This window comes from Lethenteron reissneri, chromosome 31 (genome assembly GCF_015708825.2).
Source record: "Lethenteron reissneri isolate LAM-NWPU_2019-01 chromosome 31, ASM1570882v1, whole genome shotgun sequence".
NCBI classification, from domain to species: domain Eukaryota; kingdom Metazoa; phylum Chordata; class Hyperoartia; order Petromyzontiformes; family Petromyzontidae; genus Lethenteron; species Lethenteron reissneri.
Window position 1 is genome coordinate 10,458,342 of NC_083809.1, and position 144,179 is coordinate 10,602,520.

A 144,179-nucleotide genomic window follows, 5' to 3' on the forward strand; every position below is an offset into this window, starting at 1 on the left:
TTATGAATTTATAGTATTGGTCGCGAAAGCCTTACGTGTTGAAGGTCAAAGGTTGATTTAACGCTCTGGAATGCTCCACGTTGGCTCCAGATTCTTGGTTTTGGGGGAAACCCTCCGGTAGGCCTCCTTGTTAAGAGCCTCGTCGTTGACGCAAACCTTGGAAAATAAACGATTTAAACTAAACTAGTTTTTATTTTCATTTCATTATTTTATCAGATTTGACCCACTCAGCTGCGTAGCTCTTTTTCAGAAGCGGCCTGGCCATAAATGATAACCAAACGAAGTGGCTTATCATCACGTGGAAAATTAGAGCAGCCAAATCTCTCTAAACACACGTTGATTCTAAATGTGGAGAGAAGACCGGAGGACACGGAGAAAAAACCGCACGACCACGGGTAGAACACGCATACTCCAAATATAAAGGCGTCAGTCGGGAGCGAACCCACGACCTCCTGTATACCAGGCGAGGTAGTTAACATCTCGCCGCCACCGTGGCACCCTGGCAACGGAGTTGCTGTGCGTTCAGGCTGGGTGGCTGGTGCGTGGCGCCGGCGGAACCCTCTCCCGTGGGGCTTTCAAATTCCTCACAGCGGGCGAGGCCCAGAGAGGGCACGAAAGAAGTGGACCACATACTCGTTGGGTCTTTGGGTAAAGTCACGTAGATAGGAAAATAATAATAAAAAATCAACACGTTTCGATCGCAACACAAGCAATCCTATTGAGGTGAAAAAATACAGCAGGAGAACTGCTGAGGCAGGAGAAATCTAGCGCGAGAGCTGCTGCAGCAAGAGGTTATTTAGGTTTGAGATGGGTGCAACCCAAGGGTAAGTGGGCGGGGCTAGAGATGGAATCTGCATGTGAATGTGAGATCGCAGAGCCTGATAGACCTCACGACTACGGTGCTGAAGAAACAGCCATTGTTATTTTTCTATCTGCGTGACTTTACCGAAAGACCCAAGGAGGATGAATTCCTGCGGTCACGAAAGCTTCAAGTCAAGTGGACCACTCCGTGATGCGGTCCACGCGGACGGCATTTCCGCACGCAAAAGGCTCGTGTCAAACTTGTGTCTCGAGATGGCCTGGTGCGGAGATTTGTCGCTGGTTACCAAGGAGGGAGGGGTGGGGGGCAACAGGGGACAAAGGGTTTTGGCACCCGAATGCCCAGGCGCAATTATACGCCAGGCTGCATTTAAGCTTACCCGAGTACATGCAACCAGCCCGCCTAAGTTGCAGAGTCACCCATTTATTTTATAGACTTGTATAAAAAGAGTTTTACCACCGCCTATTAAGATGTAAATAATGCCATAAAGGAAGGGTTGCCGCTTGGGTTTTGAAATTCAAGGTCAGCCCAAGGACAAAGGCCGCCGTTCCCAACAAAGTTACACGGGACTTTTGGACATTTTAAAATGTCTTTTGGCTTAGGAGCGCACTCGAGTGTCCCCTAAGCTGGCCCTTCCCAAGCTGCAAAATCCCTTTCACCTCCAGACTCAGACACGCAGCCGAGAGAGGTGAATGCACGCGCGGGGGCATGGAGACTGTCGCTGGGGTGGAGTTGAACGCGAGCATTCTCCTCGCTGTTCCACGTGCAGCTCTTCGACAAATGTGTCGCACGAGCGTCAAACATCTCCACTGTCCACTGGACACGGAGCCGCCCCTCTCCCAGCGGTTTGGAGATGTTAACTGCCTCGCCTGGTATGCAGGAGGTCGTGAGTTCGATCGCGCTGACGCCTGTATATTTGAAGTTTAGCAGGTCACATATGGAGGTGGGTACTGTCACCTCTTCCAATACGTCTGTCAAACGTGGAAGAGTAGACCAAATGCCCTCTAACACTCTCTCTAGGTGAGGCCCTTCCACCGGAAAAAAGTGGCATTGGGCGAGAAATCGCAGGGCTGCACCCTTGCCATGTTCTCTGTAGCCACAGTGCCGATTTACTTCGGCAGTGGCGAGATGTTAACGACCTCGACGAGTGTGTAGGGTTCGTGGGTTCGATCCCGAACCTGACGCCTGTATATTTGGAGTTTGCGTGTCTCTCCCCCCATGGATTTTTTTCTGAGTCCTCCGGTTTTTCCCTCCACAATTAGAATCAACATCGCGCGTTCAGAGTATTTGGCTGCCTTAAATTTCCACGCGATAAGCCACGAAATTGAGCCATCATTTGTGATAGCCAGCTCGCTTCTGCTAAGAGCTACGTAGCTCAGTGGGCCTTACCTGGTAAAAAAAATAAAAATTGTCACGAGCTATCATTTGTGACCAGGTCGCTTTTGACAAAGAGCCATACACCGGTCAGTGGGCCTTACCTAGCAAGATAAAAAATAAAAATAGTTCATCGTTTAGTTATTTTGGACGCATCACGGGGCGCCGCTCGTCCAGTGCGCCGAGGCGACACCTGGCCGCGCGCCGCGTCGGAGGGGGGTGGGTGGCGGGGCGGACTCGTCGTCGGTGCACGCGGGGACGCTGTGCGGTGCTCACGGCGGCATGAAGGAGAAACCCTCCCCCCACCTCCCACCCCCTCCCCCCACCTCCCACCCCTCCTCCCACCTCCCCCCCTCCCCCCACCTCCCACCCCCTCCCCCCACCTCCCACCCCTCCCCCCACCTCCCCCCCTCCCCCCACCTCCCACCCCCTCCCCCCACCTTCCACCCCCTCCCCCCACCTCCCACCCCATCACCCCACCTCCCACAACCTCCCCCCACCTCCCACAACCTCCCCCCACCTCCCCCCACCTCCCACCCCTCACTCCACCTCCCACAACCTCCCCCCACCTCCCACCCCATCCCCCCACCTCCCACAACCTCCCCCCACCTCCCACAACCTCCCCCCACCTCCCCCCACCTCCCACAACCTCCCCCCACCTCCCACCCCGCCCCCCATCTCCCACAACCTCCCCCCACCTCCCCCCACCTCCCACCCCTCCCCCCACCTCCCACCCCCTCTCCCCACCTCCCACCCCTCCCCCCACCTCCCCCCCTCCCCCCACCTCCCACCCCCTCCCCCACCTTCCACCCCCTCCCCCCACCTCCCACCCCATCACCCCACCTCCCACAACCTCCCCCCACCTCCCACAACCTCCCCCCACCTCCCCCCACCTCCCACCCCTCACTCCACCTCCCACAACCTCCCCCACCTCCCACCCCATCCCCCACCTCCCACAACCTCCCCCCACCTCCCACAACCTCCCCCCACCTCCCCCACCTCCCACAACCTCCCCCCACCTCCCACCCCGCCCCCCATCTCCCACAACCTCCCCCCACCTCCCCCCACCTCCCACCCCTCCCCCCACCTCCCACCCCCTCTCCCCACCTCTCACCCCCTCCCCCCACCTCCCACCCCCTCCCCCCACCTCCCACCCCCTCCCCCCACCTCCCACAACCTCCCCCCACCTCCCACAACCTCCCCCCACCTCCCCCCACCTCCCACAACCTCCCCCCACCTCCCACCCCCGCCACCCATCTCCCACAACCTCCCCCACCTCCCACCTCCTCCCCCCACCTCCCACCCCTCCCCCCACCTCCCACCCCCTCTCCCCACCTCCCACCTCCCCCCACCTCCCACCCCCTCCCTCCACCTCCCACAACCTCCCCCACCTTCCACCCCCTCCCCCACCTCCCACCCCCTCCCCCCACCTCCCACAACCTCCCCCCACTTCCCACCCCCTCCCCCCACCTCCCACAACCTCCCCCACCTCCCACAACCTCCCCCACCTCCCACAACCTCCCCCACCTCCCACAACCTCCCCCACCTCCCACAACCTCCCCCCACCTCCTACAACCTCCCCCCACCTTCCACACCTCTCTACGGTTAATCGGTAGCACCCTTGCCATTCCCCCCAAGCTGGGAATCTCTCGCACAGTCAACAAGGCACGGAACAGGCGTGGGCTTGCTTCTTGTAATCTTAGCGCTGCGCGTACGTCACAAAGTTTTCAATGTTATTTGACGGCAATTATTGTATCGGTGTTGTTGCAGTTGAACCCTTTATTTCACCAGGAGATCATAAATGTAGCAATCGAGACGCATGGAAGAGCGTTGCCTCTTTTGCAAGGGAGACCCGGGTCGTATCAAGAAGGACATTCGAAAAATCACGAATTCTATTTCCATGAAATGGTCGTGTCAGTTTTTTGTTATACCTACGTTTTTTTTTATTACACGTATAAAAATAAGTATTTATTTTGCAGTGTCTTTAGTGAATATTTAATGCGCTCCGGTTTTATTGCTTGACATTTGAAGGCGTACGTTTTCGTCGTTGTTGTTGTTGTCGTGGAAAGACAAACGAATCTGATATTTACGTCGTGGCGTGACCCGCGAGAGAGAGAGAGCGAGCGGCGAGGGGCAGTGGCGTGCCGACCCTGCGGAGACCGGCGCGCGCTGGGATACACCAGAAGCGGCACAACGCCACCGCACACACAGCAGCAGCGGCAGCAGCAACGGCACCACCACCCCGCTCGGCTTGTGGCTTGTTCTGTGAACATCCATACCGATGCCTCTCACCCGACTGCTGTTTGCGGTGGCTTTTGCGGAGTGTGCATGCGGCCACGATGTGGCTCAGCGGTGTGATATTTTGTGAGGACAATTTCCAGCAAAAAAGTCAAGGTCGGCTCGTCAGTGAATGTAACCTGTCTTCCTCGCCACGCTACTTGCTTGCCTACTGACACGCGAATATCAGAGCTCCGTGAGATGTGAGGAAAAGCCGCGTCTGCCTTTACCGCTGGACATACGCTGCCTGGCAATTGAAACAACGGTTCGCGTTCATTAAATCCTCCCGCACCTCCGTCTATCCAGCAGCATGAATGGCTGCACCACGGATGGTTGATCGGCAGGTCATCTCTGGTGGGTTCAAGTGTGGGTACTCCCATCTATTTGAAAAGAAGGCCAAATTACCCTCCAGAGCAGCGTTCTTCGTTGCAAAGCACGCGGGCTACAGGCAGGCCCTGGTGGCATTTATTGCGGCCCCTGACGTGCAGCCCAATTGTTTAAAATGTGTGGCGGTCCTCACACACTGATGATGTCTTATCGGCGAAAGTGCTCCCCCCCATCTTAAAATTCGTGAAGTGAAGAGCACTGCTCTAGAGGGAAGCCCTTCCACGAGCAGCGGCGGGAGCAAGCAATTGCCGGGCTGCACCTTTACCTTCACCCTCAATGATGCGACACGTCTCAAAGCCTTCGGACGTGCGAGCGTTCGAACTCACTCGCCCGGTGCGCTGGCCATTGACGTTTGAGCCGACGGGTTTCAACTCGGCCCAAGGTGGTTGGTTGTCCGTAGCTTGCGGCCCTGAGCTCTCTGGCCCATTGCGAAGCGCGGAGTTGGAGGGGGAAATTTCATTTCCGCCACTAAGAGCCTCTTAGGGCACGTAAATTAAGTGCACGGCTCCTGCAATCGCAGGATGCATCGTTCGTTTTTTTTTTGAGTGACGTCGGTGGGTTTTATTGATAAATAAAACAAATCATTCCGCGCGTTGGGAAAATGATCTGTGTTGAGCAGAGGCATAACTTGTGCGAGGGACATGCCGGGGTGTAAATCAGCGAGGTGTCGCTCACGGTGGAGTCGATTGGGGAACCCGATGCAGCCATGGCACCGAACCCACGGGCGGCCGAACGCCGGATCTGAACCCCAGAATCTCTCAGCGGTGCCGGTTGAACGCTCTGACCTCTGGGCCACTCGGCCACTTTTGAGTCTTTTTTTTGTACAGGATCCTGCAATTGGGATGTTTGGCTAAAAACAATTATGTATTTTTTGTTTCATTTCTCTTCTCACATGTGTGCCACATTATGGGGATTCCTCCATGTAGGGCACCCCCTTCCCCGCGCCCCCAACCTTACCTGGAACCCAGATTAGCGAAGAGCCGGCACCCCTCCCCCATCAGCCACAGTGGCGTGACCCAGCAGCAGCAACAGCAGCAACAGTAGCTTAGTATTAATGTCTAATTAGGCGGGGGACAAATGCGGCGCTGTGCGGTTGAGAGTGGGCGTGGTGGCGAAGTGTTGGAGCCCTTGAAATTGGTGGTGGCGACCCAAGCCCTGCGCGAACTTCCCTGCGACGCCGGTCCCCGACCTAACACAACAACTCCATCCTAAAATCAGAACAATGTGTCAGCCGTAATCAAGGCACTGCTGGATGAAGGCCGTCCCCAAGTCGCTGCCATCTCTCACTGTTCTGCGATGATTGTAACAACGACAACAGCAACATCGGGCATTCGCTACGAAGTGGTTGTGACGTCAACACGGCGCTTGTGCCAGGCTAGGTGGCGAATGCTACTGAGCACCTGCACACGAGCCGATCTCGTCGCTCTGTCTTCTACCTCGGTGTGTGTCCTCCTCTCGGCTGTGTGTCATTCCTCGGCTGGGGGTTAGTGCGGTGGAGCGTCATCAACTTCACTCCGCGGCCAGAACGGTGCTCCTACAAAACTAAAAGCAATGTTTGAAATGTAATCATGAACAAATACCCCGCTAATAAACGCCACAAATACACTAGGAAGCCACTGGAGCTATACATTAGATCGAATACTCATTTGTTTAGAACAGTTTTTCGTGTTTAGTTTGTTGTCCTTCACCCGCACATCCGATTAGCACGATTGGTTACGTACGGTGCGAAAAAAGTTCAATATAGTCCAGCAGACCGTTGGGGCAAGTGCTGTTAGCGAGCACCTATGAAGGCCGGAGCGGCACACGAGGGGGTGGGTGGCCAGCACCACGCCCGTCCGCCTTTCTCTTCCAAGCGGCGATGTTTGCACACCGCACCAGGTCCTCATTTGAGGCTGAGTCGACCTAGGGGAGGCCCATAACCAACTTCAGCTAATCATCACTGCCGTTGGCCGTGAGCGAGAATCGAACTCGGGTCGCCGGGTTCCTTCGTCAGGTGTAAAAAAGGCGAAATAACTGTGCCTTTTTTACACCTGATGAAGGAAGCTTGTGTTGCCTCCGAAAAGTCGTGATTTAATTTAGTTATTTTCATTTATTATTATTTTATCATTATATTTTTTACCTACGTGACTTTACCGAAAAAACCTAAGAGTAGCAACAGCTGTGTCGACGACCGACTCTATTTTTTTGTCCTTTTCAAGGAGGGATGGGGGGGGGGGAACCTTAATTTTGGCGGTTGCCACTTCGTGCCCCCGCTGTCACGCTCTGGATTTGCCGCGACGGGCTCAGCGGTCGGTGCCCTGACGCGCGCCCGGCAGATCGAGCGAGAGGAGCGCGAGGCGCCGCACACAGCCACGCGCCGCTGTCCGCCTCGAGGCGTGGGCGAGAGGCCGGCAACCATCGCACGCGTCTCGGGGGGGGCCCGGGGGGGGGGGGGGTGTGGACACTGGGGAGCGGTAGGGTAGTGGTTAGCGCTACGCTGCGCTACGAACCCCGGCTACGACCCGAGTTCGCGATTCCCGCTCACGGCTAACCAACACCAGTGACGATTATTTGAACCGGTGCTGGGCCTCCCTTAGGTCGACTCAGCCGCAAATGAGTACCTGCTGTGGTGTGTAAACATTGTCGCTAGGGAGGCCGGCCGGGCGTGCCGTGCTGACCACGCACCCCTTGTGCGCCGTGTCGGCCTTCATCGGTGCTTCTCGCGAACAGCCCTTGCTCCGACGGTCGATTCAGGCTATACGGGGGATCTTTGTCTTTGTAGCCACTGGAGGCAGAGATGGACCTCACCTCTGAGCCGGTGGTCACACATTCCGGGCTCACTCCCTCGCTCGCTCGCACGCACCGCGGTTATTTGCTGCTGCTGCTGCCTGCCGCAACCGCTCTTAAGTTTCAGAATGGCAAACAAATGACCCGACTACTTTCGAGGTGAATTCGCCACAATGGGCAGTGGCGTAGCGTGGGTTGGAAATTCCCCCCCCCCCCCATTTTTAACCTCTCCCCCCCGACTCCGTAGCCATGCACCAAGGCCTCCCCATCCCTGGCCCATTGGCCCCGATTTAGTGGCACGGCCGACTCACCCCACAGCTACGCCACTGCCGATGTGTCCTGAATAGCAACAAGCAGGGCCTCATCTTCTTGGTTCTTTCGGTAAAGTCACGTAGAAGGGAAATAATAAAATAATAACAATAAAACATAATAAAATCATTCTCACGACGGTTTCGGCCACGACGCAAGCAGCCGTCCTCAGGTGAAGAACAGGTCTGTCGGAAAGACAGCGTCTGAATGAATACCACCAGGCTTGGCAGCGTATATTTAAGTACTTATTATTGTATTATTTCTCTTCTACGTGACTTTACCGAAAGAACCAAGAAGATGAATTCCTGCAGTCACGAAAGCTTTAAGTCGAAGCAGGGCCTCATTTCCCAGTATTAATTGTCGGCATAAGGCACTACCACTAGATTACATGGTGACAACTACGCACAATAATCCTATATTATTGTACCCGGTATTCGTATAATCCTATGAAAGATGTAGGACAAAACGAGGTGCTTTTGATGGGGCTGCCAAAATAATTTTCGGAACAAAACGTTTTCTGCGCTGTTCCAGCATGTAACGAAGCACTCGTCACGGGCCAAGGTTTTTTGTTTTGTTTTGCTGAAGGCGAGGTTGGATGTCCACGGTGGCTGCCGACGTCTCTGTCACTCGACGCGAACGCGCCTACTGCAAGAAATGCCATATTGCAATTGAAGTCGATCCTATTTTTTTTTTGCCAACGACGGCTCGTGCCACGTGCTAGGCGATAAACAAGTGCAGGGTCGCAACAACAAAGATGAACGCGATAATTGGTTCTTTACCCTTCTATCTGGCAACAAAACTGACACCTTTTTACAAGGAGTCATGTTTGCATAGACCGCAATACCTGCAGTCATAAATACAAACAAAAGACATAATGTGCACTGTCCTTGAAGTTGATTGGTCCACACCCGAGACAGCTTTCCTTAGAGCCTAGTCTCACATGGGTTGGACCAGAAGACGCCAAAAGGCGCACGTTGCCAGATAGAAGGGTAAAGAACCAATTATCATATTTTTACTGGCAAATGAGGTCCCCATAGTAAAGATGAACGCCATTAGAACGGGTGGGGTGGGCGTGGGCGTAAAATCTCTGCAGAAAATAAAATGTAATAAAAAAAATACCAAAAATGGGTATCATGCGAAAGCCGCTGGGGAGATTGGCATCGTAATCTCCTCGCGTCCAAACAGAGCTGGCGAGCCATCGACAAAGGGCGAGGTCTCCCATTCATAGTTGATTTGAAAGACGTGGGTGGCGAGTGGGAAGGGAGGGGATGGGGTTGTTGTTGTTGTTGGTGGTGGGAGCAGTAGGGGGGTTATCGCGCCGCGCGACGAACCCGGCGAGCCGAGTTCGATCCCCGCTCTCGGCCAACACCAGTGGCGATTATCTGAAACGGTCCTGGGGCTCCGCTAGGTCTACTCGACCTCAAATGAGTATCTGGTGATGTGTGTAAACATCGACAAATGCTGCCGGGCGTGGTGTTTGCCACCCACGTCGCCGTGGGCCGTGCCGGCCTTCATAGGTGCTACTCGCGAACGGTACTTTCCCCAACAATCCGATAAAGCTATACGGGGGATCTTTGTCTTTGGAGGGGTGTACCGGTTATTAGCTGCGTTGCAAGATTACACCACCCCCGCCCCTTCTTTTCAGTATCACTTTGCTGACTCTTAAGATGTACACGAGGCCATCACATATTTTGTCAGAACAACTAAAAGCAGCGAAAAAAAAAGCTAAGTGGGTGCTTCTCGGTCACAAAATTGGTGCTCATCTTTGCCGCTGCCGCCGCCACTGCTGTAAAACAAACGGCGGACGGCGATTTTGCCCGTGGCCGCTGTAAGTGATGATCGTTGTTAAGGCTCGTGTCAGCTGCAGGGCTTTGTGCACATTACAAGAGCCCTTCTCAGAGGACAGGTTCCCAGATTTATAGCCGAGGCCGTCCATCCCCCACCCACCCACAACCCAAATAAAAAAAAATCCCGAGCGTGGGGATAATGTACGTCGGGGTGTACGAAGCGTGGATTAATACAGAGCTGCAGCATTGTGGGATGTTACAATATCCAGTTGTGATGCACACAGCGCTGTGTGAACCTGCGACCACGTCCCTGAACAGCGGGCGCATTTGATCCATCGAGAGAGGCAGTCGGTCATGGGCAGAGGAGAAGGGGAACGCATCGAGGCCTGGCCTTGAACAGGGGCAGGGAGTCGATAGCATGGACGGCTGGGGGAGAGAGTTCCAGACAAGGGGGGGGGGGGAGCAGAGGAGAAAGATCCACGCCTCGGCTGACTGGCTGCTCCGACAGAAGACGCCTTCTGGGAGACGGTCTGCATCATCGTGGAGACGATGCAAGGAGCGGAGAGATCTGGGAGAGAGCTCGGAGCGAGAGTGATCCACGGTCTGACAAAGGAAGGCGAGCGCTTCCATAAGAATGGCCTTGTCAGAAACCTGACTGTGTGGGGTTAATCGAGACCATGTGTGGAGCAATAGGAGATTAGCCCACCGAAGAGCCTTTTAAGGAAAGGGATGTCGAGGTAGGATGAAATCGTCAAGTGATGAGAGAGCACCCAGAACACAGTACATTAGCAACATTGAGTACCGTCGATGGCTTTCCCATTAGGTTGAATACGAGTGCGACAATCTGTAACCGCCGCCCACGTAACGTGTCGTCACAAACGCAACCTGTAAATAACTTCCCAGTTCCTCATGTTTTTGCTGCAGTGGGGCTCGGCCCGCGCGCGAGTGCGGATCACGAAGCTTTGACGGCGTTTTAAAGAGTTGCTGCCGCGTGCCGATTAGCACGCGGACACGGCACCCGGGCCGAGATCAGGAATTTAACCAGCAATTACCACCGCACAAAGACAAAGATCCCCCCCCCGTGTAGCCTTAAGAGACTGTTGGGGCAAGTGCTGTTAGCGAGCAGCACCTATGAAGGCCGGTACGGCACACGAGGGGGTGGGTGGCCAGCACCACGCCCGGATGCCTTTTCCTCCCCAGTTGTGATGTTAACACACCGCACTAGGTACTCTTTTGAGGCTGAGTCTACCTAGGGGAGGCCTAGGAAAAGTTAAAATACTCGTCACTGGTGTTGGTCGTGAGTGGGAATCGAACTCGGATGGGTGGGTTCGTAGCGCAGCGCGCTAACCACGACGCTTCCGCTCCCCACGCACATACGCGCATACACACACACACGGACACACACAAACACACATTCACGCGCTCAAACACGCGCACACACACAAACACTCATACACGCGCACACACACACAAACACACATACACGCACACACACAAACACACATACACGCGCATACACACACACACGGACACACACAAACACACATTCACGCGCTCAAACACATATACGCGCACACACACGCACACAAACACACATACCCGCGCACACACGCACAAACACACACGCACACACAGACACACGCACGGACACACGCGCACACACACAAACACACATACACGCGCACACACACAAACACACATACACGCGCATACACACACACACGGACACACACAAACACACATTCACGCGTTCAAACACATATACGCGCACACACACGCACACAAACACACATACACGCGCACACACGCACGGACGCACACACACAAACACATACACACGCGCACGGACACACACGCACACACACATACACACATACACACACGGACACACACGCACAAACACACATACACGCGCAAACACACACACACGGACACACACGCATACACACACACATACATACACGCGCACACACACACACGCACGCGCCGTCCATTACACTCAATTAACGTCACCGTTTATTGAAGGGGCTGGCCGAGAATTCATTTGCAGCATTAAGCCGTCCCAGCCAGCACTTAGCCCGCTATGAAGTGTGTGTGTGTGTAGATTATTGTTCTAAGAATCATGTTTGTGACCGTAATTATATACATTTTGTCATGTTTAAACGTGACGGTTTATTGATATGAACACACACGCACATGGGCGCGCGTACTAACACGGTCCTAAACATATATTATATCCCACTTGCCGTACATAAGGTTTACAAATTATCAACAAAAATGTAAACGAATTTCACGGGCCTTCTAGTTAACTGTGCCAGCGGTGATTTTTTTTTTACCTTTAGCCAAGGCCGTAATTATAATATATATTGGTGGGACACATCCCCCCCCCCCCATATTCAAATATGCTCAAAATAGATTTCTGTTTATATGATTGTGGTTATGGTTGTACTTAATTAATCCCGAATCTCTGCCATTACATACAATGAGACAAGAAAAGGTAGAAAAGAAAAAAACTGAGCAATGCAATACAATACACTATTAGACATTATTGTAAAAAATAAATAACAAGTCCATCCTCTGTGTTAGCGATTTTTTTTTCCATATTTTAGGCAGGAAATGGCAGGAATGAGTTTTCAAATTTAGATATTGTTTTCTAGATTTGAAGCTTTCGTGACTGCAAGGATTCATATTCTTAGGTTTTTTCGGTAAAGTCACGTAGGTAAAACATTAAAATTAATAAAAGTAAGATAAAATAAAAATCACGACGGAGACTTGTGTTGCCTCCGAAACGTCGTGATTTTTATTTTATTTTACTTTTATTAATTTTAATGTTTTACCTACGTGACTTTACCGAAAAAGCCTAAGAATATTAGATATTTTTTTCTGTGGGGGGACCCCCAGACCCCCTGGAAGATTTGGTCCCCCCCCAATGTTGACTCCATGGCTACGGCCTTGCCTGGCGAGGTGTTGTTGCAGAGTGCCTCTTGACTGATGGATTCTGTGATAACCCTGAGATGCGCAGCGACCAGGAGATGGCAACACCGCGATAGATGAATAATGGATGTGCATCACGCACGCGCGTTATGCATGCGCATTGTTACGTTGATTAGGGGCCGTCCATAAATGCCGTCACGCATCTGGGGGTGGAGGGGGGGGTCAGACATTTGTGACGATGTGTGACGAGGGGGGGGGTTTGAGAAATGTGACGTCACATCAAAATGCGCAACTTGAAATTAATATAGACAACGCGTTCTACTTAATGAAATTTACTTTTTTAAATAAATGTTTTCTCCTACAACATCAGAGTGCAGCGCCACATTAAATACGCACTACAATGACAATAGTTTAAAGCGATTTGAAGTATGTTTATTTTGGTGGGGGGGGGGGGGACAGAGCTTTCTGACGTCATATTTGAGGGGGGGTCTGACTTTATGTGACGCCGTGTGACGATGGGGGGGGGGGGGGGTCAAAAATCGTCCAAAATGTCCAAAATCGCGTGACGTCATTTATGGACGACCCCTTAGCTGTGAATAACCCAACCAATAATATAGGCCCAGTTTAACACGTAGTAGGCTTTCGCGACCAATCATCCATAATAGAGTTTTTTTGGGTTAGATCGCGTAAATATATACATGTGTCGTTAAACCCGCCACCACCCGACACAGCTAACTAGTAAGGGTTGTCACGTGACGAATTGGCCACGTTCTGTTCACGTGACAGCCCTTACTAGTTGGCTGTGTCGGGTGGTGGCGTGATTGACGACACATTTATATATTTACGCGATCTAACCCAAACAAACCTCTATTAATATAGATCGATTGTAATTTATATGAATGCATTAACCCCCCTCCCCCTCCGTCCCCTCTTCTCTTCGCACGTGATTGGCTCACAAAGTGACGATGTCATATTTATCCGTATATTTAAGACCGAAACATGAGGATCTCTCCATAACTCTGGCTGTCGCCTGATGGGGCTGGTTGGAAATACCGGCGAAACGTACAGGGACTCCTCTACTTACGAACGAGTTGGGTTCCAGAGGTTCTGTTCGTAAGTCGATTGGTTCGTAAGTTCAACTTTACCAAACATGTTAACACGACATGTACACTAAACACGGGGAATGGCTTTAAAAGTTGTATAATCTCCTGTAGATGTAGACGCCACTGGTTCTTCACGTTCTGCAGATGTAGATGCCACTGGTTCTTCACGTTCTGCAGATGTAGATGCCACTGGTTCTTCACGTTCTGCAGATGTAGACGCCACTGGTTCTTCACGTTCTGCAGATGTAGACGCCACTGGTTCTTCACGTTCTGCAGATGTAGACGCCACTGGTTCTTCACGTTCTGCAGATGTAGATGCCACTGGTTATTCACGTTCTGCAGATGTAGACGCCACTGGTTCTTCACGTTCTGCAGATGTAGATGCCACTGGTTCTTCACGTTCTGCAGATGTAGATGCCACTGGTTCTTCACGTTCTGCAGATGTAGACGCCACTGGTTCTTCACGTTCTGCAGATGTAGACGCCACTGGTTCTTCACGTTCTGCAGATGTAGATGCCACCACCGCCATCTATTGCGCGGCGGTTGAACTTACGACTCTCGGTCCGAACGGGAAACTGGACATATCTCTGAAAATCTTGATTTGAAGCTTTCGTGACTGCAGGAATCCATACTCTTTGGTTCTTTCGGTAAAGTCACGTAGGTAGAAAAAAATATATAGATAATATGACATATTAAATAATATGATATGATATATTTTTTGTTTTATTATATTTTCTACCTACGTGACTTTACCGAAAGAACCAAAGAGTATACAGTACATATATATCTGAAAGTTCGTAATTCGAATGTTCGCAAGTAGAAGATTCCCTGCACTCGAATGGTAAATGTTGTGGGATTACTATCCAACAGACAACCGGTGTGCTGAACTAGTAAAGAATTGGCTCGCTTTGTTTTACGTGACGAACCAAACCAATTGGCCGTGGCGAGCGGTGGCGGGTTTAACAACAGTTATATTCACTCGATCTATACACTCTATTGTGACCGCGATATCGATGTATTGATACTCTTAAGTTTTTTTCGGTAAAGTCACGTAGGTAAAAAATACAATTAAAAGTTATTTTATTTTCATGATTACTTTTATTAACTTTTAATTTTATTTTTTACCTTCGTGACTTTTTAACACGTACGCTTTCGCGACCAATATTATTCATAATCAACGTTTTTGGGTTTAGATCGCGTGTGACGATGGGGGCTTTACCGAATAAACCTAAGAGTATGAATCCTTGCAGTCACGAAAGCTTCAAATCTAGAAATAGATGTATTGATCGATCGGCGGGGTTTTCTCCGGCGCTGCGGTTTCCTCCCGGCATGCCACTTCACAAGTGGAAATGGCGAAACGTCACGAAATGCAGGGGCTCTCCTCGAAACGGGGGGTGTTGATGAGACCCAGTTGCGGCCTTCTGGAATAAAAGGAAATCCCGCACCTCCGATTAGTCATCACGGTTGGTTACGTACGTTGCGAAATAAGTTCAACATACAGACATACGTACACATGTTCTAGAATTATTTATTTAGCTGGTTCCACCTGAAGTCATATGAAGACAAATGCTTCGTGGATCATACCGCGCGTAGTTTCGGCACGGTGTCCGACGTTTCATTCCACGTGCCGGGAAGAACTTCCTCCGAGCACGTGGAGCGAAACGTCGGACATCCACCGCACGACTACAAACTTTTATTCTTCCGATTCAGAACTCCAACTTTTGCTGGTCAATCGACGCAAATATCAGTTCATCAACTTAGTCTCATCGGGAATAGATGTTTAAACAAAAAAAAAGAACAACCCTTACTCGTTTCATCATGGGACCTCCTTTGCCAGTACCAAAATATACTAATAGGGTTTTTCCTACCATATGAAACTAGGCTCCAAAGAAAGCTGTCTCTGGTGTGGACCAATCAGTTTCAAAGACAATGCATAAATTATCAGAGTATTGTTTTTTGTTTGCATTTGACTGCAAGTATTGTGGTTAATGTAAGCATGATTCCTTGCAAAAGGTGTCAGTTTTGTTGCCAGAAAAAAGGGGAAAAACCCTATTAGTATAACCCTTACTCGATTCACTTTCGTACGACATCACACACAAGGGGAGTTTCGCAGCGCACAGGGACACTGACGGTGGGAGGCGGTCCAACAATAATGGTGGAGTGGCAGCAAATGAACGGAACGCGCCCGAGTGGACGACCGTGGAGAGCGATTTAAATCAGTCCGGACTGAGATGGTGACGGGTAAATTTATTACATGGCAGGATCGTAATCACAGTGCGGAGTTTTACTTCTATATTTGGGGGGTGGGTGGTGGGGGCAGCGATTCGCTTTAACCCTCACATTATGAATCGCGTATATAATGAATTAATTCATGTTAATTGTAAACAACTGAAAATAAATTAAGAAATGTGTTCAGTTTGGGGGTGAGAGGCATTGCCCCCCCCCCCCGTGCCCTCCCCCCCAGGCAGAACTCCGCCCGTGATCGTCATAGATTATTGGGGGCGACCTTGGGAGGAAGCTGCCATCCAGCAGTGGATTGGTCAAGGCTGCTGCTGCTGCTGCAGACGGCACCCCCCCCCCCACGGCCACCGCCTCCCACTCGCAGTGATCCACGGGGGGCGTGGCTAGAGCCACGAATAGGGCGGAGCCGGGCGGCCGAGTCGCCACTGCATTGGTCGATGGGGGAACCCGCTCCTTAACGGCGCGACCAATTGCACCGGCACAGGAACACCCGACGGCACGGGGCCCTTCGCTGGGGTCTGCGCGTATCCAGTGCGCTGGGGGAGGGAGGGAGGGGGGGAGGGAGGGGAGAGGGGGGTTCGGGGGCGGGGCTCGGGGATAAGAAGCGCGCCGCCCCCCCCCCCCTAGACACGCACCTGAGCGCCGTTGCTGCCGCTCTCCGCTCGCAATGCGCCCCGCGCCCTCGTTCCGCACGGCGCTCTCACAGTGCCAGGAGAAGTCTCCGGGACCCAGGAGTTCCTCCTGCTCCTCCTCAGCAGCAGCAGCAGCAGCCCCGGGGGGGAGAGTGACCGAGCTTCACCTCTCACGGTAAATGACAGACCGACCGGCTGAGCTGCGGAGGGAAGTGAGGGTGAGGAGAGGGGGGGTGGAAGTGGTGACTGTGGATGGAACGCGGAGGAGGAAGGATCACACCGTCGTCGCTGGCGGTGCGCGCGGGCGACGAGCGAGGAGCGATCCGCGGCCGCGTGCGCCGCGCATCCCGGATGAGACGGTGGCGCAGGTGTGCAGGTGTGTGCGTGTGTGTGCAGGTTTGTGCAGGTGTGTACAGGTGGGGGAGCGGTAGCGTAGCGGTTAGCGCGCTGCGCTGCGAGCCCGGCGAACCGAGGGAGATTCCCTCTCACGGCCAACGCCAGCGACGATTGTCATTATCCGACACCGCACCTCCGATTAGCACGGGTGGCTACGTACGGTGCGAAAGAAGTTCAACATACATAGATACAGCCCTGGGCTTCCACTAGGTCGGCTCGGCCTTTAATGAGTACTTGGTGCGGTGTGTAAACATTTTCACTAGGGAGACAGAGGGCCGGGCGTGGTGCTGCACCACCCACCCCCTCGTGTAGGTTCTACTCGCTAACAGCACTTGCCCCAACAGTGTGGTAAGGCTATACGTGGGATCTTTGTGTGTACAGGTGATAGCTGTGTGTGTGTGTGGTGCGCGCGCACGGGCGTCAGTACAGGTGCGGTGTCGTTGAGCGCCTACAGGTAAATGCGCGCGTGTGTGTGTGCGTGTGTGTGTGTGCGTGTGTGTGTGCGTGCGTGTGCGTGTGTGAGCGTGTGCGTGTGTGTGTGTGCGTGTGTGTGTGTGCGTGTGTGTGTGTGCGTGTGTGTGCGTGCGTGTGTGCGCGTGTGTGTGTGCGCGTGCGTGTGTGTGCGTGCGTGTGTGTGCGTGCGTGCGTGTGCGTGCGTGCGTGTGCGTGTGTGCGTGTGTGTGTGTGCGTGTGTGTGTGTGTCAAGGCGATATCTGTTCGTGTGTGCAGCTGTCTTTGTCTGCAGATGTGTGCGTGTATCGGTGTGTGTGCGCATGTGAACGTGGGGGAGCGGTAGTGTAGTGGTCATCGCGCTGCACTACGAACCCCGGCGACCCGAGTTAAACTCCCGGCCGCGACTGACGAGTGATATCAGTGGCGAGTGACCTTTCGGAACTTGCTACACTCCACAGCCCACCTCCCCCTTTGCACTGTTTCTCCGCTAACCGACGCTTGTCCCCTAACGGTCTATGGACGCTATAGGAGCACTCGTTGTGTTATTTGTAGTCGTGCAGCGATGATCATTATCGAGTGTCCCGCGAGCTAAGATGTTGACGTGAGCGAATGTGTGTGTACAGGTGAGTGTCGTTGTGGGTGCGTTGTGTGACTATCTGGTGCGGGAGTGGAGCGGTGAGCGCGCTGTGTGAGCGAGCTCGAATCCCGCTCGCGGCCAACACCAGTGACAATTATCTGAATCGGTCCTGGGCACCCCCCGCTACCCTAGGTCGACTTAGCCTCAAATGAGTACCTGGTGCGGTGTGCAAACATCGCCACTAGGGAGACAAAGGCGGCCGGCGTGGTGCTGGTTACTCAAACCAATCTTGTGACGCTTCCGGCCTGAATGTGTGCTCGCTGACAGCACTTGTCCCCAAGAGTCTGTGTGGGCTACACGGGGGAGCTTTGTCTACGTTGTGTCTCTGTGTGTGTATATATACAGGCGAGTGTCGGCTAGGGGGGCGATAGCTTCGTGGTTAGCGGCACTGCGCTATGAACCTGGCGACCCGAATTCGATTCCCAAACACGGCCAGCCTTCGGGGCGAGTCGTATCGAAGCCGGTCCTGGGAGCCTCCCCTAAGGTGCACTCGGCCCCACGACGAGTTCCTGGTGCGGCGTTGTCAACATCGGCACTGGGGGAGACAAAGGCGGCCCGGCGTGGGTCTTGGCCACACCACCCACTCGCGCGACGTTCCGGCCTTAAATAGATTCTCGCTGACAGCTCTTGAGCCAACATTCTCTATGTCTGCCTATTGGGGGGGGGCCTTTGTCTTCTTCGTGTGTGCAGGAGGGTGAAGTTTGCAGGCGTCTGTTCCTGCCGCTTTGAACGTCCGGCCCTGCCTGTTGCGCAACCCCTAATTGCGGTGTTGATCCGCGTCCGCCGCTACACGCAGCTGTGTACACACACACACACGCGCTCGCCAAGTATTGTAAATAATAATGGTTATCCGAACGTTAATCCCTTTGTCAATTAACTGCTGGATGAATGCCCCCCCCCCCGTCCCCCAGCCCATGCTGTTGGAGGCTGTGTGGACAAAGCGTCACCGCCGCCGCTCGTTGTGTGGGTTGCTTAACCTGGCCGGATGGTTGTTGAGTCGAGGTCCAGTTGAGCCGTGGCCCGGAATCCAACTCGGGCTTTGCTTTGCTTTCGTGTCGCGAGTGCACTAATTACTCCGCCTCGGTGGTAAATTATCGAGCGCGCTCGTGAAGACACCGCCGTTGTCGGATTGCTGCCGAGAAACGCGAACGGGGAAAGAGGCACTTGGAGCCAACGGACAGATTTCCCGATACATATCGATACTTTCTCCTTTGTTGGGAATGCATCCAACGTGAATTACCCAACACGCACAGCGCGGTTCGTGTGTACAGCGCGAGCGCTTATGGTGCGTGAATGGGCGCAAGCCAAATTTAGTGGCCATTAAACAACTCCCTACGACCCCCCCCCCCTCGAGCCTTCGCACGAGGCGATACGATCCGAGGCGATCCAGTCCCAGTGGCTGCTGTGCGCGCCTTGCATGTTCGCCTCTGGCCACAATCACCTGCCTCGCCTCGCCACATCTGGGCAGACAAAGCGGGCGTTTGAGCCTCGTGGGTTCTTGGGCCGCCGCGATGCTTCGTCGTGGGCAGCGGAGGGCAGGGCAGCACAGCAGCACGTTGTTGTACTGTACTATGCTTCCAAGTCTATGCTCCCTTACTTCACCGACCAGCACGGCGAAGCGTTGGCAGGCAGCTGCTGAGGGCGGCCCTCGACTAGCAGTGGGGTTGACAAAGACGGAGATGCCCCGTGTAGCCTTAACAGACTGTTGGGGCAAGTGCTGTTCGTGAGCTCCTATGAAGGCCGCCACGGCACACTAGGGGGTGGGTAGGCAGCACCACGCCCGACCGCCTTTGTCTCCCTAGAGTGCATCACCGCACCGGGTACTCATTTGAGGCTGAGTCGACCTAGGGGAGGCCCAGGACCGGTGCAGATAATCGTCACTGGTGTTGGTGGCCGTGAGCGGGAATCGAACTCGGGCCGTAGCCATGATCCTAGCGCAGCGCGCTAACCGGCACGCTACCGCTCCCCACGGCGGGGTTGCCATAAGGGGTCGCATACGCGAGCGAGGCGGTGCGTCCCCAATGGGCAGACCACCCCCCACCACCCCCCGAGCTGAACGCGTGGTCACCGTCCCCGGGTGGTGCTGGTGCGACGGATGCTGCCGGCTGTGTCCCTCGTGGCGGAGGAGCAAGCTGCTGCGCCACTCGTCGGGACGAACCGTGGCATTGGTGGACGGAAAAGTGGGGCGGTGTTGCCGAGCCCCAGGAGAGCTCACCTACTGTATGATCTCATAATAGGCAGCAGCAACATCCGCCTCCGCCTGTGGGCATTGAACCTGGCGCACACGCAACGCACACGCAAGTGATCCTTTACCCGGCTGGTGCCGTGCCAACGCATGTCTTCGCATCATTTGTCCATAGGCTAGAGCAGAAAGCGGTACCGACTAAGGTAGAAAACATATCAAGTCACACCGAGTAATTCACGTGGCCAATAAGAGTGGATTGGTTGATAACCAAATTATTTCGAAACGTGATCACATTATTCACTATTATCAGCCACATAAAGCAATTGGAAACCTGGAGGTCACCAATTGGCATACATAAATTGGTAACCACCAAAGTCCGCTGGTACCGACAAGTGAAATAGCTGGTGGAGGCTCATGGACTAAATACATTTCGGGTCCTCAAAGGTCCTCTGCATATGAAGGAGAGGCGTGCGAGGGTGCAGGCGCGGGGGAGTGATGTGGGCCATGCAGATGAAACATTCACGGGGCTGTGCGTGGAGCCGGGAGAGAGCAGTGGTTGCAAATGACGATGGTTCCCACCTCTTAAACGGTGCTCATGACCCACCGCGCCAGGCTGCGCTTTCCCCACGTTTTTTGAGTTTTCTTTCCGTTCAGTTGCAAATTGTCGTTACGTTTTGCGCGTGCCTGATTTTTTTCTCCTGATTTTCCCCTACACATTTACAATCGACGTGCGTTTTATAGTATTTGGCTATTATAATTTTCCACGTGATGAGAAGCCACTTCGTTGAGCTATCATTTGTGGCAAGGTCGCTTCTGAAAAAGAGCTACGTAGCTCGGTGTTCCTTACCTGGTCAAATAAAAAATAGTTTTTTTAATTTTGTTCCGCGACGTCCCACGTGACATACAGCGCACTCTGCGTGGCACGTGGGACCGCGCGTACACACGCAGCATTTATTTATTAACCTCAACACTCTGTGCTTCATGTGGAACACGCAAGTACATGGACATTCGTGTTCAATCACTGACTGCTCGCTTGCTCGTCCATCCAAATGCCTGCCGGCTCGTGTTTTCGCTCGCTCGCCTACCCACTCAAGCATCCGCTCGCCACTTGCTCGCTCGCTCAAATATTAATTCGCCCACGCCACTTTTCATTCACTTGCTCACCTACCAAAATACCCACTTGCCCACCTAAATACTCTCTCGCCCACTCAAATTTGTAATCGCTTACCTACCCCAACCATCCCATTCACTCACCTACCAAAATTCTCACCCATCCAACAAAATACGTACTCACCCACAACTGCGCTCCCTTCAATAATTCAAGCAAATTCCACCTCCTTATTACGCACAATGTTACCTGTGTCTTGCTCTAAAAGTATTCATGTTACCACTGCGGCACCAACCTTGCCGTCCATAAAAGTCGGCCAAAACACAAACCTGCGCAAGATATAGACCCAGCAGGGTCCTCCCTGGGATGTTTGGCCGCCATAATTTACGATTACTGCATTTGGATTTGAGTCGCAGGAAATCTCCGAGTACCATCAGAAAACCCGCGCTTACGAGACGGTGACACTCAACACTGCCATCTCCTGGCAACCTCAGAGTTGCAGGCTTACAACTCATTCACATACTAACCATCATGATGGTATCCCAGCTCTGTTACCATTGCACATATTTTCTCCACTACATCGGGCAGCCCCTATAACACAGCCGAGGCACCTGCCTTGCAAGCCAAGAGCTGTTTCGAGGTCGCATAGTATGTTAGCAGCAAGAGTCAGAACATACCTGGCCACAACTTCATACCCCCCCCCCCCTCTTCCTCCCACTTCAGCCGTGTAATTACTGCGTTCTCCGATTATTCAGCCTCCTCCTCGTACGGACTGTGACGGGCGTCCGCAGAGAGCAAGGAAATTTTCCGTGTGCTGCCAACAGCCCCGTGAATGTTTCATCTGCGCGGGCCCCGTTACTCTCCCGTGCCTGCACCCTCGCTCGCGCCTCTCCTTCACAGTGTAAAGTTAAAAGCGCGCGACGGAGATAGAGGGAGGGGGGGAGCTCACCGAAGGGGGGCTCGGATGCCCCCCAAATATCTCTCCTCTCTCTCTCCCGTAAGTGGCGTTTGTTTAATGGGCATCACAAGGCGCGCGTGCTCGGGGTTTGTGTCACGGTGGGCATGGAGGCACGGGTTGGTTGATCCATACGCATCGGTGAAACTCCAAAACCAGCCTGGTTTGATTAGACGGCCATGTATCGGTAGTGCAGCAAGTGGGCACGTGGGTCTATGTGGTGGACCTCGAAGTGTAGGTAACCCCCCTCCACCCCCATGTACGCATTGTTTACAATCTGCTTATGCTTTGCTTTGAAAAAAATATTCGCTCAAAAGGAATTTGCCAATCTTCACGATGAATGCAAGTCTCCTCCTGAAAAGGTCACGGGACACAGTAAGGCTCTCATGGATGCATAAATTATAGCCTTCTGATAATTATTCTTATTTTTACTATGGCTTTGGACATTTGTGATGTTCATAGTTTGCCTTTGAGCAGAAATCTTTCTGAAAATTCGCAATTCATTTGGGTGTGTGCGTGTCTAATGCCGTCGTGGGTGATCCATTATTAACAATGTGCTCCATCCCATGCTTGATCTCTTGTTCATCTGTTCCCCTAGATCCACGCGTGAATATTGCAGAGGGATTCAGCTCGTTCACACCAATGCACCGCACACGAGCAAGGAAGGGGCCACATGTTGGAGAAAGGGCAAGCAGTGTGTGGGGCAGAGAAGACGAGTTAACCAAACATAGTCCCCACACCTTGCCCTTAGCCAACCAGCCACGAGTGCTAACTAGCCCGAACTCGAACCCTAATCAACCAGCCACTCAGCCACGAGTATTGGCCGTACCTCGAACCCTAACCAACTAGGCAACCAGACCCTATTCTAGATTTGAAGCTTTCGTGACTGCAAGAATTCATACTCTTAGGTTTTTTCGGTAAAGTCACGTTACCTACGTGACTTTACCGAAAAAACCTAAAAGTATGAACCGGACCCTACCTTGCCTAATCACTAATCCTAACCACAAGCCAACAGCTACTATAGTGCTAGCCCTAACCCTTACCAACGAGTCTTCGACCCTAACCAGCGCAGGCCACAAAGGATAACGGTGGTGGCCGGTGGCACTTCTGGCGCTTCTGGAGTAACCACAGTCGACAAGGGCCGTCCGTCCTTGCGTCGTCTCTCGCTGTTGCCAGTGTCCAGGAGACGACATGCTCGATCTGGGCTCGTCGAGACACGCGAAACGTTGCTTCCGTTGAAAGAGAGGCATTGGGGGCAAAGCACTGGCCGCTGGGCTTGTTGAGTCTGCGGTGCTGTAGGGGTGTGTAGTGTCCCAGTTCACTACCCTGCATGTGGGAAGGGACCCCCCCCCCGCCTTGTATCCGTGTATCGGCAGCGTTATCTGCGGAGCCCAAGTGGTCGGCGCTTATTAACACAGTGTCACCGGACTCCTGCTGCTGCTGCTGCTGCTGCTGCCCGCCAAGCAACACCGAGATAACAAGGAATTTATCAGCCGTGCGAGATTATCCGTCACTGGTGCATTTTTTTTAGAGGCGTACACACACACGTCTGCCTTGCCTTGTGTGGTTCATAGCGCCCATGAAAGTCGCTCGTGGGCTTTGCCCCGCTCTTCATCGGATCGAGCGTCACGCTCCATGGGAGGCGAGTCACTCGGTTCACCAACGCTGGACAGCGAGCACGTGCGAGTGTTTAGCGCGGGACGTGGAGCGAAGTAAAACTTTAGGTTGACCTCTTGCCCTACGACGGAATTTAGTCGGCCAATGGGAACGGCATTTTTTGGGAAGACAAATTCCAAAAAGAAAATTGGGGTTTTTAGTTGTTTCGAATTCTTGTATGTTCTTGCACACAGTGACAATCTGCTCAGGAGCTAAATTCCGATGTCGAAGTCTGCTCGTCACGACGAGAGGGCTTCGTTCGGGAGAGAGAGTTCGTGTAGTTAGGACTATCGTGGTTTCCTCTGCGGTCCATAGTCTGGGTTGCAAGGCCAGAATGGCTCTGCTGGGCTTGTCTTTAAATTCCCATTCATGGAGGAGAGGCGCACATCGGTCTGTCGATGTTCCGATGCGGTCGATGGTTACACCACCAGTGTGTTAGAGAAAATATCAAAGCCAAGAGGTGCAATGTTTGGGGTATCGGATGAGGAGTTTTTTTTCTGGACGTCTGCATTGTCCCACTCTGTTCGCCATAGATTGTAAGCGTATATTTAACTGTGTGTGCGCGAAATGTTTGGCTTTCTAGCTCATCTACACCAGAATTAGTCTTGGTGTCAGTCGGTTTCAATTGTGTGTCTGCGATGCGCTGTATTGTAGCCGCATAATGCCCACCTGACTACTCACCCATCACACTCGGCTCCTCCAATAACCCCTACCCCCTGATCAACGCCTCCCTCTGCCTGAGTCCCCTTCAGCCCCTTCCAAATGCTATCCAAATATGGGGCCTTGTTTAGATGAATCGTGAACGATGGTCATATTGTATCGTGGCTAGCCATTGAACAAAGACGGTCACCGCGTTCCGTGCTTTCAGGGTGCGCTTCTGTGGCCGTCTGGAACGCTCTTCCTTCTGATATTAGAAAGCCACTGGGAGCTATGCACTTTCAAATTCACTCGATTGAAAACTAATTTCTGAAGAACTGCCTATTGTGTTTATTTTGTCCATTTCCGTACCTCTGATTTAGCACCGGTCGGCTGCGTACAGCGAGAAGAAGTCCTACACACATCCAGCACAATTACACACCTTGACTATCGTGCAGTATTCTATTTTAGGCTTGGGGCGTGATGCATCGATCAGTCAATCAAAATCCTTTTTTATTTCTCTTGATCCGTCCAAGCCAGGGTTTCCTTGCGGCAAGCTCAATACGCCATCGGTTTCCACGCGGAGCGAGCCGGCTGCATGCTCACTGTGAGTTTCCCGGCTGCGTGCTCGCTGTAAGCTCGCTCTCTGCATGCTCGATGTGAGCTTGCTCGCTGAGTGCTCGCAAAGTCCTGACTTTGATCTTGCTTCCTGAGTGCTCGTTGCGTGCTAGCCTGGCTATGTGCTCGCTGGCTATGTGCTCGCTGGCTATGTGCTCGCTGGCTATGTGCTCGCTGGCTATGTGCTCGCTGGCTATGTGCTCGTTGGCTATGTGCTCGCTGGCTTTGTGCTCGCTGGCTATGTGCTCGCTGGCTATGTGCTCGCTGGCTATGTGCTCGCTAGCTATGTGCTCGCTGGCTATGTGCTCGCTGGCTATGTGCTCGCTGGCTATGTGCTCGCTAGCTATGTGCTCGCTGGCTATGTGCTCGCTGGCTATGTGCTCGCTGGCTTTGTGCTCGCTGGCTATGTGCTCGCTGGCTATGTGCTCGCTGGCTTTGTGCTCGTTGGCTATGTGCTCGCTGGCTTTGTGCTCGCTGGCTATGTGCTCGCTGGCTTTGTGCTCGCTGGCTATGTGCTCGCTGGCTTTGTGCTCGCTGGCTTTGTGCTCGCTGGCTTTGTGCTCGCTGGCTTTCTCGCTGGCTTGTGCTCGCTGGCTTTGTGCTCGCTGGCTTGTGCTCGCTGGCTATGTGCTCGGCGGCGCCTCGTTGCGTAGGAAACGCGCTGCCATCGCCCGGGGCGGCCGCTTCTAGGTGCGTCGCTGTGTTGACGATGAAATCGAGGATGGCGTCTCTTGGTGTGTGCGTGCGGCATCTCGGCTCGGGTTTCGGGCCCGGGACCGCTCCGTGTGTGCTCAACCTTCACGCCGCGATTGTCACCGCACCGCGGCTGTAGCACGGCCGTCCGGTGGCACGCGATGATCACGGCCCTCTCATTCCATGACGCGGGGCGTGCGGTCACTTCGTTCGTTATAATTGTCGTCGTCGTCGATAAATCAATCGAACGGTCATCGTCAATCAATTGACAGGCTCGGCGAGTGACAGAACAGCCCGTTTGAGCGCGCTGCGCTTGTCCGAGCCTCGAGCTGGCGCCTGGAATGTAGCCTGCCTGCCCGCTGCAAGCGTGCTCACGTCAAGACTTGAGACCCAGTTGTGTCCATGTGCATATAACACATTTATTTAAATATTTGTCCCCCCCCCCCTTACCTTCTTGTGAAGCAACGAGAGATGTGGCTGCATTTATATGCAATGTAAATTGTATTGTAAGAATGACCTGGTTAAATACACTAATCACAAAATAATGTACCCTTCGGTTTGTTCGGGAGTGCGTTAATTAAACACTTTATATATACACAGACACTGTGAATCAGAGCCATTGTTAAACCTTTCATTCGATAAGTTGTACTTATTTCTAAGGCAGACTTGACCCAGTGACAAGGTCTGGCTGCGTCGCACATGAGGCTGGAGGCATGGCCAGCATTATTGAATTATATTCGTGTTTGTGGCTTAAATTCTCACGCTGCTTGTAACCGCTGCCATCGCATAGCGGTGTGCCGGGTATATTCTCGGTCGCTGACCTGGACAGACCTGGCTGAGATTAATCCCTGTTGATGGAACAGAATAAATAAGCGGACGATAAACTCTCCTTCACAAAGCCATGTCCACGTGAAAACTAAAAACAAAGATGTATTTCAAGACAAGCAAACTCCGGTTTCGACACACAACGTCTCATCAGCATGGACAAGCTCGCTTGAAACACAGCTGGTTAACTGCCGATCTTACAAACATGGGACCTCGTGGTGTAGGGTCATCTCGAGAGAGAGAGAGAGATGGGGCGGGGGTGGGGGAGTGAGATACATGCATTTTTGTCATCGTTGTGAATGTTACTGCGCCCGTGACACAGATTATGGCCGAGTCCGGGGTGCCGTGGTGGAGTGGGGTGTAGTCTGTGGAGTCCGTGAGTGTTTTTTTGTGGTCACCCAATTAAACGAACGCTGTGGCACCCATTTTCCCGACCGCGTCCTCTCTCGCCTCGTCACGTCCGCCCTCCCGCCACCAGTTACCACGACGGCCCAGCGTGCCTACCTCGTGCTCCACAAGGCCCAGAAGTTAGCAGCGTTGACTTGCAGAGCGGTTGCTTCGCTGGTGACGATGGTGGCGATGCACGTGCGCTGGCGCTAGCGGTTAGCGCGCGCCGCTGCGCCACGAAACCCTGTGACTCGAGTTCGATTCCCGCTCACGGCCAATGTCGGTGACGAATATCTGAACCGGTCCTGGGCCTCCCCCGTCGATGGTGTAAACACCGCCGCTGGGGAGACAAAGGCGGTCGGGCGTGGTGCTGGCCACCCACCCCCTCGTGTGCCGTGCTGGCCTTCATAGGTGCTCGCGAACAGCTCTTAGCCCAGCAGCACTTAAGGCTATACGGGGGATCTTTGTCTTTGATGCACGTGGACACGCACCACCGTTTGCCTACCGCACTTTGATATTCCTGCAGCGCATACCCCAGTGCAGTGGGTGCACCCAGATGGGCATTCTTGGAGGGGAGCAATCGATATTGTGGGATAATTACTAATTCAAAGATCAGATTTTATTTTTAAAAATCCCAAACAAAAATTTTCAAAAAAATGGTCTGTGACCAAATGACGTCAGGTATAAAAATTAGAGTTGCATGTGTAGTGTGTGTGTTTTAATATTTGATAAGAGTATTATTTAAACATGTCCATCTCTCTTCCTCTCCGTGTATTAAACTATTGTAGCAAGAATACCTAAATGCAATTTAGCTGAGAGCGGCTGTGGGTGTAGTTGCAGTTTTTTTAAATGTCTATCGCTTCATCGCTACATTGACAGAGCTTTGATTTTTAACTTGTGTTCCAAAGCATTTTTGCCATTATGTAATTTAATACCCCCCCCCCCCCCAAACACGCACACTGTCGTGAGTGTCCTGCGCATAAAATAATTATCTGCCCGTGTTTCTGCAGGATGGGATAAATATTGGAGTAAAATCAATCGAGGCGTCCTGGTTGATGCAATAACCGAATGTATTTTCGTCTAATTTGCGTGTGTTGCGCTCCTGCGAGAGGGGACAGGGAGAGTGGTGTGTGGTGTGTGGGTGGTGTGGGTGGTGGTGGTGATATCTGTTGCACGGGGGAAGTTCTCCTGTGCGTCGTATTTTTTATACGCATGGAAAATTCCACAATGCAGAACCCAAGGACGTAGGCCGTAGCCAGATAACGGGGGGTGGGGGGCATGGTGGGGGCATGGTGGGGGGCCATGGTGGAGTGGTGGGGGGCATGGTGGGGTGGTGGGGGGCATGGTGGGGGTGGGCATGGTGGGGTGTGGCATGGTGGGGTGGGGTCATGGTGGGGTGGGGGGGGCATGGTGGGGTGGGGGGGCATGTTGGGGTGGGGGGGGCTTGGTGGGGTGGGGAGGGCTTGGTGGGGTGGGGGGGCATTGTGGGGTGGGGAAGCATGGTGGGTGGGGGGGCATGGTAGGGTGGGGGGGGGGCTGGGTGGGGGGGGGGCTTGGTGGGGGGGGGGGACTTGGTGGGGGGGGGCTTGGTGGGGTGGGTGGGCTTGGTGGGGTGGGTGGGGGGGGGCTTAGTGGGGTGGGTGGGGGTGGGCTTGGTGGGGTGGGGGGGCATGGTGGGGTGGGGGCGCGTTGGCGACGAGGGTACCACGCGGTGGAGGAAATTCGACGCGCGTGCAAAGCGCATCACGCTGGAAAACAAAAACGAACCCCGCCTCCGCGCCGCAGACTGTTGTGTTTGCGATGGGCTCGCGTGAGTCATGGCGAACAAATATGACCGAAGTTTGCAATGGACTTTTCACTGTTATCCCCTCCCCCGCCCCCCTTTGAAGCTTCCAGAAAGCGGGCTTTGCGAGCGATATTTCAAAATCGGCGTCTTTATTTAGACTGGAGGAATCCGGTGAGCTATGAAGCTTTTTCACGCACGTCCAGATGTCCATTTGTATTCCTTTAGAGTCACTCAATAATACCCTGCAGAGGGTCTCTCCAGCGCATTTCCACGAGCCGGTAACTGCAGGGCATTGCCTCCGCAGCTTGAACTCGAACTGCGCTAATATCGCGTGTGCACGTAAATGCAAATGCTTATCCTTAAACGCATGCACGTACTTCTGTGGTGCAACGAGTTACAATTGTTTTGCTTGACTAACGTGTGACGACGTTTAGTTGCCGCAGAGTAACTGAATTGCCCCATCATTTCCTGGAATAATTAACGCATTGCATTGACTCGATGACAGCCCCATGCAGCGCAGTACGTTCTACTTTTTGTATCATGGCTGAGCCTGAATCTGCAAATTGTGTTTTGTGGTCAGAGGGCGGCATCACGGTGGAGCAGCGGCAACACCCGCGCCTCGCAGCAATAAGTGCCTAGGTTCGATCCGGGTGCCTTTTCTTGCATGGAGTTTTGTATGTCCACCCCCCCCCCCCTATTCTGTTTGGGTTTCTTCTCGGTGCTCCAGTTTCGCACACACACACACTCAATATGTAACTGACAATCACCAATACATCCCAATACTGAAACATCACCCGCAAATTTCTCACCTGGGATGACACCTGGAAGCAACATCGCCCCCGACTGCGAAAACTTGGCCGGATCCCACCGGAGAAAGAGTTGAGGCTCGGTGCGGCTTCCCTCGGTAAAGAAGCCGAATAATAAAAAAAAAAAACTCATAATACAACTTTCAAACCTCAGAACACCTCGTGAACGACCTGTCTGCTGTTTCTCATTCCATCTCAGAAGTTCTCCTCCGCATCTCCAGAGAATCTGTCGCCTGGATATGGGAACGTTGCCTTCGCACTCCAACCTGTTGCTGTTCCCTCCCCGTGGCCATGTGGGGGTGGAGCATCCCACTGGGATGTTTGCACACAGCGTTGGTGTACGGTGTTCTTTCTGCTGTCTTTCATTGGATTTTCTGTTTGCACTCAGTCACATATTCAGTTTAAGGTGTATTTTTTTTCATGTTTTTTGTTTGTTGCGGTTGCACCCGAATGGCTCACAGGGCTATACCTAATACATGAACTTGAACTTGAGCCCCGGGGAGGAGCGGAGGCAGAAGGGGCTTCTCAGCGACAGCGGCGCCGAGCCCCTAAGCGCACGCCACTGCCTAACGATGGGTGCATGGAAATTTCAACGGCGAGCCGATACACAAGGCAAGGGCAAGTGCTGTTAGCGAGCACCTGATGAAGGCTGGCACGGCACACGAGGTGGTGGGTGGCCAGCACCACGCCCGGCCGTCTTTGTCTCCCCAGTGGCGATGTTTACTATACACCACGCCAGGTACTATTTTGAGGCCTGAGTCGACCCAGGGGAGGCCCAGCACCGGTTCAGATAATTGTCACTGGTGTTGGCCGTGAATCAAACTCGGGTCGCCGGGTTCGGAGCGCAGCACGCTAACCGCTACGCTACCGCTCCCCACGAACTGATAAACAACAGCAACAACTGCCATTTGCCACTAAGTGGCAGTGACGTTGCCATGGCACTTGTTCCAGGCTCGGTGTACTTTAAGGCAATGTGAAGTGTCGAACGCCCGCTGGAAGTAGGTCATGGGACAGACCCAGGTGCCATGGGTTGAATGCCTGGGATGACTGGCGGATGCACCACCTGTGCCCCCAACTGTGGCAACTTGCTGCTGCTTCAGCCACCCGTCGCTCTGCTCGTTGTTGGGATCATCGCTCCTCTGCCCTCCGTTGTTGCTGGAGGGCGACTGCCTCCAGCTGCCCAGCAGCGTCCTTCACGAGCCTCCACAGAGGCCGATCTTGACACCGCTGGTACCAGTCATCGGCAAGTCCACTTAGCTTCACGTCCTTCCTGTACCACATTACTCCATATCTTCTCTAGCCCGTGCTGCGCCCGTTTAGCCCCCTCGATTGGGCTGAACAAAAGCTGTTTAGGCATGCGGTTGCTGGGCATGCGGGCTACATGACCCAGCCAACGCAGCCTTGCCTGCCGGAGGAACTCACCGATGGAACTTTGCCCAGATGTTTTAAGGATTTGTGAGCTCCTCACACAATCCAGCCTGGTTAAACCCAGGATGGATCGTAGGCAGGCCAGCCTAAATGTTTATAACTGGTGAAGATGCTCCATTAGGGGGGTCCACGTTTCGCAAGCGTAGAGAAGGGAATGAATGACTGTGGCCGAGAAGACCTGAAGCTTCATGTGGAGCGACAGATCAAGCAGCTTCCACACAGCGTTACGCGTTACGCAACCGATGAAAAGATATTGCTGCTCGACTGATTCGGAGTGAGACCTCGGCTGCCAAACCGGAGCTGATAAATGGGCATATAAATAGGTGCACCAAGGGGAAAAGATTTAATCACATTGATATCCTTGCAAATGACTCAATCGGGATTATACAGTCGGTTCTCCTATAACACGGTAAAACACAGCGTTATGTAAAAATCGCGTTGTTGTAGATACTATATAATATAGGGGAATGAACCGGGCAGGTTGAACAAAGACCGAGGTGCGTGGGTAGCATCTAGAAGCATCCCGCAGCATCCCAATGCCTTGTGTGATGCTACGCCGAGGCAGCCGTACAACCGCTTATTCCTCCACGCGCTGTGACGTAGTTCTGTTCACGCAAATCGCGTTATATCCAATTCGCATCCGCGTTTTATATATATAATATATAAAGAGTTCCCTTAACACATTCATCGTGTTATGAAAACACGCAGCGTTTATAGAACAGACTGTACACACACACACGGCAATGTCCCGCCCTTCTCCAAATAGAACTTGGCAGGGACCCATCCTGAAAAGGAGTCGTTGAGATCCGACGGGGCCTTGCTGGGTAAACGAGCGTAGCGATGACAATGATTGCTCACGGCGGAATAAGAAGCGTTCTCCCGCGGTTCACCCTACCGTCCGCATTGGAACATAACGGCAATTGTTGGGTCACGAGCGGTGATATTTTATAATACTGAATAGTTGTCTCTGTTAAACTACTCTTCGTTGCATTGCTGCAATGTATCGGTGATTCGTCGCTAAATGCAGTTCACATTCATCCTCGCAAATGACTGACAGTGCAGTAGTGCATTCGTAATAGAAATTAACATTTCATTTAAATTGGTTTCTCCAAGACTTGAGCCGTGAGGATCTCAGCAAAATTCGTTAAGCCTGGTGGTTAAGTCGTGCGATTGGAGACTACCTGTGCACGCCTGGTGTTGTGAGCATGGGTCAGTTGAGGTGGCAGTGATACGGTGGTACAGCGATGCATTCTGGGATCTATCTATAATCAAGCTCTGAAAGTATCTTCCTCGTATGGCTGCTGGGTTCTCTAGCTCGTTTTTCAGAAGCGACCTGGCCACAAATGATATCTCAACAAAGTTTATTGAGGCTTTCTAGATTTGAAGCTTTCGTGACTGCAAGGATTCATATTCTTAGGTTTTTCTGGTAAAGTCACGTAGGTAAAAAAATAAAATTAAAATTAATAAAAGTTAAATAAAAATCACGACGTTTCGGAGGCAAAGATAGAAGCTTGTGTTGCCTCCGAAAAGTCGTGATTTTTTTTTTATTTTACTTTTATTAATTTTTATATTTTATATTGTTTCACCTACGTGACTTTACGGAAAAATACTTAATTTGGAGCTTTCGTGACTGCAGAAATTATTCTTTGGTTCTTTCGGTAAAGTCACGTATAAAGAGAAAAAACCTAAGAATATTTATTGAGGCTATATGGCGAATCGTTGTCTCTGCGTATGCAGTCGAGTAACAGTTCATCGATGGTTGGAGCATCAGCTGGATCCCACCGAGAGCCACACAGTTGGACACAACTCACACTGCCAGTTGGCGTCTTGGTAATATAGTCAACTTGGCTGACAATGCTTTTGTGCAAACCCATGAGCAATTGAAACTACAACTATTTTTTATTTTACTGTGTAAGCCCCACTGAGATATATAGCTCTTTTTTCAGAAGCGATCTGGCCACAAATGATAGCTCAATAAAGTGGCTTATCATGTGGCAATTTATAGCATCCAAATACTCTAAATGCATGTTTCTAAATGCAGAGGGAAAAACCGGAGGACCCGGAGATAAATCCACGTAACCACAGGGAGAACATGAAAACTCCAAATATATACATGTAGGTGTCAGGGTCGGGATCGAGCCCAAGATCGCCTGCATACCAGATGAGGTAGTTAACATCTCTCCACTGCTTGACGTAAATTGGCACTGTGGCTATAGAGAACATGACACTTTTGCTGGTGGAAGGGCATTCACTAGAGCGAGTGCTATAGAGGGCATTCTGTCGACTCTTCCGCGTTTGACAGGCGTGTCACAAGAGGTGACAGTAACCACAGTTTCCCCCTCCCCCTCACCCACCTGCACTTGCGACCTGCTAATGGACTAACTGTGGTGTTACTGGGTTTACACTCGCCCAGAGGTGGTGGATTCTTAAGAAACGTGCCCCATTGTTTCAACTGCCGCGCCGATCGATCAAATGGGACCACTAGGGACCTCCGGATGTCCATAGCACCACGACAGCTCCCCTCCTGTGAGCTGGACAGCAAGGTTAATTTAATAATTCCCCCCCCCCCTCACCCACAACCACCCCACCCACCCCATACCGAAACTATCGTTTTTACACTTGAGTCACGCGTGAGCCTATTATTTCGTAAGTACCATTTTGTCGTGAGGTGCTGTCCGTGCGGCGATGATGTGCGCTCTCCCGGGCTCCACGCTCGTGAGTTGTGGCTCTGATCAAAGGGATTATTGTTTTTTACCGGAGTAAAATCTCCATGAGCACAGGATCGGAGGATCTGAGTCACGGTGGCGGTTTAAACAAAAAAAAACCCGGCGCTTTGGCGCGCGCTCATGCGCTCGCTCCGCCAACAACACAGTCCGACTTTAAGCAAGAACAGGAAGGGCTCAGGCCCTTCGTAATAAACAATCCGTCGGTTTTGTTTATATTAAAACTTTGTGCCGACATATGCGGGGGGGGGGGGGGGTGGCTTTAAGCGAGCGGTGTTGTTATTTTATTTTAGTTTTCACACTGAATAGGACAGTCCAGGAGGCACCAAGTTGCCACGAAAACACAAATCAACTTTTTAAAAAGTCGTAACAGACTAGAATCAGAATTTTTTTTCCATTCATCCTGGAGGAATTCGATGAGCTACAAAGCAATGTTGTTCTCCGCAGATGCAGACTAGGAGCACGGGGTCAGACGAGAGTGTTTGTTGCACCGAACGAGATGATTCCAAATCGGGGGAAGGGACGAGGGGAGGGTGCAGTGCGATGGAAGAAGCAGAAAGAGGGGCGAGGTGCCGTGCTCAACGTGGCTGGAGGAATCGATGAGTGGCGTTCACAGCAACGGTCACAATGCTAGCAGCGATGATAGGGGGATACGCGGGTGCCAAATGCCTCATCTGCCAAAAACAACAACAATAATAATGCCAATTTCTGTACGGTTGCAAGAGCGATGTTTAAAGAATGGCAGACCAGTTAGCCTCCTGTTACACGTATTTACATTGTTAACGAAGAATCGTAAAGAACAAACAAATGGACAATTGCGTGGGTATGCAGAATTTAAAGAAAAAAAACCACTTCTACGTGGACTGGCACGCATTCCGTCTATCGGAGCAAAAGGAAATGCATCCGGTGCAGTCGTGCTCGACTCTGTGCTGGTTTACGAGAGCGCACATCGATTCGGTGGAAATTGAAGCCGTCGTTCATGCTCGTGGAAAACGGAAGACTTGGAATGAAAAAAGGATGCGGAAATTATATCAAAATCGGCTATATAAAAAAAAAACTTATTTTTGTTACCAGTTTATCGGGCAGGGAGATGCACCCTCGCCACGGCTATTCGCGTTGGCTTAGGAGGTTGGCGTTGGAGGCATCGACAAAAGCCACGAGTGGAGAAAGTGTGAAGGCGTCGCAGATTTGCCCAACGCGAGAGATGGAGCGAGATGATGGCTCGGTGGAGTTGCGTGACCGTGAGGCATTGCGTCGGCAGTGGGAGACCTCCCTCATCCAGCAGTGGATCGATCGTGACTGGTCACGTTGACGTCAACTGTTCATTGCTGAAGCTCTCCGTTGTCTCGGCTTATTTATTTTGGAATCTTGGCTCAGCTATGGTTAAGTCTTGTTCCTCTCTTCCCTCTACTTCTTCTTCTTACTGCTGATATTGTAGCGCAACAACGTTTAGGTTGAGTGTGACTCTGGCCCGCCCTAACTGGACATCTGTGAAAAAAAGAGCTTCATAGCTTATCGGATTTGTCCAGGATATATAAAGATTCTGACTCTGCATATTCTACGTAAACAGTTGGAGCTATTGGTAAAGAACTGTAGGTTTATTTAGCACATGATGATAGAATGTTGTCCTAGTTTTGGGACGTGGAGATCACACTGACCTCATGTGTTTTGTGTTTTTATCAGCACTACTAATACCAGGGTCTCTTGCAGGAAAGTAAACCCAAGCAGTTTTGTTCGTCCGGCAAATTCCTACGGCTAGCACGCCCAGCTGAGTCAACTGATGACAAAGATTAAGCCGATAAACTACTAAGTGCAGCCTTATGAGCATTGTTGTTAAAGCTGTTGAAACTGATCCAAAGTGCTGCTTTGAAGTTTGAATATCACATTGATACCGACGGGAATCATTTACCATAGATGCAGTGCCAAATTCGAGCACTTTCTCCAGATGGAGAGGGCAATTCTGCAGCCATATAAACAAAAAAATGCGTGATTGGTCCAGAAAACAAGCGCTTACCTCGACAAAAAGGCGCTTTCAGACCGGCGATCTTGGTTCGCTGTGTGTGCAAAGAACCCGTTCATGGCCAACACCGGTGACAATTATCTGAACCGTTCCTGAGCTTCTTCTCGGTCCACTCGGCCTCGAATGAGTACCTGGTGCGGTGTGTGTAAGCATCGCCGACTGGGGAGACAAAGGCGGCCGGGCGTGGTGCTGGCCACCCACCCTCTCACGTGCTACACTGCCCATCATAGGTGCTTGCTAACAGTCTGCTAAGGCTACGTGGGGGGGGGGGGGGGGGGTGGTCTTTGTCGCGGTTTTGTGCGCCCATTTCGCCAAGAAGTTGTTTTTCCTGGTGATGCCCACCGGCTCGGTCAGATCCGAGAGAGAGAGGGGGGGCCGAGTCTGTGCCGTTTTTAGTTCAGGCAGCAGAAGGACAGCAACCGGTGCCTGTCCGAGCGTTCGCCAGGCAGACTGATGGCGCCGGTGTCGCTCGCACCACGCCAAGTGTCTGCCGAAAGCTGTAAATAGACCGCAGGGTCACGACGTACAAAACCAAAAAATAAAAAGGCACAAATGCGTATTTGATTATGCGCATTTGAATACTCTAATGGGCATTTCCCCTAGGGCTCGTTTCGTGTCGCTGGGAGGCCGGAGTCAGGCGGCACGTGACGACTCCTCTTAGACACCCGCACGGAGGGAGGTTGGCAACATTTTGTGCGATCCACCACAACCCCTCGCCGCCTCCACAGTGCTGGACTACAGGCCACCGCCGATATGCCCGGGGGTAATTGTTTAATTGTGAGATGCGGAGATCTTTGTTTGAAACCCTGACGGACGCTCGCGTGAATGTGAGATGGCATTGGCGGTGTTGTTTTGTGAACACGTCCTCATTAGTGGCGTGCTGCGTGTTGTGGGGGAGTCGCGCGGCTCGGTTGTTTTGAACGTCGGTGCCACAACTCGTGCAGCTTTTCTTCCCTGTCGAGAAGTCCACACACTTAAATTTGCAAATTATCTTTAGATGCACGGTTGTGGATCTTCGTCGTGCATCTTAGAGAATTCAATTTGGCTAATGTTTGCAATACGGTGGTCGTGTTTTTGACGTAAACATCATTGTCCCTGTCCAACAACCTATTCCAGGATTTATTTTTTTTCGAGGCATTTGCACATTGACGACTGCGTCAGACCATGGAGGAACCTCCTCGTCGAAACGTCACGGGCACCGCGGACGCGCCGCGTTTCACCGAGGGCGCTGTCAACAAGCTACCGCCGCCACACATAGCTGAACACTTCCCCACAAATTCGTCATGCTTCGTCGTGCTATCTCCCGACGAGCATTGGGGTGGCGAGCCGGCGCGGTTCGACGGGGACGGGGTGGGTACCCTGGAGGTGCCGCCTCCGCCGTGCGTGCGTGTGATGAGATATATTTTTGGTTTTGTGGTAATTAAAATATCTGAAAGATCTGGAAAAAGTCCCATCGGTGAGCTCCTCCGGCAGGCAAGGCTGCGTTGGCTGGGTCATGTTGCCCGCTTGCCCAGCCACTGCATGCCCATGCAGCTTTTGTTCGACCGGATCGAGGGGGCTAAACGGGCACGGCACGGGCAAGAGAAGAGATTGAGTGATGCGGTATAAGATGACGTGGAGCTGAGTGGACTTGCTGATGGCTGGTACCAGCGGTGTCAATATTGGCCTCTGTGGAGGAGGCTCATGAAGGACGCTGCTGGGCAGTTGGAGGCAGTCGCCCTCCAGCAACAACGGAGGGCGGAGGAGCGACGCTCATAACAAGGAGCAGAGCGCCGGGTGACTAAAATGCAGCGAGTTGGCAAGTAGGGGGCACAGGTGGTGCATCGGCCAGTCATCTCAGTCGGTCAACCCATATCACCTGGGTCTGTCCCGTGACGTGCCAGCGGGCATTCGACACTTCACGTGGCCTCAACGTGCACACAGCCTGGCACAACCGCCATGGTAACGTCACCTCCACTTAGTGGCGAATGGCGGTTGTTGTTGTTGTTGTGGTTATAGAGCCACGTGCCCTACGTGCACCCTGCCCACGTAGGGCACGGCCGTTTTGCAGCCAAAAAAAGGTGCTACCCACAGGCCAAGCGAGGAAACAGCGTTTCATCGTCGCTCAGATGTTGTCCAGAATAACTTTCTGGACTTCGCCTTATGTATGCCTCCGTTATGTCTCGGTGTTCCAGGTTAAGGTAACGGTGGCGAGACTTTAATGGTTGGGGCACGTGTTGAGGAAAGGACACCAAGTTGATGCACTGGGAAGGGCTGTGGAGACGCCATCTGTGCAGGGCAGCAAGGAGTGGAGGAGGGAGAGCGAGAGTGAGATGGGAGGATGCGGTGGATGGAGATGCGAGGACGATGGGCGTGCCTGGGGGAGAGGGGCACAGAGAATGGACGAACGCAGAGAAAGAACAGATCCGAGCGGCCGTCCCCTCCTCGCACTGATGGGAATTTTGGCAAAAACAAATGAACGTCTTTGTGTTCAAGTTCCCCTTCGCCCTGAGGTGCTGCAGCGTAAATCCGTTCATCACCACCTCTCTACAGATCCTCGCATGCCCAGTGGCAGTAAGTAGCGGGGGTGCGGACAAAAAAATCCATCCTGTGTCTCGCAAACCCCTAACCGCATTGCAGAAGCACGAACGATCCGTAGCGGGCGCTGGAGTGAGGGGGGGGGGGAGTGGGGGCCTGTGGAAGACACGTCCTCCGTGTCTCCACGTTTGATGCCCGCGTGCCATTGTCCCGTTGTCGTGCCCAGGTCCTGATCTTTGCTCGATCCCAAAACAAAACGCGTTCTTGAGACACTCGACCGCGCGGCCCCAGTGTGTGCGTGGTTAATTGGCTCACGGCGAATGATTTTGATAATCTACGTTGCACCGGTGTTTCCGTTGATTGAGCAGCCTCTCGGCTGATTGGTTTCCGGAGCCATAATAATAGAGGGGGCCCGTCAATGCCTCGTTACTCTTGAGTGTTTTGTGGCCTGCGACGTTGTGAAAAGTTGTTTGACCGTGGGAAATAACAAAGGTTACGCGAAACTATTTTGGATTTTGTAGGTGGGTTTCACGCGCGCAAACTGATGCACGCATTCTATAACCAGTTTACATATTCGTGTGTTTAAAAAATAATTATATTTTGCCGAGGATTTCCTTTTCCATGCGTGAGCGTGGCTTCGGCACTCCTCCCGTAACCTGTCGGAGGGACCCTGCACACGCGCTCGCTGTGTCGAGCCACACCGATGTTAGAGCCGGGTTCGTGAATAAAGATCAAGGTGGCAAAAGAGCACCGTCACACAACGGTATCACACACGTGACCAGGCACGCTGGCCGCGCACGTCTCTGCCCGCACGTGTGTATGTGCACGTGTGTGTGCGTGTGTGATAGATGAGTGGAACGGTGGTGCATTGGTTAGTGTGCCGGGCTACGAACTCGGTTGGTCAACACCAGTGACGATCATCTGAACCGGTCCTGGGCCTCCCCTAGATCGACTCTGACCAGTATGAGTACATGGCGCAGTTTGTGAACATCAGCACTGGGGAGACAAATGCAGCTGGGCATGGTGCTGGCCATACCATTCCTTCTTATGCATTCTAAAGGCTTCATAGGTGCTCACTAACAGCACTTGACCCAACAGCGTATATAGGCTACATAGCAACCTGTGTATTCATGTCTGCATGCATGCATACATACGTGTGTGTGTGTGTGTTTGTATCTGTGGAACAGTTGTTTCCATGCTGTACGACAATCCGAGCTGACATGGGTTTAATTCCCAGCCATGGATAACATCAGTGGAAAATGATATCTGAACCTGCCCTGGGCTCCCCAAGGTCGACATGACCAAATGTGATGTTGAAACACCAACGAGACGACAAAGGTCGCCTGGATTGCTTGCTGGCCACACTTGTCCATCCAGCATTTTGCTGTCCTTAATAGGTGCTTGCTAACAGCACTTGCCAAAACGGTCTTTAATGGCCCGACTGAGAATGTTTTTGCCCACGCGTGTGCGTTTATTTATAGTCGCGTTACCCAGCCAGCGTGAACGTCGACAGAAAATAAGAAGGAAAGGCAAAGGTGCAGCCACGCGCTATTGCTGGCAGAGGGGTCTCCACTCGAGGGAGCTCTCGAGGGGGGCCCTCCAGAAGTGAATGTTGGCCCATTCTCCAATGCTGGCCGTGCGACTCGGAGGAGGTGGGGAGTTCCCACTCTCAACCCCCACCACATACGACTTGCTCACGGACTAACTGTGGTGAACCCATTTACAACCGCTGGGTGGACAGAGGCGAGATGGGGGTTGGGGGGGATTTGCCGCGCCGGGAGAATGAATCGGCGACGTCTGTGTGAACCGTTGCTCCAAAACAACTAGAATATCAATGTAACAACAACATTCGCTTTCACGTAAAAACATTTTTTAATTCATTAAAAATTTGATTGAAGATTCATCTCCGTTATTTGTGATTTGCCACGTGACTGTTGGGTGCCTAGATTGTAGCTGCCGAGGTGCTCTCTGGCTGAACGTTGCATGCACGACACCGACACCGACGCTGCACACAATTCACATCGTACAAATGTGTGCACCCCGCGCGCAGTAGGCGCAACGTGCAGACGCGTCGTTGTAGAATCCCAATTGTCGACACTAAAACGGGGGAAGTGCGTCTCGTGTAAAAACAGATTTTGAATGGTAATTGGAAAGCACCTCTCTTGGTGGGTAATTGAAGTTATTGGAGTGGTTAATTGGAGGCCTTTTTCGCTTATGCGTGATTCACAAGCGGACTCGGTTTTCCTCTCCGCTGGCACGCTGCGTACAACTGCCATGAGCCAGCGTTTTTCGAACAAGGCACGACGGTAAAATGTGTTTAATTGGTGGCGGTGGCGACGGTGGTGATGTTGAGTTTTGTATTTGGAGGTGGAACGGACAAAGAAGAGACGGTAAAGGTGCAGATCCCGAAACGTCGTCTTGTTTGTGCCAAGGCAGCCAGAGGGGCCGGCCTTCCACGTTGACTTGACCGGTGGGCCCACCCGCCCGTTACGTGGAGGTGCCATTTCTCACTTTCCTCTGTCTTGTGCCATTATGCTCAAGTCGTGGCCACATCTTTCTGGCACCGATCTCTAATGATGTCGTCGCCGATCCATTCTCTGTGAGGTCTTCCTTTCTTTTGCGTTCCTTCCATTTTTTTTTACGAACAACAACACTTTTCATTTTCCTGTTGTCCATCCTAAATGACGTGAAGATGTACCGCTTAGAAAATACAAATCCAGCCATTCTTAATCCACCACTAACCCTCCCCCCGCCCCGCGTACCACAATGGCAACTGAGGGTTTCTTTTTTTTACCGTACTTCACCATGCTGGTCACTGCGAGGGTTAGTGAAGAGGGCAGTGCAGGAACGGTTCGAATCAACACAGGAGAAGCCACTGGAGCTATGCACTTTAGAATCACCTAGATTGAACACTCGTGTCTTTAGAACTGCTTTTTCTGTTTAGTTTGTTGTCCTTTAGCACGGTTTGGCTACGTACGGTGCGAAAGAAGTTCAACACACGCATAAGCTCGAGCGCCACTGATGTGCGTGGCTGCGGCCGGGAATCGAACTCTGCCCCGCTGGACTCGCAGTCACGTGCACTTTGGCACCCGCCCCTGTATCGGTGATGAAATCTAAGCGGCTTGACGATGACCAGCTCCTGAAACCGGGCGATCGGGGGATGTCCGTGGCGACCGTGCAGCGGTCCCGTTTTAATTTTGCGTGTATTCGCCGCGACGGAGAAACGATCGATTTGCGGGTATCCGGACCTGCGCTGCTCTCCGTGTTGGCCACGGATTCGCACAATGGGGCAAAGCCGACGAGCGTTCACCTCGCTTAGCTCACTCTCTCTTTTAACAAAGATTCACGCGGGGCTGTGACCAAAAATTGCTTCACTGCAAGATATAATCGTTCCCGTAATTTAATAAGGAGCTCGGTATCGGCTGGAATAACGCGTTGCATTGAAGTAAAATGACAAATGAGATTGGCTCGGAGAATCATTCCGTTGCTTCTGTGGCCGGCATTGAGAATGATAATCCAGGGAGCGAGGGACTTGGAGGGGGTGGGAGGTGGGGGTCTACCCCCCGCCCCCCAGCCCCCCAGCCCCCCGTGTAGCCGAGCCTGTGGCTGCACGGAAACCCTCTGACACCTCTCAGGGTCCAGGCGAATACAAGCAGAGCTCCGTTTAACACGTAGGCTTTCGCGACCAATATTATTCATAATCAACGTTTTTGGGTTTAGATCGCGTTATTTATAAATGTGTCGTAACCCTCCACCACCCGACACGACCAATCAGTAAAAAAGTGTCACGTTGACAAAAGACAAATAGTTCACTGCTTTAGCCCACCGGTGTGTTGAAGCGTGAAACCACAACATTTACAATTTGAGTACGACGTTTCGCTGGTAATTGCATCCAGCATCATCGGGCAAATGTTGTGGTTTCACGCTTCAACACACCGGTGGGCTAAAGCAGTGAACTATTTGTCTTTTGTCAACGTGACACTTTTTTACTGATTGGTCGTGTCGGATGGTGGAGTGTTATGACACATTTATAAATAACGCGATCTAAACCCAAAAACGTTGATTATAAGCAGAGCTCCATTTGGTGTCTCCGCATTCAGGTAGTCCATCATCTCTTGCCCTTCCACACGGGCGTTATCCAACGGCATTTTGTTTTACGCTTGCAAGAAAACTCTGCACTGGTTTCGACCTTCTTGCGCTCATCAGCAGAGGTCCGAGGCTTGTTAAACAAACGGTGGTGGATTACCAGGTGATGTTTGGAAGGGTTCCATGATATTCACCCGGGTTGCTCGGCGGCTTGGGGAGACGGTTCTCCCGGGGATGGGAGCGCGTTTTTTGCAAGCCTCCTCGCAGAGGTCTTCATTGAGACCTTCACTGAGACCTTGGGGCAGTCCATCTGTTGTATAAATAAATAATAGCTAATTTACGTAATTTGCAGCCGTCATGACGTAGATTCTGATGCGATTTGTTGCCACGGTGAATATTGGCCAGACATCGGTGCGCCGATCTGCGTCTCGTGGATTTGTAACGTGAGAATTAAAGGGGACGTTTACGTAATCACCCGATGACGTTCCGTGCGGAGTTGACGCGCTGATGTGTGGCAGCCTCGCGCGATCCTGATGAACGGACGCGACTGCTCAAGAAAGGAATGCGTTTTGTGAGTCGAGATGGAACAAAGTAAACATTCCGACTTTGAAATTAATTCCGTTCACCTTACGCAAACGTCATTTTGCTTCGTGAGATCTGCGCGTCTGGCTGCGACAGACGTCGTTTGTGCATCAGGCACCGTTTTGTGTCAGCGGCGTTACCATGCGGTGTAGCGGCAATACCGTGTCGCTGTGTTACCATGCGGTGTAGCGGCGTTACCGTGTCGCTGTGTTACCATGCGGTGTAGCGGCGTTACCGTGTCGCTGTGTTACCATGCGGTGTAGCGGCATTACCGTGTCGCTGTGTTACCATGCGGTGTAGCGGCGTTACCGTGTCGCTGTGTTACCATGCGGTGTAGCGGCATTACCGTGTCGCTGTGTTACCATGCGGTGTAGCGGCATTACCATGCGGTGTAGCGGCGTTACCGTGTCGCTGTGTTACCATGCGGTGTAGCGGCATTACCGTGTCGCTGTGTTACCGTGCGGTGTAGCGGGGTTACCGTGTCGCTGTGTTACCATGCGGTGTAGCGGTGTTACCATGTCGCTGTGTTACCATGCGGTGTAGCGGCGTTACCGTGTGGTGTAGCGGGGTTACCGTGTCGCTGTGTTACCATGTGGTGTAGCGGCGTTACCATGCGGTGTAGCGGCGTTACCGTGTCGCTGTGTTACCATGCGGTGTAGCGGCGTTACCGTGCGGTGTAGCAGCGTTACCGTGTCGCTGTGTTACCATGTGGTGTAGCGGTGTTACCGTGTCGCTGTGTTACCGTGCGGTGTAGCGGCGTTACCGTGTCGCTGCGTTACCGTGCGGTGTAGCGGCGTTACCGTGTCGCTGTGTTACCGTGCGGTGTAGCGGGGTTACCGTGTCGCTGTGTTACCATGCGGTGTAGCGGCGTTACCGTGTGGTGTAGCAGCGTTACCGTGTCGCTGTGTTACTATGCGGTGTCGCGATGTTACCGTGTCGCTGTGTTCCCGTGCGGTGTAGCGGCGTTACCGTGTCGCTGTGTTACCATGCGGTGTAGCGGCGTTACCGTGTGGTGTAGCAGCGTTACCGTGTCGCTGTGTTACTATGCGGTGTAGCGGCGTTACCGTGTCGCTGTGTTACCATGCGGTGCCGTGGCGTTACCACGTAGCGGCGTTACCGTGTCGCTGTGTTACCATGCGGTGTAGCGGCATTACCGTGCGGTGTAGCGGCGTTACCGTGCGGTGTCGCGGCGTTACCGCATGCTGAGTGCGGTGATGGCTCTGCCACGTCGTTGCACTCCTGCGGTTTTATTCCTTTTGCGATGGCGATCCTCGTGAAGCCAGGATTTGCAGGAATTCCGAGGAGACGGCTCACCGTGGCGCCCCAATTGTTCGTGGCACCATGCTGGCGAGATGTTAACTACCTCGCCTGGAATACAGGAGGTCGTGGGTTTGATCCTGACCCTTACGCCTGCTGTATATGTGGAGTCTCTCCCCCGTGGTCACGCGGATTTTTCTCCCGGGTCCTCCGGTTTTCCCCTCCATTTATAATCAACATCACGCGTTCAGAGCATCCGACTGCGGCTATAACATGTCCACAAGAGCAGCCCACTTCGTTGAGCCATCATTTGTGATCGCCTGAACAAGAGCGACATACCTCAGTCGGGGCCTTAACCGGTAAAATAAAAAAAATGTTTATAGATTCAACACCATCAGCCTCCTGAGGAGTGGCTTTTGTGTTACATGCCTCCCCAACTCCCCCCCCCCCCCTTACAGCTGCCCCTGAGGATTTCGCGGTGTAACCTGACTTTCCCATTTCAGTCCCGGCCACGCTTTGCTTGATCGTTCACGTTTCAATACGGCTAAGGCTAATTTAAAAGGCATCAAATTGGCTCTCGTGTGTTGGTTCGGATGCACGACTCAGTTGCTAGAGGATCTCGAGTTGTGGGGGGGGGGGGGTGGGGATAAAAAACGGGACAGATGTTGATTACGCGCACAATCACCTGTGACTCTACTGACCTTGACTCAGAGAAGCGGTACAGACCGCACTCCAGTTTTGCTTCCACCGTTTGCAGGCTTTTACCACCTCCACCTTATTGCGCTGCTCCTCCTCCTCCTCATCATCATCATCACCGCTGCTCACGTCAATCATAGCTTAAGATTGTTCAATTGTGCAGTGAACATCAGTCTAGAAATAATCAGCCCGAGCCGGTCTACGCCGCAGAAACGTCATTTACTGAACGTTGCTTTCACGTCGGGGGTGATGTCCCCCTTTTCGTCGTTGTTTGTTGCCACTGTTGTGTTTGGTGACCCAGGTCACAATGAGTCGTGATGCGCTTCTCTCGAGGTCCCCACCCGGGTTACTCGGCATCAACTTGAGATGTGAAGGCCAGCCAACGGTGCCATCACGCCACCAGTACCACCGTTCAAACTGAGCCAGCACAGACTAAGCACGATTGTTGATTTAATCGCAAGTGCAAGGTTCCAGATTGGCACATTACACGCTTGGTTTTCGATGGTGGAGTGGTCCGGTTGCCATGGGCCCCGGGACCAGGAATGTGATGGAGGGGGGTAACGTGCCCCCCCCCCCCCTCTGTCCATCCCATTCACCCGTCTTCGGAGCCCGGCACCTGGACCCCTCCTGCCTGAAGGCTTCTGTGCAGTTGCACCTCCTGCACACTCGATGAGGGAGCGAGTGAGCGATTGAGAGCGATGGAGCGAGGCCGTAGTGCAGCACTAGTTTTGTGCTGCGCTTGGTTCCACGACGTCCTTGCAGCTCGCAAGGACGTCGTGATGCTGGTCTGGGCGTGCATTGAGGTGCGAGGCATCGAGCCGCAACGCTCCTCAAGATGCCGACGCCGAGTTGTGAGTAGTGGCGCGTCAACCTCCGCGACTCGAGGTTTGATTCCCGGCCACGGCTAACGTCGGTGGCGAGTGATTTTATTATATATTTGTATATGTTTTACTCGTCTCTGGAACTCTCCTTAAATGAGTACCGGCTACGGTGTGCAAACATCACCACTGCGGACATGAAGGTGGTGAGGTGTGGAGCTAGCTCATGTGCTGTTCTGGTTTGAATCATCATCATCATCATCCGCCATGATCAATCCACCGTTTGCATGAAGGATTCCCAAAGCTGTTATCATCTCTCACTGGTTCTGCGATGTACCAATCCACTTAGCGTTCACACGATTCTGATTTCATCGCTCCTTCTCCCTGCCTCTGCTGGCCGGTTTTATTCGGTGTGGGGGGGGGGGGGGTCGGTCTGCGTCTCGTGTCAGAGGAACACGTAAGGGAGCAGACCGCCTGGCCTCCGTCCGCGCGTGCCAAGCTGGAGCGCGCCATCATTGGCCCACGCGCGTGACTCGTGTCCACGCGCGGGAGGCAAAGGCCGTGCGTCTGGATCGGATCCAGGGCCTGCGGTGCTGGCTACAGAAATCCGCGGCGGGGGTGGTGTTGCGTACTTTTAAAATTGAAGCCTCATCACGCGGGAGGCTGTAATTTGGGGCAATCAGACATGTCAGCGGCACAGCAGCAGGCGGGGGTGGCGGAGGGGGTGGGCACGTGGTATCGGGTGCTGCTTTCCCGGTGCCTCCTCCGCAGTGTCAAGCGTCTGCAGGTTTTTCTTCTCGACGTGGCCGGGCTGTGCGGATTTGACCGTGGAGTTTCTGGGAATTGGGAAGTGAAAGGCAAGCGGGCAGCGGGTTGCCACGGGTGGCTGGTAGATGCCGCCGCCGCCGCTTTTGTCAACGTGACCGCTCCTCTGATTCTTGAGGGCGCCACAGTGGCGAGATGTTAACTACCTCGCCTGATATACAGGAGTTGTGTGCGTTTGATCCCAACCCTTTGATGCCAGTATATTTGGATTTTTGCATGTTCTCCCCGTGGTCGCGTGGATTTTTCTCCGGGTCCTCCGGTATTTCCCCCCACACATTTAGAAATGTGCATTTAAGAGTATTTGGCTGCTATAAATGTCCACATGATAAGCCACTCCGTTGAGCTATCATTAGTGGCTAGGTCGCTTCTGCAAAAGAGCTTCATAGCTCAGTGGGCTTTACCTGGTAACATTTAAAATAGTTTGGTTTTAAATCGTTTATAGTTTTTTTTCGCACTGGCACATCCGAGTTAAGCCAACACAGGTACCCTTGCGGTATGTATGGGTGGTTTTCCACTGGCTATTCGCCATGCCTAGTCGGAATCAAAGAGAGAGCTACGTTGCCCTTGCACAACGTCTGTCTCTGGCTCGGGACCAGGCAGGGCCAGGGTTGGGTTGTTGGGGTTATTCATTTTTGTCAAACGTTGCCCCAGTTTACACTTGAAGGTGTGCCGCTGATCTGAGATCTCCGGTTGATTTACGCGTAGCCATTCACGGTGCAACTGTCAATCCTCAGTGGACACAAACAGCCCGAGCGCTGCCTGAGCCATGGCAGGGGGCTGGCTTCGGCAGGAAGCCAGCGTGGCTCGGTTGTGCAGTGGACAAGGGGCATGAGAATGCTCCGTTGAAGCTAGGGGTGTACCCTTGCCGAGCACCGGGCCCGGGGTATGAGGGCACGGGGTGGCCAGGTCGGTGCCCCTTGGCAGTGTTTATAAATTTTTGCCGCTTGCCCAGATTGCCATCAGTAAACCAGAGCTTGTGTAAACGCCACCCGAGGGCCTGAGATTGCTTGAGTGCGATTCCACGTGGGGGGGGGGGGCTGAATCGGGCTGTGGTCTTTGAGAGCAAGGTCGCACGTTCCAAGGAATTCTCGGACAAATCTAGAGGAATAAATAAGTTTTTTTTTTATAGGCGTCTTTTGTTCTGCCTCTTTGCAGGATTGACCAAATCCGTGTACTTGTCACTGGATGTTCTCCGGATCTTTCGTAGCCACAGAGATTCAGAGAGAGGGCACACGGGATGCAGTGTGCTGGGTACCAAAATATATTCTGGGTCCTTGACCCAGACAGACGCAACTAAAAAACTGAAACAGACAGACGCAGCTGAAATTAGCACCTGGATTTACATATCATTTTTACAAATCGGATGAATGTGGGTTGGAACGTAGTGTGTGTTTAATATTTATGAATAAAAATGGAAAATATTTTTTTAGCTGAAATTACTTAGATTTTTTTTTCATATCTTTATTACCTGCACCCAACTACCCTCTTAAATGGAGGAAGCTTTTAATGAAACCGAGCATGGAGATTATAGAGTGAGTTTAATCCAGATTTTCACAGCGCTAATTAAAATATAAACACTATTAAACACTTTTTTTTTACCAGCCAAGGCCCTCTAACTATATGGCTTTTTTCAGAAGCGACCTGGCAACTAATGATAGCTCAGTGAAGTGGCTTATTTTTTTTATTTAAAGCTTTCGTGACTGCAGGGATTCATATGATTGGTTCTTTCGGTAAAGTCACGTAGAAGGGAAATCATAAAATAAAGCAAAAATTGGTATTATTTTATTATTTCAAATATTTGTATTATTTATTATTTCCCTTCTACGTGACTTTACCGAAAGAACCAAGGATATGAAGTGGCTTATCTTGTGGAAATTTAAAGCAGCCCAATATTACCAATGTGGAGGAAAAACCAGAGGACCCGGAGAGAAATCCACGCGACCGCAGGGAGAACATGCACACTCCAAATATGCAGGCACCAGTGTTGGGATCGAACCCGGGACCTCCTGTATTCCAGCAAAGGGAGTTCACATCTCGTCACCATGGCAAGGCATCAGTGCTTAAACCCACGTGGGGTGCAATCAGCAGCCCCACTTTGTAGTCTCGGTCTCAGCTGGCAGGCTCTGAATTTGTCGTCGGAGCAGTTGCCCAGACGCTCAGAACATGGACAAGATGTTCACGCTTCCTCTGGCTTGAGTGCCTCGCGGCGCCTCTGTGCTGGGAGCGTGGCACGCGCTCGAGCGATATACGCTCCGAATACAGCACCACGCATTCGGAACTTCTTAAACCACAGCACGGCAGTGTGATTTGTAACAGCACGCACACACGGTACCGCGTGCTCGATAAGAAGCGTCAAGGCACGGAGCTCTATATGGGGTGGGGGGGGATGGGGGGGCGAAATCCCAACGACAAATGAATGAGACGGACGCTCTGCCAATCTCGTCGTATGATTCAGCAGGTCACACCATCACCCTGGGGCTTAAGGACAGGGGCTCTGGTGCCTTCACCTCTACATCGTGCTGTTTGCGCGGGAGAATGGATCTGTTGATTCAACTAAACTGGCTGTCCTCCCTTGGGTGTGGACGTTGTGATTTTAGCGAAGGGGGCAGACGTCTGAATGACGGAGCGGTTCCATCGTGATGCGAGTGAGCGAGCGAGAGTGGGCGGGGGTTGGTGTCTTGTGCACGGTCGGTTGAGTTAGGAGGTGGCGGAGGGGGGTGCAGACGCAGCTGCTCGGCCACCCCACCCGGTTTGTCGAGTTCCACACTGACCCCGATGCCACCACGACGCCTCGACGCGCTGCCCGCGCTCCGTCACCCTGGTGGTGCGTCGGGGGGGGGGGAGCCCTTAGACACGGGCAGGCGTCGCGGCCGTCATTAAACCAGTCTAGTTGCGAAAATAGCCTCTGAATTTTAAGGGCCGCTCGGTGGCAGTGAATGCAAGCACTGGGTCGACTGGTAAAGGTATCAGCGTAAGCGCCGCTGTCAAATAAAACAAATTGAATGCCCCCCCTCCTCCCCCCACTATGGCGCCGCGCCCTGCGGTGTTTCCTAGAATGCTGCGCGGCGAGCTGGGTGGAGGGGGGGGGAGATCGATTTGCGTTTTGTGTCGATTACCAGCGCGACCGGCACTCGCAGGGAAACTCCCCCCCCCTCCTTAGCCTGACGCACCCCAAGAGGAAACCGCGTCTCTCTTGAGCGGCGGCGGCGGTGGCGGTAGATTTCAGTTTTCAGTTTCATTTATTAGGTATAGCCCTGTGAGCCATTGGCTCTTGACTCGGGTGCAACCGCAACAAACAAAAAACAAAAACAAGAAACATCTTAAAGTGTCTATGCGCAAACAGAAAAATCCAGGAAAAAACAGTAAAGTCTTCAAGAAAAAAGCACCGTACATCAACGCTGTGTGCAAAAATCCCAGTGGGATGCAAGTCAAACAATAACAACCATAAGACAATTTAGATTAAAGTTATCAATCTAACTCTGTACTACAACAAACAAATATGGCTAAACTAAAACTTTTCGAAATCACCAAAATAAAGCTATAACAGCAATGTAACAGTGATCATAGGAACTGTGATTGAAATTTTTAAATAAACGATATACATAACTATACTCTTAGGTTTTTCGGTAAAGTCACGTAGGTAAAAATAAAAATAAATAATAAAAATAATAGAAATAATAAAAGAAATAAAATAATTGAAATAATAATAGAAATAAAATATTATTTATATTATTTTATTATGTATTTTTATTTTTACCTACGTGACTTTACCGAAAAAAACTAAGAGTATGAATCCTTGCAGTCACGAAAGCTTCAAATCTAGGATATACATAACATGTACTACCAAACTTTGCAGCCATAGCTGACTGCATGAGTCACTCCATAACAGCAGGAGTATCAGTAGGAGTATCAACATTTTTCAATACACCTTTAAGATCAGCCCACTATAATCAAAACACAAGATCGTAGCGGCGTCACCCGAATGTCCTCGTTCACGAAGCCAGGAGGTGAGGCGCATGGCGGGTGGGATGGAGGGGGACAAAGGGGCCGTCCATAAATGACGTCACACACCTAGGGGGGTGGGGGGGTCAGACATTTGTGACGAGGGGGGGGGGTTTGAGAAATGTGACGTCACGTAAAAATGCGCAACTTTAAATAAATACAGACAACACGTTATACTTAATGAAATAGACTTCTTAATAAATGTTTTCTCCTACAACATCGGAGAGCAGCGCCATATTAAATACGCACTACAATGACAATAGTTTAAAGCGATTTGAAGCATGATTTTTTTGGGGGGGGGCAGAGCTTTGTGACGTCATATTTGAGGAGGGGTCTGACTTTTTGTGACGCCGAGTGACGAGGAGGTGGGGGTGGTCAAAAATCGTCCAAAATCGCGTGACGTCATTTATGGACGGCCCAGCACTGATAGCAGCACGGGCACCAGCACGGGTAGCAGCACGGGTAACAAACAGTACGGGTACCAGCACGGGTAGCAGCACGAGCACAAGCACGGGTAGCAGCACGGGCAGCAGCACGGACACCAGCACGGGTACCAGCACGGGTAGCAGCACGAGCACAAGCACGGGTAGCAGCACGGGCAGCAGCACGGACACCAGCACGGGCACCAGCACGGGTAGCAGCATGGGCACTAGCACGGGTAGCAGCACGGGTAGCAGCACGGGTAGCAGCACGGGCACCAGCACGGGTAGCAGCACGGGTAACAAACAGTACGGGTAGCAGCACGGGTAGCAGTACGGGCACCAGCACGGGCACCAGCACGGGTAGCAGCACGGGCACCAGCACGGGTACCAGCACGGGTAGCAGCACGGGCACCAGCACGGGTAGCAGCACGGGTACCAGCACGGGCACCAGCACGGGTAGCAGCACGGGAAGCAGCATGGGCACTAGCCCGCCCGCGATGGCGCCCTGTGGCTTCACGCCGTCCCGTAACCCTGCACGAGCCCTCTGCCCGGGAGTGCGGCTGTTGCGTGCGGGCGGCTGCAACCGGGGGCCACGCACCTGAGCGCGCCGGTTCTTACGAATAGGGAGGGTGAACTGGACAGTTGGGGGGGGGGGGCGGTGGGCGCCTTCATTATCCGTTGCGACAGCGCCCGTGACAACCGCGCTCCCCACGCCACTGCACGCGGCTCTCCTCCCATTCCGCTTCCAAGCAGTGTGACCAATTAACTGTCACGTTCAATCTTGCGCTCGAAGGCCGCTAATGGCGATGGGTTAGCAGCAGTTGTCCGTGACAGGGCCAGGAATGGGATTTGTGCGTGTGTGGGTTTTATTTTTTTGGCTCATTCTGCTTCGACGGCGAGGAGACGGGGGAGGTGGGGGGGGCGTCTTCTCTCCGGTCGTTGCTGAGCATCGCGTCGCTCTGTAAATATTTTTTTTGTTTGTCCGGAGGACGTTGCCAGGTGCCGCGTACCTTCGGGGGGGGGGCACGGTGGCCGCTGGTGCCTTCCAGTGCCTTCGTGAATCCTCAGCACGGTCTTTAAGAACCTGTTACGCCCCCGTGTTCTTCCACTGGCCTCTTATCTGATCTCCAAAGGATTGAATTTAGCGCCTGAAACCAAGGCGCTTTAGACATATATTACACAATGGTACATATCAATGTCATGGTGGAGATGAGGTGAACGAAAACGATGACAGGAAGCAAAGGTGAAATCTGTGATGCGTGAATTCTGTGCAAGCGAAATTGATGACGATAAATGATGATGAATGGATTTCATGAATGGGGAATGAGTGATCGCCACATAATGAGAATATCAAAAGGGCACGGTGATGGTGGTGGTTATGAGGGGGGGAGGCTAAAGGGTCGCGGGGTGAGCTGGGGAAGATGAGCGGGTTTTGAGCGACGAGCGGAAACTTGTGAACGACGGTGACGTTCGGGTACGCGTCGATTGAACGTAACATTTTAATTGTCTTCGGTCCGCAAGGGACGCGCGTGTACAGTCAGTGTGTGTGGACAGAGAAAAATGCCTCCCACCGGGTGTGCTGTGTGCTGTGGTGATGAACGGTGGCCACACACGTTGTCTATTTCAAGACTGCGATGTGAAACTCGGCCAGTCCCAGGTGCGCGCCATTCGTGGTGGCGCGGCACGGCGCGGCAATGTGGCCGTGCTTGCACACTGTGTGCATGCGCGCCCGCGTGCTCGCCTAAGCGCGTTGAGCTCGGCACCCCTCGTGCCACCGCTGGAGGGAAGGGATTCTCCGCAGCCGTGATGTACGTACGTTGAACTTCGTTTGAACCGTACGTAACCAACCGTGCTAATTAGAGATGCGGGGACAAACTATGGGTGTCTGTGTGAGTCTATGGGTCTCTGTGTGAGTCTGGATCTCTGTGAGTCTGCGTATGTATGTTGAACTTCTTTCGCACTGTACATAGCCAGCCGTGCTAATCGGAGGTGCGGGGATGGGGGGAAGGACAACAAACTAAACACAAAAACCGGTCATACCTGGCATCTGCTTCCAGAAACACCGAAACACCGTTTCTCTGGAAGGTCTGCGGGTGATGGGGGTCGCGAGTTGGTGGTGTGGGTTGGTGGGGTACACGGTCGGTGGCTCAGCTGCCCGGCGAGCTGTGGACTCAAGCCACATTTCACAATGCTATGGCTCATTTGGCCAAAAATAAAATAACTGGAAGGGGCAATAAAACGTTCCTCTGGCTGCGCATTCGACCCAAAGGGGGGTGGCTTCGGCGGAGTTCGTTTGGAATCTGTGGCCGGCGCTGTTAAGAGTTTTTGGTTTAAATTCCACGGCCGTTGACGAATGTCGGAGGCGACGTTCCTACCCCCACGCGCTCCCCTCCCCACCCCTCCGTGTCACGTGGCACATCCGCTCAATTTAAATTTTGCGGTCAGTCTCACCTCGGAAAAGCAGAGGCGTCTTAAACAACAACAACAACAACAACATGTAATTGGTTAACTTGGAGAGGGTGGTGTCTTTGCCGCTGGGGTTGATCTTGGGAGCCCGTGGAGATAAGTAACCCAGAGCCCAAAATTGCCTTTTATGATTGCACTGCATTGCAGTGTTTCTCTCCTCATTGACCTGTTAATAGCATTCACCCAATCCTCATCTCACGGGGGAAACTTTATAAGAAAACTAAAATATTCTAAGACATTTCCTGTAGGCTCTTATATAGTGCCGGGCGACTGGGGAAGGATTGGCAAAAAAAACCCACGGTGGGGACACTGGGGGAAGGCAACAGAGGTAGAGGAAGATGGTGGTATATAGATGGCGGTGAGAAACGAAATCAAATCCAATGCTGGGCAAGAGGAACTAACGAAAGAAAGGGATGGACGAAGACGGAGTCCTTGGCCCAGCAGTGGCACGTTACACGAAAGCCGGTACATTGTCAGAAATGGTGTGGAAGAAAAGAGGAAAATGTCTTTAAACCTAAAGTTCAATTTATTGTGATAATTGGCACCAGGGTAGAGAGAGAGCGTCTGTGGGAAATCTTTGATATCCACGCGGCGGCTTTTGTTCTCCTCAGTGTGAGCACCCATGAAGCCTGGTGGTGGAGATAGAGCGGCCATGAGCCGGACCCATACTTAAATAATAATACATTTTATCGCCCTTTCTAAATCCGCTGCTTTGTGCAGGCCTCCTTACACGTTTATGAGTCGTGGAGGGGGGGGGAGTTGTTTGACCTTACTGCACCGTGCTGGTCCAGTGCGTGTCCATCAAGAGAGTGTCCGGGACCGGTTAAGATGCCGCTCGCTGCTGATGTTTGCCATGGCCCCGGAATGGAACTCAGGTTTTCAGGTTTTTTGCGCAGTGCGGGAATGACTGTGCCGGAACCTCCACCCCCAAACATCTCTAGCCACGTCACATAAACCGACTTCGATGATCGTTGATGTTCGGGTGAGGCCACACGGTGACGATCTGGGCGAATCCGTGTCGATCAGAACCCTTCTCCACCCGACGCAGCCAAAACAAAATCAATTGTCACACGGTGCACAAGCGTTTCACAACGCGCCGATAGTTATTGCTCCTCGGCTCACTGGTGAGTTGAGGAACACTTCCCACGACTTTTGGCCAATTAAATGCCCGTGCAACGCGCGGTAATATACCTTAATTTGTTTGGCTGTGTTGGGTGCATGAGGGCCTCTATGACACAATGTTGGCCAGATTAATACGTGACCTAACAAAAAAAATATTACTCATATTGTCAGTAGAAAAAAAACCCCTATGCTTTTTGATATATGTACTTCTATATATATGAACAAAAATAATACTGATCAATTCACATATTTCACCTCGAGCCGAGCTATTATGCGCAGCTTCACGTGCACCAGGGTGCCAACGCAACCAGCTCGGGCAAATCACTCTCGTAACAAGCAGTGGAAACCTTTCGACGATACGTTTATACATTTGCGTGATTTATGTGCAGGCCCGAGTGGCAGGTAAGCGAGTGATTCCGCGCGTGCGAGTAATTGCTCACTTAATAAACGGCGGCGGCGGCGGTGCCATGCGGCAGAGCCAGCCCAGAGCTGCTCGCTCCGAGTGCTCGCGCGACGTCTCGCGACGGTGTTCAACCGGTGCCCAGCGGAGCGGCGACCTTTGCGACAGAATGCAAATGCGTTGGTATTTACTGAATATCGTCTCAATCGGTGGCCGCATCTCGGGACACCCTGACAGAAGCGGTGGGCGTGTTTGTTTTATCGGGAGAGTCAAGTCGGTCACAGGCAGAGGAGAAGAGGGAGAAGAAGGTCCAGAGGCCTGGACTTGAACAGGGACATCGTGGTGGGGAGATGTTAACTACCTCGCAAGGTATACAGGAGGTCGTGGGTTCAGTCCCGCCTGTTGTAGATTTGGAGTGTCTCTCTCTCTCTCTCACCGTAGTTACGTGGATTTGTATCCACTGTCCTCTGGTTTTTACCTCCACATTTACAAACACGCGTTTAGAGTCTTTGGCTGCCATATATTTCCACGTGATAAGCCACTTCGTTGAGCTCTCATTTGTGTCCAGGTTGCTTCTGAAAAAGAGCGATGTAGCTCAGTGGGCTTTACCTGGTCAAATAAAACAGAGTTTTAGTTCAACAGCATGGCCGGCTGGGGGGGGGGGGGAAGGAGTTTCAGGCCGTGGGGGCAGCAAAGAAGAATGAGAGACCTCCCACTTGAGTGAAGATTGACTGGTGGGGAGTGGAGTGAGATGACAGGAGAGCGATCAGAGATTGCGTTGAAGGGAGTTCCGTTCGATAAGAGGGGATAGAGAGAGAGTCGTAAAAGTTTTACTCAAACAAGTTGCGAGACAGAATCGTGGCAATTTATGAAATTATCAGGAATGGACATGGGTGGGGGAGGGGGCAATAATTATACTCCTGCCCATGTTTAGAATCAGAATTAGTATTTATACAGTGCTGGAAGAATCCAATGAGCTTAAACGTTTTTTTCAGAGATGTCCAGCAGTTCAGAGGATGTCCAGTAAGTTATCGTGCACATCGAGCCTTTCCCCGGCGTGGGTACCGTGCCGGGCCTCTTACTGCATTTGTTCTGAACTTTAGGGATGTTCTACGTTAGCTTTCTTACATTTGAATAATATTGACGCGATCTAACCCAAAAACAACCGATATTGTGGATGATATTGCTCGCGAACGCCTACCACGTGTTGAACTGATTGCATGATTCGTACTTTGGAGTCCGCGGTGCAGCAATGTGCCCTCGGAGCTCCGCGATCGGGCATCCCCCCGCCCCCGTGCGCGCTAATCTTGATGCACGGGGGAGAGAGAGGCCTGCGTGAGGATGCCCTTCGTCTGAGCTCCCCGCGGTCGAGATTAGCCTCCCTCCGCAACAAATAAACCCCCGCGAAATTCGCATCAACGGGGGAAACAAAACCATCCGCACGCGACCGTTCGAGTTCGTGGAGCGCGCCGCGCGAAGCGTGTCAATGCGGAGGCGACGAGTCGTCCTCCCCCACGCGTCGTTTTCTTCGCTCGCAGTGACAAAAATAATAATTAGTCTGTTAATTCGCAGAAGGGAAAACCGCCCCCCCCATAATTTGAGTGCGTGCCGGAGCGGGGCCGCCGGCGGCGGGGGGGAACGTCTCTCTCCCTCTCTCTCGTGCTTGCGATGATGACGGGGATAGCGCGGCGCGGTTAATCGTGTCACTTGGGGGGAGTGAGAAGAGGGGGGGGGGGTTCTCGAAGACGCAGGCGCTCTCGTAATTGGTTTAGCACGGGGGGGGCAGGGGCGGAGGGGGTGGTTTACGAGGCACACATGTTTATTGAACACATCGGGCGATTAATGTTTAAACAAACGCACCGTGCCTCGAGGGCACGCGAGGCACCTGGCAGATGTAATGAGAAGATAGGAAAACCCTGTTTTTGATGTGGGGGGGGGGGGGGAGAAGGCAAAAAGTACGGGCCGCTTGTACGCGAGGTTATAATGGGAGGCTTTTTTCCCCATTAAAAAATAACGAGCTTGAAATGCAAATTGCAGATTAAAAGAACTCCCCCCCCACCCACCCACCCCCCTTGAGCTGATTTCCAGCAGAGAGCCTCTCGTGTGTGCGCTGACGTGAATGCCCCGGAAAGTCGAGGCACCGTTAAGGATTTTCCGCCACGATGCCTTGGCCGCATTTGGCACGATTTCCGCGCTCGAAATGAAGACGCGTCCTCGTCTGCTCCGCACCGCGCAGCTGGTGCGCGCCTGGATCGTCTTTCTTGAATGTGTTTCGCATTCTCCGGGATCACGTTGTTGTTGTTGTTGTTGTTAGTTCTGGGTGTAAAAATAGGAGCATGGAAGCTGATCTCGAGAGTTCCGTGAGCATGAGAGCGGTGATTGGGTGTGTAGTGAACAAGAGGCGGTGATGCCACTGGAAACACAATGCTCCCACGTCATTATCCCCTCCTTCTCGGAATGCAGAATATGTTTTGTTCGTCTTCATCGTCAATTTTAATCCCGCCCCAAATGACCCGCCCACTACTGGACATCAAGCAAAAATAGCCTCAAAGCCCCTCGGATTCCTCCAGCATAAATAAAGCTGCTGATTCTAATCCAGATCGCGCTGCACGCATCAAACCTTGTGACACACAATCCGTTCAGAACTCTCGCAGAGCAGCAGTGCCATCACCATCTGTTAGATAACGGCCCCCGTTGAAGCGGATATCCCAGAACTACTTCCGGTCACCTCAGGTGACCTCTTATCCACACGAGTGGGGCAGTATTTTCTCACCCACCCTGCTGTAAAAGATACATGTTTAAAATTATATTTCGAATTGTCAAATCAATAACATTAAAAAAAAACTTTTTTTAAAACACGCTTTAATGAAATGTACTGTACTAGTAATGGAAGAACTCCACGACTCCAGGAAGTGACCCCGAAGCTTGCCGTAACGTAAGGGGCCGTGGTCAATTACAGCCAACGTCAGTTTACAGTGGACAATTAGACCCAAGCCGAAACATAACATATAAAAAATAATGTTTTAAAATATGTTTTTTTCTTTTTTTATTATAGAATATAGTAATGTCATCAGTATTACATAAGTATACCAAGTTTGCAGTCGATACCACATTGGGAATTGGGTTAAAATTTAGTTACAGAATTTGAGGATACAACAACGACAACAACGACAACAACAGACAGAGTTAAATGAAAGCGTGTAAAAATGTTGACAACTTAAGTGCAAAAACACGTGTAATTAGGTTGGTTTTGTGTACTCATCGGTGGCTATCAGGAATCTATCCTTAAAAAAATGTTCCTGTTGTAATCACTGGTGGCTGCCAAGATTCCGAAACCCGCTGCCACTCAGCCCCGTCAGTCCATCGCTCTGACCTCTGAACCGTCCAACGGTCCAGCCAACCTCTCGGGAAGCCGCATTTAATTTAACATCTCCATCTGGTGAAGATCAGAATGACACCGAGGCTGCTGAGTGACACGTGAGCGAGGTTTGCAGCATTCGATAAACGTGGGGGGGGGGGGGGGGGGGGTGGCCTCGTCATCCCACTCTCAAAAAGCGTAACGTAAAAAAACCCAATCTGTAAGGCGGCACGAACTCTCTGTGACCTGTTTTTTTCTCCCTGGCAGCACCAAAGGCGGCGGGCACTGCCACTTGTCGTCTCCCTCATGTGCTGTCTAAATCCTCGATCCGCCTTGAATTACCGGCACTCGTTACCCTCCCAACTCCTCCCCCCCCCCCCCCCCCGGCTACTCGCCAGGAACAAACCCAGCACGCCCTGCCATGATGATGATGTTTTAATCACCTGTTGTCGTTGCCACAGCAACAGCTGGTATTTATAGCTAGTGGTATTTAATGCGCGTCTTAAATATCTACGGTAGGGGGGGAGGGGTTAAGGGGGGAGGGGGAAGCCCTCCGAGCCGTACCCGCTTGTTTACAGAGAGGATACCCTCTCGCCTCCAGCGGGGATCATGAACACTGCAAAGCAAGAGGATTGGCAAATATAGCCTTGATGCTGACACCGTGCGTGGTTCCATAGATAGCAGGAGACCCTGATGATGCAGGAAGTGATGAGAAGTCAACTATTTGGACACACGTGTGTAGTAGGATGGACAACAACAGGACAATTTAAAAGTGTGTTGTTGTTGTTGTTGCTCGGGGAAAATGGAAGGAGCCGGAAAGAGAGGAAGACCTAACAGAGAATGGCTTAATTATGTCACGAGATAGAGATTGGTGCTAGAAAGGTGTGGCACTACCTGAGCATATTGGCACAAGACAGAGGAAAGTGGAAACAAAGGACGACATGTGCAGTGGACGCCTACGGGCTATCTGCCGATGGATCGTGATGATGACGACGATGATGATGATGACACATGATTCTATCTGTAAAATTAAATTCAGGCCAGTTTTTTCCCCCTTGCACCGGTAAAGACGAAACGAGCCCTTTGTTCAGTTCCAGCTTTCACATAAATGAGAGAAACTTCTAGTTCCTCGGCGCATTTTCGGGTTGCATTGTTTGGCAAGGATATAGCTGATGCTTCGCTCAACGCGCTGGGAGCGTCTTCAGGAACACACCTCAATTCTGATTTTAGTTCCCGACAAAGCTCCCAGCACCTGGAGCATTTCCAGGTGCGTGCAGCACAACTGCGACAACCTGTGCCCTGGCTCAATCAATCCCCGACGTGCGTGTGTCATACCGGCGGTGTTTGTATGGAAGTGCCGCGTGAAGTGAATCGCCAGCGAATGGCATCGAACACATTCTCTTCCGTAAACTTCTCGGATCAAACGTCGCCACAGGGTTCTCGATTTCTCACCGGCAAGAAACTTGGGGGCGGCGCGGACGTCCTTTGTGCAATTTTTAGCCGGAACATTCTTTTTTTGCCGCGAGCGCCAGCGATGTTGGTGATTTGCCCGATTTTTTTAGAAGTTACGGCCTGCCCCGTCGTTCAGTCTTCACCTCTTGCTTACAACACCCCAGAGTCGCTGATGGCATCCGTGGGCCCAACATTTATTGCGCTATTTGCCGCAGGAGCCCTTTTTGCTTGTGGCTTGATTGTGGCACTCCTGGAGAGGTATTTATTCTCTCCTGGCTGTGGCTGCACATTTTCCCGCGATGTGGATTGAGCTGTCCGAATAAAGTGGGAGCACTTTTGAAGTACTTCCACGGGAGTGTGCCCTTTGGATATTATGTCGGGCAGGTCAACGCTGACGTAAACTAAAACTATGAACTGTTGTTTATTTTACCGGGTAAAGCCCACTGAGCTAGAAAGCAGTTTTTTCAGAAGTGACCTGGCCACAAATGTTAGCTCAAGGAAGTGGCTTATGTGGAAATGTATCGCAGCCAAATACTCTAAATATAATTTTCTAAATGTGGGGGGAAAAACCGGAGGACCGGGAGAAAAATCCACGCGACCACAGGGAGAGAGACATGCAAACTCAAAACATACAGGTGTCAGGGTTGGGATTTAATCTACACCCTCCTGTATACCAGGAAAGGTAGTTAACATCTCGCCACCGTGGCACCCATGTAGCATGCTCTATAAACCAACCGCGCGACCCTTGCTCGCCCGAATGTGCTGAGCAGTAGGTCACTCGTCATTTCCGTGGACTGTATTTTTTAATTTCCAGAAGCATTAGTTACGATTTATTAACCCAGCTGCGCGTTGATATGGCCTGACACAAACGTGAAAAGCCCCCCCCCACCACCCCCCAGCCTCTCGTCTGTAAGTGTGGCAGCCGTGTGACTGATCCGTGGCTTCGGCCAAACTATAAATCATTTATTTTAATTGCCTCCGTAAAACTTCCACTCTCCATCATACACCCATCCCTGACAACCCGCTCCTCTCAGACCCTCCGTTTAGTCTCCCGACTTCTTTGCTGCGAAGATTCCCAATTAGCGGGTCCTCAGCTCAACGATATGAACGCCTTGGCATTGCACACGTATATTACACTGGTCAACAAAAAAAAATTTTTGGCTTGGACTTTTGCAGCTGTTTTAGACGAATTTCAGGGTGCTGATTCCAAATCTGATCTCAGATTTGCTCTATCACATCTCATTTTTATGCTATCGGCATACTCCATTTTCATTGATTTTACCCAAAATTAACTCTGTCACTTATGATTGCAAGTTGTTGTGAGTCAATGACTACTTTAGTGTTAAAATATGGTGCTGTATTTTTAGGATAGTGTGTTTTATAATATCATTTTATGTAGATATCCACATTTATTTAATATTTTTCTTCTGCAGTTTTTATTGAAAATGCAATATTTGATACCTCAAAAAATGAAGCCAGATTTGGAATCAGCACCCCAAAATTACCTTAGAACCGATGGAATACCTTAAGCCAGAGAAAGTGTGTTGACCAGTGTTATTAAAGCGTGCCACAACCTCCCTAATTCTTGCACTGAATCAAAGCAGCAAATTAATTTAAATGTATTCTAATTCATGTATTATTCCTTGGTTTTTCGTGCACAGACCTGTAATTGAATTTTTTTCTTCCAAAATTGAGCGGTGACCCTGGCGTTGGCTCATGTATGTACTGCATGTTGAAATTCTTTCCTCCCGTACGTAGCCAACGGTGCTAATCGGAGGCACGTGTTCGGGTGAGACCTGCCGTCCCGTTTGCTCGGCACGAAGTCGAACGTTTTGCTCCATGCGCTGGGAGCTTTTGTCCGGAACCGAATTCCTGGAGAAGCTCCCCGCACGCGGAGCGAACCTTCGGGACGTCACGCCGAACAGCACACGGCGGCATGACGAGCGCTGACTGACTGCGCGTGGTATTGGTGGCGAGTGCGACCATACACGCGACCAAGCGCCGAGTGTGCGTGCATACGTATGTACGTGTGTTGAACTTCTTTCCAATCGTACGTGGCCAACGGTGCGAATCTGGAGGGTGCGGATGAGGGATCACGTGACCGAGGCCTGTCGCAGGAGTTGGCCGCGGCCGGCGGTTTTCACGTGCGGCAGCGTGACTCGATTCCGTAGTCAAATCTTAGAGGTTTAGACCTGCAGAGAAATACGTAGATCTGTTCTCAAAACGTTAAACGTCACTCCCCCTGATACTTGGAAGCAGGCGTCATTGGGCATTGCTCATCCTCCAGATCCTCAACAACAAATCGGCTGATTGCCTCCTTTGACTGCCTTGCACTCGCAGTCCTCATCAGATCGCCTTTAGCAGCACCTGTTTATATTAACACGCAGTAGGCTTTTGCGACCAATGTTATCTATAATAGAGGTTTTTTGGGTTAGAGCGTCTAAATGTAAATGTGTCGTGAAACCCGCCACCACCCGACACGGCCAATTCGTAAGGTTTGTCACGTAAACAGAATGTGCCAATTCGTTACTAGTCGAGCACACCGGTGTGTTGGGAGAGTAAACGCACCTCAACATTTACAATTGTTTACTCTCCAACACACCCCGGTGTGCTGAACAACTAACAAATTGGCATGTTTTGTTTACGTGGCAAACCTTACCATTCGGCTGTGTCGGGCGGTGGCGGGTTTAACGACACATTTATATGCATGCAATCTAACCCAAAAAATATCTAATATGAGCTCCTGTTCACTTCTCATGATTGTCTTTGGCGTGATATCTGGCCACGGTGAGACATCGCCTCGCGTTGTCGCCCCTCACTCTTGGGACGAGCTCGCTTCGTGGTTTCGGGGTTTTCGTCCCTTGCTCCCTTCCTTTTGGCCTTAAAAAAAAAACAATTCCTGACCTGGTTTAAGATCTCTCCCCGTCTCTTGCACGCGTGGTGAGCGATAGCCCGCGCGAGTCGGTGTGATGTTTCCAGTGTCCCCTGCTGCCAGTGTTTGTTAGCTGAGCGATGTGTGACTTCCATGTTGTTTTCTTCCACAAATGCGTTTCCAATCCAGTTGTCTGCAATGCTATAATTTATTCGCTACTGTAACTTTACACCAAGGTCCTGCATGGGTCACCCGTGCAAAACTGCTCAGGATGAATGTTTCGTACCCTCGTCAGCAAATAATATCGGTCGATATGTGTAAGTGGTCAGATCTTGTAGCGTATATATATGTACCACACAATGTGGATTTATCTAAATGTGAGGTGTGGAGGGTAAAGCATTAAGGCAAAGCGTTAGAATGCATCTTAAAAATTATTCAATTAGGTTATTCCCTCCCCCCCACTTCCCCTGCGAATCTGCTGCCCCGACCGTTGCCCCCTACGGTGGTAGGAGGGAAGTGAGCCCCACGTGCCTCCAGGAGGTGTCCCCTATTCGAGGGCAGTACTGCTCCGAACCATCACGCGATCAGGGACAACGTGTTTCCCTCTTGGGTGTCTGTGTTGTGTTTTTGGGTTCTTGAATAATAAAAAAGAAGATATGTATATATTAAAAGATGATCAAATACAAGACGACTTGGATTTACGTAGGTTCTAACTATCTCGAGATGCCGCGCGGAGACAGTGGGACGTGTTCATTTCAGAAAGGGAGAAGCAGTCGGTCATAGGCAAGGGGGAAACAAGGAAAGCCGAGAAGTTTGGCCTTAAACATGGGGCAGGGAGCCGACAGCACGGCCGGCGGGACCAAAGAGTTCCAGCAGAGGAAAATGAGCAACGTAGTACCGAGCAAAAATTGTCCACGCACTATCTAATTCGCCTCAATTCCCCTCGTGCTGCATCGGTTATTCGACTTCTGTGTGCAGTCTCAGTAAGTGCCAGAGCAGCCGGCGACTTTGAATTTTAACAGCGGCCCTTTCGGTCCTCTTTCTCTCTCTTGCAGGACAACCACTCCGTGAAACGATGTCCGTAAAATGCAAGAGAAAAGCGGGCTCCGATCGTCGAGAAACGCAGAGCCGCTGAAGCGCCCCGACGTTACGACAGCAACAGGCCGCGAAGAGATGGTGAGAGTGGGCTCCATTCTCGTCCAGAACTTGCTCGTGTCGCCGTCGCTGGTGCTGCCCAACGTCATGCTGCTCGTGGCCTTCTGCGCGCAGAGCGGCGCCTCCTGCCCGCACGAGTGCTGACTGCGGCAAGCAGGACGACCACACCCTGGTGCAGTGCAGCAACCGCAGCCTCAAGGAGATCCCCATGAACCTGCCCAACGACACGACCATCCTCAAGCTCGACTCCAACCAGATCACCGTCGTCCCCGACGGCGCCTTCCGCAGCCTGCAGCGCCTGCAGCAGCTCGACCTGTCGCACAACCGCATCGAGGCGCTCGCCAACGGCGCGTTCCGTGGCGCCAACCAGCACCTCCAGCTGCTGGACCTGTCGGAGAACCGGCTGCAGGAGCTGCCGCGCGACGCCTTTCGGGGGCTGACGGCCAAGACGAAGCTGCACCGCAACCCACTGCACTGCGACTGCGACCTGCAGGTCTGAGGCCCGGGCGTCCGTGCATGCTGTGCGCTCATGCGTCTGGTTTCCTCCGGCACTGGTTTGCCCACCCTCAGCTCAAACTTGGGGCGCGGAGGGAAGCTGCGGTGGTGGTGGGCGGAGGGGGGGCGAGCTTGCTTCATAATGCCCGCTGGCCGCATGAGTTCTGCCACTTTACAAAAGCCCTGCTCCGACGTAATTGGCACCCATACCGAGCGTGGGGATTGTTCGCAGTTGGGCTTCATAGCCCTCCCGAATGGGTATTCGCCACCGCGAGCATTCGGGCAGCGCTAATCGAGCGCTAGAGAGGAATTCTCTAGACCCGGCAACTACACACTGCGTTTCTAATGTTAGTGAGAGCCAGTTATCTCGGTCACTGCAAGGGCCTCTTTATGGTTGGTGGACAGGCACGTTATTTATCTTTTTGGCATTATACTTGGATACTAATTGTGGAATGTGTGAGAGTTAATGCGCGGTTGCCGGCCAAAGGCATTCAAAACTTCTCTTCAACCATCGAAAATATTTCCCATCCCTGGCTTAGTCATCTGTAACCGATGACTAATTCACGACTCAGTCATCGGTTACACGAGAGTGTGTGCAGGCTGAAAACAAGAGCATTAATAATAAAAAAAAGAGAATACTCACAAAAGGTTGCAATCGTGACCGCAGGTTTCAGGCTAGTTATCTAGTTATCGTACCTGCATGTCATGTGATGTCGTTAAACGGCATGTATAATGCACAGGAGCTTGGAAGGCCCAATCCTATGATCACATTCATACCTTTCGCTGCATATTCATTTCTCACTGGGTGGGTTGTATTTTAGTATTCCTGCGTATTTTGCTTTCACGAGGACGCTGCATATGTGTCATGCCTCGGTGTGGCATGGCAGTGAAGCACAGATCCTGACTGCAAAGTCTGCCATAATCCAGGATTTCAAAGATGCTGTTTTGGTTGTGTGATGTTTTTTTGGAGCCGTCGTTCCCGGCAAGACGTATTCATTCATCGGTCCTCACGTCGTTGGGAAAATCCTGACCGTGAATCTCGGTGCATAGGACGACAATTGCAACATCAACAATGGAGTCACTCGGGGCAGAGTTTGGCTTCACGAGACTCAGGTGTGGATACCTCCCGCTCGGTGAAAAATGTAGGCTGCCGATTAATAATGGAGACGACGGTGAAGCCGAAGCGATTAATAAACCGGGGTACGGTCGGCACACCCTAAAATATACATGAACCAATTAAAACAGAGTGTTTGAGATGGAGGTGGGGAGTCAAGTTCAATGGGATTTCACGAGGCAAACAAACGGCGGTATTCCCTTTGATGTCGCAGGGGGAGGGGGGGGGCTGAATGGTGTGGAAGTGCTCCATGGAACACTCGTCTTCGTGATGCTGTGAACACGGGTCACCTATTATGGCCCTTCTTGGTCACGTGGTGATGGCTTTCCCGTTTTGTTTTGTTTCCCCCCCCCCCCCCTCGTTATGTTTCGGTCACGCTGTGGGCTTGTCGGGGGCCTGTCGCGTGATGGTGAACACGCTTCCATTTCGATAACACTCGCGAGACGAGGGTTCCGTCAACCCATGTTCGAGAGTGGTCTCCAGGAGAGAGATGTCACAGAAACTGCTTCTGAGGGTCCCTACAGTGGCCTCATCCAACCCACGTTGAAAACCTTCTCTCGTGCCCTGCTCATCACGTGACAGAACTGAAAAACTAATCGGAATTAAATAACAAAAAAAAAACGATTTTAATAATGGAGTTTTCGGTGCAGTCTTTGGTGACCATGCTGAGAACATCAACTCGCTCCAGTCATGCGCCCAGGTTAAGTGTAGGTGGTTTCCAGGATTTGAAACTCGAGAATCACAGCCTTGTCGGCATTATCCCACGGAGCCCAATCCGACCATCTCACAACAGTTTTTTTTTAATCGAGTTGGTTTTTAACATTTTTGTCGATCATCGTTTTATTGACGCTGGTGACACGGCTCGCACGTAAAGATGCAAGAAACTTGCACGGCAGCGCTTCGGGATGCGTGCGGCGCGCTCGTGTGTGTAGCTCCCTGATGAAGCAGCAGGAGCAGCAACCCTCTTTAATGGTCCGGGATTAATTGAATTGCTGGAGGGCCCTGGATGACTTAGCGGTGCCCAGAGCCGGTGCTTGGCAACCTCCACACGGGAGGACCACGCTTGGAGTCAGGGCGCCAGCAGGTCGGGCCCAGCGGCGTGCGCACAGCGCGCAGATTGATTCCCCGGCTTCTGGAATTTTGGTCACGGCTAATTACCTCCCCTCCACAACTTCGCAACTTTGCAAAACCTCCCCCTCGCACGTGAAACTGAACGCAACTCCTGCCAATATCACACGGGCTATGGAAAATAAACTGCGACGGTCGTGAATAATTATCATAACAACAACAATGTGTATAATTATAATTGAGATGAGCCATGTTCTATCCACTGCTAGATCAAGGTCTTCACAAGTCGTCGCCAGTGACGCAAGCTTATCTTGTTGCTCCGTCTCCACGGGGGATGTCTTTTGGGAATGTTCTCTGGCTGTCGTTAGTCCACTCTGCCCTTAGTCTCATCTTTAGTCTCGGCCAGTGGCGATTATCCTTGCTTGGGACGTGTCCTGCACAAGCCCGTTTACTCACAAGCGACACCCAGGCCGCAGGAGCCAGGCGTACGAATATATTCACCCTCCTCCATAATCAGCCATCTCTCACTTTGAGGATATTGAACAGATTGCGGCTCTTTAAAAAATGCGGAATTCAATCCTCGCCTCACTGAGGCTCGGTAATGTCCCAGGTTCTCTAAATAGGGTGTCCCCTGTTCAATGAGATTTGGTCCTTCCGATGTTGTCTGTAGCAATGGCAACTATAGGCGGCGGCCTGTCCTTACCCAGCTCAGCTTAACACGCGACACCTGCCCTTTCCGTCATCCTGTCCGACCAGAGATGCAGCTCGCTGAGCAAACAATGTTCGGTGAGCTGCACCTCTCCTCTATCAGGAATGCTTCGCGATAAACAAGAGAGTTCATTTCACTCTCTCTCGAGTGGCCATCTGCAGCCCAAGCTGACTTGTTTTTCTAGGTCACCCCTGCCCCCGCCCCCCACCTCCCTCCCCGGATGGTTTCTTCTCCTGGTGCCTCCGCGTCTCTCGATGTCCGATAGGAGAGGCCCTCCTCTTCCCGCTCGCGTTTCTCCCCCCCCCGACCACCACCTCCAGCGGCGTCTGGCGCGGCACCTCCCATGCCCAATCACCCCCATGCCGAGCTGTGGTTGACAAGTTTTTCCATGCGCCTTTTGCGTTTTCTAACACTATCTTCTCTAGCCACTAAGACAAAACGCATAAACGGTTCATTTTAAGCGTTACCAGTTTTTGTTGTTGTAACACCGCCACTTTGCTCAGCGTGATATTTGTGTTTTTTTATTATTAGGAAGTGAGGCGCCTGAGACGTGATGTGAGGCTGGGCAGATTTGGCAGTGTCTTGTCAAAATGATGATACTTCAATTGTAGACTTGGTGCGTTCCGTCCAGCCATCGCTCCGTCGTCGGAAAATCGCTAAGGATACCTGACCTCATACCTCCCCCCCCCCTTTCCAATAAAATGTATTAATGCGGTAATCTTTATTATTGACTCTTGAAAATAAAATAGAAATTGAATGGCAGGCTGTTGTATGCATCGTAGCCCGCGTGTCTCTTTGTTTAACACCGTGCCAGTATTTGGAGCACAGTGGGCAAAATGTCAGGCAGCGGGAGAAAAAATCTCGTCTCCGCGTCGTCTCCCCGTCCTTCCGTTGGCTGCGGGCGCACGGGCGTTCGCCTCGAATGTGTGTCACGATCGTGCCAAGCGACGCGAGAATGTGGGTCAAATAAACGCGATTACTTTTAGCTGCTCATCGCCTCTGAAACGGTGCCGGCTGTGCGCCCACCCCCCCCCACCACCGCCCCCATAAAGCCCACAGCGCTTCCCTCCCCCTCCAGCCGCTCCGCCTTCCTGTCCTCGTTTGCACCGAGCCCGAGGCTCCGGACAACCCCTCGACGCGCCCGTGACATGCTTCCACTCGCACGCATCTCGCGGGGCGCCCTACGCCGGCAGTTGCGCTTCGCCGCATCGCCCGAACGGCGTGTGGCTGCGAATGCGCGCGCGTGCGTGCGTGCGTGCAGCGGGTCAGCGCGCTGTGCTACAAACCCGGCCGCCCGAGTTTGAGTCCTGCTCACGGCCACCATTACAAGTGACGATTATCTGAACTGGGTTTTCTGGGCCTCCCCTGGGTTAACTCCGCTTTATATGAATGCCTTGGGTGAGGTGTTTAAAACGTCGCCACTCGAGAGACAAAGGGGAGCGGGCATCCTGTTGGCCATCCAAACCCCTCGTGTGCCGAGGCCCTCTTCGTAGGTGCTCGCTCCAACGGTTTGTTTTTCCGCAGTGTTTCCGTGGACCGCTCGGCCGATGCAAACATTTCCGCGTACCACCCAACTAGCACGGCCCCCCACCCCGCGTGAACAATCGCATTCATTTCTCTCTGAATGCCAGGAATACAAAATGATTCGTATCACCGAAATATGAAAACATATATTTTTTAAACGCAGTTATAAAGGTTTTTTTTAAAGGGTTTGGGGGGGTGGGGCATTTAGATATTAGGGTTAGGGTAGTTTAATCAGGGTAGTTTACTAACATCCAGGTTCTCAATCCGCTTGTCCCAGTGAGGGTCGCGGCAGCAGCGTGTTGAGTGGGGCGGTCCAGACCTCCCTTTCCCTGGCGACAGACTTTAGCTCTTCCTGGGGAATTCCCAGGAATTTCCCAGGCCAGCCGAGTGGCCCCGGCGTTTTCGCCAAGTGGGACGTGTCCGGTAGAGTTCCGGGGGGGAGTCTACCAGGGGGGGGCATCCTTGCCAGGTGACCGAACCACCTCAACTGGCTCCTCTCGATCCGGAGGAGCAGCAGCGGGTCGCGACTCCGAGGCTCTCCCTGATTACCGAGCTCCTCGCCCGATCACGGAGAGTGGTGAGCCCGGCAAACCTTGTGGAGAAACCTCATTTTGGCCCCTTGTACCCGCGATCTTTTTGCTGACTTCTTGCCAGGTCCCCCTCGCAAAACAGTTTTTTTTTATCTCAAGGGTGTGTATGTACCTGGTTGAATAAAGGTCAACAAAAAATAAAAATGACCCGTTTAAATTTAAGAAAAATGCTCATTAATGTCTGCGAAGATTGGCATTATTTCCAGACCAACCTGGGTTTGCATCACAGCCCTGCAGGCCACTTAGAGGACCTTCAGTGGCCCACCGGTGGTACCGGGGACCCTACTCTGAGAACCACTGGCTTAAGCCATACGGGGTGGGGGGGGGGGGGGTCTTTGTATGTTTGAATAACCACAATGTGTGCACGAAACACACGTGATCCGCTACACAACGTGAATACGCTGCCTCGCCTGTTGGATATAGCACGCATTAGCCTCATAATAATTCAATAATAGCAATAATAATGATGGGAAATGGAATAAATAGCAATAATAATGATGGGAAATGGAATAAACGTTTGTAATGTGCACGGTGCCACTTGTAATAAAGCGCGCAGGAATGTAACTCACTCTCACGAAGCGATTCGACCATTGGCTGCAAATGAAGAGTTGTTTATTATTCGGCTCAAGTGCACTGTCATTTGCTACCGTTTCTTCTCTTCAATAGACCAAATCTAACATTGCTGTGCACTACGCATTTAATTTGCAATCTGTTTCCCCCCCCATTCTCTCACGCGTGCAATGCAATACATGCCTCTTGAGCTTGAGAATAAGCTAATCAAAGCATCGCTACAAGCCTGCTCCTAATGTTCCAGGTGTATGCGAGCAAAACCAAAACCTCGGGCAAAGAAGGTCATATAAACAAGCAAAAATAATGGCTGGAGAAACACAACTGCAACACAACAGCAGCGACGTTTGTATGCCTAGGGCATTGGCTGAAGAAAGTTGAGTATGAAAATAATGAAACGTAGAGACGGATCAGAGTAGGTGGTTTGGGTGTTGATGTTTGGAAAACTGAACTTGGTAATGAAACATAACGTACCAGCGTTGCCTAAAGTGAGGACATTCTCAGAGATTGTACGGCACCTGCTGTGGCACACGAATCAAAAATATATGAACACTGGTACAAACACTGAGGTACAAAGAGCAGCATGGAGAGATGCATGCCGAGAGTTACACTGAAAGACTGCAAGACTTGGGTCACGTGGAACAGAGAATTGGTGCAAATTATAGGAATAATATTGTAACTGAAACTATTTTTTTTATTTTACCAGATAAGGCCCACTGAGCTATAGAGCCATTCCCTCGTTATTCACGAACTTGATATCCACGATTTTTGACTATGCTCGAATCGCATCTGGAACTCTGCACGACAGCATCGAGAGAGAAGTGATGAGAGAAAACGATGAGATAAAGTGACGATGCACAGCATCCTCATGATTTAATGTAAGTTAATTTATAGACTATTACTACGATAATAAGCCAAGAATGTGTGTCCCGTGCGTGACGTCACTCCACGAGGCCCACCCCCGCGTGACGTCACTCCACATGAGGCCCACCACCCCCTCGTTAATTTTCATGAGTGGGTGCATTTTTACACTAACGCAAAGGAAGGTCGAGCTGAATTAAATTATTTTTTACGCAAAGTCGCTTCAAATATGACGTTTCTTTACAGAAAGTGACGGTAAAAAATTAATCTTCGCAGCACAGTGCTACATCCGTGCATGAAGTCACTGCAAAAGAGACCCCCCCGCACCCTTTATTAATATGCAGCACCCCTCCACAATAACTATTAACGGTTGACGTCACTCCACATAGGGCTAACCCCCCCTCATTAATAATCATGAGCTGAACGATTTTTCTATTGAATATTTCATATTTACTGCAATACACACCCATCCTTGGACGGGCAAACAAGCTAGTTATTTAATACTTTCATATTATTTGTATTTACTTTGTTTATTCTAACCAGTTATTATTTTGTCGTATTATATTTTCCATGTATTTCATAGGTTATGTACGTGTTCATTTAAGGCTATTCATAGGTCTATATCTGCGAAATTTGCTGTTCACGAGCATATCCGGAATGTATCCTTCGCAAATAACGAAGGGACATTGTATAGCTCTTTTTCAGAAATGATAGCTCAACAAAGTGGCTTATCACGTGGACATGTATAGTGGCAGACAAATACTCTAAACGCGTCTTTCCAAAATGTGGAGGGGAAAACCGGAGGACCCGGAGACAAATCCAATATTGGCATCATAGGAAAGTAGGTGGACTGCCACCTGACCTTGGTTTTCCCGGGATCTTCCTCTTGTTGAGGCAGCAGCTGTCCTGGGTATTGTGAGATGTTCTTCTGCTTACCATGATGTGTCCCGGGTGTTTGCACCTCCAGAGGTGAGCGACCCTAAGTCCAGCCCAAGTTCATAAACGGCCTTCACTCGGCAGGGGAGATGCCCAGAAGGTCCCTCACCCTCTCCATCTTCAGCTTCAGCAGCGTAATCGATGCAGCCTGTGCAATTGAATTTTTACTTGCACGTTTTATTGTGCTTCCATGGCAAATGGAAACCAACCCATCCAGCCACTGGGGCAGTTTTTTCTTTGTTTGTTATAACATTGAGGTGAATGTAGCAAGCCACTCGGAATTTCCACCGACTGGCTTAGGATTGCAAACAGGCTGATGAGCACCGCCTCAATGCCCTTGAGCAGGAGATCACGTCAGAATCAGAATGTTAATTTATACTGGAGGAATAAAAAAACTACAAAGTTATTTTTCACAAATGTCCGGTATACTTTGCGTGTGACGAGATACCGAGCCACCCATTTCACTATGTTTCCAAGGCAAATGAAAACTGGCCTAACCCGACTGCAGCAGCTCTTCCAGATAGGGAGTTTGGCGCAGCAGAAGGCTTGAACGTTGGCTCATCACCGATGTGCGTGGTTGTGTGTGCGCCCCGTGCCCTTGTGCAGGAGCTCTTCGTGGAGATCAGGAGGTGGCTGGACACGAGCGCGGACATGGGCAGCCAGGTGGTGTGCGAGTCCGCCGCCCAGGACCAGTACCGCGGCGTGCCCGTCCTGGAGCTGATTGACACGGTCAACCTGTGCAACCACCGGACCATGGACGTGGCCATGCTGGTCACGATGTTCGGCTGGTTCACCATGGTCATCTCGTACGTGGTGTACTACGTGAGGCAGAACCAGGAGGACACGCGGCGTCACCTCGAGTACCTCAAGTCCCTCCAGAGCAAGCAGAAGACGCCCGACGAATCCGATAACATCAGCACCGTGCTCTAGAGGGCAGCCTGCTTGCAAGCCGCTGCCCCCCTGCTCCCCCCCCCCTCACAGCCCCCTACGGCCAATGCCCACGTTTGACTCTCGACGTTGTCTCAACCGCGCAGAGGAATCAAAAAGCCTTGGCATCGACTGGCCAGTCGAGTCCGCGGCAGGTTGAGGAAGGGACGCCTGTTAGGTGCCCTGCCGATTTGCGATTCGAGTCAATCGGTCGGTCGGCAGGGAAAACGAAGGTCGCGGCGAGGGATGGAGTCTCCCGCGGTCGCTCGCGGAGCCTGACCTCTGTCGCGGAGCCTGACCCCTCACGCCGGTTGGCCGAGCCAACGGCGGGAGTTGTGCTCGAAGGTTGAGTGATAGCCGGGTTTTTTTTTGGACCATCTTTTCTCGAGATTAAAATACTAACGGAAGCGACCTGCGACTGATGGATCCGCGCAGGGGCGCAGTCGCCAAAACTCTCTTAATGTTCATGCTGCTGCTGCTGCTGCATTGTGTGTGTGTGTACATAGATGCAGGGCTACTCCTGCGAGGCATTACACCGGCCTGGGGAAGACGCGGGGTGTCGCGTCGCAACGGCACAACGTCCCGACAGCACCGTCATGGCAGCATACTCATATTAAGCGAGCTCCATCCGTACGTTAGTGCGATTTCATTTAATCATTTGCGTGCGTGGGTTTTCTTTTTGTTAAGGCCAACGGTTTTGAAGCGAGGAGGGACAGAGGCTGGTGGCCTTATCATGGCGCACAGATATTGGCGCTCCCTGCACGGCGCTTATCCGATACTGGGTGGTCGTTCCGGTTCTCATCGCCGTCGCGCCGTGGGTCTGGGCCTTTCGGAAAGCGACGGCGACGCGACTTGTGATCGCCATTAATTTCTCATCATCACGACGCGATGCGGGAGGCAGGGACCTCGTCGCGTCTCTGCTCGTGACGGGATCGCTCGTTCGGACCAGTCGCGTCTCCGTCCGAGCTGCCTGCAGTTGTGCCCCCCCCCCCCTCCGCTGATGGGGAGTGCCGCCAGTCCGTTTTGCATTACCCCCCCCCCCCCAACATTTAACTTTGTCTAGTCGCATCTCGCCACACGAGCAAATGTGGCGCGGAGACGACGTCACGATAGCGGAGGTGGAGCGTGGGCCGGGGGGGGGGCGGGGCTCTGCTCCTCCTGCGTCACGCTGAGGACACCACGTGACAGTGACCACCCCCGTCCCCCCACCCTCCCTTCTTTTACGGTGGGGCCAGTGCGGCTCGTTCGGTACGGTTTCATTCCAGAAGAAAACTGTTTCCGGGAAACACAATCAGTGAAAGCACAAAAGGCAATCCCCGCCCCCGCTCCCCCCCATCTTGAGGCGAGACCAGCGCTGTTTATTCTAAGTGCCTAACGAGGAAAGCCCCACCAGGACTCGTGATCGATTGCATTCCATCGGCGGGAGCAAGCGAGCAGCTTCGCTGACGTTTAAAAGTTGTTGGTCACCTCGCGCTGATGTTTGTTGAGCATGGCCTTCCGGCCCGAGGGTTCACTTGTAAATGTTGATCCTCCTCACCTTTGTTTGAGTTTTGTTCTTTATATATCTTCGTTAAGAGACAAAAAAAACACGCGAGGGAGAAAATATCGATGCAGTATCCGAATATTTGCGAGACGTTTTTTGTATGTTCATAGCTTGTGCTCGGCTTGATTTTGTTGTGCGTTTATATATACGGTGTATATTAAATTTTGCTGTACTTTCCTTTTCCAATAACAGACTTCAAGTTATTAAACATACACAATAAATAGCCTTACCAATGCTGTATTTCCTCCGCGTGAATGTGTGATTGCTTTTCAGCTGAGAGGAACGCGATTTCACGTATTCGCCAGATGCGCACGGGTTTATTTCAAATGCTATTCGGCATTCCCTCGTTATCGCGAGGGATACATTCCAGAGATGCTCGTGAATAGCAAATGTCATGGATAATGGTTATTTGCCGACGGGAAATATGTTTTGATGAATTGCCTGCAATAAATTACCATAATAACACAAAAAATGTAATATGTTATAAACATGAAGTAAATAAAGATTCATATAGAAGTATTACATCATGTTTAAATGCGGTTGCGTAGAGATTCAGATGCGATTTGTGGATAACCAAAATCGCGGATAGCACAAGTTCGCTGAATAACGAGGGAATAATTTCTTACATGAGCATTTTTCAGCCTGATGTCTCGCTGAATCGCAAAAGGGAAGACCGATTTCCCAAACACACAACGCAAGACGTGTTCATTATTGAAGTTCCTGTTGAAACGTTGCCATCAAATACCCCACGTCAAGGGTGCTGCGCCTGCCGGAGTGGTTCTATCGAAACACGTGCGCGAGTCACCAATGGACACTTGATTGTTACCGAGAGGCCGAAGGATTTCCCCTCGGGGATTTCGCTGCTCCTCTGTGTTGCTCGAGGTGCTCGCAGGAATGGCAGTCGAGAGTTTCCTGGAAATGGCCTCCGTAGGGGAGGTCATGGTGACCTGTGAACCCATCGCCCTGACCTGGCCCCAACCCCCAATCTGTAGCAGTGACCTTGTATTAGGGGGGGGGGAGGCGAAGAATATAAATACTCATGGGGGACTGGATGGGTGGGGGGCGAGGTGGCGCAAAACATTGTTAAATAAACTTTAAACCAATGTTAAACGCTAACCAGCGTTAAATTGCCAATATTGTCATTTTTTTAATCGGAGCTTTTCTGGACCAAACCTATTTTTTTTATCGTGAAGCTATCCAGAGTGAAAAACGATTCGATTTTCTACTGTGCTTCGCCACCCCATGTTCGTGCGCCGGAGCAGAATTCGCTGCCTGGTCGCGGTGATGGCTGTCAAAGCGACACAGTTGTGTGTACACGTTGCGTGTACACGTTGCGTGTACACGTTGTGTGTACACGTTGTGTGTACACGGCTCATCCCAGTTGGTGGCTGCCCGTGATTGCACGCTCCATAAGCAATACTCTGGCATCGTTCACTTTGTGGGCAATTGAAGGTTGTTCACGCAGCTCGGGTGTCGTCATCCGAAGTGACGCGAACAAAAAGCATATTTCGTCAGGGCCCATGGACGTATACGAACGTGAGGAAAATCTGCCAATGGCTTCATTGTACCAATTTTTTTTGCGCGAACCCTTTAGTTATTTTTTTTTAGAATACAGCACCCTCAAGACCACCCCCCCCCCCCGATGCCGTGGGGCTGCCAATTACCTCACCTCAACCCCAATGTCAGATTATTAACCTATTTTAAATTTAACAGGCAACGCGCACTGAGCAGCATAGCTCTTTTTCAAAAGCAAGAAAATACTCGAAACGCACGTCTATAAATGTAGAGGGGGAAACCCGGAGGAAACGGGAAAAAAATCCACGCGACCACAGGGAGAACACACGAACTCCAAACATACAGCAGGGGTCAGAGTTGGGATAGAAACCCACGACCTCCTGTATGCTAGGTGAGGTAGTTAACATCTCGCCGTTACGTTACGGTGGACATAAACTGCTACAACTCGGAGTAAGGCCCTCCTCGTCCATCAGCTCTGTGCGCTTGCAGCAAACGGGAGCGACTGGAGATGCTGCAAATCCAGGCGACGCACAGAGGTGGCCTTAAAAGCTTTGAGTGAGTGAACAGATGGACGCTGCATTACCGGTGCCACACCATCCGCTTTATAACAGAAAATGCGTCATAGGTGAGCTGGAATAATTTTAGTTTTTTTTATCTCGTAAATTGCTAATGGTGCGTTCACCCAATCGCGTGAGGTTAATGTTCCCAAACGGCACAACGTTGTTTGCACGTCCCGCCAAGCTCGATGTGACATCAGGTGTTTTTTGTTTTTATGAGTGGAAAAAAGTTCTGAAATCAATGTTCCCTCTGAAAAAGGCTAACCAGCACCTCCAGATGGTTACCCCAATGCCGCACGGTGCGAGGGGCTGGCTGCTCGGACATCAGCTGCTCTACTCTCTCGTTTTCACTGAAATGTGCGTCCATTGATCATTGAGCCATAGGCCCTAAAAATGTCCTATTGGTCACCCAACAAGGATTGCAAATTCTATCTAAATATGTTTATATCTCCAGGCCATATAAAGGGTACGACAGCGAGTTCACTGTGGCACCTGTTTTACGAGGTGGAGGGAATTTTTTTATGAAGCTGATAATATTCTTACATTTGATAGGGTATATTGTTTCGTAAGGAAGAAGAAGACGACACCCAGCCCCCCTTTGCATCGTGGGTTGCGTGGGACGTTGCCCTGCAAGTCGGCCATTTTACAGGCGCGGCAAAGCGGTGGGCGGACGCCGGCTGTCTTCCGTCGGTCGCAGCTGCAACAACGTGCCGTGTGGCATTGGGCAGGAAACTGGTGCAGAGTTTACCGGGTGAAGCGGTGAGGGAGGAGGGTGGGAGGGTGGTTGGGAGGATGGATGATGGCCGATGGAACAGCATCTGTTAATGTCCAATTTCCACAACTTCCTCTGCAAGCGTCATTATTTAACTCAACTGAGACGCCTTACGTGGCCGATGGTGGTATTTTTGGAATGGAAAAAAAAACACACCGAGAGAAGCTATTTCCATGGCGACACAGCTACCGAGGCAATGCCTCCGTTGCCAGCCGCAGAGCCGCAGAAATAATTGCGGGGGAAGGAAACGGGAGGTGGCTCTGAGCTATTATAGCTAACTGTCCCTTATCTCGTGTGCCCTTTGACGATATTACGCTCAACCATCCGCGGCTCGCCCTTGAGTGGCCGTGTGCTCGAGAGGGCCCCTGGCGCTTGCGGAGCCGACGAGGCCGGGTTGTGGCCGGTTTGGGGTTGGTGCGGCGACACGACGTCGCGAATGGGTTAACTCCAACCTGGCCAGTCAACGGGCCTCAACGTTGAGCTCAATTAACTCAACTTGCAGGCACCGCACGGTGGCTTGGTTGTCAACTCCGTACTATGACATGACAACGACCGAATATCCATCCTTGGATACGCCGTTTCAGATGGAATTTAAGTTTAAGAAAAATATGTAAGGTTCCACATATCTCTGCAATGCACGGCATTTTTAAACAATCACCCCTGTGCGATGGATACGGCAGGCAGGTTTAAATGAGGTCAGCGGTGCTGACACCTGGGAATTAATGGGCCCGCATGAAAAGACTCCGCTCCTGCCTCCTGCCTTGCGCGTCTGCGTGGGGTCCCGGGTTGCGCAGCAGGAACTCTCGAATCAAGGGGATCGCCTCGCTGCCAAATGAGCCAAGAAGGCTTCGTCCACGTGGCGTGGCGCTGCTAACTCAAAGCACCGCGATCTCTTAAGGGGCTGGGGACTCGTTGCCGAAATTGGCATTAAATTGCTCCCTCCCCTGTCACTAAGCGACGGGTGAGAACGGCTCGCTTGACCTCGCCGCGAGATCGACTTGTTTTGCCCCGAGCGGGACAAGCACGTTTTGCTCCCGTTGGCGGCATCGAAACGTCACCTCGACCGCGGCTCTTCTCGATCAGTCGATGAACGATTGCAATTATGCGCCGCTCCTGCTGTGTTTTTTTTTGGTGTCTTTGCGTGCGGCGCCGAGGCACGGATGAATAGCTCTGCGCATCTCCAACGCACAAAAAGCACTCCGTTTCGGGTGGTTTGGCCCCAGTGGGAGTTGGCCTCGCACGCCCCGGTAGCGTTCCGTGACCTACTTTATTTTGTTTTTGCTCAGGGTGATGTCGAGTGCACGGATGGGTTGTCCGTCGGGCTTAGCGGTCCCTTGGATGTGTGACGCTCCTCCTGAAAGGAGTTCATTTTGCCAAAAATGTGCGGTACTTGCAGCCGTCGCTGCCGATAAGTGAATAAGCGCCTCCATCCACGGGTTCAGCTTGGAGAAACAGCCGCGCTGCGTGTCCTGGATAGGACGCGGGGCGACACGGGGGGCTCTGCTGAGTGTGGGAGAGAGAAAGACGGCCAAACCCTGACACTGCTCTCCACTCTCACTCTCGAAGGATCACAACATCCCATATGTGAACACTCACCGGCCAGATGGCTCAGCCGTAGAGGGGCGGCTCGCAATCGGAATCATGCGAGTTCAATTCCCGGTTGGCGATCGAGTTAGTTCCAGGTCCCTCTGGGGTTTGTAAAATGCATACTATCACCTTGCCCTCACCATATTAATGTGGTATTTCCACCACTGGCTCAAGGCTCTAAACGGGGAATGAATACCACCTAAATGTATTTTTAGCAGGAAATTACATGGACTGTTACTGTGGTACATTTGTATCCATCCAATTACGTATTCTACAATCGGTTCAATGTATATCAATTAGCTTGTGAATGGAACACACCAATATCTGAATATTGGCTGATACAAATTTGAAATGCATTTTCATCTCCATTTTTGGAGCAAGAATTGCAGAGAGTGTGTTTCAAATTCCACGTTTGCAGAACGCAACTGAAAAAATATATTGAGTTTGAAAATCCCACGGAATGAGAGAAATAAAGTATTTGCTTTCATATTCTTGGTTCTTTCGGTAAAGTCACATAGAAGAGAAATAAAAAAATAAAAATATATAAACAATAAAATTCTCACGACGTTTCGACTGCAACACAAGCAATCATCATCACACCTGATGATGATTTTTATTATTTTATTATTTCCCATCTACGTGACTTTACCGAAACAATCAAGAATATGAATCCCTGCAGTCACGAAAGCTTTAGATCAAAATTTATTTGCTTTCAGTTGTAAAAATAATCAAGCACACACACATCTACATAATGGATCATTAGGCCGGGTCGGGGATAATTTTGGCGAAGATTATGATGGCCTGACGTCAACGAGGCTTGAAACGTGCGTCATCTGGCCACAACAACAAACAAAGATTCGCCGTATCGCCTTAGCAGACTGTTGGGGCAAGCGCTGTTAACCGCCACACACCGCACCCCACATCTGGCCACACACACACAAAGTCTCCTGTGAATTCTGCTCCTCAGCATCGCATCGCAAGAGACAGTGCAGAGCCACGGCTTTGGCTGCATTGCTTAAACCCACATTGCGAATTAGGGGGCTTATTTTTGGCCGCTTTTTAATGAGACGGGGTAAAAAAAAAGAAAAAAAACGTTACATTTTTGCGATTTAACTAAATTACCCGCGCGGTTTATGACGACGTAACGTGCAATAATAAGCTTGCGGAACAATTGGGTGCGTTAATATCCACGCGTCGGTTACGATGTTTGGATGTGCGGCGTGCGTGACCGGTGAAACGAGCCACATTACAGATCGGTGAATTTTGCGATCGCGTTCGGCTCGCGTCTCGCGTTTGCTCTGTGACAGACGCAAGCGCGATATTTACATGCGAATCACGCCACGCGGTGTGTGTCCCCCCCCCCCCCCCACCGTCGCGCCTCCAAGTAGCACGCGGTTGGCTACCCACGGACGAAAGAAGTTCCGTTGCTTCGTGGCCTACGGATGCCACGTGCACACACATGCACGCGCGTGCGTGCGTGCACGTGGCATCCGTGGGCCACGCACGCGCGTGCGTGCACGTGGCATCCGTGGGCCACGCACGCGCGTGCGTGCGTGCACGTGGCATCCGTGGGCCACGCACGCGCGTGCGTGCACGTGGCATCCGTGGGCCACGCACGCGCGTGCGTGCACGTGGCATCCGTGGGCCACGCACGCGCGTGCGTGCGTGCACGTGGCATCCGTGGGCCACGCACGCGCGTGCGTGCACGTGGCATGCGTGGGCCACGCACGCGCGTGCGTGCACGTGGCATCCGTGGGCCACGAAGCAAATGGAACCGAAGCGCCCGTGGCCTTGCGCCAAAAGCCGTTCTCGTTTGAGGATGACAAAGATCATCGTGACGGTGATGAGATCATCCAGGAGATCGGCGCCGACGCCTCGTGAGGGGCCTGCGGCACAAGCGTTCGATGTTCCCGGCGCATTCAATAATTATGATCGCAAAACAATCATTAGCGTCATCGTGGAGAGAGAGAGTGTGTATATAAGAAATAGCGTTAATTTAACGTGCAGGGTTTCACAGACAATGTTTTGACTCAAATAATTGGCTTCGCAATTATACGCAACCTAATTGGGTACATTGTTTCTTAATTGCTACATTTGAGTGTGAGCATTGTTGCGCAATGTATTGGCGAGCGAGCTGAAACAAAGGTTTTAACTGGCGCGTTCAATGCTCATGTACCGTGGCGCTTTCATACGTTTGGCTCTGTAGGTTGGTAGATCCTTCTTATAGACACAGATGGGTGTCAGATCTTCAGACAGCCCAACCCAAACATCCACTATGCCTCCTTTACATACCTGTTCCTCCGCATATAAAAGACAACTAAAGGATGTTTCGTCGACACATCCCATTGGCGACACGGCCATTCTGGGAGCGCGTATCTTCCAGCGGCGTTGGCTTAACCCAAGCAAATTATTCCTTCGGAAAGAAAGGAGCGAGATGGGAAGCGCCGGCGAATGGGCAGCGGTGTTCTCAGGGAGACGGGCGGTTCGGGAGGAACACGTGGAGCGCCTTGCATCCCTTGCAACTCGTGCGTCCGCCACGTGCTGCACGTCTCGCCTGCATTGCTCGAGATAGACACCGCGTTGTGGTTTTTATTTGCGTGCGTTGGCTGCTGCTGCTGCAGAGCTTGTTTGTGCGCGAGCTCTCTGCTTCTGCGTCGGCAAATTTGTTTTTTTTCCGCACGCATGCCCAAAAACGCCCCTCCTGCAAGTTCTTTCTTGAGCATTGCCACGTTATCATCATCATCATCACGATCCAGATAGCCCCGTTGGTGGCAACTGCACATTCCGTCATATGTTTCCACTTTCCTCTGTCTTGCTCCGATACGTTCAAGTAGTGGCCACATCTTTCTGGCACCAATCTCGTATGATGTCGTCGTCCAGCCGTTCCCTGTTCAGGTCTTTCTCTCTTTCCGGTTCCTTCCATTTGTTCGAACAACAACAACAACAACAACACTTTTAATGTTGCCTGTTGTTGTACATCCTACACATGTGTACAAATAGTGCCACTTTCATCACAGCTTGCATCATCAGGTTGTCTTCTTCTATGTGCCACCTTTCTCTTACTTCTACGTTGCTCACTCTTTGGGTCCAGCTTCGATGCAGTCTCTTTTTATAATAGCAACACATGTCGAGTGGCAATATCTTATCTCTGTCGGTCAATATATTATCTCTGTCAAAGTCTCGCAGGCATACTAAGCTGTACTGAACACGCATGTTCTTAACACGTTCATTTTGGACTTGCAGCTGATTTGCTTTCTTCTCCAGATGTTACAGAACCCTACCATTACCCCTTTTAGCCTTTGCATTGCCGCGTGCTGCCAGCAGCAGCAGCAACAACAAAAAACCCATGATGAACGTATCCGCAAAGCGGACCACGTGTGCCGCCCCTACGGCTCCACGCAGTCACCGGAGGAGGCCGTGCCGAGCGCTGCGGCGGAGAGGGCTGCGGGCACGAGCGGGGAATTCCCGGGCGTCGGGATCTCAGAAAAAAAAGACATCGCCCAGAGGACCTTCCCACGGGGCGATTTAATCTGTTCCACGGAGGGGAGAGTCTGATGGGTGCAACTGCCTTGAGTTTCGGTGCCGAGTATTTGGAAGCGGCGGACTGGCTGCCAAGCTCGAGAAGGAGAGTGCAGCTTCGAGAAATGCTCATCAGGTTCAACGGTTTTCATTGATTTCACGCTGGCTCGCTGAGTGTCACTCGGCGAAGAAGCCAACGGTAAATACGTGAGGAACGTCGCACGCCATGTTTGTATTGCCGTGCCAGCAACACTGAGTCTCGACTATACGAATGTTGTTGCGATTAAACAATGTAATGGATATGTACGTATGTATGTTGAACTTATGTCGCAGCGTATGTAGCCAACCATGCCAAGCGGAGATGTGGGGAAAGAAATGAAGACAAAAATAATAAAGAAATAAAGACAAAATGTAATCTTGCTTCTGCAATTCCGCTCCTCCGTTGTTCTCTCCCAGCAATGCTGCAACCATGCCCGGTGGGACATTTTAGAATGTGTTGGACGTGCATTAGCAAACTTAGCAAATGCTTACGGCCCCTAGCAGCCCAAGGGGCTACCGATTCATAAAAAAAAACAATCTATGAACCAAATAACAGCTGAAGTTCAAATCCTTATAAACTTAAAAAGATTCCAGAAAAAGCGAAATAGTCCATCATAAGTATTGCTTATGCTAGATTTGAAGCTTTCGTGACTGCAATGATTCATATTCCCAGGTTTTTGCGGTAAAATAAAAATAAAATAACATAATATAATATTTAAATAATATTTTATTTTAGTTTTACTTTTATTAATTTTTATTTTTTGCCTACGTGACTTTACCAAAAAAACCTGGGAATATTGCCTATGCCTTTTTCTCAAATCTAACTCCATATTTGTCTCTTGTCTACATAATTCTCTTGTCGCTACATCGCATTTGTATCTCTTACCTCTCATCTCGCTGCAGTTCTGTCTTTTGTAAATACAAAATAATCTCGTCCCACTACATCCCAAAAGCAAATCATACTTTCTGTCCCCAATGGGCCAGCACCCCAGTGCAGGAAGGGCTTAGAGCTGAGACGGGGCCTGGGTGCTGCACCAGGTGATTCCGGAGTCCCACAGAGCCTCGGTTTCTATAGATACAGAAGAGGCCTGGCTCCAGCTCCTCTCGGATAAGGGAGGGGGGGCAGTAGAGCTGTGTGTTGTGTGCACTTGGCTGGGCCAAAGTGGCATTTGGTGGTACAGGGTCCCACTCCTTGTGCCAGGTCTGTGACAAGAAAAGTACCAAAGAGATCCTATAATTACAGCGCTGCACCTGCTGTGTGCAATTTTTAATTGTTGGCAAGTAACGTTTCACGAATCAATACCAATTCATTGCATTGCTGTTTGTTGCGTGGAAAAAAAAGTTTAATGCATCATTTTGCTTTGAGCAGATTGTGCTGGGTGATTTCGCGGTGAGAAATAACGAGTTGGCCTGCGGCCACATCTGCAACACTAAAGGTTTCCCGCCTGCTGCTTTTGTTTTGTTCAATCGACAGCGAAGTCTAGCTTCTATATTAGAGGTTTTTTGGGTGAGATCGCTTAAATATATAAATGCAAAGAGAAGTGGGACAAAATCCCTCCTGAGATGTGTGCAAACGTCTGACCTCTGTGATTGCCAACAAGGGTTTTGCCACCAAGTACTAAGTCATGTTTTGCAGAGGGGTCAAATACTTATTTCCCTCATTAAAATGCAAATCAATTTATAACAGTTTTGACATGCGTTTTTCTGGATTTTGTTGTTGTTATTCTGTCTCTCACTGTTCAAATAAACCTACCATTAAAATTGTAGACTGATAATTTCTTTGTCAGTGGGCAAACGTACAAAATCAGCAGGGGATAAAAGACTTTTTCCCCTCACTTTATATATTTACGCTATCTAACCCAAAAAACCTCTATTATGGATGATATTAATCGCGAAAGCCTACTACGTGTTAAAACGAAGTGTAGCTTCTGTAAGCCCCGACCTTCGTTATTACGTATCACCCCTTCCTGTTTAGGCCCCGTAGTCTCGGCTCTACGCCTTTCCTTTTTAGGACCTGCCCATTATTCTTTAGGCCCGCCTCTTTATGTTTAGCTCCCGCCTCTTCCTCTGGTAGAGGTTGTGGAAGGAGGTGTGGGTTTGGGGAGTGTGCATCCACAGCCGTGGGGGTAGCGGTGGATATGGGAAAGAATGGGTTGAGCGGCATCACCACGATGACCAAATTCCGATTTTGGATAATAAAAAAATACCAACTAGGCATCCGACTGCTAAAATGCATGGTTTACAGCTCGCCTGCCCATTTAATTCCTCAGCATCGTCGGGATTACAAAGATGATTCTCGTTAGGAGCCTGAGTTACTTCGGGAGGTTCATTTCCTAACTTGTATATTTTTTTTTGCAAAGATGAAGCCGTACAATATCAGCACAAGCCACCTGAAGGTAATTTGCCAGGCTCAACCTGTTCAACATCAATTCTAGTGGAGACACACTTTAGGGAGAAGTACGGAGCCGTGTGGATCCAATTTTACAGCCATAATGCGGAAAATGTATTGCATTGATTCAATCCTTTCAGACTTTTCATTGTTGCCATTTTGCTCGAGTAATTGGCCTGACGCTATTGCTGCTGCTGCTGCTGCTGGTGCGAAGAGGCATGAAGGCCGGACAATGTTGTTACATCTCCATGACTAATCGAGGTGACGGCGAGATTGTTGACACTTTGAAGGTGACATTTCGACTCAAAGGCCAACTCCGCTCTTTGCAATATCAATCCTCCACTGTGAATGGTAACCACTGGCAGAGCTAGTGGAGGGGGAGGTGGGTTGGCACGTGCCCCCCCAATTATCAGATCGAAATCCCTAATTTCGATCGGATCATTGGGGTTTATTAGTAATAAATCTGCTATTTGCGACCTCTACTGCCACTGTGTAGCATATTATTACGTGGCAGGGATTTTATGAGATGATAGGACAATAGTCTGAGTCCAGAATTGGCAATAAGTAACGGCAAAGCGGTTATAAGTGACTCACAGAATCGTGCGCAGTTGCGTATACAGTACACGACTTCCCTGAAGGCATCAACACCTCCAGCGAGCGCGATGCCGATCACACGACGCGGTTCGAATTCGACCCTCGATCGATGACTGCGCCATCGCCGCACATGCGTCGAATAAAAATCAAGGGACAAGTCCTTACTCACTAACAACTCCTTACTTACTAACAACTCCTTACTTACTAACAACTCCTTACTTACTAACAACTCCTTACTTACTAACAACTCCTCTATCATTTTACATTGCTGGAGGGGTTGCCCCCCCTACCTAAAAATCCTGGCTCCGCCATTGATGGATTATATGAGATTATTGAAACATCAGACTGCAGTTTCGGGGTCGCACTAATCAAATATCGAAACTCAAATTATACTTACCTGCCATCCTCTGGGTGAACCCCTGTCCCGGGCCACACTTTAACGAGACGTATTGTTCACGCGCTGTGCACTGTGGAAAGGCACACAGGCGCTCCCCCCGCCCCCCCCCCCGTGGGAGCGAGTGAGACGCGCGTGTTGGTCCGGGTCGGCGCCGGGGGCGGGGAGGAGGGAGACGCAGGGGTCACCGGGTCATCTTTGTGATGCGCGCTCGCGTTCAGAGACTACTGCTCGCGCGCTCGCTGACTCGCTCGCTCATGATGGCCATGGCACCACGTGTCTCATCCCTGGGTTTCCAGGCCAGCAGGTCAACACAGCCTGTGCCAGGTCGCGCTGTGAGAAGGCCAGTGGGCTGCCTCGGCGCTCCTCATTTTTGATGGGGTTTTTTTTCTCTCTCGCACGTGTTGCGTCATCCTGGGCGATTCGGAGCTGTGAGATTCTTCTCACGTGATTTAGGGGCACCGTAGAGCAATGAGCATCTAGACGTGACGTGACGAGCACACGCACGTGCCACGGCCCTTTCGTCAATCCACTGCCGGATGAGGGCCTCCTCATCGCCATGTGGGTCGGGGGGTTTATTTTGACCAGACTTCAGGCTGGTCAGTGCGGGTTGGTGAATGCTGGGAAGCACACTACAATACAACAAAGTATTTTGCTGAACCTCCCTCTGCTGCCCACCGATTATCTCCACAGCAGCCTGTAGCAACCGCTTTTTTGTGAGTGGAGGTGACCCATCCGAGCAGTATCGAGGGCTCGGTCCTGCCTAGCTTGTGCGATCTCATGGAAGCGGGGCGCTATCCCGGCTGATTTGTTCAATGGGTCATATGGCGAGTTCCAAGTCGAGCATCAATTTCTCAGCGGGGGGGCAGGGGGTCAGTCACGCGGTGGGTGAAACACTGACCCTTGGCAACGTGAGCAATCGGCCGCACTGGCTTTCTCACTGAAGCTGTGGTCTAGCGCCAGCCTAGTCACTACAGCACGCCGGGACACAGCCACCCTTTGTCACGGAGCAAGTGAGAGGTTTCAACTCGAGCGGGGAAATCGTAGTCACAGGTTTGCTTGCCGTGCCCAGACTTATTGTCGTAAAACATTCATATTCGCAATCGTCCTGCGCATGTTGTTTTACCAGCACTGGCCTTCGAGCGGCTGAAGTGCAGGCAGCCTCTTGTCTGGGCTGACGATGTCAATTGCAGCACATTTCATGACATGCATATGAAATCCATCTGCTGTTACTGAATGGGAACCAGAGAATTACCATCAGTGAACGTGCAAACTCATCAAAGAAGCTTACGAAATGGCCACGAAATAGCTGTTGTTATTTTTTTAAAATCTGAATACGTGAGTACACTCAAATATTATTGACCGTAATGGCGTAATTTTTTTGCATCTGGCTCGTTTATAATCATTCCCTTTCATGTCCGTTGGCAAAAACACAATTAGCGCTCGGCAAAATGTGATAATTACCAACTGGGAAGGCTGGAGAAGGGATAAGATGGAGAAAGTTTACGATTTGGATGAGCATCGCACTAGCCGTTTCATTTATTATTTCCCTGCCTACCGTCGCTTTTAAAAAAAAGCATCCCCACAGAGCAGGCTGAGAAACGTGTCAGGTTTTAAATTGTTCCCTTACAGATGCGCCAGTTTAATAAATGCTTTGTCCACTCGGGACACATCACCAACGGGTGACTGAACCCCGTACAACTTTCGGCATTCACCTTCCATCGATCCGGCGCGTCAGTCACAGTTGCACTTGTCGGAGACATTTATTTTCCAGCTTACTTTTTAATAACCTCGCTGCGCACTCACGGCAGCTCAATTCCTTGGGGCAATTTCAATACGCAACTTGTGGGAGTGTCGTCGGGGGGAGGGCGGGGGCACAGGGGCTATTTTGTGAGTTTATCGGCTTGAGCTGCACAGGTGTGTTTTTTCTCCCACCAAACGTGGCAACGTCGTCCCGGTTGCTGCTGATGCCAAGTCCAGCGTGACGGCACAACAGCAGGGAATGCAAGAAGCCCGTTCAAATCTTGACTTAAAGCTTTCGTTACTGCAGGAATTCATATTATTTCAGAATCAGAAAGGGTTTTATTGGCCATGAAAGTTTGCACAGCCAAGGAATTTACTATGGCAGGAAGGTGCATACATTCAACATGCAGGAATCTTAAAACTTAAATAAGTGGCATACAGTCTAACTATACTAAAGTTACAAAGTCTAACTAATACTAAGGGCTAAAGTATGTAAAATTTGGAATAAGTATACAATATAAAATGTGAATTAGCCGTAATATACAATCTTAAAATACAAAAATACAAATATGTTGTAAATATGGTAAGGTGTAATTTTGTAGATTAAATGTTATAGTAAGTGTAAAGAGGCCAACAGCGGATGGGAAGAAACTGTTTTTATAACGTGAGGTTTTGGTCCTGATGGACCGCAGCCTTCTGCCGGAGGGGAGTAGCTGGAACAGAGAGTGTCCAGGGTGAGAGGAAAGGAATCGGCCACAATCTTCCTCGCTCGCCTCAGGGTCTTCGAGGTGTGCAGGTCCTCAAGGGTTGGTAGATTGCAGTCAATCACCTTCTCAGCAGTGCGGATGATACGCTGCAGTCTGCTCTTGTCCTTGGCAGTGGCAGCAGCGTACCAGATGGTCATGGAGGAGGTGAGGATGGACTCAATGATGGCTGTATAGAAGCGCACCATCATTGTCTTTGGCAGGTTAATTTTTTTCAGCTGCCGTAGGAAGTACATCCTCTGTTGAGCTCTCTTGATAAGGGAGCTGATGTTCAGTTCCCACTTGAGGTCCTGGGAAAGAATAGTGCCCAGGAAGCGGAAGGACTCCACATTGTTGACTGGGGAGTCGCACAGGGTGATGGGGGTGAGTGGGGCTGTATTCTTTCTGAAGTCCACAACCATCTCCACGGTCTTAAGAGCATTAAGCTCCAGGTTGTTCTGGCTACACCAGGTCACCAGGTTGTCAGCTTCCCACCTATAGTCAGACTCATCAGAGATGAGCCCAATGAGGGTGGTGTCGTCCGCAAACTTCAAGAGTTTGACGGACGGGTGACTGGAGGTGCAGCTGTTGGTGTACAGGGTGAAGAGCAGAGAAGAAAGGACGCAGCCCTGAGGAGATCCGGTGCTGATGGACCTGGAGGCAGAAACTTGTGTTCCCAGCTTAACGCACTGCTAGGAAGCAGTGCGTTAAGCTGGGAACACAAGTTTCAGACAGGAAGTATGTGATCCACCTGCAGGTGGAGTCTGGCAGGTTCAGCAGGGAGAGCTTGTCCTGAAGCAGGGCAGGGATGATGGTGTTAAAAGCCGAGCTGAAGTCCACAAACAGGATCCTGGCATATAATGCTGTGGAGTCCAGATGCTGTAGGGTGAAGTGGAGTGCCATGTTAACTGCGTCATCCACAGACCTGTTGGCTCTGTAGGCAAACTGAAGGGGGTCCAGGAGAGGGTCTGTGATGGCTTTGAGGTGTGCCAGGACCAGGCGCTCAAAATACTTCATTACCATGGAGGTAAGGGCGATGGGTCTGTAATCATTTAGTCCTGTTGGCCTTGGATTTTTGGGCACAGGGATGATGATGGAGGACTTGAGACAAGCTGGTACATGGCATGTCTCCATGGGGATGTTAAAGATGTTGGTGAACACCGGAGACAGCTGGTCTGCGCAGTGCCTGAGGGTGGCTGGAGAGACAGAGTCCAGCCCAGCTGCTTTGCGTGGGTTCTGCCTCTTGAAAAGTCTGTTAACTTCTCCCTCCTGAATGGAGATAGTCGTCTCTGTAGTGGGGGGTGGGATGGGGGCCTCTTGGGTGGGAAGGGGTAGTTCAGGACAGTCCAATTGTCTTTCAAATCTGCAGTAGAACTCGTTCAGGTCGTTGGCCAGGCGGGAGTCGTTAGTGGTGTGGGGGGCTCTGGGCTTGTAGTTGGTGATCTGCCTGAGCCCTCTCCAGACAGAAGCAGAGAACTGGTGTTTTAGTCTCCCTGAGTAAAGTCGTTTAGCCTCTCTCACCGCCTTGCTAAACCTGTTCTTCGACTCCTTGAATCTGTCTCTATCCCCACTCCTAAACGCTTCCTCCTCCAACCTCAAGCTTCTGAGCTTTGCTGAGAACCAGGGCTTGTTGTTGTTGAAGTTCACCCTGGTGCATGTTGGAATACAGCAGTCCTCACAGAAGCTGATGTACGACGTCACAGCCTCTGTGAGTTCATCCAGACTATTGGTAGCAGTCGTGAACATATCCCAGTCAGTACAGTCCAAGCACGCCCGCAATTCCTCTATAGCCTCACTGGTCCACTGTTTAGATGTCCTCACAGCAGGTTTACAGAGCTTTAGTTTCTGCCTGTATGCAGGAATTAGGTGGACCATGGCATGGTCAGAGTGTCCCAGTGCTGCTCTGGGGACAGCGTGGTAGGCTCTACTGACTGTAGTGTAACAGTGATCCAGAGTGTTCCCTTCTCTGGTAGGGCATTTAATGAATTGTCTGTATTTGGGGAGTTCGTGGCTGAGATTACCTTTGTTAAAGTCGCCAAGTACGATAACCAGCGAATCTGGATTTGCTCGCTCCACACTCAGAATCTGGTCGGCGAGCATGCGTTGGGCCTCTTTAACCTGAGGACCCGGCGGCAAATAAACTCCGACCATAATGAGCGACGCGAGGCGAGTAGAAAGATTTACAGTTTATAAAAAAATATTCAAGGAGCGGAGAACAATGTTGCAGAATCACTGTGACATCTACACACCAGCCACTATTAATGTAAAAACAAATACCACCGCCTTTCGTCTTGCCGGAGAGTGCTATGTCCCGATCCGATCTTACGAGTTGGAAGCCTGCCAGTTGTAACGCAGTGTCTGGGATCAAATCACACAGCCATGTCTCCGTGAAGCACAAAATAGAAGATGAAATAAAGTCTCTGTTTTTCACCATCAGTAGCTGAAGTTCGTCCATTTTGTTGCACAGTGAACGTACGTTGGAGAGGAAAAAGCTCGGAAGCACTGTTCGGATCCTGCGTTTGCGTAACCGTACTAGAGCCCCCGACCGTTTACCCCTTCGGCGGCGTTTCGCTGCTTGAGTAAAGCCTAGCGCGGCTTTGACTAGAATGGCCACTGATTCTGCCGCTGGAAGCAGAAAAGTGGGAAATAAGTCCTGTGGACTTATTCCCACAGGACTTGTTTCCCTGATGTTTAGAAGTTTGTCTCTTGTTAGAGAACTCCGAAAATCTTGGCAGAACACTGAATTAACAGAGAAAACAAGACAAAACAGGGCGCACCGACTGGCTGAGGCTACCATCATCGGCGCCATCTTCTCACCAGCACGGGTGTGCTGAGCAGCAGGCCCCCTCACCAGCACGGGTGTGCTGAACAGCAGGCCTCTCTCACCAGCACGGGTGTGCTGAACAGCAGGCCTCTCTCACCAGCACGGCTGTGCTGAGCAGCAGGCCTCTTTCACCAGCACGGGTGTGCTGAGCAGCAGGCCTCTCTCACCAGCACGGGTGTGCTGAGCAGCAGGCCTCTCTCACCAGCACGGGTGTGCTGAACAGCAGGCCCCTCTCACCAGCAAAGGTGTGATGAACAGCAGGCCAGCACAAGTGTGACTGAACAGCAGGCCTCTCTCACCAGCACAGGTAATCAAGCAAAACAAGACAAAACAGGGCGCACCGACCGGCCGAGGCTGCCATCATCGGGGCCATCCACCAATTGCTTTCGGTAAAGTCACGTAGATAGGTTTAAAGAAAATAGCAAAAAACTACGACGTTTCGATCGCAACACAAGCGGTCGTCTTCAAGAAGAAAAAAAATACGACCGCTTGTGTTGCGATTCGAAACGTCGTAGTATTTTTGTTATTTTCTTTGAACCTATGTACAGTACGTGACTTTGCCAAGAGACCCAAAGAATATGTGTCGTTCAACCCGCCACCACCCGACACAGCCAATTAGTACGGTTTGTTACGTCAACAAAACGTGCCAATTAGTGACGAGCTCAGCACCCCGGTGTGTTGGAGATTATTTACAATTCGAGTACGGCAACCAGCGTCATCAGGCAGCAGCTAGGGTTGTGGAGAAATCATCCTCCGGTTTCGTTCTTCCTTCAATGACGATTGCCTGCATTCAAACCGACCAGTGTGCTGAACTAGTAACTACAGTAATTGGCATGTTTTGCTTAGTTCACAAACCTTATGAATTGTCTATGTCGGGTGGTGGCGGGTTTAACAACACATTTATATTTACGCGATCTCGCCCAAAAAAAAACCTCTATTATGGATAATCATCATTGATTAAACCATGTTCTCAAGTGTAGTAGCAATCAGGTAGACAAAACAACGTACACAAAACCTAGGACCTTCAAAGCCTGTCACTTAATTTGGAATTTTCATCTCCAAGGATTATAAACAATCGGTTTGAATGTCACCTGAAAAGGTGTGGTTGGTTCTAGCGTGAATTAGAGGCAAATGAAGGGGCCCCAGAAGTAGTTCTACAACATCAACTTCTTGCGGATATTCTCTAATATGTGATGACGCTCTGCAATCTGCGAGCGTTTCCAAATGGACATGTTTTCATCTCATGAGATCAATGCGATAACAAAATTGGGATTTAATTGAAAAAACATCAAATATTTACAGTAAAAATGTGTATCTTGTCAAAATAATTAATATTTGCAAGATCATGCTAAACATAATTCAATATAATCACGAACACCATTGTTCCCTTCCTGGCTGTACTTTGCTTTGCCATAACCGATCGAGCTTCTGTGTCTGATTACTTACTTAACATGACAATACAGACCCACGTAGAAATCGGTAATGAGAAATACACGGCACTCGCCGATGCATTTGAATACATTCATCGCTTGCGTTTAATTACCCAAAAAATGAATAGTACAATGAAGCAGAATAGATTTGTTTCCCACCTTGCCTCCGGGTGTTTTTCACTCGAGGACCATGCAATTTACCTTCCACAGAGCTCCCGCACAATAGGCAGCTTTACATCATGGAAATTTCAATGCGAAAGCGATAGTAAGCACATTCTATTCTTACAGACACCGGACTCTGGCCATCGTCCAGGCATACCCTCAGATCAGCCGCTGCTCTACCCTGCTGAGATGTCAGTCACGGGATTGTTGTGAATTGGGTGGGAGGGGGGGGGGGGGCATTGAGGGACAGTTGCCCCCACCCCTCCTCTTATAACATTACTATTATATAACTGTTATGTATCGAAGACCGTTTGCGAAGATGCTCGTTCAAGTCGAATTGAGAATAAATAGCGAGTTGTTCACGACGAATAATTTTGAACGAGCTCGTTATTTTGTCATGAAAACTCAATCGATAGTCAATCAATTTAGCTTTTCTCTAGAACGACGAACGACTTCGTATCACAGTGGAAACCATTTGCCCCCCCCCCCCTGTCCCATCGCCCCCTGCCCTGGTGGTTGTAGCTGTGAGCGCCACTGAGTGTTCTCCTCCCCTCCCGAGAGAAACGATACCCAGGGCGCGGGCTCGGCTTTCCGTTGCGTTGAGTGAGGTCGATGGTCCCCGCCTCGTGTGGATGAAGGACACTTTAATTGGCTTTCATGCAAAGTTGTATTGTTTTGTTTAAAAAAAAAATTTCCACTGGCTGTCAGTCGAACGTCTGGGTTGCTACTCGCGGTCTCACGGCGGCGCGTGCGAGCTTCACCGCCACGTGGGGATTACGGCCGTGGTGGCACTACGTCGCCTTCCGTGGGCCCTAATCCTGAGCGAGTTTCACGGTGCAAACTTGAAATCTCCAAGCGAGTTAACGGCTGGAACTAAAGAAAGTGGGATCGAACGAAGCAAATCATGAGTTTCATCTGGGTGGCGGAGTGGCGCGGTGGTGACACGTGTGCCGCACAGCAGAAATGTCCTGGTGTGGAGTGTGTATTTTCTCCCCCTGTTCAGCATAGGTTTCCTCCCATAGATATAAAAAACCCATAATGTAACTGGTATTGATAAAAACACCCCAATAATAATATTAAATACCCATTTGGGATTACACATCGCAACATCGCCCCCTACTGCAAGAACTTAGCAGGCACCTCCTGAAAGCGAGTGTTGAGACTCGGGCTTTCATTGGCAAAACAAGCGTAGTAGTAGCAACAATAACACGACACAAAGATTGCAGCTGGAAATTAGAAAAAATTGCGGAGACCACAGCCCCCGCAAGAGGATCGGAGTTGATCGCCAGCCCCTGGTCTCGAGCCACGGCGGCTCAGAGCAGCGAGGCTCGAAAGCCGCGGGTCATCTCAAAATCCACAGCAGGAGCCGCTGCCGCTGCAGGGTTGATGAGGGGGGGGGGGTGACGGTTCGGACAATCGCTCTCTGAGAGCTTGTCAAAGCAATTTCATCTCACAAAAGTATTTAATTGGAAAGCTTAATGAGCGGATGTCATTATAGGTTGTTGTTGTTATTATTTTTTTGAGCGTAATGTAATATTAGAATAAAAAATAATAATACACGGACAAAGCCTTTTCAGCACGGATGAGCGTGCAGTGTGCAGCTGCCCTTTGGAGATGCATTTAATATGGATGCGCGTATTTGTGTGTGAATTGTATATTTGTGCTACAAACAAAGCGCCGCAAATGATTGTGTTCTTTTTATCATCGCTTTTTTTATTCTCTTCTTTCTACATCCCAGTTCGTCTGCCCTTCCGGATGTACGAGCCACACATCACCATCATGACAGGTTCATACATTCTCATTATAGCGTGTGTGTGGGGGCACACGCAAATAATGTTACTGCAAGCGCTCTTTGCGGACACCTCAGGCTGGCGTGGCGAACGAGGGGGTGGGTGTCCTTTGGATCCCCAGTGGTGAAGTTCGCACCACACCTGGTACTTATTTAAGGCTGAGTTAACCGAGGGAAAGCAGAGGACCGGTTCAGAAATGTGTCACTGACATTGGCCGTGAGTGGAAATCGAACTCGGGTAGCCGGGTTTGTAGCACAGCGCGCTATCCACTACACAAAGACAAAGATCCCCCTATAGCCTTAACAGACTGTTGGGGAAAGTGCAGTTAGTGAGCACCTATGAAGGGCGGCACGGCACAAGAGGGGGTGGGTGGCCAACACCACGCCCGACCGCCTTTGTTTTCCCAGTGGCGATGTTTACGCACCGCACCAGGTGAGTAAACATCCACCACTACACACACACACAAATTTATAGCATCTTCTTTTGCATTGGTCAATTGAGAAAATCCTATTCTGCTGACGTGGTTCACACCAAAGCAAACGACACTGAGGCTTCACGCTGAGAGCCCTGTTGGAGCTGACTGCTCACCAAGCATGAAAACTCCCGCAAACAAAAAGCACGCAATCAAAGAGCCCACGAGACGGGGTTTTTTTTTCGTCAGCAAATAATTGCCGCACATCCTTCACATACGACTGCTGGGAACGTGACATTTGTCTGCTGAACCTCACTCATTGACAGATACAAACACACGTATCCCGAGGGTAGGGGAAAAAAAGGTCGCCCCCCCCCCCCCCACTCCATCTCAACCATTTCCTCCAGCCAGTGTTATCTGCCCCAGAGGGCCGTGGTTTACAAACGCACACACGTGTGCGTTCCGGAGTGAGCGAGCGGGCGAACGAGCGAATGGTCGAGGAAGCAGACGTGCCATTTTGAACCAATTACGTAACTCCCAGTGGCCGGCCACTCCGTCGTAAATGAATGCTGCCCGCGTTAAGACTCCCCGTGCTCAGAGCAGGGCCCGGGGCTTGAACGAAGGGCCCTAGGAGGTTCTGGCTCAGCAGCACAGCAACATGCATCCAAAAGCCCCCCCCCCCCCCCCCAGGGAGATACGACCTTGAGTCAACACTCACACCTGCGATTTTTGTAATGAAAGGCTCACTTATCCACGTATTTGATACCACACGGTTTCATGTTGAACATCGTGAATTTGGTAGAGTAGGCAGGTGTTCAGAATCCATTCGGGGTGGAACAATGCATCGATTCGTTGATTCATCCTGACTATCCAGCTTTACGATAACTGCATTGGATCGCACATCTTAAGAGTTGACGTGTTTCAATTCACATCTGCTGCAAAGTAATGGCCTGACATTACCTCTGGATCCACGTCAGGTGCTGTTATTAGCCGCAATGTAAACAAAACAACAAATATAATTTGTTACCGTGGTGCCACGAAGGTAAATCGTTCAACCGTTAGTTTCTTCATAATAAAACCACATTTGTAACAAAACCACGTACCATCCCATACATATTTCACCGCCCTTGTGTTTGTAATAAAAAAAATGTGTTTATATTTAGATTTTGTTAGCAGTGGCATTCTGCCTGCACTGGAAGCCGGTTGATAAATTGGTCCAATTTAGTCTCACCACACACAGCACCAAAAATAGAAATCAATTACAAACATTCGCCTGAGTTCAGCTCATACTAAACGCATCGATTCATGCACCCTGCGACGATTCTCTGTCAACCATGAACATCAATACGACTCGCGATCAATTTCGTAATGAACTCACAGTACAGAGAGAAATGTTTCGCTTTTTTCCCTTTTGTCTTTATGAAGACTCATTCTGCCTGCGCCTCGTTTTGCTCGAAGCGCCTCTGGTGATCGTTGGGACAGAAGCTCCCTCCTTCACTCTGCTGTCCACGAAATCACCGATTCCGGTCTTCAGGCCTTCAAATGCCGAGCTCACACACATGGGAACATCTCCTAACGTCACCACACGCCTTGTAGGACTACTGAGTCTTTGAGCTGCAGTGAACCCAATGATTATTCCGATGAGATGTAATAATGTCTCATATGGCTATTGTTCACAATTGCACCAAATAAAAAATAAGAATTAAAAACAGTACAGCGGACGTTACCTCCACTCGTCGCACCGTTTCGTGGTTCGGTCCCAGTGGCGGCTACCACTTCGTTTCACGTAGGAATGTTTAAACAATTGACCACATGCACCTCAAGGTCATAAATAGATTGCGGAGCGCATTGCTTTGACACGGTGTGAATTCCATTGATGCACTGAGGGTCTCGATGTGGATTACGGTATGCAACTAAAGCCCTTCTCTTTCTCGAACGGGCACTTACTGCTGACACTTCCACGGTTAACCAAGCCCTCCCTTCCACACAGGACAGCCTCGCTGAGTCTCAAGGCTCTCTTCTTTTAGGGAGGATCTTGCTGCTGGGGCGCGATGGTGGCCCAGTGGGCCTTGCCTGGTAAAATAAAAACAAATAGTTTCGTTTGTCGTTTATAGCATTGAGCTGTTTTTTTCCACTTCCATTCATGATATTGTCTTGAGGGGGATCCAGGGCAACCAGAGAAAACCCACCACCTATACGAGAGCAAGACTTTCAGAGCTTGTGCAGATAGATCCAAGAATATTCTTAGGTTTTTTCCTATTTTATTTTTATTTTACTTTTATTTTTATTTTACTTTTATTAATTTTAATTTTATTTTTTTACCTACGTGACTTTACCGAAAAAAACCTAAGAATATGAATCCTTGCAGTCACGAAAGCTTCAAATCTAGATCCAAGAATATATTGCCGTACCGCCGCATCACTGCCACCACACTGCCCCACGCTCCCAACACCTGGCTTGTGCAGGTAATCTCCAATCGCAGCACTTATCAAGGCTTAAACCTCCTGCTAAGCCTGCGAATCTTGACGCGATTGGGAACATTCAGGTTAGGTGGCCACAGCCGGCGAGAGCTAACCTTAAGTTCGCTCCACCGGACACACGCATTTTTGCATGAGCACGAGGCTGAGATAGCCATTGGCGCAACTTGTTACAACCACAACGGACGGTCCACCAATGCATCCATGTGAACCAGCGAGGAGCAGAATAATCAATATTCTCACGATGCTCTCTCATTCCGTGCCCTCGCCACCTGCTCAGTGGCTGGTTCACAGAATGGCTCAGTGTTGCCGGAGGCTTGCTCAGTGGCTGGGTGACTTGCTCAGTGGCTGCATGGCTTGCTCAGTGGCTGGGTGACTTGCTCAGTGGCTGGATGGCTTGCTCAGTGGCTGCATGGCTTGCTCAGTGGCTGGGTGGCTTGCTCAGTGGCTGGGTGGCTTGCTCAGTGGCTGGGTGGCTTGCTCAGTGGCTGGATGGCTTGCTCAGTGGCTGGGTGGCTTGCTCAGTGGCTGGATGGCTTGCTCAGTGGCTGGGTGGCTTGCTCAGTGGCTGGGTGGCTTGCTCAGTGGCTGGGTGACTTGCTCAGTGGCTGGGTGACTTGCTCAGTGGCTGGATGGCTTGCTCAGTGGCTGGGTGACTTGCTCAGTGGCTGGATGGCTTGCTCAGTGGCTGGGTGACTTGCTCAGTGGCTGGATGGCTTGCTCAGTGGCTGGGTGGCTTGCTCAGTGGCTGGATGGCTTGCTCAGTGGCTGGGTGGCTTGCTCAGTGGCTGGATGGCTTGCTCAGTGGCTGGGTGGCTTGCTCAGTGGCTGGGTGGCTTGCTCAGTGGCTGGGTGGCTTGCTCAGTGGCTGGATGGCTTGCTCAGTGGCTGGGTGGCTTGCTCAGTGGCTGGATGGCTTGCTCAGTGGCTGGGTGGCTTGCTCAGTGGCTGGATGGCTTGCTCAGTGGCTGGATGGCTTGCTCAGTGGCTGGATGGCTTGCTCAGTGGCTGGGTGGCTTGCTCAGTGGCTGGGATGGCTTGCTCAGTGGCTGGGTGGCTTGCTCAGTGGCCTGGATGGCTTGCTCAGTGGCTGGATGGCTTGCTCAGTGGCTGGATGGCTTGCTCAGTGGCTGGGTGGCTTGCTCAGTGGCTGGGTGGCTTGCTCAGTGGCTGGGATGGCTTGCTCAGTGGCTGGGTGGCTTGCTCAGTGGCTGGGTGGCTTGCTCATTGGCTGGGTGGCTTGCTCAGTGGCTGGGTGGCTTGCTCAGTGGCTGGGTGGCTTGCTCAGTGGCTGGGTGGCTTGCTCAGTGGCTGGGTGGCTTGCTCGCTTGGTGCTTTGATGTATGGCTCGGTATCTCATCACGGCCAAAGTGATTTCCTGCCGAGGAGCATTGAGGTGTTGCTCATCGATTGTTTGCAGTGCTGAGCCAGTGGTGGAAATTCCTAGTGGCTGTTACATTCACATCAATGTAAAACAACAACAACAACAACGAAAATATCAAAAGCCACTAAGTGGATGGATGGGTTGGTTTCTATTTGCCAATGGAGGCACAATAAATGTGCAAGTTCAACTTACACTTGCACATTTATTGTGCCCTTCACAGACTGCGTCGATTGCGCTCTTGGAGCTGAAGAAGGAGGGCGCGAGGGACCTATGTGCGTCTCCTACCGCGTGAAGGCCATTCATGAACTTGGGTTGAAACTTAGGGTACACATCATGGGACACATCAAACACCCGGGACACAGCATGAGACGCAGAAGAGCATCTCACGATACCAGAATGAGGGGGACTACACGTAAATGCGTCGTCTTTAGTGGCGAATTATTATGCAACTGACAAAAAAAATCGGGACTTTGAAGGTCCCGGGAAGATTTACACATGTCCAAGGAGAGTAACAAGAGGACGGATCCTCGGAAAACCAGGACAGGTGGCAACCCGATCTAGACTATGGCTGCTTCACTTAAATTTACCAAATGGGCCACTGGCTGCCACCGCTGCCACCCTGGGGCATCAGCTTCGCCTGCGCAATCGCTCACTCGGTGTCACCCCGGGGCCACACGGGAAGGCAGAGCGCCCCGCCGGGGCATCGGGGCGCACCAACCAACCCGCTTAGGCATCTGCTCGCACCTGTTTCACCAGCTGGCCCGCGAGCATGCTGCTCATCACCACAGTACTTAAGCCGACCGGGTGGCGCAGCGGGCGGAGAGCGCCTGGCTGGCGATCGGAAATGTAAGAGTTCGAGTCGCTGTCGTGGGTAGAGCTCGGCCCCTTCACCTCTATGGCCGTGGACACAGCGAGCACCTCGATTGTGGAGTAGTTAACAGCGATTATCCCCCCCCCCCTCCCGTGGAAAGACTTGCACTGGCCATAAGAATGTGGAAATTCCAACATTGCCTCAAGGATTATAAACGGAATATGGTCAGGATATATGGATATTTAGCAAAGGAACTACCTGGCTTCTTTGTGTCTTTGGAGACACTGGGCTGCACTTGACCGTGGTAGAACAGCACATGGGATGTGTGGCGAAATCATCCGTGAGTGGGGAATTGAGAAGTGGCTTCATAGTAGTTGTGGTGAAGTGTGATCCTTTACCACTCACCAATCATTGTGCAATAACACGCTTCTGCAAGTGGTACAAATGGAAGCCATCTGGAGGCCCAAACATTTTTGAATGGCTTTCCAAACTCAATGTACAGTTAATAGCCTAGTCCATTGCTTTTAAAGTGGCATATGAGAGAGGGAAGAATAATTGATTGGACAACCAATTTGATGAGAGTTTTGACTTGATTGATTTTCCTTTCATAGTTTTCTGCCAGGTCTGACTTGCTAAAGAGATATTGCATTGCACTTATACATCACATTTATATATATATAATGCAAGAGACTGATTGATTTTAAAGCACCTTGTATGATTACCGCAACTGATCAGCATTCGGTAGTTACATGATATGGACTGGCAGTGGTGGGGCATCGGTTCTAACCTACCGGTTTTTGGCCATGGCTTACAACAGTGACAAGTGATACCTGAACCAATCCTCGGGCCACCTTTTACCAACCTACATTGACCAGTGTGGTGAAGTATGGTTCAACAGCATCCACGACTGACAGCATGGGGAGGCCTTCATCCCGCAGTGTATTGACAAGTGGCTGTCAATGACTATTCCAGTCACGAATGGGGTTTGTGTAATGTGCATAGGCCTTTGTGCTCTGGTGGCTAACAGAGCAGAGGCTTCTGTGGGCTGAATTCCCAGTGGCACGCTGCGTTTACCGCTTGCGGTGCCTGGAGAGGGTAATTTGTGGATCGCGCAGGCGAGGATGTGCATGGACCTTGAACCGCAACGGCGCCACGGCACCACCAATTACACAGAGCCGCACAGATGGCAGTGCGAGTGAAGTCAGCGGATGAGATGCGTCACTGCCCGATTGCGCACAAAGAGACAAAACGGTGATTTTGCTCGATCAAAAATCTCGTGGCCCCAACCAACCGACGTCCGCGGAAATGTCACTCGTGTGGTTGATTTTGATGGCACGTGTCCCCACGTGTGGTGCCCGCAGACTTTAACGAGCTCCCTCTGTCACCGGATGCAATCATCGCCTCTGGCCACGGCGCAACAGGCATCGTGAGCCGCGCGCCGCGCCGATTCACGCGCTCGGGACGGTGCCCGATTCCGACCGCTCCTCGCCGCGCCGGGAAGCGATCAATGTCCCCGCTGATTTTGTGCGCGCAGCCTCAGACAAGGCTCCACTCGCACCTCACGCTTACGTCACCCAGACGACGTTGCTATCCCAAGAATCGGTGTGGCGTAGCTTAGGGGCCGTCCATAAATGACGTCACGCGATTTTGGACGATTTTTACCCCCCTCCTCTCCCTTCGTCACACGGCGTCACAAAAAGTCGGACCCCCCCCCCCTTAAATATGACATCACAAAGCTCTGTCCCCCCAAAAAATATATAAAACATGCTTCAAATCGCTTTAAACTATTGTCATTGTAGTGCGTATTTAATGTGGCGCTGCACTCTGATGTTGTCGGATAAAACATTTATTAAATGAAGTAGAAGTAGAACGTGTTGTCTATATTTGTTTAAAGTTTCGCATTCTGACGTGACGTCACATTTCTCAACCGCACCCCCTCCCCATCGTCACACATCTTCAAAAATGTCTGACCCCCCCCCCCCAGGTGCGTGACGTCATTTATGGACGGCCCCTTACGTGTTTCAATATTCCGGTTGTAAGGCTCCGTTGTTGTTGTTTTTGTTGCCGAGTCTTGGTTAACCGGCACGGGTTTATTCAGTCGTGGGAGGTGGTGCCGCGTGTCTGCGTTTAGCTGCCACTCGTGGCTGTTCCCCCCTCTGCATGGCGCAGCGCAGGTCGTGTCCTGGTCCTAATGGTTCGTGGCGAACTGTGCGCGATGTTGGTTTGCTCACGGATCGGTCACTTGCCCATCCGACCCGCCCCTCTTTACATCACCGCCCATTTCTTTGGAGCTTGGACGAGAAATCATCAAATGTGGATTCCCACTACTGCCCAAGCACTTCTCGCACGAGATGTTTTCACTTATAAACAAAAAAGTATCTAAATGGTCGAGTACTCGGTCGTTAAAAGCCCACGGCGAACCCCCAAGAGTCACTCCCGACAATCCACTCCGCGGCATTTAATGCCCTTATGTCAAGTCAAATGGACATGACCACTCAATCGATTCACGATGGTTTGATCAGGAATTGGGTACATTTCAAAAGCAGATCGCAGGGGAAAATCGGTTAATTGGTTTTGAAACAAAGATTAAACGACAACAACAAACTTAGTTTTACCCAACGTCAGCTGCTCGAGTAGCTTCGGTCCGATGAACACGGCGAGTGAGCGCCATCGACCCGGAGTGCGAAGAAAGCCCTCTGCGGGTGCCGCCTCTGCTGCTGCCGCTGCTGCTGCCGCTGCCGCTGCTGCTGCTGCTAACCCTGAGCGAGAACGTGCCCGGCGCTCTGTCAGCTCAGAACGTTGGCAACGACGACGAGAAACTTCCCCCGAACATTTCTAGATATAATTCCAAACAAACACCTCACCATGGTATTAATTACGCTGCCTGGCCAGGCCTTCCTTTTAAACAAATTATTCATCTTGGGATCCCACTTGGTTAAATAAAGGACGTTGAAGCGGAGGGCATGAACGTCTCCAAACCTGTTTAACACGTCGGCTTTCGCGACCAATATCATCCATAAGAGTTTTTTTTGGGTTAGATCTCCAAACCTAATGGCAGTTTGGATTTGTGTGGAAAAAGTGTGCTGTCCATCCAGTGCATTTGCATAGGTACTCTTTGTTTTTTCGGTAAAGTCGCGTAGGTTAAAAGAAAACAAATACATTAAATAACGACATTTCAGAGAAACGTCGTGATTTAATTTATTTGTTTTCTTTTAACCTACGCGACTTTACCGAAAAAAACAAAGAGTATGAATCCTTGCAGTCACGAAAAATTCATTCAGGCTCGCGTAAACACTTCGGGAAGCGCGATGACGAAGCGACGGCGGAGTGGACACGCGGAGATGAGATGCGTCGAGCATATCACCCGCCGGCCCTCCATTCTGGGCGAGGTGTTTGGCGCGCTCGAAACGCCCTCGACAGGATACCCATGTCACACGGGGCCGGCGGTGAGTGATGATGAATCACCACCGCCATCATCAGCAGCAAGGCGAGAGGTGGGCGTGCAAGAATCAAAGATCCGCGACGCCGCGGCGGTGTGAGCTTTCGCGCGGGCGTCGGTGCGGACGAGGGCCGGCGTGTTTCGCGGAGCGTCGGTGACGTGGCCGAGTGGTAGCGTGTTCGACGCTTGTTGGCAGAGTTTCGAGGTTCAGGTGCAGCGACTGCCCTGGTTAATACCGCCGGGTGTAAGAATACAGACCGTCGTAATAAAAAAATAATTCTTTTTTTTTTAAACAAAAAAATTCAGATTATATTTTTTACAAACCACTCGCAAACTACTGAATTGAGAAGCCACATCGCAGCATCTCTCCCTACTGGCACACCAATGCCCATCCACACGCTGGCGTTGCGTTCACCTTATGCCTCGCAGGGACAGCTGCCACCGGGGTTGCCCTGCCGCAAGGCAGTGCGAGACATACTACATCGGAGGCGCGGTAGAAATATCATGAGAATTCTCTGCTACACCAATAATGTAGCATTTCGTGTGGCAAGCTCATTCACGGCCAAACTCTGAACTGCGTGAAGCCTCTGGAAGCTCACAGACCGCACAAGAACATAAGCTCATCCAGCTTGCGAGCTTTCTATTTTAAAATACACGCAGCGCACTCGGGGAACTCTGTTTTTTTTCTGCTTCCGCCTGCCAGTGCTGAGCTCTTCTAATATTCCCACGTGAACCGGGCTAAGAGCTGCGGCGCTGATTGCGGCTCAGGCTGTCGCAGCCATATGGGGCGAATGAAAGTTGAACGTGTTTCAACAAGCGTAACTACAAAGAAGCGCCAGTGACATTGTTTGGCGCCATGCGGGTGCTAAGCCCACGTGCTCCCAACCCCCCGTCAGTGTAAATGGGGTAGAATTCACGCGGTGGCTTAAGTCAGAAACCCACCGAGCGGCTGACGCCCGAGCAAACCCTCACTCCAACGAGCAGCGATCTTCAACTCCTTCGGGACGCCGCGAGCGACAAGCGGGTCAACGGCAAACGGCCGTTGGACGAGGGCCACGCCGTCGCCACCTCCGACGGTCAATTGGGCTGCCGCTTACATTTTAAAGGGAAATACGAACTTCAAATCGAAATTGAAAATACGGTGCTTTGAGCTCTTTGGGCAAGTAGTAGGTTTTTACCCTTTTAAACTGGTACAAAACTGACACCTTTATTTGTACCAGTTTAAAAGGGTAAAAACCTACTACTATATTTTGCCACTGGTAAAAGAGATCTCATAGTGTAAACTCTTTGGGCAAGATTGAATAGGCATACGCGCGAGGATTAGAACGTGTAACCGATCGCAGTTCCACCTGAAGACGGAAGCTTGTGTTGCCTCCGAAACGTCGTGATTTTTTAATTTTATTTTATTTTACTTTTATTAATTTTAATTTTAATTTTTTACCTACGTGACTTTACCGAAAAAAACCTAAGAATACGATCGCAGTTGTTTGTAAGTTTTGTGCAAACGTGAACTTTCAAAATGTCACTCTCCAGAGAGCTTTACTTTTTAAATTATATAAGTTGTGCCAGTTGTAAACGAAAACAATTATTAAACTGAGACTGCGATGCGATGATTGGATCCCCCTGCAGTGGCAGTTAAAACATCCATCAGCATCCATCAATGTGGAGAGTTTGATGGCCTTTATACCAACCCAGGAACACAACTACCCACAAATTGCATCCTGAAATTGTAGTATTGATGCATCTTTCAGAATCTCTCTCATACTGGATTGGCAGTAACAGCCTTCCAACAACAGAAATGTTGCTGCAGATTTCCAGGTCCATTACGTCCATATAACTGCCTTGCTTTGATGTGGTCATTTTCTGCATTGGTAAACTCAAAATCTGGAGACTTAATTTCCCCATGTCCTTATGGTGCGCGCATTAGTGCGTGTGTTTGGTGTGTCACCTGGGGAGTGCTGTCCTAGTGGTTTGCACGCTGCACAACGAACCCGGTGGCGCAAGTTCGCGTCCTGCTCACGGCCAACACCAGTGACGATTATTTGAACCTGTCCTTGGCCTCCCCTAGGTAGACTCAGCCTTAAATAAGTACCTGGTGCAGTGTGTGTAAACATCGCCACTCGGGAGACAAAGGTAGCCAGGAATGGTGCTGGGCACAATACTTTGTGTGGTGTGCAGACCTTAATATGTGCTCACTAACAATATTTGCTCCAATGCAGTCAAGGTATATGTAATGTATATGCATTGCGGTGGATCACGACCTTAGTCTACAAAGCAGGCTGATGTCAGTATGCTGCACAGTACAGCAGCGCTGTGCTAATATGCATTTGAGATGCTGCTTGTATGTACGTGCTCTTAAGTACAACCCCTTTGTTGGAAAATCTAAGCTTGTGTTTGCACCAGTCACAGTAGGGTTCATATAATTGCATGAATGTACAACGGTGTAATGCTTTCTCAGCCGGAATAGTTCATCTTTTCAATTGACCACCGCACTCTTGTGCACACTGCATTCGGCACGGTGTGTGCGTTTTCTCATGCCGTCGTGGTTTTAAAGGTCGTGAACAACTTCTTTGCGAAGTTTGTACGCAAGTAAGCACGGAGCGGATACTGCAATATGCAACGAGCCTTCTTAATCGGGTGCCACGCTAGCGAGATGTTAACTCCCTCGCCCGGTATACAGGAGTTCGCGGGTTCGATCCTGACCCTCTCGTGGCCAGCAGACGTCGACATTGGCATATAGCTCCTAGGCGTAATTGCCATTATCCGCAAGAATAGAATAGAAACCCGGCGACTTGAATTCGCTTCCTGGCCACCGCTTACACGAGTGGTGAGTGATTATATAGGACTGCCGTTGAAAGAGGTGACACAGGAAAAAGAAAAAGAACCGTGGCAGAAAATGTGTTCAACAACATCGTCGCAAATGGGCTGATGGAAGGAACGATTGATGTTGACAGACACTGTTACCGTTTTGATTGAAAGATGTGTTCACTCCTAAAGCGCCACTGTGTTGTGAGACCAAAGCTCGTTGACACATTTTGACCAAAAAGGTTACTTTGGGACCGTTGCGCGCAGGGGCGCCTGGGTTAATGTCCATGTACCACGTATGGATTTTAACGCTGCATTCAATGTGCAGAGGCTTCCTTTGTAGCTGCCCTCCGAGCCCCGCCCCCCCCCCCGCCTCGAAACTCTGAGCGGCTCTCCTGATGGAGCTAGGGCCGGTCTTGTGCTGAGTCGCTGCTACATCAAGCCAATTACTGCAGTCGCAACAAAGAATAATAACTCACAGTGGCCTCGTTCTTGGGAGAGAGACAAATTTGTTTGTGCGTGTGTGCTCACCAAGCAGGCATGAATCTCCAAGTTGAGTTTCAGTTTGTCTAGGCAGCAGTAATTATCACAAATTACTGCATTTCTGTTGATAAACTGACTTGAGACATTGCTTGAAAAAAATATTTGGTCCAGAAGGCACAATCAATTAAGGTTTCTTGAGATACAGTCAAATTAGATGCTATAAAAAGCACATGAATCGAATGGCATTGCATTGCAATATTTTATGCTATTTAATTTGAGGAGCTCACACAACCAGCACGCGTCTGCCGTGTCACATGACAGATCAGACGGGCGTGCACCACAGGGGGTAATGTGATTTTGCGTGGGGGCTGCTCTTAAGATGAAAGCGTGAGTCGAGGTGTGTTAGGCGAGAGGCCTGGTGCTCCACACTCGCCCTGATTAAGAAAGGCAATTTAACCTTCAAAGAGATTGCCCTTGAATGCGAAGCTGAACATTTACAGTTGATCATCGATTATTCGGCTTCCAACATTATCCGGTGGTCTAGAGCCCTTCCGGCGAAACTGGCAAAATTGCTCCAAAGGTTGTACCGGTCCAGGGATCGGCACTACGTGCGTAATATAAAAAAAAGTAGTTACGCTTGATTTCAGTGTCAAATATTATATAAAGTACATTATACACTACATACAACTTGAGCAATGAAAATACTGCACTATATACATCAGCCCATGCAGAGTCTTTGAGATTAAAGTGGGAAATACGGAACAGTAAATAGAGTAACTTTTTAAAGAAGGATATGTTTTCGTCTATTTGTATGTTTATTTATGCCAATTAAATATCGGAAACAAATGTAAAACACTAAAAAAACGTACAACTACACCTAAAAACAATGCCATAGAAGAATGTGCAAACATAAGCTATTTAAAAAAATATATTAGTAGTGATGATCAGTTTAACACGTAGGCTTTCGCGACCAATATTATGCATAATCAAGGTTTTTGGGTTAGATCGCGTAAGCATAAATGTGTCGTAATCCTCCACCACCCGAAGTCGCCGGATAATCGATGATCGACTATAGTTGCGTTGTGCGTTGCATTTTGGGTCAAGGTGTAGTTGTCACCAGTTACTACAAAGCTTACCCATGCTGCCCCACCCACCACACAACTATGAGCCAATCCCCAATGTTTTTTTTCCTATTAATTAACACCCATGACATGCACACACGCAGTAGTGGTTCGGCAAAAAAACTAAGATTACCCCCCCCCCCCCCCTATAGCCTTAACAGACTGTTGGGGCAAGTGCTGTTAGTCTTCTTCTTTCGTATGGATTAATAGCGGCAGATTAAAGATGTCATTTCAGATTTGTTATCCACTCAATTATCTGTTCAGAAGCAGAGTTGTATCTCGTCCGTTCCTCCTTTAAAGGGGTGAAGACCGCGGCAGTAGTGGCGGAGTGTTTACGACGCGGTCAACGGCTTGGGATTCGTGGCTGCACTCACAGGTCGCCGAATCAATCGATGCGCCATTTGTGGCATCACCACGTGGCCACATCGACCACGTGACCCCGTCCTGATTCGGTTGATGGTCGACCCACTGGCGGCGTGGAAGGTTGAATCCGGGAGGTTCAATGGTTGGGGCCTGTATGAGATGTTTATTTTTGACATCTGCTGTTAGCGAGCATCTATTAAGGCCGGCACGGTACACAAGGGGGTTGGGTGGCTACTATCACCATGCCCAGCCGCCTGTGTCTCCATATTGGCGATGTTTACACATCGCACGAGTTATCAATTTGAGACCGAGTCGATCAAGGGGAGGCCCAGGACCGATTCCGATAATCGTCTCTAGTGTTGGCCGTGAGTGGGAATCCAACTCGGCTCGCCGGGTTTGCAGCGCAGCGCTAACCGCTACACTAACACTCCCCATAGTGTTTAGGCACACGCACGCACACACACACATGCCCCTATCGCACACAACACGCCCTGCACCTATGGGGCTCACTTGGACAAACAAGCATCTGGTCCGGGATCTCTGGGCGGTGACGCTGCACAGCGGTCGCGCCGTTCGCCGCTTGTTGCAGAAGTTCACGGTTCGAATCCACTGGCCGCCCCTGGCTATTACTGCGGTGTGTAATAACCATAAGCATACTCACGTGTCGTTTGCTCCACAGTGGACGTTAAAGATCCCCTGACGTCATTGGCAAGGGTAGGCTATTGCCTGCTGGCGTCATGGTCCAAATTTGAAAAGATTACCCCAGATGATTAAGTTGGAACTACACACATTAGCAATCGTCACCTCCTGCTACGAGCACTTCACAAGACCCTCCTGAAAAAGAGATGTGAGGCCCCGCCGAGGCTTTCCTGGGTAAACAAATACAAATGTAATACTAGTAATAAAAATAATCAACCTCAAGATGCCATCATGGCCAGAGCCGTTGATGCCACCAGAGGTCGCTTCAAATGCATTCTACATTCTGCCAGATCCCGCAGCAGCTGCACGGTTGACGTGCGCGGTGACCTTCAAGATCCGCCCTGACAGCCTCCCACCACCATCCGCTCTCAAGTCTCCCCTCCTTGCTCGCCACTCTTGTGCAGTCCACTCGAATGGTTATCTCGGCAATCCCGGCCCTCCTGCCTCCATCTTGCATACACGTCCTGCCCAGCCTAATCATAGCACTGGTCGTGGGCATGGGCCATTGTTCTTGTTTTCAAAGAGCCCAGGATCTCTGTGAACGTTTGCACCAAAAGCATGAGCAGGCAAGGGGCCGTCCATAAATGACGTCACGCGATTTTGGACGATTTTTTTTACCCCCGCCTCCCTCGTCACACGGCGTCACAAAAAGTCAGACCCCCCTCAAATATGACGTCACAAAGCTCTGCCCCCCCCCAAACCATATATACATTTTGAAAATAAAACATGCTTCAAATCAATTTAAACTATTGTCATTGTTGTGCGTATTTAATGTGCCGCTGCACTCTGATGTTGTAGGAGTGTTGTTATAACGATTAGTGTTGTTATAACAATTATATATTTATTTAAAGTTGCGCATTTTGATGTGACGCCACATTTCTCAAACCTCCCCCCCCCCTCGTCACACATCGTCACTAATGTCTGACCCCCCCCCCCCCGTAGGTCCGTGACGTCATTTATGGACGGCCCCCAAGCAGGTTGAGGAGTGATAAGCAAAGCGGCTCAAACTTTCAGCGCAATGTCATTTCCCCGCAACGTACTATCCACCGGAGTTTTATACGCACACGGTGTGTGTGCGTGTGTGCATAGACATATATTATCGCCTCAATCATTATACATCTGTAATAGCCTCAGTTGAGCGTGGCCCTGTGGGATCCTCCCGCAACTCAGAACATCTGGCCCGGACAGGCGGAGGAGAGGCGCTGCCGTGCGTGTGGATTCTTCCGCGTGATGGTCAAGGGGATGTCCGCATTTTCATATTTTATGCCCCTCTTCCCCATTCTTAACTCCATTGTTGCTACTTACTCTTTGTTTTTTTCGGTAAAGTCACTTAGGTAAAAAATAATTAAATTAAATAAAATAGAATGAAAACAACTAAAATTAAATTAAATCAAATCACGACGTTTCGGGCGCAACACAAGCGTCCTTCTTCAGGTGGGGACAACGAATCGTATTCTATTTTATTTATTTTGTTACCTACGTGACTTTACCGAAAAAACCAAAGAGTATGAATCCTTGCAGTCACGAAAACTTCAAATCTAGAATCCACTGTTGTTATCGGCACGGTGTCATTGCAGGCGGTATCCATTGGGAACTCTTCGCAGAGCAGTACAAATAACATTGAGGCGGACTGCAGAATGAGGAAGGGGGTATGACAGAGCTACTTCTGAGATCTCTTCATGTGACCTTTTTAATCCACACCTAAGGTGCTGAACTTTCTAACATGCTCTGCTACAGATTTTTTTTCCCCCCCGAACCTGCTGATTAGCACGGTTGGCTACGTGCGGTGCGAAAATAGTTCAACATACTTACATACGTACAGAAAAATGTTCATTACGATGTCGTGAAACTCAAATGTGCAATTCTCAGAGATCAATTTTGTCGAACAAAGTGACAAACCAAATGGAGCATGACGAACTGTTTTGTTATTGGTGACCAGGATGAAAAATCAATTCGCTTAGGAGCCCGGTTTAATCATAGGTGCCTCAAACATGGATTCGAGCCCACAATCTCAGCCCATTGCCGTACCAACTGGACCACCTCCCCACCTTTTGGTAGTTGCCTTTTGAGTCACAACTCATGATAGTCCACCCTGGAAGAGTATGGGTAACACATTCATAAATAAACGAAAGACTGTCTCTCCATGTAAAATAATAGTTTGCAATGCAAAACAATTGAGACTCATCAATACATTATAAATTCAACTGCATCTCTGGAATCCATCATCATTTGTGCATTCTGGACCAACTTTTTCTATGACGCAATGTTTCCAGTCAGTTTATCAACACCAACGCGGTAATTTGTGATAATTACTGATGTCTGGACAAACTGAAACTCAACTTGGAGATTCATGTCTGGTTGGTGAGCGCACACCAAGGCCGTAGCCATGGAGTCAACATTGAGGGGGACCAAATCTTCCAGGGGGTCCCCCCCCCCCCCAGAAAAAAAATCTAAATTTGAAAACTAATTTCCTGCCATTTCCTGCCTAAAATATTTAAAAATTCACGTACACATAGGATAGACTTTTTATTATTTTTTTACAATAATGTCTAATAATGTATTGTATTACATTGCTCTGTTTTTTTTACCTTTTTTTGTTTCATTGTATGTAATGGCAGAGATTAGGGATTAATAAAGTACAACCATAACCACAATCATATGAACAGAAATCTATTTTATAGCAATAAATTGGGGGGGATGTGTGTCCCCCAATATATATTATAATCACGGCCTTGGCGCACACGCACACACACATGTGTCTCTCTCCCAAGAATGAGGCCAACGTGAGTAATTATTCGTTGGCTTGATGTAGCAGCCTCTCAGCACAGGACCAGCTCTGGCTCCATCAGCAGAGCCGCTCAGAGTTCTGGGGGGGGGAGGCTCGGAGGGCAGCTACAAAGGAAGCCTCTGCATATTGAATGCAGCGTCAAAATCCATACGTGGGACATTAACCCAGGCGACCTGTGTGCTTGTGGACAGCATTGGTCCCCAGATACTTGTTTTAGGGAAAGTGGGTCAATCTGTAGTAATATCACTGCCGATTTACCAAGTGGCTATAAATCATATGCTCATTAAATGACAGACCAATTTGGAGTAAACATGTCGCTATTTAACACGTAGGCTTTTGCGACCAATATTATTCATGATTAAGGTTCTTGGGTTAGATCGCGTAAGTATAAATGTGTCATAACCCTCACTCTTCTGGCAAATCGCCCGATGATGCTGGATGTAATGACCAGCAAAACGTCGTACTCAAATAGTAAATGTTGTGGATTTACTCTCCAACACACCGGTGGGCTGAAATAGAAAATAATTGCCACGTTTTGTTTACGTGTCAAACCTTACTGGCTGTGTCGGGTGGTGGAGGTTTATGACACATTTATACTTACACGATCTAACCCAAAAACCTTGATCATGTTGCTATTATTAATAATTAATTAATAATGCCATTATTATGAATTTTAGTATTTGTATTTGTAATTAATATCAATACATGTCATGTATTATTATAATTGACAGCCATGTGCTAATCCACTGCTGGATGAGGGCTCATGCATACCATGTTGGTCATTGAACATGTTTGACTATACTTCACCAAACTGGACAATGTGAGTGGATGGGTGGCGCAGTGCATTGCCGCGCAGTGCCAGCCCTCATAGGTGCGACTCGCGAGCAGTGCTCTGGGTGGGTGAGTGGAGAAGATTCCACGTCTCATTCCAGATATCATTCGACTTGCTGCTGCACCTCCGATTAGCACGATTGGATACGTACCGTGCGAAAGAAGTTCAACATACTGATGTTAGTTGTGGCCGGAGGCCAGAAATCAAACTCAAGTCACTGGATTCTGGCTCTCACATTTAACATAGACTGTATATTTTTAAATGTAATTATTGAATCCTTTTCATGAAAAATAAATCATTTCTGACGAAGTGTACGTATTTAAACTGGTGTTTTTTTGTTGAAAATTGAAAATAGCAGAATTATGTTGCAAGCACAAAGAAAAGCCAAATGTTCGAAACTTTTAGGCGCTTTTGGTACATTAGGCAATTTGCAAGTCACGCAGATTGCGTCTGGAGGAGATGAATAACGTGCGGCTCAAATGTCACCAAATAATTAATATCCGATTAATATCTGTTTACCAGAACTAAATGTGAACGACGAAATGTCACTTGCCATAGAAATAATGTTGGAGGCAATACATCCTTCTGAGGAACCGTTTCAAGAGCGAGTTAATGTCTTTATTGTCACCACTGTTTTTTTTACTAGTAATAGTAGTTTATTAAGTTATGCTCCGTAGAACTCAATCTTTGGTTATGGACCAGCGGCAAATTTGGAAAATTTTATTAAAACTCAGTCGGCATCGTATAAACTTTCACTAGCCAATGTTCTAAGGCATTTATTCGCAAATCAAACTTCGCAAAAATACGGCTCAGTCCAGCCAAGCCTGGATTTCCCAACACAATTGGTGACTGACAAAGTTTTTGCTGCGTCAATCTCTAAACCCACCACGGTATTAAACAAAAACAACAACGTTGTGACGCCGGTGCTGTTGCGTTGTAAGTGGTGTACTTATTCTTGGTTCTTTCGGTAAAGTCACGTAGATTGAAAATAAAATAAAATTATAAAATAATAAAATTTAAATTAAAAATACAAATAATACATTGAAAATAACGAACGACAAAAAACCCACGACGTTGTGATCGCAACACAAGCGGTCTTCATCAGGCGGAGAGAAAAGAGGGGGCAAGCCTCCAAATGCAACTGCTTATGATGAGTGCGTTCAGAGTGAGCAAAGCTGTGCGGCGTCAAAAGCATGGGTGTGGCAGCCAGCGTCAATGTCGGAGCAAAGCACCGCACGTGCAAGTAGAGCGTTAGAGCAGCGGTCGGGAACCTATGGCTCGCGAGCCATATATGGCTCTTCTGGTGACGGCATATGGCTCCCAGACAATTTTGAGTTGAAAAAAAATCAGTTTGGAACTGATTTTAAAATACTTGTGATATTGCTTAATAATACTGCGTCATTTTAAAGTAAACAGAAATTCGTGGTTGAAGATAAATTTCACGGGTCACGCCTGCACGAAGCTCAAACCTCACCACCGCGTACGAACCAGACTACAAGGCCGTCAGCAAAATTACGCAGCATCAGAAGTCGCATTAAAAGTAAGACGTATTTAATTTATTATACGTTAAAAATACTATATGGCTCTCAATGAAATATATTTAGAAATATTTGCCTTTTATGGCTCTCCCAGGCAAAAAGGTTCCCGACCCCTGCGTTAGACAATGGGGGAGGGAGGGAGTAGAGATAGGGGGAGAGAGGGGGGTAGAGATAGAGGTGGAGCTGAAGGCGAGGGCGCAGTCCAAGTGTGTTAGACAATGGGGGAGGAAGAGGGTAGAGATAAGGGAAGGAGAGGGGGGTAGAGGTGGGGAGGGGGGCATTGCACCTCACTACACTCATCCACATTGCTGACGGTAGAGGTTGACTGACAAGAAAACACAAATTCAAGTCATGACCCAAAGTGCTTGATGACATCTTTCCAATGATTGCTGAGTTTAAAACCGTCGTCTCGGTTGAAATTGTGTCTGTGTCTGTATATATGGATGGCTTCGTGAACGAATCTTTGTTGATAGCCAGTCGGCTTACAAAGTACCATCGTCTTAGAGAAATCAATTTCACGTGAGCCAGCCGCATTAAAGTAATGATCAGCCATGGCAGAAGTATTGGTCCTGCCGTGTTTCAGATCTGCCTTATGTTCACGAACACGGTCCGAGACATGTCGCTTAGTTTCCCCAATGTAACTGCTGCCGCAGATACAGCTTAGTTTGTAGACGCCGGTATATTACATGTCAGGAATCTTCACAAACAAAATCAGATCACGAATTTTATGCACTGTGTCAAATCGGACCTGGATCTTGTGTTTGTTCAAGATTTTGGAAATATTTTTGGTAATCCCTGCTATTTAAGGCAAGGTGATGGTTTTGATTGGATCTTCTGATGGCTCCTTCCTCACGGTTGGGGTGATGGCTTTGCGGATTGTGTAGTCAGAATATCTATTCACCTTGAGAGCCGGGTGTACGTGTTTGAGTTCACTGGTCAGGTGTTCATGGTCGGAGATACATTGAGCTCTATGGTGTAGCGTTTTAATGAGGGAATTCCTCTGGGATGGATGGTGGTGGCAATCAGGTTTTAGGTAGGCGTCAGTATGGGTTACTTTCCTGTAAAGAGAGTGGCTCAATAAGCCATCTGGTTTCTTGTTGATTAAGACATCCAACAAAGGTAGCATGCCATACTTTTCAATCTCAGTGGTGAATTTGATTGCTGGGTGTATGGAATTGATGTGGTTGAGGAATTGTTTCAGAGCCGGACGGCCATGTGGCCAGATGACAAACGTGTCATCCACGTATCTCTTCCACAAGGACGGGCGGAGAATGGAAGCCTGGATGGCGTCCGTCTCAAATTACTTGGTGGTGTATGTGCACAGTTAATACAAACTAAACACATTCTTCAATAACTGACCAAAAAGAGAAATGTGTGTGTGTGTATATATATCCTATTCTTAGGTTTTTCGGTAAAGTGACGTAAGTAAAAATAAAAATTAATAAAAGTAAAATAAAAATAAACTAAAAATCACGACGTTTTGGAGGCAACACAAGCTTCCGTCTTCAGGTGGAACCGTCACAGCACGATTGCTGTATCAAGTAAGATACAGCAATCGTGCTGTGACGGTTCCACCTCAAGACGCTCAAGACGGACTCGGCCGTAAATGCCGGCTCGGAAACAACTGCACTGGCAAGGCAAGTTCTACGTGGGTCCTGGCCACACCGCCCCCATTGTGTGCCACACTGGCCTTGATAGGTGCCCATTGTGGACTCGTTGTGGGTATAATTACATGTGTTGCTCATGAATGATGAATCCAATTATCGTAATGTGCCGTTAGCATTACACCATGAGATGAAGACAATTCGATTTGGAAGATGTCATCTTAGAAATGGGATTGAAGTCACTTCATGAGGCATCTGTAGTATACTTCGTTTGTATCTACAAACGCTTTGTTATATGCCCAGGAAAGAGCATTCGTCGCGTATCGATCGAGTTTAAATGTTGAAACCTCAGAGCTGGAATGAGCCAAATTAAGTGAAACGCCAACTTTTATGAAGTCATTGGTGGCTGGGCTGGCTGCCATCCAACTCGCGACGCTTGAGAACTCAGACTAATCACAGAGTGTGCAGCGGCGTAGCAACCGCGTGTGCAGGCGGTGCAACTGCCAATTGGCCAGAGGGGCCCAAACACTGGACTACAGAGAGGAGGGGAATTGAACAGAGGGCCCAATTGAATACCTTACACCAGGGCCGATAACCACCGGGCTACACCACCACCACACAGTTGGCTGAAACCCACGTTGATGCCTCTTTGGCGACGGCGGTGGCTCAATGCTCTGAACTCGGCAGGCATCACCCCCCTGGGCCATGCCCCCAGCGCCGGTGTGTCCTCTGGCCTCGTTTCCACATTCACGTCGAACCCGATCCGAGCGTCACGGCGGCGGTGACAGGGCGCCAGCGGACGCTCCCTCACCCCACCTGCCCGTGCTCGCAGCTGAGCTCACGCAGGAGCAAATCCCTGCGGACACACCACTGCCGAAGCACACGCACGCGCGCACACACACGCGCGCACACACGCGCGCGCACATACGCGCGCGCACACACGCGCGCGCACACACGCGCGCACGCCCGTGCCACGAACACTCACTGGTGGTGGCAGAGCCGTTGCAAAGGCTCGGCAGGTGCCCAACCTCAGCGCGTTGGAAGTCAGGAACTGCTCCCTGGCCACACCGCTGCCTCCACACCACAATGGGGCCATGTGGCTAGCACACGTGTCCCTGTCTGTTCCTGTGTATAGATGATATCTCCCTCCGTGTCTCTTCACGTGTATGTCTGTATCTCTGTCTTTGTCTCTATTCGTGTCTCTCTCTCTCTCTCTTTTCCGTGCATCTCTCCATGCCGCTTTCTGTGTCTCTACCTCTATCTCTCTTCATGCCTCTTCTCATTTTACTTGTTGGTTTGTCTCTCGATGCAATATCAATCTCTCAATAGGATCGGCTTGGCCGGTGCGCACACCTGATCTATCAATACAAATCAACTGAACAAATAATTTGGTGATGCTGGTGTTGTTGCTGCGATGGCAGTGGTGCACAAGCGCAAACAACATTTGTAACACATTCGTCAATAAAATGAAAAAAGTATATAACAGGCAATATTTTGACATTGGGCCTTCTTCGTAATACATTAATAGACAGGCCAAAGAGAGAGAGAGAGACAGAGTGGAATAAGAGTTGGTGACTACATAAAAACAACAGAGTTACGGGGCATGGATCTTGGCTTAAGCTATCACTGTGTAGCCCCTGCCATATTGACACTGTGTACGTGAATGCGGGTGGAAGTTTTCCACCAACAGATACAAAGACATAAACAACATCAAATAGAGCGAAGTGTCGCAATGCTTGTGCAGAGTCTGTGAAGTTCGTGCCTTCATGGAGTAACTCTCACACGTTTCCTGTGGCGGCGGTGTCGGCGACGCTTTCACAAGTTAGTGGCAATACCCCTCCGTTGCGAAGGGACATGTTCAATTTTAAAAGTCCCTTTGGTTTCTAAATGAAATTCAAATCGCTGCGTGGGCCCTATGAAGTGAGACAGTTTGTATGCTGGGCGGGAGGTCAGAAGATTAACTTCTAGACGTGGGGTTTTCTCGTGAAAGTAACAGATAAGAGTTACGGCCAAATTCATGTGAGGAATGGATTCCGCGCGAAGGGCGGCAGATGACGTGTTAGTGGCCCATAAGTGTTGTTTTGCCTGTGACCAAATCACCTGCAATGCACCCAATTTTGTCAGATCTCAGCCGCTACTTAGCAGAGTTTAGCCTGCATAGCTTCTGGATGGGAGGCCACCGTGCATAAAAGGTGCTACAGGCTGCCGCGGGGGGCTACGCTGTGGGCGGAAGGCAAGGCAGCGGAATCCACGGTGGAACCGTACTTCTGCGTTCACACGTCCTCCATGCTCTCCACCTTCACCAACCCGCAGTGACCCACGCCTCAGACGGCGTGGGGGAGGCCTTTACCAGCAGTGGATGAATGCAAGGGCTTGCGTTGCGCGCGTGCATGTTCTCTCGTGTCTCGCTGCGTTGTGTTCCGGCCTCTCTCCTCTGGTGAATCAGGCTCCGCGAGGAGTGGCCAGGGCTGGCGGTCAGCTCGTTGTGCTCCCATTAACGTGCCCGCCCTGTGCCCTCGTGCGTGCGGTGCCGGCGGCTGTGTGAAGTACGCGCAAAGCACCGGTGAGAAATGCGACCCGTGCAGCAGACGTTTTAGCGCAGGTCTCATAGCAGCTCGCTGATACATTGAACTGATAAATTGCAACGTCACAGCCTGCCAGATGCCACAGCCAGGCTCATATTGTCTCATCCCCTCTCCAGAAAAGAGATCATTTTCTCGCGTAATAGTTTTTTCCCTCCCCCCATATCTCACCGTCTATGAAGATGTCAGATAAATAAGTTATGCACACACACACACGCACGCTAAAACTCTTAAACCCCAAGCAAGTGCAAAGCGTTGTCGTGCAAACGTGCACGGAAATTTCCTGGCCAATTCCGGCGTCGTCGCGGACGCCTCGAGGCGTTGCGTGGTGGCACCGATCGGTGAGCTGCACGAGGCTCCGTCGCCGGTGCAGAGAGACGGGGGGGGGGGGGGGGCTCCAGCACGGCGTTTAATCGCCGTGCCGCTAGAGGAACGCACGCGCACGGAGGCGGTCGTGCCAGTTTCCATGGAGACGGGTTCGGCGCTGTCGGTTTTTTTGAGAGCGCGTGTGCGTGCGTGTGTGAGTGGGTCTGTGGATAGCAAGCTTTCCATCCAAAATTGTTTGCACTTCCATGCAATTGCAAGCTCGGAGAATTGCTGGGCGAAAATTACGACGCAGCTCTGTTTCGGAAGCGACCTGGCCACGAATGGTGGCTCAACCAAGTGGCTTGTCGTGTGGGAATTTAGAGTAGCAGCCAAATAATCTGAAACGCGTGTTGCTAAATGTGGAGGGGGGGGGGGGTTGCATGACCCGGAGAAAAATCATCGCGACCACGGGGAGTACGCGCAAACTTCAAATATACAACAGGCATCAGGGTTGGGATCGAAACCACGATCTTCTGTATGTAGGCGAGGGAGTTAACGTCTCGCCACTGGAATGGGTGCCGTTCGTGTTTGGGGCGAGAGATGCCAATGTAAACATTTCAATTATAATTCACATCTCCAAGATATCTCTGGTTTCAGTAAGAAATCTTCATCCAGAAGCTTCCTCAGAGGCGCCAACTAAACTATTGCTCTTGTTTTGTGTCACTCGGCGAATATGTTCCTATGCTGTTTACAACGAATACAATAAAATAGCTAAATAATTCAAAACCGATGGTGTTTAAATTCATATATACGGTCTCATGTGTTCATAATAACAACACTGGTTTGGAATATATTTTACTTTAATTGAATTGCGCTCAGACCCGTGCTGCTAGCGATAAGATCGAGGGATGTGCAGGAGTTGTATAGATTGTTGTTTCACGGAGCTACGGAATATGGTAATTAACACGAGCGACCTTCATACAGCAGGAAACAATCAATGGCTGATGATGATGATGATTGCGATGATATATTTGACTAATGTGCTATACACCAAGAGCTGAAGCTGGGAACACAAGCGCAGAACAATCTGGCATCACCCTTGACCCAAGACATAGCACTGGTCAGCCGGCCCATTAAAGCCACGATTCCGGAGTGGAAGTGGGGGGGGGGGGGTTTCAGCGAAGCAGCCACGGTGTTTGTGGACACACACGAACGTCAAATGCCCCGTGCTCTGGGACAGGAGACAGACGGCCCCGTCTGCACGGCCGGCGAGCAAGCCGCTGGCTCCGCTGGGTGGTTGTCATGGCAGCTCCGCCAAATCAATCCGGGCCCCGCACTGCCGGCCTCACAGCGCGAGCCGCGCCCTTCCCCTCCCCGTAAGGGATGAACGATTTAGGGAAAATATCAAAAATATGTAATTGCGAATTTTTTTTTTCTGACAGATATTGCGATTTGATTTGCGATCACGTTTGTTTAAGTCAAGCTTCAGTTCAAGATTCACTGTGTAATAGATTGAAAACGTGCGATGGGGCATTAGCACGTGATACCATCTAAATATGGACTGCTCTATATATTCCAATGCAAGGATGAGAACTTAAAATATATTAATTGCTTCCAACATGTATTTATAAAAAAATAATCATTAAAATAGAACAATCAAACATAGAACAATTGTTAAGTTAAATAAATACAGTTATAATCATAAAAAACACAATTCCAATAAGAAAGTAATAGGACTTTGCAATTTGCTAATCGCATTGTTGCAAATTGAGATTTCGATTTGAAATCGATTAATCGTTCAGCCCTACTTCCCCGTGCCGTGACATCACCGCTCGCTCGGTTCGACTTCCTTGCCAGGTGTTGAGAACATACCTCGAGGCGGTTATGTTCAGATCCGTTGTTCGATTAACTCTTTTCAGCCTACGCCGTAAAACGTCGGACATCATGCTCAATAACGCAGCACCACCCGAAAACATACCAGAGAACCAGACAGCAAAACCGTGAAAATCCACGGAGGTCAAAGTGCTTTCCTGCACAAATTAGTGACGCTGTGCTCATCTCCTGTTTACAGCCCTGAGCCAGTGGTGTCAATTCCACATTCCTAGGGCAGGGTTAGTATCCATAGGGCAACCACTGTTGATTTCCCTACAAAGTGTAACTTATATGCTTGGTCCTTTCGGTAAAGTGACGTAGAAGGGAATTAATAAAATAATACCAATATAAAACAAAACACAATTTAAAAACGGCGTGAGAATTTTTAGAAAAAAAATACTTGCTGTGGATTTCACACCTGATGATGATTGCTTGTGTTGCAGTCGAAACGTCGTGAGAATTTTTAGAAAAAAAATTCTTGCTGTGGATTTCACACCTGATGATGATTGCTTGTGTTGCAGTCGAAACGTCGTGAGAATTTTTTATTGTTTAATATTGGTATTATTTTATTATTTCCCTTCTACGTGACGTTACCAAAAGAACCAAGAATATGAATCCCTGCAGTCACGAAAGCTTTAAATCAAAATATAAAGTGTAACTTATTTTATCGACTTCTGATGATCGATAGGCCAAGTCAACTCCCCAAACCAGGATTTCAACTCACAACCTTCAGACTACGAGCTGCCTGCTCTACCGCTACAGCCACGTGACCCTAGTCCGAACACTTAACTACATTAAACCCTTTTTTATGATAAGAAAAAAAGCTTTCTGCGTGAATCCCATTCATAAGGTGAGGAGGAGAGAGGGAATGGGGGATGGAGGGCATTGAGACCGAGTAGCTGGAGCCGCTGGTATTGGCCCCAGTACTCAATTGGCAGAGTCACCGTTCCCAGTTGCCATGGAAACAAGGCAAAAAAACCTTTTAGGATTAAACGTGGCCCCGAACCTCCCCACTCTTCACGCGCCCGTCACTTGCAGACACCCAACAGCTGCTCCTCTCTAAGTGATGGCCTATACGATCGCATGTTAACTGGTGTTTAATTTAAGGAGGCAATTTGGCACTGTGTTTTTTTCTCTTTTCACATTTGCCTGATGAGGCCCAATCCACGCTTGCCACAGCCTTGGCGTTGGGAGCATCGGCCTTTATTTGAGCACCCTTCGCGCCGAGTTGCAAAATCATCGCTAATTTCCATTCCAATCCCGTTATGAATTAGATGTCACGCATCTTGGCAGGTTTAATTTCTCTACTCGGCCGTGAATTCGCACAGAGCGTGATGGGGACTCGTGCTAGCGGTTGTCGTGGTATTGAAATTCAGCAAAGGCAACCTCGCGCGGGCTGCGGGTTTCTGCAATTTATTTCACGGCGGCAAATACTTTGTGCTCCATGTGCATTTAAAACCGAACGTTCATGATAATAACAATCCTTTCATTTTATATGGCCTAATTCATGCTAATAGCATCCCATAACGCCGTGCGTTAATCACATATGAGGACCAAATCTCATATGCAGCTACTATCAAGCAAATGAAAACCCAACTACTACCATGCAAAATCAAACACTCATAAACAAATTAAGAAATGGTACTAAAACTTAAAGCACAAACAACAACAACAAAGTAATCGCAACAAAAAATAATAATTAGGTGTGACCCTCGCAAAAGGTTTCAATCAGCTTCAACTTGGAGGCAAGTTTGAAGGCGAAAGGGAAACTCAAAGTGCACCCGGAGAGGATCGTCGGGGTCTTGGGGCTCGATGCTCGTCAAATAACTCGGCACAAAAGGCATCAGTCGCCGCGGTGTCATTTGAGAGCACATCACAGGAAGGGATTCGGACAAAAAGGCAACCGGTTCCCGCAAAGGGGAGCGAGAGCCTCTCTTTAGACGCGAGAGGAATTCATAATCGAGACAAAATGTCAACACTGGCGCTACCTCGCACCGTTATTCCCCCTCGCGTAAAAGCAGCTCCCGAAGACGCGTTCTCAGTGGGGCCCATCAACGCGATATATCTTCTTTCACCGCAATTACGTTGAACCAACGGTGATGGCTGAAGAGCATAAACTGGCTTTCCCGGTTGTTGGTGATGAATGCCGCGCCCCCTCAGCTCGCTGTTATTAAAGATCAAGGCGCATTCCTCCCACCGCTAATGGGACGTGTCAGTGTCGTGTACAGCCTGATTCGAAGGCCTGGAAAAAAATAATCTAGTTCCTCCCCAGATGCCTCTCACCTGGACATTCAATACGCATACATGTTGAACTTCATTTCGCACCGTACGTAGCCAACTGTGCGAATTGGAGGTGATGGGGAAGGACAACAAACTAAACACAAAACGAAGAGCAGTTCCAAAGAAATGGCTCTTTGTCATTTCCTTGAAATGAAAACTTCTTTAGAAACCCACCAACATTTGGCAGAGACTTGTAGGCCCCTGGGCTACAGGCACTGTGATGCCCCCAGGAATATTTTCGAAAGGAAAAGAAAGTTAAAGAAAAATACTATCTATTTTTACAAGGCTAACAACAAATAAAATGCAGCGTTCACAAATTGAAAATAACTTTTCACTTAATCTTTGGAGGCCTTCCAGTTGGCGGAGGCCCCTAAACTGCAGCCCCTATGCCCCGTGCCTGAATCCGGCCCTGGTGGCACCCAGGCAGACACCACGAGGTTAGTTAACGCACACCGGCCTTCGAGCCGACCCGCACATCTCTCTCCGGCCCACCCTGGCAGTCGCTCAAAACGCTGCTGCACACGGAATCTTCAACGCATGATGTCACTGTAACCATGTGAGCGAGTAGTAATTATATAATTGAGTTGTATGTGTGTTCTTATTGCGACCTGTGACTCCCACGCGTCCGCACCAACAACAACAACGGCAGCAGCAGCCACGGCGTTCTCTCCAAGCCACCACTTAATTCGCCCTTCACCAGCAAATCCACGTCTTGTCTGACACGCGTGGCAGCGTGAAGTCAGCATGTTCCTCGTCAGCTTGCCCAGTTGAACAATATCTTCCAACAGATGCCCAGGCCGGTCGTGGGTATGGTTTTGTAGCACGGTAAAGCTCGCCCCCCCCCCCTCTCCCGGCAACCCTCCCTGAGTCTTACGACCCTGTGCTGCAGCTGCCATGTATGTATGTATGCATGTTGAACTTCTTTCGCACCGTACGTACCAATCGTGATATCCGTGTACCTCGAGGTGGCAGTCTGGCCCTGAATACAGGGCCAGACTGGCCACAGATCAGAAAATGCATAGTGGGGCCGGTCGGTGGGCCAGTCTATGTGGGAAAAATTGCTAAATAATGTGATCAGAGTAAAAATATAGATATATGAATATTTGTTTATATAATTTTTTTATGAAAAATATTTTATTTCTTAGAATGTGTACGCTTCATTGTTTACTTACGCTCCCAATTGGCATTAAGTCCCATAATTCAGCAGCCTCAAATATTATTCCTCATCAGCCCATTTGTGTTGTTTTGGACCCAGCCTAAATGTGCCAATGACATCGCACGGAAAACATCACGCGATTACATCATCACATCGCAAATCTAGCTGCTTGTCCTACAGTTTGTCGCACAACCCATTTAAAACAATAAAATGAAGAAATAATTGCCCGCAGCCCGAATTTGGGGCCTTTGTGTTTACAAATGCCTGGGCGGATTATTTTTTTTTTTGGATGAGTCACAGGGACGCAGCCTTCTGAATGGGGCTGCAAAAATGAGTCGCATGCTTCTGAGCACATAACAGCACATTTTAAAGGATCGATTCGGTTATGAACCAGTGGACTGGACTCGTCTGCTCATGTCGCAGCAAGAACAGCGCATTAACAGCAGTGAAATGGAAACGAACAAGGTGAATGGGTTGACCCTTCAGGCCTTCGGCACGCAGCCCCTGCGTATTATGCACAAATCCACCAGCAATTTTTTGTGCATTGTTATCCTCTTGCCTAAGGTCACCATCAAAATTAATTTGAGCAAATGCGACCGACTGACAGCAGCAGTGCCGTGCTAAGTAGACAACTGTTGGACTGCTTTGGTCCTCATGAGGACTCAAAGTTCAAGTTTCATTTATTTGGTATAGCCCTGTGAGCCATGTGGCTCATAAGTCGGGTGCAACCGCAACAAACAAAGTATGAACGACGAACATCTTAAAGCAACGACGCACAACAGAAACATCCATTATAAACCAGCAAATCTTCACACAAAAAACCGCTGTGTGCAAAAATCCCAGCACAGTATAGCCATCAATGCTCACTGCTGCAAAATCTGCCTCTGGGAATCACCCATGTTTGAGTCGCCACATGCCACACTATGGGGCCCGTTAGCTTGGCTATGAATTAAATCTCTAAATACTGTAATGAAAGAAGAAGAATAAAACCCGTCACAACAGAAATAATGGTGCAGGCCGTAAAACCACGTGTGTGTACAAGAGCGCAGCGCCACTTGTGTGCTGTGTGAGACGGAGATTCCGTCCCTGTTTTTAAACGTGTACTGTTTTCGGCCTAGGCTATTATTTTGTTGTTATGCCGAAGTGTTCTCATCATTTACAGATGAATGCAGCTAGTGCGAAAGAAAACTATGAATTTCATCACAAACTTTTCCCGGTTTTAAAAAAAAATTCACTTAATATCTACACATATTTTACACCTTTATATTTCACTTCAAAAATATTATTTTTACAATCCGAATACCGGTTGAGTCAGTGCTCACTGATGATCCAGTTTTAGGCTTTCTTGTCATAGATGAAAAAAAAAAAGTATGACCCTTTTACTGAGAACCAGCATCAGATTGATATCTCAACGTTTTAAAGTTTGACACCCTATTAAGGCCACGTGAATGTCGCATCAGATCCCGAGCCTTGTGTGAAAGCGACATCACAAGGAACGCCCATCTCCGAGAAGTAAACCATTTAATTGAAAGGGAACCGCAGGAGGACTTCTTTTTTGGTGACTCGCTTTCCACACAACATGAGCCAGCGTGTCAAGTCCCAACTCGCTCTTCTGATGATCACTGTTACATTGCTTTTATGGCTTTATTTTGATGACTTCGAAAACGTTTTTTGGTTTGGCCATGTTTGTTTGTTGTAGTATGGAGTTAGACTGATGGCCTTAATCTAAGTTATCTTGTGGTTGTTGTTGTTGTTTGACTTGCATCCCACTGGGATTTTTACACACAGCGTTGGTGTATGGTGCTTTTTTCTGGAATGTTTGCTGTTTTTTTCCTGGATTTTCAGTTTGCACATAGTCACATAGTCACTTTAAGATGTTTTCTTGTTCATGTTTTTGTTTATTGTTTGTTGCGGTTGCACCCGATTCAAGAGCCGAATGGCTCACAGGGCTATACCGAATAAATGAACTTGAACTTGATGGCGGAAGCACCACCGAGGGTCGCGCTCACATCCCACGTCACGCACACGCAACCACGACATCGACAGTCACGTGACCGGGACAAATCGTTCTCGGAATTAAATTTTGTTGTCGTTGTAAGCAGTTGTTTGTTTCTGAATGTGAGCCACCGTGAATCGACGCCGTGCGTAGGGTGAGCTGTGTGTAGTGTGAGCTGTGTGTCAAGCTGTGTGTGGGGTGTGCTGTGTGTCAAGCTGTGTGTAGGGTGAGCTGTGTGTGGGGTGTGCTGTGTGTCAAGCTGTGTGTAGGGTGAGCTGTGTGTAGTGTGAGCTGTGTGTAGGGTAAGCTGTGTGTAGTGTGAGCTGTGTGTAGGGTGAGCTGTGTGTCAAGCTGTGTGTAGGGTGAGCTGTGTGTAGGGTGAGCTGTGTGTAGTGTGAGCTGTGTGTAGGGTGAGCTGTGTGTAGTGTGGGCTGTGTGTAGTGTGAGCTGTGTGTAGTGTGAGCTGTATGTGGGGTGAGCTGTGTGTAGTGTGAGCTGTGTGTAGTGTGAGCTGTGTGTAGTGTGAGCTGTATGTGGGGTGAGCTGTGTGTAGGGTGAGCTGTGTGTAGGGTGAGCTGTGTGTAGGGTGAGCTGTGTGTGGGGTGAGCTGTGTGTCGGGTGAGCTGTGTGTAGGGTGAGCTGTGTGTGGGGTGAGCTGTGTGTAGGGTGAGCTGTGTGTAGGGTGAGCTGTGTGTGGGGTGAGCTGTGTGTAGGGTGAGCTGTGTGTGGGGTGTGCTGTGTGTAGGGTGAGCTGTGTGTGGGGTGAGCTGTGTGTGGGGTGAGCTGTGTGTGGGGTGAGCTGTGTGTAGTGTGAGCTGTGTGTAGGGTGAGCTGTGTGTGGGGTGTGCTGTGTGTCAAGCTGTGTGTAGGGTGAGCTGTGTGTAGGGTGAGCTGTGTGTAGGGTGAGCTGTGTGTGGGGTGAGCTGTGTGTCGGGTGAGCTGTGTGTAGTGTGAGCTGTGTGTAGGGTGAGCTGTGTGTGGGGTGAGCTGTGTGTCGGGTGAGCTGTGTGTGGGGTGAGCTGTGTGTAGGGTGAGCTGTGTGTAGGGTGAGCTGTGTGTGGGGTGAGCTGTGTGTAGGGTGAGCTGTGTGTAGTGTGGGCTGTGTGTAGGGTGAGCTGTGTGTAGGGTGAGCTGTGTGTGGGGTGAGCTGTGTGTAGGGTGAGCTGTGTGTGGGGTGAGCTGTGTGTAGTGTGAGCTGTGTGTAGGGGTGAGCTGTGTGTAGTGTGAGCTGTGTGTAGAGTGATCTGTGTGTAGGGTGAGCTGTGTGTAGGGTCAGCTGTGTGTAGTGTGAGCTGTGTGTAGTGTGAGCTGTGTGTGGGGTGAGCTGTGTGTAGGGTGAGCTGTGTGTAGGGTCAGCTGTGTGTGTGGTGAGCTGTGTGTAGGGTGAGCTGTGTGTGTGGTGAGCTGTGTGTGGGGTGAGCTGTGTGTAGGGTGAGCTGTGTGTGTGGTGAGCTGTGTGTAGTTTGAGCTGTGTGTATGGTGAGCTGTGTGTGGGGTGAGCTGTGTGTCAAGCTGTGTGTAGTGTGAGCTGTGTGTAGGGTGAGCTGTGTGTGTGGTGAGCTGTGTGTAGTTTGAGCTGTGTGTATGGTGAGCTGTGTGTGGGGTGTGCTGTGTGTCAAGCTGTGTGTAGGGTGAGCTGTGTGTAGGGTGAGCTGTGTGTCAAGCTGTGTGTAGTGTGAGCTGTGTGTAGGGTGAGCTGTGTGTAGTGTGAGCTGTGTGTAGGGTGAGCTGTGTGTATGGTGAGCTGTGTGTGGGGTGAGCTGTGTGTAGTGTGAGCTGTGTGTAGTGTGAGCTGTGTGTAGTGTGAGCTGTGTGTAGGGTGAGCTGTGTGTAGTGTGAGCTGTGTGTAGTGTGAGCTGTATGTGGGGTGAGCTGTGTGTAGGGTGAGCTGTGTGTCAAGCTGTGTGTAGTGTGAGCTGTGTGTAGGGTGAGCTGTGTGTAGTGTGAGCTGTGTGTAGGGTGAGCTGTGTGTATGGTGAGCTGTGTGTGGGGTGAGCTGTGTGTAGGGTGAGCTGTGTGTCAAGCTGTGTGTGGGGTGAGCTGTGTGTAGGGTGAGCTGTGTGTAGGGGTGAGCTGTGTGTAGGGTGAGCTGTGTGTCAAGCTGTGTGTGGGGTGAGCTGTGTGTAGGGTGAGCTGTGTGTATGGTGAGCTGTGTGTGGGGCGAGCTGTGTGTAGTGTGAGCTGTGTGTAGTGTGAGCTGTGTGTCAAGCTGTGTGTGGGGTGTGCTGTGTGTCAAGCTGTGTGTAGGGTGAGCTGTGTGTGGGGTGTGCTGTGTGTCAAGCTGTGTGTAGAGTGAGTTGTGTGTAGGGTGAGCTGTGTGTGGGGTGAGCTGTGTGTAGTGTGAGCTGTGTGTAGGGGTGAGCTGTGTGTAGTGTGAGCTGTGTGTAGAGTGATCTGTGTGTAGGGTGAGCTGTGTGTAGGGTCAGCTGTGTGTAGTGTGAGCTGTGTGTAGTGTGAGCTGTGTGTGGGGTGAGCTGTGTGTAGGGTGAGCTGTGTGTAGGGTCAGCTGTGTGTGTGGTGAGCTGTGTGTAGGGTGAGCTGTGTGTGTGGTGAGCTGTGTGTGGGGTGAGCTGTGTGTAGGGTGAGCTGTGTGTGTGGTGAGCTGTGTGTAGTTTGAGCTGTGTGTATGGTGAGCTGTGTGTGGGGTGAGCTGTGTGTCAAGCTGTGTGTAGTGTGAGCTGTGTGTAGGGTGAGCTGTGTGTGTGGTGAGCTGTGTGTAGTTTGAGCTGTGTGTATGGTGAGCTGTGTGTGGGGTGTGCTGTGTGTCAAGCTGTGTGTAGGGTGAGCTGTGTGTAGGGTGAGCTGTGTGTCAAGCTGTGTGTAGTGTGAGCTGTGTGTAGGGTGAGCTGTGTGTAGTGTGAGCTGTGTGTAGGGTGAGCTGTGTGTATGGTGAGCTGTGTGTGGGGTGAGCTGTGTGTAGTGTGAGCTGTGTGTAGTGTGAGCTGTGTGTAGTGTGAGCTGTGTGTAGGGTGAGCTGTGTGTAGTGTGAGCTGTGTGTAGTGTGAGCTGTATGTGGGGTGAGCTGTGTGTAGGGTGAGCTGTGTGTCAAGCTGTGTGTAGTGTGAGCTGTGTGTAGGGTGAGCTGTGTGTAGTGTGAGCTGTGTGTAGGGTGAGCTGTGTGTATGGTGAGCTGTGTGTGGGGTGAGCTGTGTGTAGGGTGAGCTGTGTGTCAAGCTGTGTGTGGGGTGAGCTGTGTGTAGGGTGAGCTGTGTGTAGGGGTGAGCTGTGTGTAGGGTGAGCTGTGTGTCAAGCTGTGTGTGGGGTGAGCTGTGTGTAGGGTGAGCTGTGTGTATGGTGAGCTGTGTGTGGGGCGAGCTGTGTGTAGTGTGAGCTGTGTGTAGTGTGAGCTGTGTGTCAAGCTGTGTGTGGGGTGTGCTGTGTGTCAAGCTGTGTGTAGGGTGAGCTGTGTGTGGGGTGTGCTGTGTGTCAAGCTGTGTGTAGAGTGAGTTGTGTGTAGGGTGAGCTGTGTGTGGGGTGAGCTGTGTGTAGTGTGAGCTGTGTGTAGGGGTGAGCTGTGTGTAGGGTGAGCTGTGTGTAGTGTGAGCTGTGTGTAGGGTGAGCTGTGTGTAGGGTGAGCTGTGTGTGGGGTGAGCTGTGTGTAGGGGTGAGCTGTGTGTAGGGGTGAGCTGTGTGTAGTGTGAGCTGTGTGTAGGGGTGAGCTGTGTGTAGTGTGAGCTGTGTGTAGGGGTGAGTTGTGTAGGGTGAGCTGTGTGTAGGGTGAGCTGTGTGTAGGGTGAGCTGTGTGTAGGGTGAGCTGTGTGTAGGGTGAGCTGTGTGTAGGGTGAGCTGTGTGTGGGGTGACCTGTGTGTAGGGTGAGCTGTGTGTAGGGTGAGCTGTGTGTAGTGTGAGCTGTGTGTGGGGTGAGCTGTGTGTAGGGTGAGCTGTGTGTAGGGTGAGCTGTGTGTAGGGTGAGCTGTGTGTGGGGTGAGCTGTGTGTGGGGTGAGCTGTGTGTAGGGTGAGCTGTGTGTAGTGTGAGCTGTATGTGGGGTGAGCTGTGTGTAGGGTGAGCTGTGTGTAGGGTGAGCTGTGTGTGGGGTGAGCTGTGTGTCGGGTGAGCTGTGTGTGGGGTGAGCTGTGTGTAGTGTGAGCTGTATGTGGGGTGAGCTGTGTGTAGGGTGAGCTGTGTGTAGGGTGAGCTGTGTGTGGGGTGAGCTGTGTGTCGGGTGAGCTGTGTGTGGGGTGAGCTGTGTGTAGGGTGAGCTGTGTGTGGGGTGAGCTGTGTGTGGGGTGAGCTGTGTGTAGGGTGAGCTGTGTGTAGTGTGGGCTGTGTGTAGGGTGAGCTGTGTGTAGAGTGATCTGTGTGTAGGGTGAGCTGTGTGTAGGGTCAGCTGTGTGTAGTGTGAGCTTTGTGTAGTGTGAGCTGTGTGTAGGGTGAGCTGTGTGTAGGGTGAGCTGTGTGTGGGGTGAGCTGTGTGTAGGGTGAGCTGTGTGTATGGTGAGCTGTGTGTATGGTGAGCTGTGTGTGGGGTGAGCTGTGTGTCAAGCTGTGTGTAGGGTGAGCTGTGTGTGGGGTGTGCTGTGTGTCAAGCTGTGTGTAGGGTGAGCTGTGTGTAGGGTGAGCTGTGTGTGGGGTGAGCTGTGTGTAGTGTGAGCTGTGTGTAGGGGTGAGCTGTGTGTAGGGTGAGTTGTGTGTAGGGTGAGCTGTGTGTAGTGTGAGCTGTGTGTAGGTTGAGCTGTGTGTAGTGTGAGCTGTGTGTAGGGTGAGCTGTGTGTAGGGTGAGCTGTGTGTGGGGTGAGCTGTGTGTAGTGTGAGCTGTGTGTAGGGGTGAGCTGTGTAGGGTGAGCTGTGTGTAGGGTGAGCTGTGTGTCAAGTCGTGTGTAGTGGCCCCATGAGCACCCGGGCACAGGTCATCTGGCCGTGTCTCATAACGCTCCTGACAAAATGTCCAAACTTTATTTCCAACGAGCGCTGAGAAAACACTTTTTCGTTTCGCGTATCGTGCCAACTTGGGACATTTGTACGACATTTGGAGTGTGAATTTCATATATCTCAAGCCTCTTCCTTTGAACTCCAATATTGGCTGGCATTGCTGTTACCCTGTGCGTGGGTGAAGGTTAGCATCCGGTTATTTCATTGCTATATATATAACGCAGTGGGAAGTGCAAAGTTAGACTTCAATTTGATTAAAGCGATTTTCTGCCCTGTGGTTATTGTTCATTCTGGGATTTTCCGAGTCGGCGGGGCTATTTGATGTTGTGACCTCCCATCCCACCGCTCCCCAAGGCCCAGCAGCACAGAACCTCATAAACACAAATCCCCTCCATAAGCTTCAGAAAATGACACGGCGCGGTCTAGCGCCTGTCACGCACCACGAACAACCCACACACGCTGTACAAAGACAAAGGTAAAGATCCCCCGTATAGCCTGAGCAGACTGTAGGGGCAAGTGCTGTTAGCGAGCACCTATAAAGACCGGCACGGTACACGTACGAGTGGGTGGCCAACACTACGCCCGGCCGCCTTTGTCTCCCTCGTGGCGATGTTGACACATCGCATCAGGTTCTCATTTGAGGCTGAGTATACCTAGGGGAGGCCCAGAACCGGTTTAAATAATCGTCACTGGTGTTGGCCGTGAGCGAGAATCGAACCCGGGTGGTCAGGTTCGTAGCGCAGCGTAGCGCTAACCGCTACACCACCGCTCCCCACGCACACACACACACACGCACCACGCACGAAGACAAAGATCCCCCGTATAGCTTTAACAGACTGCAAGCGTCCCCCCCCCATTCGAGGGCTTGTACTCTGTGTCCGTGCCTCGTAACGAGTTTTGATTTCTCCCCCCCCACATCGCACAATCATCGCGTGCGCCGTGCGATGATTGTGCGCTCGTGTGCCCGATGCTGGCAGCGTGGCATCTCCCTCGTCGCAAGGTTACATTCGTCGCGTGCGGAGCGGTGGCACAACACGTTGAGTCACCGCACTACGGATGCAGTCACCTGACTGAGATTCAAGGCCGGTATTATAATATTCCCCCCAATATTAAAATGTATTTAAAATGTCCCCCCCCCCCCCCCCCAATATATTGCTATAAAATAGATTTCTGTTTATATGATTGTGGTTATGGTTGTACTTTATTCATACCTAATCTCTGCCATTACATACAATGAAACAAGAAAAGGTAAAAAATAAAAAAACAGAGCAATGTAATACAATACACTATTAGACATTATTGTAAAAAAAATAATTAAAACTCCATCCTATGTGTTAGTGAATTTTTTATAGTTTAGGCAGGAATTGGCAGAACATTCGTTTTCAAATTTTGATTTTTTTTTCTGGGGGGGGACCCCCAGGAAGATTTGGTCTCCCCAAATGTTGACCCCATGGCTACGGCCTTGCTGTGATTCATGGTCACGGCTAACGTCAGTGGCGAGTGATATCTTAAACATTGCTCCTCCCCCTCCTCCCCCAACCTTTTCCGAGCCCTGTCACCCTTCACCAACTCATGATGACCATCGTGGTGAAGAATGGTCAAATAACTCCCATCACCCGCGCCCCCCCGTGCACCCCTCCCCCGCGCTTCCTCTAACCACCCCATGCCACACCCCCAAAACTCGGTGCCCCCCCACCCCCATGCACCATCACCGCCCCCCATCACTTCCCCTCACTATGCCCCCCCCATGCACCCCACATGCACCCCCCTCCCCCACCATGCCCCCCCATGCACCCCTTCGCTCCCACCATGCCCCCCCGCCCCCACCATGCCCCCCCATGCACCCCTCATGCACCCCCGCCCCCCCATCACTTCCCTGGGCGCCCCCCACCCCTCGTGCCGCCCACCGGTGCGCCCCCTCCCCCCTGTTCACGCGCCTGGCCTCCAGTCAGAGATAATAATAATAAAAACCAGACCTCGTGGGAAACTCGCCTTGCGTCCCTGGGTCCAAGATGATCGCCTCCTCCCTATTTTGTTGAACTAAATCTGCATGCGTCCTGCCCTTGTTATTGTACGGACATGATTGCCGAGTCGCTCTCAATGTCGCGCGCGCGTGTGTGTGTACAATCTTAGTTTGTCGATGTCACCCCGACACAAAACCTCTCTCTCCATTGCTCTTCCTGCACTCCCGCGCAATTATCGCCCCTGACACCGCCACTCGATTCCCCTTCGAGGCGTCCGCATGACTTCACGTCCCTCCAGCGACGGGACGGCTAGACGCATGCATGTATGGGCATGTTGAACTTCTTTCGCACCGTACGTAGCCAACCGTGCTAATCGGAGGGTGCGGGGAAGGACGACGGAGTGTGAACTTGCAGTGTGTCGTTGTGCGTGTTCAACGCGGCACGTGGTCACACGTACGGACAAAAAATAGGCACACAAACATACTTGTAATAAACAAATTGCTACCACGGGTCCATTGGGGCCGTCCATAAATGACGTCACGCACCTAAGGGGGGTTAGATATTTGTGACGATGTGTGACGAGGGGGGGGGGGGGTTGAGAAATGTGACGTCACATCAAAATGCGCAACTTTAAATAAATATGGAATTGTTATAACAACACTAATTGTTATAACAACACTCCTACAACATCAGAGTGCAGCGCCACATTAAATACGCACTACAATGACAATAGTTTAAAGCGATTTGAAGCATGTTTTATTTTCAAACTGGAAATATGGTTTTTTTGGGGGGGGCAAAGCTTTGTGACGTCATATTTGAGGGGGGGTCTGACTTTTTGTAACGCCGTGTGATGAGGGGGGGGGGCAAAAATCGTCCAAAATCGCGTGACGTCATTTATGGACGGCCCCATTCCTTCACACCTTCCAAGGGGATGCAGCTATCTCAGGGCACTACTTTTCGACGCGGAGATGAAAGTTTCAGTAGGAGTCAAACCTCGTACAGCCGAAGCATCGCCCCCGTGTCCCATAAAACAGATCTCATTTGGTAAACCGTGTAGACCATCGACCAACGCGATAAAGTCCTCTCCAGTAAAACGGCTTCATTCGCGGATTCTTCTTTCGCGAAATTCGATTATTCGCCATTGTTTTATATTTAAACACCAGTTTCAAGTTTCGCGCTGTTTTCCCATCGACTATGCTCGCGATGTGGCAGCACCCAGGGCGTCGTGCAACACGAGACTCGACACGTGGCACGCACAGCGCACAGACGTCAGCGGGTGTGTCATCACCACGGAAACACACAACTTCGTTATATTTCTTTATTGTGTTAGGGGCCGTCCATAAATGACGTAACGCACCTAGGGGGGGGGGAGGGGTCAGACATTTGTGACGATGTGTGACGAAAGGGGGGGGGGGGGTTGAGAAATGTGACGTCACATCAACATCAAAATCCGCAACTTTAAATAAATATAGACAACACGTTCTACTTAGTTAAATAGACCTTTTAATAAATGTTTTCTCCTACAACATCAGAGTGCAGCGCCACATTAAATACACACTACAATGACAATAGTTTAAAGCGATTTTAAGCATGTTTTATTTTGGGGGGGGGGGGCAGAGCTTTGTGAGGTCATATTTGAGGAGGGTCTGACTTTTTGTGACACCGTGTGACGACGACGACGGGGGGGGGGGGGTCACAAATCGTCAAAAATCGCGTGACGTCATTTATGGACGGCCCCTTAGCCACCACTCACAAAAACAATAAAAGAACCGGCTGACAGTCACCTAAGTGAGAGTAGGTGTGTGTGTGTGCGAACGCTTAACCCAAGATGTATTTTAGAAACACAACGATTCATCGCTGCAGCTATCCTTTTCTGAATCTACCGCTTGCCACGTAAAACCGCCGCTCGCCCTCTTCCCTCAAACCCCTCCACAGATTTACAATGTAGTATTTATAGAACGTAAACATGCAATTGCACCCTAAAGCACCGTATGAAAACACAAACGCACAAAAATACATTCATCAATAGCACTGCCCTAACAGGAGGAGCGTATGTAGTAATCGTAGTAATAATAATCATAGGCGCCGTCTCGTGGGAAAGGCACAGGTATGACGACAATAGGTACGATGACAATAGACAATAGGTACGAAGAAAATTGGCACAATAGGTACGAAGACAATAGGTACGATGACGAAAATAGGTACGATAACAATAGACAATAGGTACGATGACAATAGACACAATAGGTATGACGACGACAATATACAATAGGTACGATGACGACAATAGGTACGACAACAGAAGAAGCAAAGGCACAGGTACGACAATACGCTGGGTGCTTTTTGTTTTGTTTTAAGACAAGAGACATGATACGAGGGGAAAATCGACAGGGGAGCGAATTCCAGAAGCAGTGTCCCGGAATTCGTTCCTCCAGCCAGAGCACGGAGGGACGTCATCGTGTGTGCTCACCGCCGTCGTGTGCCCTCACCGCAGAGCCCCTGCCTGTGACGATTCGTTTACTGGCGGCGGCGCAAGGTTCCACCAGCAAATCAACCGCAGCGTATTGCCCTTGCCGTGACGCGCCGACATCATGAAGACGCGCGGCGTTGTGCATTGCAATGGAGTATGAAGACTGATGGGACCATTATCCCGTGTGATATTCTGCACTTTCAGAGGCATCCGACCTCCCAGAGGTGCTGCCAAGCTCTTGGCCTGCATTGATTCCTCTTAATGCAATGGGGGGGGGGGGGGTGGTTGCAACGAGAAAACAGGTATCTCTGCCGTTACACTCTCACTATCGTGGTATCTTCCTTGCAGCACTTCGGAACGCATGTTTCCATAGCATATACTCTCGTGCATATCCCTTGTTTTACACTGCGTTACTGTTATCATGCCCCCCACATTGGGTTATCCGCAGGAATTGCGCGTTTTTGTCGTCCTATTATTGGTGTCGTTTTTTTGTGTTTTCGCCCTTTCCAGCATTCAGCTCCTTTTAGGTGGAGCACGACATTCTTCTTGCGGGACTCACTCAAATTACGCGCAAGCGGCGTTGTTTCATTCGTCATTCATGAAGAAACGCTGCACGCGAACTTCCAAGAGTTGTTAGACGCAGCTGCGCACATTTCCCATTGACACACTGTTGAATACAAACTGATGAAAAGAGAATTGTTGCAAATAACAAAGTAAATGATTGTAAGCGGCTTAGCGTACATCCCAATGAAGGGCATCGTGCGATGCCAGTACATGTCCCATTGTGACTCAATGTTGTCTACAATGAAGTGGAAATGCGCACCTGTTCAAGGTGACTTTCTGTGGGGAACGGTCGATGTGCTGGAACTTTAACAGTGTTGACAAAACACAGGCTGCCGCACAAAGGCACGGAGGATACAACGAATATGGAAGACATAGCCTCAATATACAATCCAAGGCTGCGGGCTTTATCTGGATTTCTAAAGCAAGCTCGGAGATTAACTGGATGTAATTTTCACGGGAATCCTCAATCGCCCTCCGAGTCTTTGACCTTCCTGGGCTTAGCACGAGCAGCAGTGGGGGGTGGTACGGGGCACAGCTTGTGAGACGGCTCCATCTAATTTGTGAAGAGAGACACTCGTGATAGAATCGTCGGCGGTGGTGTCACCCACCATCATCATCATCACGATGAACATTATCAGCCATGGTCAATCCGCCACTGCCATCTCTCGTGATGCTTAATCAAGTCTTGGCCCACAGCAGAATAAAAGCATACTGTACCTAATTAAATGTGTTTAATTATTTAACCACACCAATAATAAAACAACATCCATTAATATATGACCTTCAGAGCATGCTTTAAAAGAGGTTTATCACATCGATTACGTGTAGTTTTTTAGAGCCTGCATACATTTCAAGGCCATTATTATTTCATGCTGCCCCTGTGAGTTGTGGATGATGCATTACGATCTCAAATGGCTTACGCGCTTACACACGTGTCTCTACGCACCCAAACGCAAAGTACTGCTTGTGTGTTAATTAAAACTGTAACGGCGCTGGGTGTCTTGGTGTTCAGGTCACAATGGTGCTGTTATGGCAGTGCGGAACAGTTTATGAAACGCCTCCTTGCCGGTGCGCGCTGTCAATCTACACATTGCAAAATGAAATCCCGTAATTGCCTGGTTTTTCTGCACGGACAAAAAAAAGCTATGAAAACGTAATATCATGCCATTCAAATTGCCCATGCTTGTTACGGTAATGGAAGGTGCAGATTAGTGTAAGGCCACTGCATGGATAATGGAAACCAATTACCGGCTCAGAAGAGGATTCTTGCCAGACCCAATCCTAACACACCCTGCTACCTTTAGCCAGAGCTTGCTTTGCCATTTCTTTGTAGCAACAAAAAAAAAGTCAGCTACACCCAGTCACGGATGTGACAAAAAAGGCGAAAATGAGGGTAAAACATTGATTAAAAGGCAGCCTTGAATGAACGGCGCCCGCGCGTGTCCGTTATTAATGAGGCCCCCGCCCCCCGCCTTCACGCGGCGGTGGCAGCGGCGGCTGCGACGTCGCTTGTCACGGCGCTCTTTGCTGCACCTGGCGCTCGATTGGCGCTGTCACATTTTAACATCCTGCCGAGGCGACGTTTCAAGCAGCACCCTGATCGTAGAATGTGTAATCTCCCATCTGATGTTTCGTTGACGTGATGTATTGTTTTTAGTTTTTTACCTTTTCGCCTTCCCTGAATTTAGAGAGCCGTGCTTCTTATCCAAATATCTGAAGAAGAAGCCCTCTGCTCTCCACACTGTTGTCGAATTTAAACGTGAGGAATTGTTCACGTGTGTGTGTGTGCGCTGTGCAGAAGGAAAAAACAACTCTCCACGTCCTCTGTGGTGCCGGACGCTAATGCTGTGGTGAGCAATGCCATTGGGGGAGGCCAATACCCCTCATAGTGATTATAGCCACCACAGAGGCCAAATGGGGGCTCTGGACGGGTGTGAGAGGGTGGTAATCCATCCACCTTCGATTCAACTAACTTTAAACTACGTGGAAAAAAATCTAACTAAGCTTGTGCCAGAGACGTCTATGACGTCTCCTGGCCAACCCCCATTTGGCGGAGCCAGGAGACTGAATCCTTACCCTCAAGGTTCCTCCAGAAATGGCAAAACGCCACTGCGAGTAGCCATGTGGAATGTTCGAATACTCACTGCAAATTAGAGGTTCCCACTCTCTTGGGAGCTGGACCAGTACCGCCTGGATATCTGCAGTATTCATAAAGTCCGGTGGACTGACTGGCTGCAATCACCATGAGGGGTGGACAGACCTCTACTCGGGGCAGGAGACTGCCAAACAAAAGGGAGTGGCTCTTCTTCTGAACAATAGAATGAAGGGGGCATGGGAGCGTGAGGTGTGGGAATCTGTAAGCCCCAGGCTACTGTGGGCTCGCCTACCCATCGACCAGAGGCGAGGAGTGGTGGTGGTTGCTTATGCCTCCACTGAAGATGAACATCAGTGGAGGGATGCGGGCAAGGCCAATGAGTCAGATTTCTTCCACGATCTGCTGTTACAGGTGCTAGCTAAAGTGGCCCCTCGGGAAAGAGTAATTCTGTTGGGTGACTTCAATTCCCGAGTTGGTCATGATACTGGCACCTGGGTTGGAGTGATTGGAACGCATGGGCCAGATCAACTCAATAACAACGGTAGGAGACTGCTAGACTTCTGTGCAGCCCATGGGCTTGTAATTACCAACACGCTGTTCCATCGTCGGCGCATCTACACAACATCATGGATTCACGCCGGGTCCAAGCAAGACCATCTGCTGGACTATATAGTGATGGAACAGCGGATGCGGACCCATGTACTTGACACCAGGTCCTATGGTGGAGCTGATTTGCCCACTGACCATCGGTCTGTCATCTGTAAGATGCGCCTGCCATTCTTCCACTCCAGTGGTGGTTGTCCATATAGGATCCTATTCAAACCCACAGTGGCTTGGTCTCAGCTAGCTGATGAACGTTGCAAGTGAGAATTCTATAACCGCTTGTAGCTTGGCGAGGTTTATGACTATGGCTAATGAAGCCGCAATGGCTGCTTTTGGGTACACGGTCCAGACCTCCCCAGAGATCCTGGCTGATGGAGGAGGTGTTACGGCTTCCCACATCAGAGAATGAAGAGGCTTACTGCAGCCTTCCCTCGGAGGTTCGGAGAGCCATGCACGCTACAAGGATAAGTGTTGGTCACGCATTGCTGAGAAGATGGAGTTTGCCTCAGTAGCCCACAATCACAAGTCACTTTTTAACTCCATTAATAAAGTAACTTGCAGCACCACACCAATTACCATCCTTAGGGAAAAGAAAGTTGATCTAATCACCGACCCCCAGTAACTGGTTTTCAGATTTGCTGACAATTTCTGTGAAATCTTTGGGGAGGGGGAATCTCTCATCCTGTAAAAATTATGGTTCAAAGTGGAGATGACCCTGCTGAGGCTGCGGTACCTCATTTATTGGGAAAAGTAGTCACCCCCTGTTAGTGGCTGGCTGAAGTGCCATATTTTTGACCACATAGTTCAAGAAGCCTTCTATGGCTCTACCGGAGGAATCTCTATCTGGTACAGATACAATGGGAGGCTGATCGATGCCCGGGTCAAGGGGTGGCTCCCTATTGGTCAACCATGTTATGTATTCTGATGATCTGTTGATTGCTGCTCACTCAGAGGAGGAGTTGGAGGTGCTTCTGCTAGAACGAAAGCCCGTCACGAAGAGGTGGAGCCTTACCATCAGCTCCACCAAAACTAAGCACCTGCCTGGGTATTTTGTGCCATCAAACACTTCAACTCCTCAACTCCTCATTAATGATAGGGCAGTTGTGGAGAGAGCGAAGAGTTTTCCATACCTGGACAGTGTGCTTATGACCAGCTCCGCTTTTGCAGCAGAGGTCTCACTCAAAATCAGTCGAGCAGCATTATCTTTTCATCAGCTGTGTAACGCTGTGTGGAAGCTACCTGGTCTGTTGCTCCACGCGAAAGCTTCGGGTCTTCTCGGCCAAAGTCATGCCCTCCCTTCTGGTTAGCAACATTCAGGCTGGCCTTCCTACGATCCGTCCTGAGTTTAACCCGCTGGATTTTGTGAGGAGCTCACAAATTCTTGGAGGATCTTGACAAAATCCCATTGTGAGCTCCTCTGCCAGGCAAGGCTGCGTTGGCTGAGTCATTTATCCCACATGTCCAGCCACTGCATGCCTAAACTGATTTTTTTACACCGGATAGAAGGACCTAAATGGGCGCGGCACGGGCTAAAGAAAAGATTTAGTGATGTGGTACAAGAGAATGTTGAGCTGAGTGGACTTGCCGATGATTGTTAGCAGCGGTGTCAAGATCGGTCTCTTTGGAGGAGGATCGTGAAGGATGCTCCTGGGCAGTTGGAGGCAGACGCACTCCAGCAACAACGGAGGACAGAGGAGCCACAATCACAACAACGAACAGAGTGCCAGGCAGATAAAACAATGCAAGTTGGCACAGTAGTGGGCACAGGTGGTGCATTGGCCAGTCATTTCAGTCTGTCAACCCATGGCATCTGGGTCTGTCCTGTGACCTCCTGCCAGCGGGCGTTCTACACTTCACATGGCCTTAAAGTGCACATAGCCTGGAACAATGGCCGTGGTGACGTCACCACCACATAGTGGCGAATGGCGGTTGTTGTGGAATGCAGCGTCGCTCTCTCTGTTATCAGTAATGATCCTTAACACCAAGACACTCGCTGGCTCTCGTCGGGATTTTTCTGGCGAGGCCTCAGGGGAGTCCTGCTGGACATTAATCGCTGGCCTTGCAGGCTGTTTTGGGCCCTCTCGGGTCTCCTTGCCGCTGCCTAGGGGATATCGAGCCTAATTAAGAAACTCGCTTTCAAACCCAATTATTTTTATTTTTGCCTAAAGATAATTTCCCTGCTAGTTTTAATAAATGCGTGGCTTAATTGCACTCATTAATATTTTCTGTCGGACCTTTACCATATGTGTATATATATAGTTTCCGTGCTATTACTGAGGATCGGAAAGCCCCATGATAATTGTTGAGGTGGCTCTTTCCACCGCCCCTCCCCCCGCCACTCCACTGCGAGGCAACACACGCGTGGGACCACAAGTGTGCGAGACGACCAAGGGGCCGTCCATAAATGACGTCACGTACCTAGGGGGGAGGGGGGGGGGGTCAGAAATTTGTGACGATGTGTGACGATGGGAGGGGGGGGGGGTTGAGAAATGCGACGTAACATCAAAATGCGCAACTTTAAATAAATATAGACAACACGTTCTATTTAATTAAATCGACTTTTAATAAATGTTTCTTCCTACAACATCATAGTGCAGCGCCACATTAAATACGCACTACAATGACAATAGTTTTAAGCGATCTGAAATATTCTCTTAGGTCTTTCGGTAAACTCACGTTACCGAAAGAACTAAGAGTATGAATCCTTGCAGTTACGAAAGCTTCAAATCTAGATTTGAAGTATGTTTTATTTGGGGGGGGGGGGGGGGGCAGAGCTTTGTGACGTAATATCTGTGACGCCATGTGACGACGATGGGGGGGAGGGGAATAAAAAATCGTCCAAAATCGCGTGACGTTATTTATGGACGGCCCCCAACCTGTAAACAGCACGCGCAGTTCGCTCGCTTCAAACGTGCGGTAAGGGCCACGGCAAGGCCATCAGCCTCGCATGACGGCATTTCACGAAGGCTGCTAGAGAGTGAGAGACGCCGCCAGAGAATGTGAGATATTGATTGTGCTGACACGGCCGAGATGGGGTGCGGCAGGTGTGAGAGTAGCCACTCGCATCGAAATCTAAACGAGCACGGCCCGTCACACCTGATGCCCCAACAGCCCCACCACTCCCCCGCTGCTACCCGCCTCACCAACACCTCCCTCTTAATACATCTCCTTACCCTGTGCCGGCCTCCTTAAACCCCGAGTGAATGAGATTCACTCGCTAGCTTGGCCCTGCCCTCACTCGCCCTTCTGAACAGCCGAGATAACCGGGTGTGTTACCACTTGACCCTCACATTCCCCCCTCCCCCCCCCACTTCTGATATTAATAATTCACTTATTTATCTTATGTCAATATACGTAAGACTTGTTGCTACCATAACCGGGTGTGTTACCACTTGACCCTTACACCCCCCCACCCTCACTTCTGATAAGAAATAATTCACTAATTTATCTTCTGTCAATTTACGTAAGACTTGTTGCCACCATTGTATAATACATGTTTGTGTGAATATAGCATGACGAATAATATCCACGCGCAGATGATTACACACGGTTATCAGCTATTCTGCGTGTAACGTTTTCCCGATCGCGACATTTTTTCGCGACTGCCTGAAGCGCCGCTGTAATGAAAAGCCGTCGAGATAAATGAATGAATCACGAAGCCTCTTTGCCCGTGCTACTTTGGCGCCTTCAGTCATCGAGGGCGAGACGCGCTTCCAGAACGCGCCCAGCGACTTGAATTCACGTCGGCCAAAATGCATTGAGCATAAGTGCCATTTCCATTGAGCGAAGTGCTGTTGCACGTGGCACGTTGTGGCTGACGGTCGCTTTATTTCCATTGCGAGATGGGGGGGGGGGGGTGTTTGCAGTTTCATTTCATTGCGGTTTTACATGCGGCAGCAGCTGAACGCGCGTCTGGTGTCCATGGCCGAGTCGGTGCCGTCCTCCTGCCGAGGGCTCTGTGTTGCGTGCCTCCACTGCGCTCGGAACCCGACATCGAATTTGGACTCCGATTTGGGTTTTTTCCCCCATTAACGGAGCATATTTTATACATTCAATCATAACAACAACAACAACAACAAAACTACGAGCTCTCTCTTAAATGTGAATCGAAGTTTGTACAATTGCTACGAAACAATCGCTTGACAGGCATTACGGCGAATCTTGTTATGACTTTTTTTTCCCATCGCGGGTATACAAATCCGAGCGCATTGCCGAGCGTAACAAGGAGCCGCATCTCGCTGCGGGCGACGCGACGCGGCTCTTTCGGTGGGCGCGCTTCGGGTCCCGTGCTGAGGCGTGGGTTGCCTTCATTTGGACAACCGATTTAAAAAAAAAATTCTGTGGCCTGGGTCAAATTCCAGTACGCACGCGGAAAACCCCACACTCCCCGAGGGAGCCAGTGCGACTCTCACTTTTATTGCAATGCGTGCGGATTCCTGCGAGGAGCGAGTGGTGGTGCACGTAATTGGCACACGGCGCTGTGTGCCCCGGCCACCCAAGTCTGATCCTCAGCCACGAGCAGGAGGCGCCTCAACAGACTGAGAGTGGGTTTCGGGAGAGCCAACTCTCATGAAATCATGGAGGGGAGGGCAGTGCCCGATTAAGCTAGTGCGAGGCCTGTAGCATATGATGTTATAAAGGAACCCTAAATAAAAAAAAACACATACATATTAAAACACAAATGTTTAACTTGCATAGTAAAGTAATTGTATTTTTTCATTTGCTATACAGCCAGATAATACGATAAATCGCTAACCTTAAACACGCAGTCGTTCATAAAAGTCGAAGGCAGTATAGTTCTATAGTAATTGAGAGCTTGAAAGCATTTAGCGCGGGGCCCTTGAAAGTGTGGAGCCCGTAGCTACTACATATGTCGCTACTTTTGCTACCAGGATAATGCGGCACCTGGGGGGGGGGGGGGGCTTCTACACAAGCGACCAATGTGCTTGTCATGAGATGCAAACCGCGTAGATCATCTCTTGGGATGCTCTGCAGCACCATAATGCTACTCCTCCAGATTTGGCAATGTTAAACACCAGAAGCGGTGGCCTGCGCAGAATATTGGGGAAAGACCCACGTAGGTTGGACAGGAGACACGATGATGATGAAGAAGAAGCCACGCGTAAACCTCGACGATGACTGATACGTGTGATTTGGGTCCTCCACCAGCTCCCAGTGACCACCATTGTCAAGTAAGGCCTGATAACCCTCACGATGTATGCATGTGTGTATGTTGAACTTCTTTCGCACCGTACGTAGCCAACCGTGCTAATCGGAGGTGCCGGTAGAAAGGACAACAAACTAAACACACGACAAGCAGTTCTGGTGTGAGGGGTGGAAGCGGGAGTTCGGAATCAGACTATTTATACTGGAGGAATCCGATGAGCTATGAAGCTCTTTTTTACGGATGTCCACTAGGGATGCGTAAGAACGTTACAACAAACAGTACAGAAACATGATAGCGGTGCAAAGTTGGACATGGTGGGCGATGGGTCTCTTCCACTTCGGTGTCCCAGGGGGATGAAACGTCGCTGGGATCCCGTGGGTGGAGCGGAGAGAGACGCCGCGGTGGCTAGGAGATGTTGACTACCTCGCCTGGTATGCAGTAGGTCGTGGGTTCAATCCCGACCCTGACGCCTGCTGCTGTATATTTGGAGTTTGCAGTGTTTCTCTCATCATCATCACGGTGGCTAGGATATGTTAACTACCTCGCCTGGTATACAGGAGGTCGTGGGTTCAATCCCGACCCTGACGCCTGCTGCTGTATATTTAGAGTTTGCAGTGTTTCTCTCATCGGCATCACGGTGGCTAGGAGATGTTAACTACCTCGCCTGGTATACAGGAGGTCGTGGGTTCAATCCCGACCCTGACGCCTGCTGCTGTATATTTAGAGTTTGCAGTGTTTCTCTCATCATCATCACGGTAGCTAGGAGATGTTAACTACCTCGCCTGGTATACAGGTGGTCGTGGGTTCAATCCCGACCCTGACGCCTGCTGCTGTATATTTAGAGTTTGCAGTGTTTCTCTCATCATCATCACGGTGGCTAGGAGATGTTAACTACCTCGCCTGGTATACAGGAGGTCGTGGGTTCGATCCTGACCTTGACGCCTGCTGCTGTATATTTGGAGTTTGCGTGTCTTTTATTTCCGTGGTCGCGTAGATTTTTCTCCGGGTCCTCCGGTGATATCCTCCACATTTAAAAGCAACATCGCGCGTTTAGAGTATTTGGCTGCTATACATCCCCACATGATGACAAGCCACTTCGTTGAGCTATCATTTGTGGCCAAGTCACTTCTGA

At 50.4% G+C, this 144,179-nt stretch overlaps 1 protein-coding gene across 1 annotated transcript; it reads left to right on the forward strand.

The window, feature by feature from the left end:
- Nucleotides 1-16,839: 16,839 nt before the first annotated feature.
- Nucleotides 16,840-74,541, forward strand: LOC133349786 (leucine-rich repeat-containing protein 3-like). The gene is given in 4 exon segments (XM_061563530.1): nucleotides 16,840-17,006; nucleotides 63,873-64,113; nucleotides 64,115-64,465; nucleotides 72,443-74,541. Coding segments are annotated over 3 exon segments (885 nt in total). The 5' UTR covers nucleotides 16,840-17,006; nucleotides 63,873-63,903; the 3' UTR covers nucleotides 72,767-74,541.
- Nucleotides 74,542-144,179: the final 69,638 nt, after the last annotated feature.